Genomic DNA, 144,179 nt, shown 5'->3' with positions numbered 1-144,179 from the left:
GCTTTGTATGAAACCGACAGCCAGGATGATGATATCTGCGAACTCAGTGGTAATGACAATGTCTATTCTGATACCCTCACACCAGATACAGTTAAAGCTCTGTTTGGACATACTGATGATGAGGAGGAGGAATCCCATTTTGAAGGATTTTAACCTTTGTGATTTAGCTTGATTATCTGTTAATCTACAGTTTTCTGAACTTTATTCAAAGTTTTAAAGTTATTGTTGCTAGTTTACAGTTTTTCTTTAGCAATCAATATTGAAAATCATTTAACCTACTGATTCCTCAATTATTGTAATTATTTTGGGTTTATATTTTTATTTTTAGAATTTACCAGTGGCTGCTGCATTTTCCACTTCAGCTTATATTTGAGCCGCTAAGTATTTCCCAGTTTAAGGGGTAAAATTAGGGGTCAGTTTATACTTGGGTTGGCTTATACTCGAGTATAAATGGTAAGTTCTCAATATGCTGATTTTCCCTTAAAGTAAAATTTCCAGCCCAGATTCTGATTTATGTAAGAAACATTAATATTTTAAAAGCAATTAGGGATCCCCAGCTTTTTGCCTACAAGGAATACACTCCATTGCTTCTGTTATTCCCTGTTTCTCAAATCAAATTATTAAATTAACTGTGAGATTTTTAATCACAGAATAAATAATTTATGACTGTCACTTTTCTACAAAATAAATAAAAGGTCTTTTTGCTGTTGAAATATTATTAGGGTTAATATTAATTTAAAAAATTCTTTTCTTTTTGTAAAATTCCCTAATTGACATTTTTCCTCTTTTAGAATTTACTGAAATTAGATCTATCTCACAATGGCTTATTATCTATTAAGATAGGAACTCAGATCTAACTAGAAAATCTACAACAGCTCCTATTGTCAAATAACAAAATTCTCTCACTAAGTCAAGAAGAACTTTATTTTCTTGGTGAATTCTTTTTTTTTTTTTTGAAAAATTGGACTTGTCAACTAATCAAATTGAAGAGGTAAGAAGTAAAGTAAAGGGCCGGGCGGTGGCGCTAAAGGTAAGGTGCCTGCCTTGCCTGCGCTAACCTTGGACGGACCGCGGTTCGATCCCCCGGTGTCCCATATGGTCCCCCAAGCCAGGAGCAACTTCTGAGCACATAGCCAGGAGTAACCCCTGAGCGTTACCGGGTGTGGCCCAAAAACCAAAAAAAAAAAAAAAAAAAAAAAAAGAAGTAAAGTAAAATATTTTAGAGATGTGTGATTTTGATGTGTGATAATCTTTAATGTAAAAATACTTATCATCTTTAATTATCTATGCTAATCTTGTTGTTGTTGTTTTGGGTCATACCCAGTAGTACTCAGGGGTTACTCCTAGCTCTGTGCTCAGAAGTTGCTGCTGGTAAACACAGGGGATTATATGGGATGGCGGAATTAGAACCACCATCTGTTTGAATCAGCTGCATGCAAGGCAAACTCCCTACTGCTGTGCGACCTCTCAGGTCTTGATTATTTATGATAATCTCATCATAGATAAGAACTATATAGATTCAAAAAAAATAAGTTATGCTTTCTATTATGTCTTCCAGAAATCATTCATACTTTTTTCCTTGAAGACAATGATTGTCTTTGTTGTGTAAACTTAAAAGCAAATTGTCACAAACATTTTCATTGAAAAGCCAATTGGTTGACCATAGGTAATTTATCTTAAGACAATTTTGTTATAAAAGAGAGCATAAAAATTTGGTTGGCAATTTAGGTTTATTAATCTACTGAAGAAATAAGCCATTTGTAAACTTATATTAATTATTTTCTAAAACACTACTATACAATGTGGTATTATAAACCCTGGTTTCTTGCAGAAAGTCTGATGTTTCTATGATAGAATAAAAGATTTGAAAGACAAATACTAAAGTATAGTCTATCAAAAAAAGACAATGATTCATAAGTGTAGTATTGACACTAATCTATATGTATTTAAAATGTATGTAACTTTTTGTATTTTAAACTTAATTTTTCATTTTAATGTTACATAAATGTTGTGCTTATCATATCATTGTGAATATACCTCTTACGATTTTAAAAATCTTTTACAGTAAAATTTCTAGATGGGGTTGCTGGAGTTCTGTTATCAATATGAAGTGGGGTCAGAATTCCAGTTTCATTTACTTACACATCATGCTTTGGCCTTGGAGAACTTAACCCTCTCTATTTCACTATTATCACTTGTAAAGTAGAACTATTACCATATACATACATATGCATACATGCACATACAATATGAGTTGAAATAGTATACTGGTTAAAATCACAGGGAGTATGTAAGGTTAGGTTAGTTGACTTCCTATTTGGTATTCATTTCTAAATTATTATGAAACTGGCAAATTACTGAAGTTCTTTTTCTCTAGTTCTCTATGTTAAAAATTGGCATAATAAATAGTGTTTTATAGGACTGTGGTTAATAATGTTAGTGTCTGGATTATTTTTAAAGCAATACATAATAACTAGTATTAGGTTATTATAAAAAACTTTCTATAATAGAGTATACTTAACTAACTTTCTCTTTGGGTTTATTTTGAATTTAAAATTTTTTATATACAAGTATGTCACATCAATTTTCTTAAGACATAGGAATAAGAATATCGACAATACAAAATTAAGATAAACTTTTAGGGCTGGAGAGATAGCATGAAGGTAAGGTGTTTGCCTTACATGCAGAAGGTCAATGTTCAAATCCCGGCATTCCATATGGTCCCCCGAGCCTTCCAGGAGCGATTTCTGAGCATAGAGCCAGGAGTAATCCCTGATCACTGCCAGGTGTGACCAAAAAACCAAAAAAGAAAAAAAAAGATAATTTTTTTAACAAGTAAACACATTTTCAGATGGATAAAATAAAATGGTTTTAATGCAAAATTATTCCATGATAATAAGTCAATATTTAATGCAAGTTCTTCATTTTAATTTCTGAACAGCTATTTTTCTGTTGAGAATATTAAATAAAGAAATCTAAAATATATTTTATAATAAAAGATTTCAGGAGTTTTCAAGATGTTCCAAGGTAGTGCCTGCAATGACATGCATCATCCCCTAACATTCTGATGTAATTAAGGATTATCCAAAATGTTGACCAAAGAGAAAGTACAGAGAATAAGGCATTGCCTTGGCATGGTACAATTATAGCACAAATATTCTTCTGGGGATCACAAGGGGTCACTCCTGAGCACAATATCAGGAGCTCTATATCAGATATATAGTACTATATCAGTCTTTTCCAGACTCCCTCCCCCCAAAAGCAAAATACGACAGATTATTTATTTATTTATTTATTTATTTATTTATTTATTTATTTTTGGTTTTTCGGGCCACACCAGTTTGATGCTCAGAGGTTACTCCTGGCTAAGCACTCAGAAATTGCCCCTGGCTTGGGGGGGACCATATGGGACGCTGGGGGATTGAACCGCCGTCCTTCCTTGGCTAGCGCTTGCAAGGCAGACACCTTACCTCTAGCGCCATCTCGACACCCCGACAGATTATTTTTAATGCACAAGCATTAAGGCGTCTGCCTTGAGCGTGCTAGCCTAGGACGACTGCAGTTTGATCCCCCGGCGGCCCATATGGTCCCCCAAGACAGGAGTGATTTCTGAGCACATAGCCAGGAGTAACCCCTGAGCTTCACCAGGTGTGGCTCAAAAACCAAAAATAAATAAATAAATAAATATCATACCATGGTATTTATAGTAATTTACTCAATTTATTTCAATTTTCCACTTCAACACACTTGACTTAAAATGAAGTACACTATCTTCCACATCTATCCTTTTTTCTTAAGATTGTACAAGTCACATCATAGAAATTTGACTTTATTGCTTCCTTGATGGACTAAACTGCCATGTCTAACTCTAAACTTACAGGTCTAACTTCTATTTTCTGCAGAATCTTTTTTAAAAATATTTTATTAAAACACTTTGATTACAAACATGATTGTGGTTGGGTTTCAGTCATGTAAAGAACACCCCCCATCACCAATGCAACATTCCCAACACCAGTGTCCCGAATCTCCCTCCTCCCCACCCCACCCCTGCCTGCACTCTAGACTGGCTTTCTATTTCCTCATACATTCTCATGTATCTCAGTTAGGATAGTTCACAATGTAGTTATTTCTCTAACTGAACTAATCACTCCTTGTGGTGAGCTTCATGAGGTGAGCTGTAACTTCCAGCCCTCCTCTCTTTTGTCTCTGAAAACTATTATTGCAAGAATGTCTTTCATTTTTCTTAAAACCCATAGATGAGTGAGACCATTCTGCATCTTTTTCTCTCTGACTTATTTCACTCAGTATAATAGATTCCATGTACATCCATGTTTAGGAAAATTTCATGACTTCATCTCTTCTGATGGCTGCATAATATTCCATTATGTATATGTACCACAGTTTCTTTAGCCATTCATCTGTTGAAGGGCAACTTAGTTGTTTCCAGAGTCTTGCTATGGTAAAAAGTGCAGTAATGAATATAGGTGTAAGGAAGGGATTTTTGTATTGTATTTTTGTGTTCCAAGGGTATATTCCTAAGAGTGATATAGCTGGATCAAATGGGAGCTCAATTCCGGTTTTTTGAGGAATCTCCATAAAGTTTGGACTAATGGCATTCCCACCAGCAGTGAGTAAGAGTTTCTTTCTCTCCACATCCCCGCCAACACTGCTTGTTTTTATTCTTTGTGATGTGTGCCAATCTCTGTGGTGTGAGATGGTACCATAGTTCTTTTGATTTGCATCTCCCTGATGATTAGTGATGTGGAACATTTTTGTTTTTGTTTTTGTTTTGGGGGGCCCACATCTGTTAGATGCTCAGGGGTTACTCCTGGCTACGCGCTCAGAAATTGCCCCTGGCTTGGGGGGACCATATGGGACGCCGGGGGATCGAACCGTGGTCTTTTCCTTGGCTAGCGCTTGCAAGGCAGACACCTTACCTGTAGCGCCACCTCGCCGGCCCCGATGTGGAACATTTTTTCATTTGCCTTATAGCCATGTGTATTTCTTCTTTGTCAAAGTGTCTGTCCATGTCTTCTCTCCATTTTTTTGATGGGATTAGATGTTTTATTTCTTGTAAAGTTCTGTCAGTGCCTTGTATATTTTGGATATTAGCCCCTTATCTAATGGGTATTGGGTGAATATGTTCTCCCACTCAGTGGGTGGCTTTTGTATCCTGGGCACTATTTCCTTTGAGGTGCAGAAGCTTCTCAGCTTAATATATTCCCATCTGTTAATCTATGCTTTCACTTGTTTTAAAGAGTGCAGTTTCCTCCTGGAAGATTCCTTTACTCTCAATGTTTTGGAGTGTTTTGCCTACGTGTTGTTCTATATATCTTATGGTATCTGGTCTGATATCGAGGTTTTTTTAATCCATTTGGATTTTACCTTCATACATGATGTTAGCTGGGATCTAAGTTCAATTTTTTGCAGGTGGCTAGCCAATTGTGCCAACACCACTTGTTGAAGAGGCTTTCTTTGATCCATTTAGGATTTCTTGCTCCTCTATCAAAAATTAGGTGACTGCATGTCTGGGGAACATTCTCTGAGTATTCAACTGGAAGAATCTTTTGTCTTGCTTTCTGATCTCTTATTTCACTGCTGTGCCTTAGATTAGTTAAAGCTGCTGGTATGTAATTGGAAACAGGATATGAAGTGCTAGGCACACTATGATAAAATAAGAAATGGAGAGATTAAGTAAATAGCTATACCTCAAAATTATAGAAGGGAAATTTTTATTTCCATTTTTATCCCATGTTGTTCATAGAATGGTGGTCACCAAGCCAGAAACTAGATCTACACCAAGATTAAGTTTATAAATATATTGTTTATTACATTTAGACTTTACATGAAGTGCAAGTTTTTTGGAGATTTAATTCACATTGAGATTTCCTGAACGACCCCTGAATAAAGCATCTACTCTGAGACAAGACTGCTGACTAGAGAGGAGTCTGAAGTCAGTGGAGTGATGGGGGTAAAGAGGGAAGACAGTGTTACAGGCACTGAGTACGGAAATCGTATGTTCACAATGGATTAAAATCCCATAGAATGCAATAATAAGGTACGGGGGTTGGGTAAAATATTGTGTTTAAGTTTCCTGATGTTCATACAAGTCTACTAAGTTGTTTTTTTGTTTGTTTATTTTGGTTATTAACCCCTTTTCCCATGTGCCTTTAGTTCTCTCCAGGGTAATTTGACTTATAATTATAAATAACTTTGTTTGGAATTGCATAAATAGAGCTTTAAGAACCTATCACTGAGCAACGTCCAGATGAAGAGCATAAGCATAATCTGACATTTCTTGGACTAAAGCGACCAAAATTTACCACACTTGATCTTTCCTACAACTCCTTAAATACGATTGGTAATTATTTCTTTGCTTGGCTTCCACATCTAGAATACATCTTTCTGGAATATATAGTAATATAGAACATTTATGTTCTCACTATTTTTATGGAATTCTTAATTTGAGACATGCTTTTGCTAAACCAAGTATTTCCCTTGTTTCACTTCCCAAGATAGATGGTTCTTCCTTTTAATGGCTAAAATGTTTGGAATATCTTGACATGGCAGACAACAGCCTGCCAAATACAAAAAAGCAATATGTTCAAAGGATTGGTAGAGCTTAAATACTTAAATCTAGCCAAATCCTTCCCATGTTTGTGAATTTTAACCAATAAAACTTTTCTATCACTCAATCTCCTATGCTCCTACTCAACCTAACCCATTTGTTTGTACTTGTCAGAGTATTGCCTGGTTTGTTAGTTGGTTGAATGATACCCATACTAATATTGCTGAGCTATCAAATTATTATCTCTGCAATACTCCACGTCAATATCATGGTTTCTTAGTGAAATTTTTTGACATAGCACCTTGTAAATTTAGTGCTCCCTTTGAACTCCTTTCATGATCAATACCAGTATCCTGTTGGTTTTTATTTTCCACTCTGAAGGCTGGAGAATATCTTTGTATTGGAATGTTTTAGTGCATAGAGTTCTTAGATTTAAAAAAATAAAAAATATCCAGAGCAATATTAAGCATATATTTGAATATTCAGCATATATAATTCATGTTCAAAAAGACAAGGATTGGGTCTGGAAACACTTTTCCTCTATGGAAAAGCAAGATCAAGCTCTCAAATTTTGTCTGGAAGAAGGGAACTTTGAACTTGAGGCTATTGTGAATAGCATCAAACAAAGCAGAAAAATCGTTCTCATTGTAACACATCATCTACTAAAAATTCATTATGTAAAAGGTAAGTAAACATTATGATAGTGTGTGTTCTGAATTTTCAACTGAGTTTATAAACAGCACTAATAATATTACTCACAGCTTAATTTCTTAAAATAAAATAAGAAACAAGTTGACTTTTAGTCATGGATTGAATTCCCAAAGGAATTTTAGATGTTCAAAATTGTGTCTTTATACATAATTTAATATATACGCTTTTTCTTAGATTCAAGGTATATCATGCAGTCCAACAGGCTATTGAGCAAAATCTAGATTCCATTATATTGATCATTCTTGAGGAAATTTCAGACTATAAACTGAGCCATGCACTTTGTTTGAGAAGAGGAATGTTTAAATCTTATTGCATCTTGAACTGGCTAGTTCAAAAAGAGCAAATAAATACCTTTCATCAAAAACTGCAAGTAGCTCTTGGATTGAGAAATTCAGTGCATTAAATTATTTGAAGTCCAAGTAAGCGAAGATGTAGTCTCCCTGTCTTAATTAAAAGAGCTTTTGGAGTGCTCACTTCGGCAGCACATATACAAAAATTGGAATGATACAGAAAAGATTAGCATGGCCCCTGCGCAAGGATGACACGCAAATTTGTGAAGCATTCCATATATTTTTTTATCATTCTAAAAAAAAAAGCTTTTTGGTAAGTTTATTTTATTTGAAAATGGTTTAGATCTTATTCATATTTATTAGACTAGTATATCATACCTATATGTTATGGGAAAATACATCTCATCTCAGATTTCTTACTACTTATTCACTAAGTTAATCTAATTAAACATTTCCATACTGGTAAAATCACAATTAATTACTGAGGCCTCTGGAAATGTTTAAGAGTTTAAAAAATAGTTCTTATTTAAAGAAAAACTAAGATCACAAACTAAGTTTGTGACTTGTTATTTAAAAGAAACTCATAATAGATTAATAGATTATTATTTTTTTAAATAATTTATATTGTGGCCAAAAGTGAATAAAAAAATCTTTCACCATAATATTTAAGGAACATAGTGACAATGAAACAGTGCTATTTCAGCCACAAAGAGTAAAATACGGGTTCAGGATGATGATTCAGTGGAACAGAATACAAGGTTTGTATGCTGGACACCCAATTGACTGCCAAATTGCATGATCTTCCATGCAACATTAGGAGCAAACCTGAGCTCCAAGCTGAGATGAACTCAAACAATCTGTTGGTATGACAGCCCATGAATGAATGTATGGAGAGTTTTAAACTGTAAAGTTTAGTACTTTAGGGGTGCCTATTCTGGTGTTGATTTTATTAATGGTAATTACAATTTTATTTTAATTATATTTTTAATATTTCTACTTCGTGCAAAATCACTTGTAATTTATTTTGATTGTGTAGTAAAATTATTTTTTAACAAATGCCTATATTTGGATTTTTGCCATAGGGAGCATTAGAAGAAGTAATTTTCCTACATAAAAGCATTGTGGAAAAACTTGCTTCCTGAAGATTAATTAGTAGGTAGGCTGCATGGAAACAAAATATGTCTTCTCTGGTCACAGACTCAAGAGATGGCCAAATCACCTGGTCTCAATGGGGATTTTCAACTCCTGATATTGAAAATTGTAATGATAAACATTATCATGTAGTTAGTGACAAAGATCATAGTACAATATGGTCAGAGGAACATATTTCTTATAATATGATTATAAGTGAGTTCTTTCTCCTATATGTAATTCCATGTTTAAGCTAGTTCTAGAAATACTCTACATGTAATACTAGATGTATTTAGCATTTATTTACATGAAATACTACATGTATTTTTAGAAATATTTGTGTATTTTTTATTTTATAGTAAAAGAGAGTTCAATTATTGTGATATCTGTGATTCTATGTGTAAATAAGTTTTAGAAATATCTGCTTAAGATAATCCTAAAATATTTGTTTTCATTTTATGGTGGAGTTCAATAATTGCAATAGATGTAAATAACTTTTTTTTTTTTTTTTTTTTTTTTTGTTTGTTTTTGGGGGGCCACACCCGGCGTTGCTTAGGTTACTCCTAGCTGTCTGCTCAGAAATAGCTCCTGGCAGGCACGGGGGACCATATGGGACACCGGGATTCGAACCAACCACCTTTGATCCTGGATAGGCTGCTTGCAAGGCAAACGCCACTGTGCTATCTCTACGGGCCCAGATGTAAATAACTTTTAGAGCTTTATAGTTCCCGGGCCAGAGCGATGAACCAGGAGCGATTTCTGAGCATATAGCCAGGAATAACCCCTGAGCATTACTGGGTATGGCCCCAAAACAAACAAATAAACAATTTAAACAAACAGACAAAAAAGCTGTTGCCCAAAGTATAGCAAGAAGGAAATAAATTGAGTGGAGAAGCGAAAACAAATATGAAAGGATGATCATGGCTAGGAGCCAAGTGGTCTCGGGTGCATTGTTGGTGTTACAAAATGGCAGAACAAAATGTTCAACCCAAAGGCAACAACAATGGAATTACTAGGCGCAAACTTTAACCATCTAAATTTAAAATGGGCCTGTTGAAGCCGGAATGGTAGCATAGGATTAGAGTGATTGCCTTGCACTAGGCTGACCCAAGACGCTAGTTCGATCACTGCTCACTGGCATCCCATATGGTCCCCCATGCCAGGAGCGATTTCTGAGCACAGAGCCAGGAGTAACCCCTGGGCACCGCTGGGTGTAGCCCCCAAAACAAACAAATAAATAAATAAAACTGACCTGTTACACTGGCAGGCTGGAGGGCAGGGGGATAGTGGTATGGGATGCATTTTGGAAAAATTGATGGAGCAAGGTCAACAACAGTGGAGGGATTGACACTGATACATTGTTATGTCTAAAACCCAACTATGCAGGACATTATAAATCACAATGATTTCAATTAAAAAAAACTATAGTTCTTACTTTAAAGCAGAAGAAAGTTGAAATTGTCAGCTTGAATAACTTTATATACTTAACATTCTTGTTTGCTGTGTATAGGAAACATAACTTTTTGTTTGTTTACTTTTGGATTTTGGGCCACACCTGGAGGCCCTCAGGGGTTACTCCTGGCTCTGTGCTCAGAAATCGCTCCTGGCAGGCTCGGTAGACCATATGGGACCTGGGAGTCAAACCTAGGCCTGTCCTGTGTTGGCTGTGTGCAAGGCAAACAAACACCCTACTGCTGTGCTTCCACTCTAGCCCCCTACGGAAAGGTATCTTTTTAACTTAGATTTAAGTAGTTTATCATTCTGAAGATTAAGTTTATACTGTACCAGAAAGGACAATATCCACTGTCCTGCTGGTTCTGAAAAAATTTTTTGTCTTATAACAATATGCATTTTGTGCCACTCATTTTCACAGTTACTCTATACATGTGAGATACAAAGCTTCTATTTATATTTATTCTGTAACTGATATAATCCTGATTTATTTTTCCTTATAAAATAAAAATTACACATTATTTTATTCTTTATGTGTTTTGTCATTTATTTATATTTTCAACTTCATTAAATATTTCTAACTGCATTATTATTATGGATGAACCATTACTTGTGGAAAGCAGGTCAAGAAAAATTTACTTTCATATAGTGGTCTATTTACCTATGAGATCATTGTTCAAATAAACATAATTTGAGCTCAATGGCCACAATTTTGAAAACAATTCTTTTTATTATTTGTTATTGAAGAGGTTTGGATAAGTAGGGGAAGGCTTATTTAACAAAATATAAGTAAAACTCATAAAAGGTTATAAGACTTATCTTGTGTTTGACCTCCCAGAAAACAACAACTTGAACTATCCTTATAATTGTTCTCAAGAGGGATCCTTCTCCCTTGAGGTTGAGAAAATGGGAGTATGGAAAAGTGTTTGTTTGACCTATTTTACATCGAATAATACTTTCAAGATGCCACAATGGCATTACTTACTCCCACTCTGTTACTCAATTCCAAAAATCTAGCTGGGTCAATAGCACGAGGCTTAACAAAATCAAGGTGTTTAGATTTTGCCTAAAATAAAATTAAAATTTCAATTCATATTACGCTGTTATAAGAAGTAAATGCAGGAAGGACATTTATTTTGTTTTCTCTTTTATTGCTAGTTATTTCATGTTTATTTAAGTGTCTACCTTGGATTATTTTTAAGAGCTCAAGTGTCAGGGAAATAGCTCAACTGGTGCAGCAATTGTAATAACCTTGTTCAATCGTGGAACCCCATGGCATTGAGCACACCAGTGAGATAACCCTCATTACTCAGAACACATTATCTCCAGGTCAACCACTAAATAGAACTACAAAGCTTAAATTGCAAAGCTGTGCATGACCTTTAGGACCCTTAATAACCTTGAATGTGGCCCTGTTTAAAAAAAATTAAGACTCAGAGCTTGAAAAAATAGTACAATGGATAAGAAGTTTGCTTTTGCATGCACACAACTAGGGTTTGATCCTTAAAACTGTATATAATTCCCTGACCACTACCAGGAGTAACCCCGTGGTACAGAGCCAGGAGTAAAATCTAAACATCTCTCGGTATGGCCTCCCTCCAACCCCTAAAAAAAAATTTGTGACTAATTTGTTAGTGATGATAAAAATATATAAATATATTTTCTATACTGAGTTTTTAATTAATATTTTATTGTCCCTATAAAGATGGAAAAAAGTTATGATCTAGGCCTCTAGATGGAAATAAACTATTGCAAATGAGCACAAGTTCTTTTTGGGTGATGAAAATTTTCTAAGTTGAATTATGATAATTTATAACAACAATTTATAAGCAAGTTTACTAAAAATCTTGAAATCTAGCTATTTAAAAGAGGTGAATTTTCTAAAAATTTGTATCAATTGTGCCTAAATCCAAACTACATGATATGGCATGTAATGGAATATAGAAGATTTTGAGAACATGGAAGATAGGAATTAGGAAAGCCTTACCAAATATGGATGTGGGCATGAAAAATTCCAAGAAAGAGGATCAGACATTCCAAAAGTTGGTAGGATTTTTATGAATAAGGAGGAAGATTGCAGGTTGACTAGTACAATGTAAAATGGGGGAGAGACTTGAACCTGAGGCTAGAAGATAATAGTTATGTTACAGGGGCTGGAGAGATAGCATGGAGGTAGGGTGTTTACTTGCATGCAGAAGGAAGGTGGTTCAAATCCCAGCATCCCATATTGTCCCCTGAGCCTGCTAGGAGAGATTTCTGAGCATAGAGCCAGGAGTAACCCCTGAGCACTGCCGGGTATGACCCAAAAACACAGAAACAAAAACAAAAACAAAAACAAAAAAATAGTTATGTTACAGAGGATGGATCCCTGTTGCAAAGAATATTATAGAAGACTTAAGATTTTAAAAGTGGGGTAATTTGATGTTTAGGTATAGGCTTTCACAGGCAAAACCAGAAATTACAAAGCAATTCCCATCTGAAATTTATGATAGGAGTTGAATAGAGTACTGTACTGTATTGAAAAGTTCACAGTCGAAGGGCTCAAGTGATCCTACAGTGCCTTGCAAGCAGCTAGCCACGGTTTAATTCCTGGCATCCCATATGGTCTCCTGAGCCCGACAGGTATGATCCCTGAGCACAGAACTAGGAGTAATCCTGAGCATGTCTAGGCGTGGACAAAAAAAAATGTTCATAGTTAAAATTACAGAGCATATTCTCATGTAACAGAAATTTGAGGTACTTATTTTGTATTTTTATTAAACATATACATCTGTAGTAAAATACAAAAAAATTATTTGGGGTCATAGAAGTATACAGGGGTTAAGTTTATGCCTTTCATGAAGCTAAAACTAGTTATATCCCAGTACTATATTGAGCAACAGGAACAAATGTAAGCACAGAGCTAGGAGTAGTCCCAAGAACCACCAGATGTGTCCCAACCCTACCATGAAATATAAAGCATGGCACTCAACTAATCATTAGTTAGTGATTAAACCAAGTAATATGTTAGTCATCTTTAGTTTCTTGTAAGTCTTCCAGCTTTGTTCCAATTTCCTGTCAAGGGAGAAACTGGCTTGGTCATGTGGTTTTTTGCCATCGTTTTAATACTCTAACACTGGGCAAGAGTCCTGGGCTTTTTAATAATGGAAATTTTCTATGTCTATAAAAATTTCTGAGCTGCCATTTTTTAAAATTTTTTATAATGTTTCTTTTATGTCAGTTCTCATTAAACAGATTCCAGGATGAAGAATTATGAGCAGTAGATTTGGGAAAATATTTTGACTTACAAAGGAGTGAAATAAGTGGAATTAGGAAGAGAGTGAAAAATAAAAAAGGGTGCCATTAAAATTGCATCTGAAGTCTCAGCAGAATCTGCAAGGAGGTCTGAAGTCCAAATGGCCTCACAAAGAGACTTAGTCAATAGCAATGCCAAAGGAGAAGCTCATTTGTGAGGCAGCAGAAACTAGAAAGTGGAAGAACAGGGATCACAGTTCTGAAGAAGAGATCTCAACAATTCACTGCAATATCTTCTTCTCCTCTAAAAAATTCAAGAATAAAAATAAATTTGCTCACTGGTTTCCTTAGAAATGATCACATGCTTCTAACAATTTTATTTATAATTTTAATTTAGTTTCAAAAATTCTGGAAAGCAAAACAAATGACTTCATAGAAAACCAATGCTTTTTGTTTTCAAAGAAGGGGTTAACAGTGAGTGTCTTCTAGTCAAATTTGACCAGCTTGTCTCAAAAACCAACTACACTTGTCTCAAATGGTGACTGCTATTAGACTTTTGTAGCTGCTCTCTTTGGAAACAACATTCAATGCATGAGCTCCTAAGCACTACCAACGCGATCCCCTCTCCCAGGCCATAATAAGGACAATAAGATTTACAGCTACATTTGTGCATGTCTTGGATGCTTGCCTTTACCTAGCAATTTGCAACCTGCTTTGTTTGCTTTTAACATACTTATTAAAAAATAAGCATATATACTTATAGAAATCATTTATATAATGTGCACATGAATACACTGGGAAACAAATGGAACTACAATTTTCTTCTCGATGTTGTTTCTGACCTGAATAATCAAAATTAGATTTTACTGTGAGTTTTCACACAGTCATCAGCTCTGTTTCATTTACAAAGCAGGTATTGATTATTGTGATCCTAACCAGATAAATTCATTGAGATAGGTGCCATTCACACCCCTGAATTACAATTGAGATAATCAAGGGACAGAAAGGAATTAGTTGACACAAAGTCAGTGTGGACCTAGAGGGTCATGCTCTAGACTTTGCTACCTCACAATGCTCTATTTTCTGCTGCTGAATAAATATTTGTTGAGCCAACACATCTTTCATTGTTCAAGAATGTTCTACTTTTATAATCAAATTTGACACTATAATTCCTTTTTTTTAACACCGATACTATAATTCTTTTTCTTTCTTTTCCTTGTATTATTTTTTTGGGGGGGGCACACCCAGTGACACTGAGGGGTTACTCCTGGCTCCGTTCTCAGAAATCATTCCTGGCTAGGGGACCATATGGGACACTAGGTATTGAACCCAGGTCAGCCGCATGCAAGGCAAATGCCCTACCACTGTGCTATCGCTCTGCCCCTAATATTATTTTTTTTATAAGCTCTGGTTTAGTATCATGCTAAAGGGAGGTCACCTAAATTCTTGAGCAGATTAATCACTCAAGCTATTTGTTTAAAACTTCAGGTTTCCAAAACATAATATTCTTCATAACAACATGGTCGTAACTTCCCAATACAATCTCAGTTATATAACCAAAATTTATTGTTAGAAAAATGAATTAATCATATTGCTAATTAACCAATATAAATAATTTTACTTTTATTTATTTTTTAAAATAACTTTGAAATTGAATCACTGTGAGATACACAGTTACAAAGACATACATGATTTGAGTTTCAGTCATACAATGTTCTAACACCTACCCCTTCCCCAGTCCACCTTTCCTGCCACCAATGTCCCCAGTTTTCCTCCCACCATGTTCCCCCACTCCCAGCCTGCCTCTCTAGCAGGCATTTCTTTTTTCTCTCTCTCTTCCTTTTTTCCTGCTAGGCACTGTAGTTTGCAATACTGAAGGAGTAGTAGGCTTATCACTAACCAGTTAAGTAATCATGTTTTATAACATGAAGCACTGCTTCTAATATGGTTATCAAAAATTAACAGTCACAGTGAGAAACAATGATTTCCTACATTTCCTGTCACATATTTCACCCTGCTTGAGCCAGACAGTACCTCACTCAGGGCTCATGTTATGAGAACAGCATGCAAGTGGCAATTAACAGAGGAGCCTGGGAGCATCTAATGTCTGTCTGAAAGACTGCTGATAGGTGAACAATAGGAATAACAGACCTTGCATCTTGCTACACATTGTTTATCATGTTCTCAATTATAGATCATTTTCAAATGATCTTCCAACAAAAGGATCAATCATTCATTTATTGTGCCTCCTTCATGAATTTGGCTGCTGGAAACATTACAGACACTCCTCAGACACTGAGCCATCTCAATCTCTTTCTTGACTCCATTCTTTTCTCTAGAGATTTGAGACACTATAGCTATCATTTTAATTTGTGGCTAGTTTTTTTTTTTAAAGAAATGCTCTCACTGAAGCCTTTCCTAGAGAGCATGAAACTATGATATGAAGTACTTCCATACTTTAAGTAATATCCCAGAAGAGTATTAGTTTTATAGGACTTCCACAACGAAGTGCCTGAACTGGATGACTTGGAATAACAGATATACATGCTCTCACTGTTTTGTGTTCTGAATACTAGAAATCTAGTATCAGATGTTGTTCAGACATTCTTCATCTAAAAACCAATAATAAAAAATAAATCTTCCTTGCTTCTTTTCAGCTTCCAGTAGTGGTGATCAAATACCTTGGCTGTGAACTGTGCATCCCATAGCTACCAACACTTCTTTTTGCTCATTTGGTTCAACTGTCTTTCTTTTCTTTTCTTTTCTTTTCTTTTTTTTTTTTTTTGTTTTGTTTTGATCACACCCCAGCAATGCTCAGGGGTTACTCCTGGCTCCACACTCAGAAATCGCTCCTGGCAGGCTCAGGGGACCATATGGGATGCCGGGATTCAAACTGATGACCTTCTGCATGAAAGGCAAACGCCTTATCTCCATGCTATCTCTCTGGCCCCTCAACTGTCTTTCTAAGAGTGCAGCAGTGAGATTAGATTAGGGTTGATCTTGATTACCTTAATTATATATAAGGACCTTATTTCCAAATACCCATTAGCCGGGGATAATGATTTTTAATGTAGTTTTGAGAAACAACACATAGATAGGACACATGCAAACATATCTCATAGAGATTCAAGACAAGTATCCAGAAAATATGCAAATGTTTATAGTTTTATTTGTAGTATTCATATACTTTTAAAAAAGCAAGCATACAAAAGGAATCTTAAGCTAAACAAAGACAAGTAGGTCCATTCCATTCTAAGGTTTGCTCTTTCAAAAAGTAGATCTACTCTCATTCGGAGAGTACTCTCTAATCTCATATGGAAATCTTATATGGAGATCTACTCTCTTATATATGAGCTAGAAAACTCATTTAACCTGTCCTTATTTTATGATCTTCTAGAAACATATTAGCTTAATTTGGTCTTGGCAGAAATTCTTCTCACAAAGCAGAGGACAATTTTGCAGATATACAATTCTTAATGCATTTGAGCTGGGCTTATGCATTAGTAGTTTATAAGTCGTTTTAATGAAGTTCCATCCTTAAAGTATGATCAACTGTGATATTCCTGGAAAATAAAATTTCTAAGCCTGAAAAAATCAAAACCATTGATATGCAGCAGTTCTGAAAGAACTGTGGGATTTGAATCAGATTCACTTATTATAGGCTTCATTTGCTGCCTTTACCTGCAAGTTAGAATACAAATTTAATTTGAATCTACCAGATGATCAACACTTAACTACTGAAGGCACTTCTCCTAGAATGATCTCTATTTGCACTGAAATAATATATTTAATAAATTGAACATTTAGGGCCTGAAAGTTACTGCAGTGGTTAAAAGCTTGCTTTGTACCTGGTTGTTCCCAATTCCCTAAGTATAACCACGAATAATTCTTAATGCATAGAACTAGGAGAAAGCCCTGAGCACTAGCCAGTGTTGTCCAAACTCCAAACCTCCACTCAAGAAAAAAAAAAAAAAACCAACTTAAGAATTTAATAGTTATATGAATCAGAATTTAAATTCATAGATAGTAAACAACAAAACTTTAGGAAAAAGCTTTGTAATCCTGAACAAATGTTAAAGACCAGAGTAAGGTTCTCATGGATTTTATATGCTGTGGCTGAGGCTACCTGATTAGCTGTATAAAAGAATCTGGGAAAGGTTGATGGCTCATTTCCCTCTTGTTCTGGTGCCCATTCATCTGTTTCTAGAATCCATTCATCTGCTCCTGAGTCCATACAGGATGACAAAATTGGTCCACTTTTCTTATTCACCTGGATATCCTGCTGTTTTTTCCTTAACTGCTCTCACCTAGATCTGCCAATTAATCTTACTTCCCCTCAAGTTGCTTCAGCACATCTGCTATCAACTACAACTTGTCTGTTGTCCCTCTCCCAATATTCAAGGTTCTTTGTAATCAGAACCTCTTCAGCCTTCTCTCCTCTTTTGAGCAAAAACATGTTCTTTCTTTCTTTAAGCAAGTGCTGGAAAGTAGTAACCATATTTGCATTCTTGAAACAAGGCGTAGTTAAAAGCTAGGGGTCCCACTCACAGGGAAGACAGCATGTTTACTTTCAGACAGTCTGAAAGTAGAAAAGTGTCCACTCGTTGTTTTCTAGTGGTTGCTGGATCCTGAAAAGGGATCCTACTTAACGAATATATGAATCATAACAAGACTGAATATGAAAAGATGTAAAGCAGGACATACACAAAGAAAGAATGGTAGCTCAAAATCAGCTGAAAAACTTACAGGAGAATAATTATATAATGACAGGTGAACAGTGGCTAGAGTTCCATCTTACTTTCTATAAAATTTTTAGACCTTTTGCTAGATCTTTACTTTTATCTTTCTCCTCACTGTAAAAATGTTCCTATGAACTGTTTAGAGTTAAACTAGGAGCCAGTTATATGTTCTGTCACTGATGGTCTCACATAGACCACCAAAGATCAATCGTATATAGAGTTGGATCTTAAGTTTCAGACAGAGACGGCTGGTGAGCCATCATCTCAGGTTGCTAGAACCTGAATAAAGCTTTTATTTCCCTACACCAACCCTTTTCTCCAAGCATAATCATGAAAGTAAATTAAATTCTTCACTATCGGGTTTTCTCTCCTGCCCCAATCCCAAAACAGAAAGTATATATTCTTGAGATTTAAACAGAAACTGTCCCCTGAACATAAACAGCTAAACCTTATTCTTAAATTATTTTTCTCCAAACTGACCTTACATCATTGGATAGGTTTTCTCATAGTTTCTTCAGCTTAAGCACAGTGCAATTAATTTTCCTTTTAAAAATAGTCATCCTGCTATCTCCCCTTTAAGTGCATATCTAATTAGTCTGAGATAGCTTGAGAGCTGCCAACCAGGTTAAAGTATGGTTTGGGTCATCCAGTTGCAATGAATATGTGAGTTATTTCTTTCTCAGGGTCCTTTACAATTTACCAATTACCAACCACACATCTCACTGAGACCATCTTTAGTGATGCACTTGGACCAAGGACCCTGAGTAAGGTGGAAGGAGTGGGCATTGCAAACCCTCTAGCCTGGATACAACCTTTTGCAAGCTTCTCTCACCTTATGAGAAACAGACATCTCTTCCTGAATCTGGCACAGTTTGTTTGTGGTCAGACTCCTTAAACTGCACATCTTTGGAGGAACAGGATTATTTTTTCCAGGGCTCATTTAAATTCCTCCTTGCCTTCATCATCCCAAGAGTTTTGCAAATCTTAAGTCAGAAAGATGATGGAAAAATTGGAAGCTGTTTCTTTAAGACATGGATCTAGGAGGGGAGCCTCCCCTCTCTTGTGGACACAGCTTTCTGGGGCCCAATTAGCAGTGAGCTAAGCTGGGTTTTTGTTTAGCTTAGCAACCGCCAGACGCGTGTCCCGGGGGGCCCTTTGGGGTGGTATCTCGGGTGGCGGGCTGAGGAGGCCAGAATCCATTCCCAGCCCGAGGTAGGCGCAGGCAGGCAGGGGCACGTCCCCTCCGTGGGGTTCCCCAAAACATGGGGTTGGGCCAGAGAAGGGGGCGCCCCACCTAGAGATTGGCCCCGGTTCCCCTGGCGCAGCCTCCCTTCGCCAGATCAGGCATGGCCTAGAGAAGGTCCAGAGCCAGGTGAGCACTCCAGAAAACCCCCCACGCCCCCCAAGCTCCTTTAAGGTCCCGGGACCTTTGGATGGACCCCGCAGCTCCGCTCCGCGTGGTCTGGAAGCTTTATCAGCAGCGGGATCTGCATTTCCCAGACCTGGCCATGAAGGTAGCGGTGCTGGATCTGGGGTCTCTCTTGGCCAGAATCTTCAAGACGTCTAAAGCACCCCCGGCGGTGCCCTCTTCCAGTCATTCTGGAGGTGCTGCGCCCACCGGCGCTCCGCTCAGCACCGCCCCAACTCTGACACTCTTCCCGGCCTTGGCCCCTGGCTCTCCCTCCACTTCGCGGGGGGCGCCCGGGACCCCGCTGCAACCTCAGCTCACCGCCTCCCACCCCAGGGTCTCCGGGGCGAGCGGTGTGGCCGATGCAGCAGGAGGTCCCCTCCCGCTGCCCAATAGCTCCCGAGCTCCCAAATTCCCGGCCCAGCCCCTGCCGCGCCTCCCCGCAGGTGGCACCTGCAGCGCCGCGGGCTCCCCGGCCCACCTGGGCACTGGGGTCCGGCCGCCCGTCTGTCCCTCGCCGCTGCCTTCGATCGGAAGCTCAGGGGGCAACACTAGTTTAGCCTCGAGTCCACGGAACCCGCGCCAGGCTGGATCCGGGGAGAGAGAAGCCGGCGCCTGGATGCCTCCCGGACCTGGCCCCAAGACTCTCCTCTTAACCCTGCCTGGCATCGGCGAGGAGTGGGCCTCGGACAGCAGCGACTCCGGTGGTGGTGGTGACTCTGACGTCGGAGAAGTGTGAGTAGAGCACTTTCGATGAGAATCCCCCTACCCGAGCAATCAGCAGCACCCTCCTAACCAATGTGTGGTGCCGCCCATGAACTCTCCTAATCCCCCTTCTAGCTGTCTCCTAGGAATCTTAGTCTTAGGCTAGGCCATGTAAAATCACCCCCAAGCGCCTTATTTCCAAGTCCAGGGTGAAGGAGTCTGAAACAGGGTCGCACAAGAAACAATCCAGACCAGGCTGAGGGTGGAAAACATGTAGTCTGGCAATCTTCTCCCTAGAAAGGCCCTCACTGCCTGCCGAAACTATCATTTTTATTGAGTATAGCCCTGGGTGGGGCAGTAAACCTACCCAGGTTTACAAGTAAGACAATCTTTGTTTTGGTTGTAAACAAACAAATACAAAGAAACCAAGGATAAAATATTTTAGGTAAATTAAGGTATAACCCAACAGGCCCTTCATTCCTTTCTGGAAAGAGGTGACTTTTGATTTTGGGGTGTAACCTTTTAACTAGATACTAACTTGTTGGTCGACTATCTCCTTGTCTAAACTCTGTTCTTTGCCTGGGAACAAGGTTGGGAGATGAAGCAAGGAGGTTAAGAAGAAGGGAAGATTAAAACTTTTTTTTTTTTTTTTTTTTTTTTTTTTGGTTTTTGGGCCACACCCGGCAGTGCTCAGGGGTTACTCCTGGCTGTCTGCTCAGAAATAGCTCCTGGCAGGCACGGGGGACCATATGGGACCACCGGGATTCGAACCAACCACCTTTGGTCCTGGATCGGCTGCTTGCAAGGCAAACACTGCTGTGCTATCTCTCCGGGCCCAGAACTTATTTCTAACTCAAGTGTTGACACAACTGAGATCCCTGGTCTGTATACAGTGTGGTTTTAACGAATGCTGAGGTGGCAGGGCAGGTAGGGTGTGTGCCTTTTAAGAGGTCAACCAGGGTTCTTCTGTCCTAGAAACCTTGTATGCTCCCGAACTCTCTAGGAGTGATCCCTGAGAGCAAAGCCAGGAGTAAACTCAGAGCACAGCCTGGTGTGGCAAAAGAAAAGAAATGATGAGCAAATTCCACCTCCCTAAATGTCAATGATAACCTCAATTCCTTTCCCAAGAGGGATGGATTTTCTTAGAGCCAAAGGAGTGAATTTACATATGTATAAATATCATCTGACACAAATGGGACCTGTAGTGAGCAGGACACAGTTTTTTGTATAGCCTAGAGCTCCATGCTTTTTTGTCCTTGGTGCCAAGTAGCCTCAGCTCAGAGCTTGCTCCCAGGTATTTGATAGCAGGGGTCATTGAACCTAGGAAGCCTGCATACAAGAGTGCATATAGCCTGCACTCCAGCCTATAGAATGAGCTCTCTTGTTTCTCTAGCCCGTGTTATATCTTACTGAATAGAGCACATAGTTATTCTTTACAAAAAAAAAAAAAATCCAGGCTTCTCAATTCTACAAAAGGATAGTGAGTGGTCAAAGGCAGACTAGAGGGCTTATTCGCTAAAGGGAATTTCTGTCTTGAAATTTAGAAAAGGAAAATAGTTGGACCCTCTAGCACAAAAGACAACTACACCACCACCTTTAGTCAAGAAAAATTACTTTGGAGAACTTTTAAATTAAGAGTAGATTTCTAACCTATTCACAATTTAAATGACATTTTCACAAAGCTGTATGCATTTATTATTCAGAGCTGATATAATTTATTATAATAAATTAATATAATAATATTAAGGTACTTCTTTTTGTTTAAAATATCATTTTGAAATACATTAATCAATAAAATTTTTCTCTTAGGGAAAATGAATTGCATTTGGGTAAGTGGTTCAAATACTAAGTTTAAGGAAATTAGGCCTTTGTTATTGGCTACTGGTCCTTAACATTTATGCAATTAATGTTTTATGAACAAACAGATCAACATGCTGACTTTAAACTTTAGTCTCAGGGCTTTATAATAGTCACTGAAATATTAAGCATGGCTTAAGAACTGGTCTTGGTTTTCTTTCTTGAGCATCTGAGTCCATGTTTGTATTGAACAACAACATAAATTCTTTTGAATAGCACTGTGCATGGCATTATACACAGTAATGACTGTTTTGCATTAGCAAATATATCCATTTTACTGAAAGTGCAGACATATAATTTTGGTACCTATCATAATAAATACATATTTTTCAAGGGTTTCTGATCATTTTTGTGTTCTCTGTAGAACCCCTGACAGTCCTTCCTCAAGTATAACACTTGTTAAATACACAAATAATTACATTTGATTCCCTTTTTTAATTTTAAAATTTCCAAAGATACAGAAAAAGAAGATAGTTTTAAGGTTACTTTCCCCTCAGTGTTTTTTTTTTTTTCCTTTTGGTTTTTGGGTCATACCTGGCAGTGGTCAGGGCTTACTCCTGGCTCTGCACTCAGAAATAGTTCCTCACAGGCATGGGGTACCATATGGGATGCTAGGATTCGATCCGCCATCTGTCCTGGATCAACTGCATGCAAGGCAAAAGCCCTACCACTGTGCTATTTCTCTGGCTTCCAGTGCTTTAGCTCTCTACTACTTTAAAGTCTCTTTTTTTTATTTCTAGATTTCTATGGTGACAGTTTATGAAATTAAATAAAAAGGTGTCACTAAATAATGAATTGAAATTCTGAATAATTTTAAATAATGAATTGAAACTCCACCTCAGCTCTAAGTTGCAGATAGCTACTGCTAATTATTAACTTCTTGATAAAGGTGGTCTTCATATGTTACATATTGTAAGGACCAGGAACAAGGGGAAAAGGAAGTGACTAAAATAGGAATGGCGAAAATAATCAAAATGAATATGTCTGCATGTAAAACAATTGTAAACAATTTGAGAATACTAAATTTAAGACCATTACTAAATTACTTTCTCCCCAAAATCCTAATTCGTGTTTGTGTGCATGGGATGCCAGGATTCGATCCACCATCTGTGCATGTATGTCTGTGTGTGTTTAAACTTTATATTTCATTTATCCTGATTCTGTATACTATCATTGGTCTCTGTAAGGATAAAATATAGTGAAGGGGCCAGAGAGATGGCATGGAGGTAAGGCATTTGCCTTGCATGCAGAAGAACGATGGTTCGAATCCTGATATCCCGTATGTCCCCTGAGCCTGCCAGGAGCAATTTCTGAGCATAGAGCCAGGAATTACCCCTGAGCTCTGCTGGGTGTGACCCAAAAACCAAAACAAACAAATAAAAATAATGAAGTTAACTTGTGTGGAAAATATGCAGACTTTCAGATCAAAGTCTTTCTTTCATTAGATGCATTTGGAGGGTGAGATGTGACCACTGGCCTGAGGGTTAGATAAGGAATCTTAGGTGGAAGGGGCCCTTACCCTTTCTTTCTCATTCTAGAAGACATACTGTCATGTCTAAAGCATCAGAGAAAATTCCCTTAATCCTCTTCATCTTATCTAAGTGACCTCCAGATATGGGTGTCAGGACTTTTCAACTTCACCTTAACTTACATGTTATGCACTTCCCTTACACTTGTACTCCATTTATACTGGATCTGAATCTGATCCTTCACTCTTCACTAACTCCTTTTGTTCAGTTCTTTCTTGAAACAATCATTCCCTTGTTTTAAAAAAAAAAGTATTATTCTCTGGCCAGAATGATAGTTCAGGGGACTGGAAGACACACCTAGCATGTACACGATCCTGAGTTTAATTCTTAGTACCAAAGCACAAACTGGTGTAGTAGCCCTGGAATCCCTCATACATTGCTGGGAGTGGTCCTGGTGTTTCCCAGCCTCACTGGGTCCAAACAGCATTATTGGATAAATATAAGCATTATATAAACAAGAATTAAATACCTATGAAATATTTTAGATTACAGATATATTGTAACATTTCCAAGTACTCAAAAACACTTCTAATATTAAAAAGAATTTGTATTGGTTCTGTCATTCATTTTCCAAACCATTTATTTAAATTCAGTATTGCTAGTTTGGGGGTAGATTTAAACATCATGTGGTCAGTAAATATTAATATCTTTTGCAAGTCATAGTAGCTGGTATTTAATTCTTCCTTTTTTGCATTGTAAATTTTCCTAGTTAAACTTACGTTGGTGGGGAAATATTAAAGTAACTGTTTGAGGCAGTTAAATTGATGAACAGTTAAGTGAACAGAGGGCCTGATTTCTTAATTCATCATTACTGAAGAAGTCGAAAGTTGGAGTAAAGGATATAGGTCCAGGAATCAGAACTACTGAGTTCAATCTCAGTCCAGCTATAGACTTTTCAATTCCTAACTGTAGATTTTCCACATTAATAATTGGGTTGTAATAATTTCCTGATGTCCTAAAAATTACTTGAAATATTTGAAGTGTTTAGCAAATGGAGGAATGCTTTATACAAATATTTGGTTACTCTCTACACTATAGTACTAAAGTGGAAATTGAGAATACATCCAAGGTGAAGAAAATTGACAGAAAAAACAATTCACTTTTATTTATCATATGATTAGTACATATCATCTTTTATTCAATTATTTGGGAGAATATTTTAGTACATTCTTACTTTTCATCATGTATTGGAACAACTTACTGAAGACTAACAATGATTAGTATCACCACTGTTTGCTGTATAAGACTGAGAAGAATATGTATTTGCCACTCAGGTCAAACTTATCACTTATTTAGTGTCAATGCAGTATAATCAGAATCATCACAAAACATATATGGAAAACACTTTGTATATAGTTTTTACCCATCCCAGCCTTGTCATCTTATTATTTATACTCAAACCTGATGTACTTTTTTAAATTATAAAATCTGTTAGTCACACGAAGATAAACTGCCACAAAATATTTTAAAACAAACGAAGAAAAACTGTTTTCTTTCACATCCACTTATTTTCATGAATTACTAATCTTGTACAGTCTAGGAGTTATTTCAAACTCTTCTTGAAGAGTAGTTTTATCTTGGATCTTTTATGTTTTGTCATCTTAGAGTTTTTCCAAAGTTAATAATGCTTTCCGCTGGGACTTTGCATGTGCACAGGGAAGAATGACAATTGTCATGTGACTATTATCTATGCTAAATAATAATACACTTTACTTTGTTTTTAGTTTTAGCATTTAATTAAACTAAAGAAAATTATTTTTTAATATTTTAAAGAATATATTTTAAGCTTTCAATGGTATTCTATTTTTAATTTTTAATTTATTTTAGTTTTAAAAATTTATTTACTTTTATTTTTTATAAAATGGTATTTTATCTATACCAAAAACCTAAAATTTCCAAAAGTATATTTTAGCTCTTTATATATGCTTTTTCAAAATTTAAAAATTATGCAATTTTTGTAATGCAATAATGAAGCTGTTGAAGCACATGGTACATGTTTTGTTTATGACAACAATCTTATAATGTAAATTAATATCTTTACAGTTAACTATAAAGCTAATTTAAACTACTAAAATTTTTATATGAGTTTAAAATCGGATTTATTCTTATTCAAATCCCACTATAAAACTTTTTGAGAATTTGAAGAATAGAATACAACTAAGTATTTAATTTGATTATCTTACTTAACCTCTTTAAGTCCTACATTTTTATCCAAAATATGGGATTGAATAATAATATCTATTCAGGGAAATAGTGTTACTTTAAAAAAAATAGTATAAATTCTGTGATGGCAGAGCATAAGGACCCAAGAAATTGCTGTGCCCATTGGTTCATAATTTTCATTATTCTAAATATATTTTTAGTTATCAGAATCAGTATTCTTTGCATAAGTTACAGCTTGTTATTATGATCTATGGTAAAGGTTAAATGTGATATTCAAAAATTTAATTTATTGAATCTTTATTCTAATGCCTTTTTGAGACCTGTTTGAGCAGTGAGACAAAGATTGGAAATAAACTTTGTTGTTGAAGTAAAAGTAAGATATATGAGCAAAGAAACTTGCCATGAGCACAGCAGTGAGAGGAAAATATTGGTAGATGAAGAGGAAATAAATCCTAAGGACTTGAACTCTAGTCCTAAGGACTGTATTGCATAAGATACTTTGTATTTGGCAGGATTTTCCAGGAGATTAAAATTATGAGTGAAGCATGGAGATACAAAATTATTTCAGGATAGTGTTTATTAAAAGGAATTGAATTGAAACTAAGGTGAGCCTTGGATATCAGAAAAAATACTAGAAAAGAATAGAAAAAACATTAAATATTTTTGACAGAAATTTCCTTAACACTTGAGTTTAGAAAGGGAAGAGAGAATAAAAGCGAAGAGAAACTAAGGAGGCTTTGGCAATATATCTCATGAGAGTTACAAGGTTCTAGAAATAAGCAAGATGATTAAAAATAAATACACTGGAGAGATAAATATTCAAGAGTTAGTAACACATCAGTGAGGCTGAAGGAGGTTGGTGAGGTAGCTAAAGGTAATTTGATATGATTGCAAGAAGAATGTCATTAGTCAGGAGCTTGATGACAGAACAAGTGATTCGGTCATTGGATTAGAAATTAATTTTGAGCTACAATTTGAGTTTACCTTATAAATCTGTGTTTTTTAAGATAAAATCTTAAGCAAATATCTGAAAAGCATGGTCTGATAGAAAACTGTACCTACATGAATGGGACTTGAGAGAAAGATATGGATTAGAAATATAAATCTAGGAGCCGGAGAGGTGGCGCTAGAGGTAAGGTGTCTGCCTTGCAAGCGCTAGCCAAGGAAGGACCGCGGTTCCATCCCCCAACATCCCATATGGTCCCCCCAAGTCAGGGGCAATTTCTGAGCACTTAGCCAGGAGTAACCCTGAGCATCAAATGGATGTGGCCAAAAAAAAAAAAAAAAAGAAATATAAATCTAGCACCTTTCATTATCTAGTTGATGACAAATAGAAAGAAAATGAAAATTACATAATGTAAAATGTTGTACGTATTACACAACACAGAACAATCTTATTTTTTTTAATTTTTGCTGGATGTTTTAAGATCTCCTAATTAAATCAACTCCTATCTCTTCTATGTACTCAGCATACATTCTATTAGTTACTTACCTGTTGGCAGTTACTAGCTTTTACCAGTTCATGCGGATAGAAATGCAAAGAGTGAAAGTATTTTGAAACATTTTTAGTAATTGACATAATTTTACCAGATCCCTCTTTTCATAATATTTTTGATTTATAATTTGTGAATCTTTTCTCTATTTTATTTTCTAGTGATTTATTTCTTATTATATCTGCAACTATGTATCCACATGGACTGAGAAAAGTGTGCTGATAGTCTAGCATAGTTTGAAAAGCACTAAGTAGATTTTAGATAAATTTAGGTCATAGAAAACAAGAAACTTCAGGACACCAAGAGAAACAAAATGGAAACAATGGTCAAATTATTTCTATTTCCTTTTTGTTCCCCTTAAAACAGTGGACTAAGCAATATTAGAATAGTGGGATTCTACTGCTTGTTTATACCAATTAGAGAGAACATGCTCTTTCCAGCATGTCCTTTGAAGTACTTCAGTCAGATCCAACACTGGCCAAGAACTCACAGTTGAGTTTTCTCAGACAAATCAATGCTTGCTTTTGTTTTGAATGAACACCAATGGTTATTTCCCCTCACAGTTCATATTTAGCTTAAGAGCAGCTTTTCTCGCAAGTACGATGTACAAACAAAAATAAATTTCAAACAAAAAGGAATTTGGACAAGTAATTAAAAAAATCATATTCTCTTCTTTTGTTCTCTTCTTCTATATCCTCTTTGTTAAAAACTAATAGATGCTCATATTAATCCATTTTAAATTTCATAGAAAGGAAACACATTGCAATGTATTTAAACCATATGATCTTAAACTATATGAAAATATTTATCTATATCTTAAATTTAATTTCAATCGTGAAGCTTATGATCTCCCAAAGCAGTCAATACTAAAGTCAGATTTATTTGGGATTTTATTTATTTTATTTATTTATTTTATTATTTATTATTATTATTATTATTTTATTTATTTCGGATTTATTCCATTTTTGTGTTAGTTAATTCGCAAAACACCCACAATCCTAACTCAAACACTTTTGTAGTCACTCCTGCATTCCTGGCTAGCCCTGTTAATTCATGTGCCCCAAATTTAGCATCTGATAGGGACATTGACCTCTTGTAGATACCATGTTTGTTCTGACCTGCCCACTAAGTGGTCTATATTGATTTTTTCCTTGCATTAATTGCTCATTCATTCTTAATATATTTTTGTATTCAGTGAGAAAACTCTTATTAAAATATCTAGACCTTGATGAGGAAATTCGGCCACACCTCGTGGTGTCAGGGATTACTCCTAGCTTTGCACTCAGGAATCACTTCTGGCAGGCTCAAAGGACCATATGGGATGCTGGAGATGGAGATCGGAGCTCCGGTTGGCTGCATACAAGGCAAAAGCTCTATCTGCTGTGCTATCATTTTGGCTCATCTATAATTTTTTTTTAAAGATAAAGTCTTTTGAAGAAAACAACCAATACAATGAAATGATAAGACACATTTAGAATATAATCTGGTCTGTTCTCATTTAAAACTACAGTGGTACTGGGCGTCAGAGAAATGCTCTGGGGACCACATGGGATGGCCTACCTCCATGCTACCTCTCCGGCCCCAAATGTGGATCTTTTTAAGGGGCTAGTTTAAATATATTTCTGTAAGAGAACTTTTAGGTCTAGAGAAATAGATCAGAGAACTAGAGTGCATTATGATATCCTGACTTCTATTATCAGTGCCACATGGCCCCTGAATACTCAGGGGTAACATTAGTGAATCCCCCAGTTCTGCTGGACTTGAGCAGAATCACAAGGTCAGAAAATCAATGCCAGAAAAGACCCATGGCTACTTAACCACTGCTGAGAAGCTCCTATAGAAATTCAAAGATTTCTGAGATCATGGAAATGAATATTACAATGAGTAATAGATTTTAGAAGTTTTAGAAGTTATTGTTGGTTCCCTTAAATATAATAATAGTACTAAGGTTCTGTAGGAAAATGTGCAGAGAAAGAAAATAGGGTAGAATTTAGCAAGTTAGGTGATAATATTTTTCTTCTTTTTTCTTTCGCCTTTTCTTTCTTTTTTCTTTCTTTCTTCTTTCTTTCTTTCTTTCTTTCTCTCTCTCTTTCTTTCTTTCTTTCTTTCTTTCTTTTTCTTTCTTCTTTCTTTCTCTTTTCTTTCTTAATTTCTTTCTTCTTTCTTTCTTTCTTTCTTTCTTTTTCTTTCTTTCTTTCTTTCTTTCTCTTTTTCTTTCTTTCTTTCTTTTTTCTTTTTTTCTTTCTTTCTTTCTTTCTTTCTTTCTTTCTTTCTCTTTCTTTTCTCTCTTTTCTTTCTTTTCTTTCTTCTTTCTTTCTTCTTTCTTTCTTTCTTTCTTTCTTTCTCTTTCTTTCTTTCTTTCTTTCTTTCTTCTTTCTTTCTTTCTTTCTTTTCTTACTTCTTTCTTTGATTCTTTCATTCTATTTCTCTTTCTTTTTCTTTCTTTCTTTCTTTCTTTCTTCTTTTTCTTTCTTTCTTTCTTTTTCTTCTTTTTCTTCTTTCTTTTTCTTTCTTTTCTTTTCTTTCTTCTTTTCTTCCTTTCTTTCTCCTTTTTCTTTCTTTCTTTTCTTTTCTTTCTTTCTTTCTTTTCTTTCTTTTCTTTCTTCTTTCTTTCTTTCTTTTTTCTTTTCTTTCTTTTCTTTCTTTCTTTCCTTTCTTTCTTTATTTTTCTTTCTTTCTTTCTTTCTTTTCTTTCTTTCTTTCTTTTTCTTCTTCTTTCTTTTCTTTCTTCCTTTCTTTTTCTTCACCTTGCTTTCTTTGCTTCTTTCTTTCTTTCTCTCATTCTCTTTCTTCTTTCTTTCTTTCCTTCCTTCTTTTCTTTCTTTAACTTCTTTCTCTACTGCAAACTCTTCTGTATATTTAAAATATACATCAGATCAAAAATTTGAAATAATGCCATTATACATAAGACTTAATATATTTCTCTCATAATTACAACATTTCTCTTAGGATTTTTATTTATTTTTATTTACTTATTTAGTTTATAAGAAGCAGTGTTTTCAGGGTTTATGTCAGTGTTGTCAGGGTTTCTATAGTGGTGCTGGGGATTGATGCCAGGTTGGATACCTGTAAAACAAGCAACTTACTAATTTGAGTCTCTAGCCCCAGGATTCTTAATTCAATAAATCTCACATCATATATATCTAAGCCATATCATCTTGATAATTTAATAACAAATATAAAATTTTTAGCCAGAATTATAAGCCAGAACAAATATAAAATTATGAGCCAGAAATAATAAAGAAATGAGTGTCCCTCCTTTGGGAGAATATCACACCATATTTGTAAGCTATAATATTCCAATTGTCATGTCTCCCCTTTCTTGAAAGAATCTGGTGTGAATAACTTAAAAGGAAATTCAACATATAAGAAAGTAACACCTTTCTTATTAAAAATGAAAACGGAAATTGTGATAATGTCTAACGAACTCTGTGTTCCTTGTTTCAACATAAAGCATTATATTCTTGCATTAAAATACAGGAGGATGTAGAGGAAATAAATAATTTACTGGAGACACTTGATTTTTTATCTCTGCATTAAGTGGTACTATATCAGAAAAATTCCTTTAATTCTATTAGGGCAGGAACAGGCTCTTTGGGCAAATCTCAAACAAGAGTTGACAAATGCTCCAGTCTTTTTTTTTTTTTTTTTTTTTGGTTTTTGGGCCACACCCGGTGGTGCTCAGGATTTACTCCTGGCTGTCTGCTCAGAAATAGCTCCTGGCAGGCATGGGGGACCATGTGGGACACCGGGATTCGGACCAACCACCTTAGGTCCTGGATCGGCTGCTTGCAAGGCAAACGCCTCTATGCTATCTCTCCGGGCCCCAGTCTTTTTTATTTTAATAATTTTTTGAAACTTTTTTCTTTATTTAAACATCTTGATTACATATATGACTGTGATTAGGTTTCAGTCATGTAAAGAACACCCCCTTCACCAGTGCAACATTCCCACCACCAATGTCCCAAATCTCCCTTCATCCCACCCCACCCCCAACTGTACTCCAGACAGGCTTTCCAGTTCCCTCATTCATTCACAAGATTATGGTAGTTCTCTGTGTAGTTATTTCTGTAACTGCACTCACCACTCTTTGTGGTGAGCTTCATGAAGTGAGCTGGAAGTTCCAGCCCTCCTCTCATTGTCTCTGAGGATTGTTGCAAAATTGACTTTTATTTTTCTTAAAAATAGATGAGTGAGACTATTCTACATCTCTCTCTCTCTCCCTCTGACTTATTTCACTCAGCATGATAGATTCCATGTACATCCATATATAGGAAAATTTCATAACTTCATCTCTCCTGATGGCTGCATAATATTCCATTGTGTATATGTACCACAGTTTCTTTAGCCATTCGTCTGTTGAAGGGCATCTTGGTTGTTTCCAGAGCCTGGCTATTGTGAATAGTGCTGCAATAAATATAGGTGTGAGGAAGGGGTTTTTGTATTGTATTCTTGTGTTCTTAGGGTATATCCCTAGGAGTGGAATAGCTGGGTCGAATGGGAGCTCAATTTCCAGATTTTGGAGGAATCTCCATATCGCTCTCCATAGAGGTTGGACTAGACGGCATTCCCACCAGCAGTGGATAAGAGTTCTTTTTTCTCCATATCCCCGTCAGCACTGATTGTTCTCATTCTTTGTGATGTGTGCCAATCTTTGTGGTGTGTGATGGTATCTCATAGTTGTTTTGATTTGCATCTCCCTGATGATTAGTGAAGAGGAGCATTTTTTCATGTGCCTTTTGGCCATTTGTATTTCTTTTTTTTATCAAAGTGTCTGTTCATTTCTTCTCCCCATTTTTTTTTTTGATGGGATTAGATGTTTTTTCTTGTAAAGTTCTGTCAGTGCCCTGTATATTTTGGATATTAGCCCCTTATCTGATGGGTGTTGGGTGAATAGTTTCTCCCACTCATTAGGTGACTCTTGTATCCTGGGAACTATTTCCTTTGAGGCGCAGAAGCTTCTCAGTTTAATGTATCCCATCTGTTGATTTCTGCTTTCACCTGCTTGGAGCATGTAATTTCCTCCTTGAAGATGCCTTTAGTCTCAATGTCATGGAGTGTTTTACCGATGTATTGTTCTATATACCTTATGGTATCAGGTCTGATATCAAGCTCTTTAATCCATTTGGATTTTACCTTCGTACATGATGTTAACTGGGGGTCTATGTTCACTTTTTTTACAAGTGGCTAACCACTTGTTGAAGAGGTTTTTCCTGCTCCACTTAGGATTTCTTGCTCCTTTGTCAAAAATTAGGTAATTGTATGTCTGGGGGATAATGTCTGAGAACTCAAGCCTATTCCACTGATCTGAGGGTCTGTCTTTATTCCAATACCATGCTGTTGTGATAACTATTGCTTTGTAGTACAGTTTAAAGTTGGGGAAAGTAATGCCTCCCATTTTCCTTTTCCGTAGGAGTGCTTAAGCTATTCGAGGGTGTTTATTGTTTCAGATGAACTTCATAAGTGTTTGATCCACTTCTTTGAAGAATGTCATATTTTAATAATTTTTAATGTGTTCAAAGTGAATTACAAGTCTTTTACAGTAATATTTAAGGTACATAGTGACAAAAAATTAGGGCTTACAAAGAATTACTGCTTGGTGTCATGGTGCTGAAACTAAATCAGTTCCTCAGACCCTGAACCCCATATTTAAATCTCCTTAACTTTTGTCTGAATTAAGATAGTTTGAGATTGATAAACCCTTAGTCCTGTTGCTATGAAAAGCAAATTTAATCCTTCATATTTAATTTGTAAGTAACAACTATATATTCATTATCAAAGACATGTTTAAATGTAATGTGTAAATGTTAAATATAAAGGTATGGATGAAGTAGTAATTATAATGACATTCTAACAGAAAGAAAACTAAGATAGCCCTTATAATATCAAAATGGACTCTTATAAAAGAAACAGTGGGAGTAGCAGGGATCATTTTATAAAGATTAAAGACAAATATATTAAAACATAAGAAAATATTAAATGTATAGGTACTAATAACAGCTTCAGATGCATCTACTTTTAACAGACCTAGAGAAATTGCTAATTGCTGCTAAGATTTCCATTATAGATACAAGAAAAATGTGTTGTCTATCTAACTTCTGATAATGGCAGGAAAAATTAAGTGGGGAAAATAGGAATTATACTAAACAGGAGGAGATACAAATTTGCAACTGAGAACTCAGGTTGTTAATAGTGCAGAGTCTGCTTTATACCAGTCATGAGTATAAAGCTTAAATTTATAAAGCAAAATAAGATATATTTGTCAATCTACCCACTATTTGCCTGTTTGGATACACAGCAACAGCTTATAGTATGGAAAGATGAAATAATTAAACCCAAAATTAAAGTCGAAGAATTTGACATAGTTTTATAACAATTGATGAAATATAGCAGGAAAATAATATAATATAGTACATTATTATAGTACATACAATATAGCACATTGTATTTTTTCTTGACATTTCTTTCTTGCCATAATTGAAGATTTATGAAAATTTTGTCATTACCTTGTCTACTTGTGCCTTGTCCTCAAAAATAGCTGTTCAGCTCACTTTGTGTCTATGCCACACTGAGGCATTACTCTCCATATTTCATTATATCTGTGATTTGGATTTGATTATTATCATTGATTTTGTGGTTCCAGGATCTAAACTCACCGAGAGGAAACTTTGTGAATATTGTGTGTATGTCATGACTGTCATATAAATCAATCCTTGCCAGGCACTCTTTGAAATTGCCTCCCAGTTTTCTCTAGCAATATATCTTAAACAGACCAATTAACCTCACAGTAGCCTCTCTGTGTTTAAGTCTGTCACTTTAAATCATTCTTTAAGTATAAGCTATCATGATTAAGCAAAAGACAAAAAGCACTTTTGGAAACCAAGAAGGTTTACTGAAAACTAGTTATATTGTCATGACTAACCTAGTTAGAACTTTTTTTGATAGAGTTTTAAAAGTACTTCTCTAGAAAGATAAGAAAGCAAAACAATTATATTGGCAATATTGAGAAAAGTTCAAAAGAAAAGGATCCAATGCTCTACAATAATATAAAAATTGAGAGAGAGAGAGAAGAGAGAGAGAGAGTTAAGGAAACTACATAAGAAAAGTTTGAATAGAAATGAGGCTTAGCAAATGTATGAGGCCTGAGGAGTTCAATGGAGGATTAATGTTGTTCAAAGATTCAAGGAGATTAACATCATTGTCGTGCCTGCTAACACATCAGTTCTGGGACCAAGTCATGCATATTTTTTAGTATTATTATTTAAGAAATATATCTTATAACACAATTGCTTTATATTTATTATTCCTTAATGGATTTAGTAAAATAAAGGGGAAAAATCTTCTAAAAAGTTCCACCCTTTTAGATGTTTTAACATTTTGAACAAACCAAAATATCAGTATTAACAGGAATCAAAAAGAGTTGATCCATTCAATTATTTTGAGTGAATTTGAGGGATCCCAAGACTTTTGTGGAGGAAGTACCTGCAGACGTGATTGGAATATCAAGAAAACTGGAGTTTGAAGTAAAGTCTGACAATATGACTCAACTCTACTAGCTTTGAAATACTCTAATGATAGACTCTTACCTAGTTGATAAAACAGCCTCTAGGCCTGGGGAAGATGGACATCTAGTGGCTTTGTGGCAATATTTCTTCAGACATTTCCACCCCTCCTCTCCTATTAAATAGGGGTGTCAACTGGGTCATTCAATCTCTATTTTATCATTGTTCCTGGGACATTTGAGAGGATCCTGGTTTGGGTCTTTAGCTCACATATTTTGGATCTAAAGGAAATACCTCCAAGGAACAATCTCTGAGACTATGGCATTTTAGGAGATTTTTTTAAGTTCCCTGATCATGTTGGCCTCTGGGGAAAATGTCAATAATATGTACCCAGCAGTTCATGGCAGAATAAAGATATCTAGAAATTTATTTACAGTCTTCCTTTGAGAGGCGGGTTAGAATTTCCAGAGCTTGAGTGTGACTAGTAATAGTAAGAAACAGGATGTCAAAGCTAACTTCCAAGAAGATGGATAGCTTCAGCATTTAATGATGTGAGTGCTGTAATGCTCTGGAAAATTTTTGATAACCTCTTGCCCCAGAAAATTGTTTGAGAGGACTTGAGACTACATGGGAGAGGAGTCCAGCTACTACCAGTCATGTGCCATCATCCCCTCCAAGCACCTCCAACTGCTAAACATGAAAGTATATCTTCTATAACCTTCAAAATCATTTCATGACTGAGTAACCCAGGCAAAGACCTGACTGGAAGCAGAAATATCCTCCAGGAGCTGGAGAGCTGCCTTGCTCATAACTCATGTGGATTCATCTCCAGCATTCCATATGGTTTCTGGAACTCCACAAGAAGTGATTCCTGAGTACAGACCTAGGAATAACTTTGGAATATCACTGGGTGTGGCCCAAAACAAAAACAACAACACAAAGAATCCTCCAGCTACATCTTACCAGAATTCCTGAATTTGATAGATTGTGAACATAACAAAATGACAATTGTTTATCAAACTTGATATGATTGATGCCAGACCATTCATACAGTTAAATTAAAGTGAATATGTTACTTGAAGATCTTGTTAAGTGTCTTTGTTTGTTTTGGGAGGCAAAACACACCTGGCAATGATCAAGGGTTACTCCTAGATCTACATTCAGGAGTCACTCCTAATGATACTTGGGAGGCTATATGGAATATTAGGGATCAAAACCAGGTTGGCCACATGCAAGGCAAGTACTCTACTGGCTATACTTTCTCTTTGGTTCCTTGCTCATTATTTTCATCATTAAAAGAGAATAATAATTCAAAATAAAAATCCACAAGTGATGAGACTGCCCCACATGCCATGTTTTTAACCTTTTAGGTGGTCGAGTCTGAAGAAGCAGGGTAGCTGCAGAGAAATAATACCAAGACAGTTTGGAAAGGATGAAAATGGCACTCATGGCCTTGGCCTTTTGCTTTGTGCTCTCTCTGACCCTGCCAAAAGCCAGAACTGCTTTTTACAAGGAAGGGGAACTAAACCTAAACCTTTGTTTAGGTTTGATTGTTTAGAATCATCTTACATAGTAATATCTACTTAACATAGGTAGCTAAACTTTGAACAAAGTAATATATATTAACTAACTAGTATATTTTTGAAATCTAATATTTTTCATTTTCTCCTGCTTCTCAATTAAAAATGTACATATATCTTTATGTACATATTCTATATACTATCAAGAGTACTGGGAGGTATGTATTTACATTCTTTTGGTTCCAGGGTAAAAGACTGGGGAAAGGCTTGCAAGGCCTGAGAATCTGCCAAGCGAGGTCACAGTCTTTATCCTTAAACCTCTTTATAACTGAGGCCACCGGTGCTGAAATCTGGGGAAGTTCTCCCTGCCTCTGTCTACAGACCCCAGGAAGACTCAAAGAGATGATGAAGAGGATTGGCAGGGCAGGTCCAAGAAAGCGGCGGTGCTAGAGACCCTGGCAAGACGCAGGATGCAGCACTGGGAAGCTGCAAGGAAAGTGCTTGCTTTTTGTTCCTGGGAGAACTAGGCGCCCGGAGGAGACGGGGCGGAGAGAGCTGGCTTGGCTTGGATAGAGGGGTGCGCAAAGCCTCCGGGCTGCGAAAGTGGGGGTGCGGGGCTGGGCGATGTGGGGGCCGGGAGGCGTCTCCGCTGGCCGCCGGCATCTGGAACTGGAGGCGGGGGAAGCAGTGCCAGGAGCCCGCGAGCAGCCGCGCCCATGGGCAGCGCAGACTGGGCCTCGAGCGCCGCCAGCCGCGCAGCTCCCCACTCCCAGCGCCGGGGCGCCTCTGGGCTCCGGGATCTGGGTTAGCGGGGGCTACAGGGCGCCGGGCTGGGCGGGCGGGGAGCCCAGGCCCGGGGGGCGCGGGGCCGTGCCACCGCCCGCCGCCTTTTGGGGACCGGCGTGGGGCGTCTGCGCCCGGCAGTGCCCAGGCCGGAGAGCGCAGGGCCCGGCCGGGGAGACGCGGACAGCAGCCTGGGGTTGATCGTGATTGGGTAAGTGTCCCCGTCAGTGCGTGGTGCGGGATTCCTCCCTGCCTGCCAACCTCCCTTGGCTATTTCCCTCCTCCTTTCTTGCCAGCGCCAGACTGATAACCTCGGGCCTTCCCCAGAAGTTGTTCCAGTGCGCTGAAGAGTCTTCTTGGCCCGGGATAGCTTTGCTGCCTCCTGACTTATTAATTCTTAACAGGCCGCCGGTTTATGGAGGAAAAACAGCTTCGTGATGACCATTCAGATAATCACCACCCCTCCGTCATCCAATTCAAAACTCAGTGCTCATGTAGACAGTCCTTCTGAATAAAAACATAGCTTGGGTGACAAGGGAGATAATGCACAGAGGGGAAAGGCTTGCCTTGCATGCAGCTAACCCCACTTCAAATCCCTAGCGACAAACACTGGGGGCGATCTGCTGAGCGCAGGACCCTGAACACTATCCTTTAATTTCTGCTGGATGAAGGGACAGAAGTTATTGGACTATAAAGAAACTTTTTTTGGGGGGAAGAGGGGTTTTGAGCAACAGTTCGTGGCTCCACATTCAGGAATTACCCCTGGCCATGCACAGGGGAGGGAAGAAAGGAGGGGAGAGGGAGACCATATGTGATGCCAGGGATAGAACCTTATGCAAGGCATGCGCCCTACACGCTGTGCTATCTCTCCATTCCCTAAGAGATTTAATAGAAGCAGAAGATGCAATCATTTCTTTGACATCTGCGATGGGCCATGAAGATTGAAACTCAGCCTCCTCTTGGATGCACCCTCTAATTGCTGCAGTATACTTTCCGGAGTGCACTGCTTTCTACCCTATAACCAGGTGCTGTCTTCAAATGAGCAGCTATGGAGATCCTAAGAGGCAGATCAGAAGACTTTGTAGACTTTGGCAAAGATGAAACATTGAAAATTAAAGCAGAGGAGAACAATTGAAGAAATAGGCCAGAGAAATAGTACAATAGATATGGCACTTGATTTGAATGAGGCTGAACCAAGTTGAATTCCTGATTCCCAAAACCCTTCCAGGAGTAACCCTTGTGCACAGAGATGAGAGTTAACTTTGAACACATCCACGTGTGACCCCCAAACCAATTTCAATTATTTCCCCAGCATTTCTCTATCACTAAGACCTGCTCTCTTCAGCTATCCTTTGGAGTAAGAAGAAGTGCTGGCCTTAGAAAAGATTTATGTAAAGTGAAGAGCAATTAAACTTTCATTTTTAAAATAATTTTCTTCTAATTTTGGAGACTGTCTTTCACAATAAGGGGTGACTTTGGAAAAATGCAACACAAGCTGGCATGTAGCTAGCTAATGAATGATGCTTTCAAGTTGCAGAAAGGGCAAAAACTGGAAGCAAGAAATTTGGGGAAGAAGAGAGCCAAAACTTTATTTGGCTGTAAATATAATATTTGAAAATACAATTTACAATAAGTATAACTTGTTTTTTCTTTAAAAATATACAAAAGGAGCCGAAGATATAGCACAGCGGTAGGCGTTTGCCTTTTAAGCAGCCGATCCACGATGGACGGTGGTTCGAATCCAGGCATCCCATATGGTCCCTGGAGCCTGCCAGGAGCGACTTCTGAGTGCAGAGCCAGGAGTAACCCTGAGCGCTGTTGGGTGTGACCCCCAAACCAAAATAAATAAATAAAAATAAATAAAATATACAAACATTTCTTAAATTTGAGAATATGCACATGTTTGGTTGCAATATTATATTTTGTATCAAGCATGAAATATCAAAGTAATTACAAACTTTAAACCACTAATTCCATCTCTGCTCTTTGAGTAGAAGGTCTCCTAAGCAGTGCTCTGAGATTGTAGGAGTCACTGCTGGTGATAATTCAGTCTCCTGAGTTGACAGGTCAGCCTAGGACCTAGGTATGTGGTGTTGTTCTGATCCTGCTGGGCTGTGGAGAAAGTGATGTGCTGTGTGGTGTCTGAATATGAAGCCAGAGCAAGCTCATGCTGGATACATGTCCTAACCACTGCTATTTCCTCAAACTTCACTTTTTCCCCCCAAAATAATATAGAGCTCTCTATGTGATAGGTATTATTTTAGGTGCTTCTTATATAAACAATAAATAAAAGAGCAAGGTTGTCAAAGTACAAAATCCAACTATGAAAAAAGACCTTTTCATGCAAGAAGTGCTGAAGGTGGGGCTGGAGCGATACCACAGTGATAGGGTGTTTGCCTTGCACTCAGCCAATCTAGGATGGACCTTGGTTTGATCCTTTGGCATCCGATATGGTCCCCCTAGCCAGAAGTGATTTCTGAGGGCATAACCAGGAGTAACCCCTGAGCGTCATTAGGTGTGGTCCAAAAAAGAAAAAAGCAACAACAAAAAAGTGCTGAGGGAGGTTAAAAAATAAAGGATGATCTATTTTTCATAAAGCAGCAACTAATAGGCTAATGCTTTTTTTATTGGTCTAAATTTTGTTTTGTAATCTTATCTTAAGAATGCCCTCTTTATCTTAAAGAGTTTCTTGATTGTACTGAAGATAAGAGCAATCAAAAGAAAAAACGAAATAACATTCTTCCTTACATATATATAGAAACAGAAGCTCTTGCTAATTTCTCTTGGTAGTTATCAACTTACTCAGTTCACTTTATTGCCATAAAACTCAGGTCAATAATGAAGGATAGAACCTATACTCTTATAGTTTTTAAAGATCCCTTGGCACTGAGAAATACAATTGCTGAAAACCCGATGCCATTTTCACTGACTAAGTGATCTTTTAAATGAATGCTAGCATGGTGTTGCTAGCAGAAATTCTGAAAGAAAACAATCTTCCTTTATATACAAATATTTTGTATGAGAAAATATTATTTCTATACAAGAATAGGTGCCATTCATGATCAAACATTAGAAAATATTTTCACTAGAGACAAGTCAATGTTTAAGAAGTTCATTGGAAGGACACTTTAATAATTAACACAGTGCCTGTGCCACATTAATCTGGTTTAACCTTGTTTGAAATTTAGGGTTCTTCTATTTCAGTTTGCCATTCATTTTAATGGCTCAAAACACAGTACAAAGCAACATACATACCAGACAGGAATGCTAAAATAAAGTAGATAGGAGTTGTTTGTCTCAGTTATTTCTTTGTGTAATCTGTATTTAGTGATTCAAAGTATGTCTGATTAAAAGAAAAATTGGAACCAGAGAGATAGCATGGAGATAGGGCATTTGCCATGCATGCAGAAGGACGGTAGTTCAAATCCTGGCATCCTGCCATGAGCGATTTCTGAGTGTAGAGCCAGGAGAAACCCCTGAGCACTGCTGGGTATGACCCCAAAAAACAAACAAAAAAATTGGAACCTGAAATCCAACTGGTATTTCAATGTTTAAAGTCTAATGCCTCAAAATAATACTCTGTGTGTGTGTGTGTGTGTGTGTGTGTGTGTGGTTTGTGGGGTTAAGTTTACAAAAAGTTGTCTTTTGTTTTTCTTTCCTTCCTCCCTCCTTCCTCCCTCCTTCCTCCCTCCCTCCTTTCTTTCTTTCTTTCTTTCTTTCTTTCTTTCTTTCTTTCTTTCTTTCTTTCTTTCTTTCTTTCTTTCTTTCTTTCTTTCTTTCTTTCTTTCTTTCTTTCTTTCTTTCTTTCTTTCTTTCTTTCTTTCTTTCTTTCTTTCTTTCTTTCTACAGTTTATATAAAGTTGCACACTCAGGTTAATGGCATTTTGCTTCTAGAAAAATGAAAGTGATGTCTGAAAATTCAGTGTCTTGGAGATTAGGGACATGTGTGGTATTTGTGTGTCTATGGGGCATGGCAGGAAGAGAAGAGAAACCAATAACAAAGAAACATTTTTCAATCTTAATAAAATATTATTGCATTGGAAATCCTTCTCATCACTGTGTATGTATATAAATGTAAATATATATGTATATATATGTTTCTTTTATGTACCAGAAGAGGACTGTCAGAAGATCCTGAAAAACACAGTCTTACTGTGAAACGCAAAAATGCATTGCCTGCACATTTTACAAGGAACGTACAGAAAGCCATTGATACATACACCTGGTAAGAATTAATCATTTTAAAAGCTTTGACTGCAGAATAAAAGCACATTCATAACAAATATAAGAAAACATCAAGATTAGCCTATAAATCCCTTAAGAGGAAAGAAGGGAGGTGGTTTTAGTTTTCAGTTGAGTGAAGACTGGAAGGAAGAAATCAAAATGCTTCATGAAAACCACTGTCTGCTATTGGTAGTCCTTTTTGCCACCTCCCAACCCTCCCCTGCAGGACATTGGATATGACAATTACAAACTTAAATAAGGGGGGTATGCAAAAAGTGAATATTTACCATGACTAGACTGTAAAGATTAAGACCAGTGTGAACTTTCAGTTTGTGACTTTAACACGTCTTTAAGAAAAGTGGCTCTAAGATTCAAAGCCACTTCTCATACAGTTTCTTCCCTTTAAATATCATTTTTGTTTCTATGTTCATCCCTGCAGTGAATCCACATCTTCACTTTCTTCAAGTGGGTGCCCCACACCCACAGCAATGCATGACTCTTGGTCTGAAACACGAAGTTCTACCACAGGTTTTTCTGCTGAGAGAAGCTCCATCTGCTCTTGGAGAGATGATGTAAGGCTATTTTTTTGATAATCTTTCAACTATCTTTCAATTATAATCTTTTAAACTATTTATATGAAAAATGTATTTCTTAGTGAAGAAAGTTTATTTTACCCATTTAAAAAATATTATATATTGCAATAGAAATATATAAACATGACCTAAAATTTTTGGATATGTTTTTTATAATTTTTGGATAATCTTTCAATTATCTTTCAACTACAATCTTTTCAACCATTTATATGGAAAATTAATTTCTTAGTGAAGAAAGTTTAATTTACCCATTTCAAAAACATTACATATTGCAATAGAAATATATACACATGACCTGAAAATTTCTGGATACAGAAAATGTAGGAAGAAATCAAAATATTTCATGAAAACCAGTGTCTGCTGTTAGTAGTGTCTTTCTGCCACCTCCCTCCCCTTCCCTTCAGGACACTGGATATGACAATTAGAAACTTAAATAAGAGAGGGAGAATATGAAAAGTGAATATTTACTATGATTAAGGCATCTCATATTTTGTGAAAATCAACCTGAATTTTGGATCAAGACTATCAGACTGAATATGCACTTGGTTGTCCTGAGGTGTAGATTACTTACAGGTAACTCAGTATCTAGAAACAAACAACTACGTCTCCCAGAGCCTACAATAGAGATTTGGTTCTTCTAGTGTTATCTAGTGTTATTTGTATTCTCCTCATTGGCTAAAAGGGTCAGGAGACTGTGATATCCCAACATCCTAAAATAGGCAGGAATGTTTAGACATTTTTTTTTCACTCAAGTCCACTATGGATACAGCCCAAGAATCTCTTAAGGCTAAAAACAAAAATGAATATTCTGGACTGACCCTAATAACCACAATTTAAAGAAAAACTAGAGAGTTTCCTTTCCTTTTTTTTTTTTTATTAAAAGTAGAGTTTTTGTAAAAGATATCTCCCTTTGATACATCATCACAAGATAAAATTAGTTTGTGTTTTAGAGGTACTGAGGTAGCAGGCTCAATTCTATGAAGGTGTTTTCTCTCTGAGCATTTCTGTGTGTCTGTTATGTACTTGCATAGACATGGATGTCTGGCTATCTGACTGTGTCAAATGCATATAATTTCAAATATACATATGTAGATCAAATGTATATAGTCAAATATATATAGAGAGATTTACATCTCTATGCCAGATCTCAACTGTCTCAACTTGGTAAACATTATCACTCTAGCATATAAAATAACCAACACTGAGGGGCTAGAGTGATAGCACAGCAGAAGGGCGTTTGCCTTAAGGATTCAGGATGGACCTTGGTTCAATCCCAGGAGTCCTGTATAATTCCCTGAGCCAGGAGTGATTTCTGAGTGCATAGCCAGTAATAACCCCCGAGTGTCACTGGGTGTGGCTCAAAAACAAGCAAAAAAATAAAATAAAATAACCAACACTGAGACCAGAATATAATATAGGAGCAGAGAAAAATGTAGACTAATTTTTGTAAATTTCTCATTTGTTATATTGGAATGTACTTCTTCCTATATCATAAATTTTCTCTAATTCTATTTTGGTGAGGAGTGTTTGAGTCACATCTGGCTGTGTGCAAGGCTTACTCCTAGCTTTGTGCTCAGAAATCACTCCTGATGTTACTTTCTTTGGACACCAAGTGTGGGGTCAGGTATTAAACTAGTGTTGGCTACCTACAAGGCAATTACTTTAATCTATGTTCTATTTCTCTATCTCAGATTCTCTCAAAATTTTAAATATTACTGATGAAGAAGCATAAAGTTTTACAATATTTAGTCTTAAAATACAAAGGTGCTTTGCTATTTTTAGGAGTTTGATAAAGCCAGTGCACAGAAAGTACAGCAGTTGTTCTGGGAGGTGGAAGAAATGTTATTTGAAGAAAAAGTAAGTTCTCAGACCCAGAATCTACAAGCTGAATGCAGTGAGTGGGCAAGAAGGTCCCTTCACCTGAGGTAAGAAAGTTGCTCATAGATATTACCTGAGATATTTAATCCCCTCTCCTAATAATGTTTCATTATTACACTTCAAGTAAATGCAATTGCTCCATCCAAATATATTTTTGCAACATCTGTTTCTTCCTGAGAAATCAAACACATTCTTTCAGATGTCTAAGGAAATGTGAAGTCATTCTCAAAGTAAATCATTTTAGTCTGAGAACCAAAGTGAGCTCATACTTAGAAAAACTTTACACAGATGGTAAAACAAGAATGGTGGGAGATAGTTTTTTATAATTGAAAGTAGGGTTCATACTTCACACCAGTGGTGAGATGGTGGAGAGGTGGTATGAGGAGCACTGGGGTTACTCCAGGTGGTTTGACTTAGTGCTAAAAATTGGTCCTGGTGTAGGATGGGTCCATCACCAGGACCCATCCTGAGAAGAACACCCACAGGAGCTGAAAAAGGGGAGCCAGCTATGCCAGGCTGAACTATTTGTGTGTTGGGGGAAGTATGTAGGGTTGAGGATCATACTGCGAACCTTTCACATAAAAGTTAGTGTTGGCCTTGCCATAACTAATAGGTGAACTGCTAGAGTCTGTCAGCATTGAGAAGTGACCCAGGGGGATGGAGTGGCAAAGTGGGCAGAATAAGTAATTATCATTTATTACCATTTATTACTAAGACAATCTTACCATTTTCCTAGATTCCTATGTAGGTGGGAAATTTTTTTAGTCAAAGATGAATACAGGGGTTGGAGCAATAGTATAGTGGGTAGGACACTTGCTTTGCACATAGCCAACCTGCGTTTAATCCCTGGCAGCCTATATGGTCCCAAATACCACCAGGAATAATTCCTAAGTGCAGAACCAGAAGTGACCCCTGAGCATTGCCAGATGTGGCCCCAAAGCAAAAACAAAACAAAAAAATTATGAATAATATAGATTAGGTATAAGGAAGTTTTCTACTTGAAGTTACTTAGAAGAGGATAGAAAATCATCTCAGCCAAAGTTGTTATATATCATGTCTGGAAAGAATAAACCAAAGTACTCAACTCAATAACCTAATAAAATAGTGAGTGTGTAGGAATTTTATTGTTAGTTTTCAGCGGTCAAAAGCCTCCATTCAAAATGCTCTAGGAATGGTGGGTGTGCTTACTGAAATCATGGAGCTAAGATCAACTCTTGCTATTATCTTTCCAGTTAAGATAAAAATGAAAAAAGAAGAGAAGTATAAAGATATATAGTATTTTTATATCCATTATGTGAATCAACTATTAGAGCCTGAGAGATTTGCTTCAAGTCACTTAGTAGCTCAAAGACATTTTTCTTTTATTAAATCTACTATGTCTTTTGGTTTTCATGCACCACTACACTATACACTATACACTAAAATACACTATACACTATACATTATAATATTTTATCCCAATTTTATGGGGTGGGGGTACACCTGATGGTGCTCAGAAATTCCTGGTGAGATCAGGGGAACATATGGGATGCTAAAGATTGATCCTTGATTCAAGACAAGTGCCTACTTGCTGTATTATCACTCTGGCTCATTTATCCCACTTTTAATATTGCAAGCATTTTTCACTTTTCATAAAAATTAATAATGTCCTCATTATTTTATCTTGCAGAGTCTTAGGACAACAGCTTATTCTGCCAACAGATGAAGGGTTTCAACATTTTCAAATCAGCAAGCCAAGTTCTGTGGTGCCCAAACCCATATTTGAGGCCTGTGAATGCAGCAACAGCATCAGAGAGTACTTTTGTATTTGCATAATTTACTGTGGAAAGTGCTTAGAATTGCATTTTAGATATACTTGGCAGGTTTCTCTCAGTGTATGAACTTTGTCTCATCAGTTTGGAAGCTAACATTTTAGTGAAGATATTTTCCCATAGTTTTTTAAGCTGATTAATATAACATTATATGTGAATGTTTGTGTGTGTGTGTGTGTGTGTGTGTGTGTGTGTGTGTGTGTGTGTGTGTGTAGGAAAGAGGTCAACAGAGATATAGAGAGCAAAGAAGTTAACGTTTTAACTGTATTTTCAAGACTGAAAGTTTCATAAGAATCACTCTGATAGATACTAAACACAAAAACAGTAGTAGAAAAATATAATGGCAACACATTTTCTTTTGATCACTAGCAGATTTTGTTAAATCTTACTATACTATTCACACATACTTGAGATGGAATATTGGTATCTGTTTAGTAAGTCAAGAAGGTATGAACTCACAATTTATGGTTTAAGAAATCCTAAAAATATGACTACAATGTTTATGAGAATATTGCTTTAAAGACAGCAGCTTTTGTTATGTTTGGTAATTTGTGTGTTTGGGTCATAAATAATGGTAGAGACCCAAGGTCATTCCCTCTCCTAGGGGTCTGACAGTGTTCCTTCTCAGGAATGTAGCAACTTGGAAGATAATGTGGCATGCCTTGGGCATTTATGGGAGAGATGCTTTAATTCCTCTCTGCCCGCCTGCAGCTGCTTACATGCATATACATATACAAATGTGTCTCATAGCTAGGGTTATCATCTCAACATATTAAAATTCTCTCTCTCTTTTTTTTTTTTGTGGTTTTTGGGTCACACCCAGCAGCGCTCAGGGGTTACTCCTGGCGCTATGCTCAGAAATCTCTCCTGGCAGATTCTGGGAACCATATGGGATGTTGGGATTTGAACCACCACCCTTCTGCATGCAAGGCAAATGCCTTACCTCCATGCTATCTCCCCAGCCCCCAAATTCTCTTTTATATCATAAAATAAAAATAAATAAATAAATAAATAAATAAATAAATAAATAAATAAATAAATAAATAAATAGTGGTAGAGGTCTGCTTCCAATGCTGGAGATGGCAACTTCTCAGAACCCTGGAGCACCCAGGAATCTGGGAATGGAATCTGGGCCTCCCAGATGCAGACATACACTCAACCCCTTGATCTATTTCTAGCTTAAGACAGAAGTTTTGTATGACTGGAGGATGTAGTGTTGATAACTTTTGTTGTACGATTGCCCTTAGACCCACTGTGGTCATGCAGACAGGACTTTCTTGAGATGATACCCATGGCCATGGTGGTCTGCTTCTCCCCATAGGCTCTGCATCTCTGGCTCCCATATGGTGCCTACAGCACTCTCCTACTCAGCCTTGTCAAACCCAGATTCCACAGAGGCTGCTGACTTGACCACATGTTCATCTCTAGAAGAAGAGGTTTATGATGTGGATGGAAAGATGGAAGAGTATTTTGCATTTGACATAAAAGAAGAGTATGTAAACTTTTATTTTATTGACTTACTACTATTATGATATTTATTTGGCATGTCTTTGCTCATTTAATGCTTTGTATATTTCTCATTCAGAAAATGTTTAACAATCTCCTTCCAAAGTTTTAAGATTTCCAACTGGAAGTATATAAAAGATAGCAGTGTCTTCCAGACACTATGGCACAGATAACACATGAGAACTATTTTCAGTTACCAGTGAAAGTTGAAAAACATGGACAGCTTTAGATATCAGATGTCTGATGATTGAAGGTCAAGGGAAGATTCCAGTATCTTCACTATATGCATATTTGACACTTAAACAAATGTAACAAATATTATATAATAAAAATGAGTCTTGAGGGTTACAGACATTTTGGTGGTGATGGTGTGCTGTAATTGTGCATCATTTTGATAAACCTAAACTGTTATAATTGTATTACATATACTATAATTTAACATTTAAAATTAGTTTAACATTTAGTTTAGGCGAAATGGTTACACCAGTGTCAAATATATGATATTTATGTACAAAGTTATTGCACACTACCAAACCAAAGCATCCACAACCCTCCTCCACTGGCCCTATGTCATCTACAGTCTAAACATAATTCTCGGGGCTGGAGAGATAGCACAGAGGTGTTTGACTTCCAAGCAGCTGGTCCAGGACCTAAGGTGGTTGGTTTGAATCCCGGCGTCCCATATGGTCCCTGGTGCCTGCCAGGAGCTATTTCTGAGCAGATAGCCAGGAGTAACCCCTGAGCACAGCCGGGTGTGGCCCAAAACCCCAAAAAATAAAAAATAAAAATAAACAATTCTCTTCACTTATCCCCTTTCCACTCCAATGATTTGATGAATATTGTTATAAATATTGTCATTGTTTGTTTTTTTTGTTTTATTCCACTTTATTCTGCAGATGAATGAGAGTATAACAAGCTAATAAAAATAATAGTAAGTTTTGAAATTGTGCACATTAAAAATAACATTGCGGGGGCTGGAGCAATGGTGCAGAGGTAGGGCATTTGCCTTGCACACAGCTGACCCAGGACGGACCATGATTTGATTCCCCCGGCGTCCCATATGGTTCCCCAAGCCAGGAGCGATTTCTAAACTCATAGCCAGGAGTAACACTTGAGCGTCGCCAGGCGTGCCCTCAACCCCGAAATAAAAACATTGTGTTATTCAATAAGAAAGCTGTGTTGGGGTTGGAGTGATATTACAGAGGTAGCCTTTTCTTTGCACGCGGCCAACCCAGGACAGACCCGGGCTCAATCCCCCAGCATTCCATATGGTCCCCGGAGCTTGCCAGGAGTGATTTCTGAGCACAGTCAGGAGTAGTCCCTGAGCACCACTGGGTTGGGACCAACACCCCCTCCCCAAAGAAAAGAAAGTTGTATTCATTTTTATCTATAATATACATATATGTGTGAGTGATAGGAATCAGCATATTTTTGAGTTTAACCAATGATACTCTTAGTATGAGAATGGTTTTTTTTTTTTCCATAGAAATGATGATGGCAGTGGACAAAAATCAGCTCGGTGTCGTCGGACACAGTGTAAACGTGGCCTTCCTCCCATTTCCCCACATGACTGTATCAAAGATGCTGTGGTAGCAGAAGTATTTGACCACATCTGGACAAATGTCGTAGAAATGTTGGGAGAACTGATTAGGAAAAGCTGGGAAATTACACTCAAAGGTACTTATTTTAGCATTAAGCAAATGAAAAGAACCACCCTATTTCTCTACCTACCTCTCTCCCCTTCTTTAGTCTTTCTAAGATGCGATTGAAATAGAAGATGGAGGCTTTCTTACTGTTAACATTCAAAGAATGCTGTTGTAGTTCAAATTATAAAAGCAGCACATATTCATTATGAGAAAATAGAAACAAGTAAAAGGGTAGGCCTCACTTTGGACTTGTGATTTAAAAAAAGTTACCTAATATCTAGCAATGAACTACTGATTTTTCATGCTAATATTATTTGTAGACTAAAATGTTAATATAATGAGTTCAGTAATCATTTTAACTTATCTTTATATTTAATTTATAAAATATGCTCTCAGCTACTTAAAATTGAGTAAAAACGGGCCCGGAGAGATAGCACAGCGGTGTTTGCCTTGCAGGCAGCCGATCCAGGACCAAAGGTGGTTGGTTCAAGTCCCAGTGTCCCATATGGTCCCCCGTGCCTGCCAGGAGCAATTTCTGAGCAGATAGCCAGGAGTAACCCCTGGGCATTGCCGGGTGTGGCCCAAAAACCAAAAAAAAAAAAAAAAAAAAATTGAGTAAAAACAAATCATAAAAATGTCTTCTATGGACACTAATAATTGATGTCTAGTTAATTGTACTGTAAGTGGGGAAAAAGCACAGTAATTTCAATATTACTTTCTTTTCTATTTTTGTGAAGCAAAATAGTTTCTAATTGAAACTTGTTTATAAATATGTGAGGGGAGAGTAAGAGAGAAGTGAGTGTTTAAGAGAGAACATGATTTCTCCGAGGGGAAATAAGCCAAGAAAGATAGATAAGCAAGTAAAGTATGTGTTCAAGAGAGAATATGGGTGTGAGTAGCAAGTGAATGTTGTTCTGTTCTAACCCAGGAGATTGGTAGGGTTTGGGAAAAGACTAGACTCTTTCTTGGGGTCCAAGCGGTGACCAGTGAGCACTTTAAGCCTCCAAGCATTCCTGAGAATGTTCCCTGAACCCAAGTGGAACTCAGGGTGGCCCTTCCCCAATGAGAACTCTTATTCCATTGTTTGTCCTCAATTTTATGAGCTCCCACTAACATGACAAATATTTTCTCATTTGTGTAAGATGGCTTCATGGAAGCAACAGCTCCCTGATAGTATTTGCTCTTTACATACAGGTTGAGTACCCATAGGGGACTTCTGCTAACTGAGGACTAAATATTCCACTTAATAAATATTAGATACTGTGATTTTTTTACTAATGCTGATTTTTCCACTGACTCAGAAAAGAAAAAAGAGAATGAGAAATTAAAATCAGCCAAGAAAAAGGCTTCCCAGGGACTCATTTCTCAGTGTGTTAACACCGAGGCATCAAGTGTTCCCCCGTCCCGGAGTTCAGAAACGCGGAGAATGTCCCTAACTTCTCCTGCTCATGCTACTCAGGTACTGATTTTCCACTCATATCTTGTTTTCTTCAGTTTAAGTTTCTCTGGCCTTAGTTTGTCAAAAGCGCCATTTTTATTAGAATCCATTATTATCATATTAAGTTGGTTTGTCAATAAGATTAAAAGTAATCATTTTATAGAGTTAGAGAGACCACTTGGTGCCAGAGATCAAATCAGGGATATATATACATATAAATATACTTATACAAATATATACATATACCATGCATGTACCCAGCCCTCTGATCTTAGCCCTCATTAGTTCTCCACATTCTTGAAGAAGCCAAATAATTCTTCAAATCTTTAAAATTCTAGATTATTTAAAGCTTCTCATTGTTCTCCAATAAAATAAATGAAATATTATATGAAATATTATGTATTATTATATTATATATACTATTATATTACATATATTTTATATTATATATAATATTGAATTTCAGATATTGATATGAACTTTCTATGTATGCATATTAATATACAACATCCCTACATAGGGATATATAGCATCTACTTATATATACACTTATATCTATAATATACATATATAATTTCTTCAACATTGAAATACATTTTTTCATAAGTACTTATATTAATAAAATAAATGGGCAACAAAGTCACAGTAAAAATTATGGGAGGCCTGAGTGATAGCACAGCAAGTGGGGTGTTTGCCATGTATGTGTCCAACCTGGATTCCATCCCCAGTATCCCATATGATTCCCCCCACACTAGCAGGAGTAATTATTAAGCCCAGAGCCAGGAGTAACACCTGTTGCTGGTTGTGGCCTCCAAACAAAACAAAAATATGCTAATAGGATTTTTTTGAAATAGTAAAAGCATTTCTGTGGTCATAAAAATAAATGAACGTTTTGTTCTAACACTGTGCTTCCTACATCTAGTCTTGAATTGGCATCAAGCTCTAGTTTCAGAAATCTTGTTTTCCCAAATCTTAAATACCATTTTGAATCCTAGATGATTATATTGTGGATTAAGAGTAAATTCATAGTTATTCAGTCCTTTATGATTTTGCCCGGGGGTGGCGAAAAAGTTTGACACAAAGAGCCAAAATTTTAAACTGTGAGAGTCAGAGAGCCACACCACGCAGTGACCTGCCAAAATAGACAAACACTCACACAAAAGCATATAATTTTAACAATAATATATGAAGCACATATTGCATTTTGCCATTTTGAGTGAAGGTAAAAATCCTGCAGTGATGGTGAGGGTGTGCTGCGTCCTCCACACTCAGAACTAACGACAAGATATGACCCAACATGTGACACATGGGTCCCCCGTTCTGAGGGAGCAGAGATGGATGACGCAGTCTGGGGACAGGATTTCGCGCTTGGAGATCTCTCCTCAGAGGTCCCTCCTCAGAAGCAGCAGAACAAAATCCAAACTTGGCAAAGAGCCACAGTATACAAAGTAATGATAAGAGGCAAAGAGCAGCATTCATTTTGGCCGGGAGCCACATGCGGCTGGAGAGCCGCGTGTTCACCACCCCTGATTTTGTCAATGCTATTTAATTCTTATAATCATTCTCAAATAGGTTATAATTTCTTTACTTAAACATTTGGACTTAAAACTCTAATGGCAGGGATTGGATAAATAGTACAAGGGTAAAAGCACATGCCTTGTATGTGGCTACAGCCTTGAGTCATTGCATTTAACTAAGCCCCCTTGAACCTGCTTGTGAAACCCTCTCCTTCCCCCTCCCACCAAAAAAAAAAAAAGACCATGGAATAAACCTCCAAGAGCAAAGTAATCTTTCCAAAATTACCAGCCAAAAAGTGCAGTTCAAATTCGGTGCTCTAACTGGAGATCTTGGCTTTACAGGCCACCATGCTGCTATGTGAGATATGAAGAGGGTCAAGCTGTGAAGGGCAGGGTTGGAAAAGTGACCAAAGGTCAGCTGGGCAATCTTTGTTTCTTTAGAGCTTCTCTCTCTCTAGCTCACTCTGCTGTGCTGGTTGTTGATAACCATTAGCTGCATTAGAGAGCTTTTATCTTCCCTTATCCTGGAAGTCAGGACAGAGAGGAACAATGACACCTGCCTTTGTTTACCTTGGCAAATTCACATAAGAATGGTGAAATTTTCTCATGCAACTAACCATTTAGAGCAAGGTTCCAGAAATCTGGAACTTGTTCTCACTGCTTCCAACTTCTGACATCAAAGTGATAATATACCCCCATATATCTTAAGAATGAAGCCATTCCTGCATCTTTTTAAGATAGGGTAATATATTACTTTGTACTTAAAAGATCCAGTTGGAATATGCCATGTGTTTCCTGCTGATTTCTGACATATGTCAGTAAGTGACTTGGCACTAGACACCTTTTTGTTTCTAATTATTGTTGTTGTTTCAGCGCTTCTCCAACAATTTTTACAGAGATTTGAATGGTGTGATGATAATTCAAGCAAAACCACTGCAGCAGAGACCTTCTAGTTTTGTGGATAGAACACAGTATGTATCAGAAATAATTATCCTGTGTTTTTCTTCTGCTGCTGTAAAAAACCCTAAAGATCACAAGAGACATGAGACAATGAGAATCCTGTTGACTGCTGTGTTCTGAGTGTCTGAACACTTTCCAGGAAGATGCCTCTAATGTATGAATGAAAACACACTGTTCTATTGCTATTAGGTCAAAAGGGAGGGAAAAATGGGACTCCAGCTGTGGCGTCAATCTTGCGGGTTTTACTCTTTCGTCACAAACTTAACTTTTTTCTTGGGTCTGGAGCGATAGCACAGTGGTAGGGCATTTGCCTTGCACAAAGCTAATCTAGGACTGACCTTGGATCGATCTCCTGGTGTCCCATATGGTCTCCCAAGCCAGGAGCAATTTCTGAGCTCATAGCCAGGAGTAACCCCTGAGCGTAACAGGGTGTGCCCCCCCCCAAAAAAAAAAACAGAAAAAGAACTGTTTTTCTTTCATTGAATTGAACTCAAAATGGCAGTCTGTTCATTCACGTCACAGATCCTTGGGAATATCTTTCAGTGTCAGGCAGTATTTTGAGACATTGCCTAGTAACTGTTCCATATTCGCATTGTGTTCCTATCTGAATAACTGACTTGATTTCCTTCATCCAGGAATGAGCAGGAGGACAAATCTCTGGTTACTGGAGTCAGTGTTCTTTCTTGGGCTCGGCACAACCCAGTACGTATCTCAGAAATGCGCAGTCTACAGAATTCTTCCAAGAAAGCACCAGTACATAGGAGGCTGCCTTCTCTGACTTCAGACACACTGAGAATAAAAACTCCCAACTTTAACATTGATGAAGTCCTTAGGGGAACAAAACTGTAAGTATAGTTTCTCTCCTGGTCAACTAGAGGTCTCAAACAACATATACTTGTCAACTGAATTCAGGTTATTCCGATGCACTCTCTATAAAATAGTTTGTGAAAACTTTTGTAAGTTGTTCATTTTAACTGCTTGAATGAATTTTAGTCATTCACTTACCTAGACACCAGAAATATAAAGTCAGAATATAAATTAGTGCACTAAAACATAGGCATTCGAGAAAATGAAGCTGATATATAAGGGATCGTAGTTGGGTTCCAGTGGCCTTATTTGTAAATTAACCTCTTGCCTTTAACTGTGCACATTCCTCATGTTACTGCACATTCCTAGCATATCCCTTGTCCACCCTCCCCGTTTTTTCCTATTATTGGTGTGCTAGGGAGTCATTTGGAAGTCATTTAACTCCTGCCCTCTTTGTTGAAGCTTCAAAACTATTAATTTTGCTTATATTTTTCTTTCATTTAGATTATTTTTCACTAAGTAACTTTGGTTCACAACACTGCATTAGCTTCAGGATTACAGTTTCACAACTTGACAGTTGTTTATACCACACAGTATTTGCTGTCAAAGGCCTAGTTACCATCCATTGAACCAAATAAGTCCTGCCTATTTGGTTCACTGACCTGCCATCCCCCTTCCCTCTAATAACGACAACTTTGTTGTCACAATCCAAGGTTTGTGTTTTTTGTTCTTTTGCTATCTTACTAACTTTGACTTAGTATTGATTTTACTTTTACCACCTTTCATAATACTCTCAAGTCCAATCTTTGTTGTTCAAAATGGCAAAGTTTCCATTACATTTTTTATAAAATGAAATAGTTTTTTATGGAAAAAAAATAAGTATCATCTTTTAATATTCAATTGTCCATCAGTGAACACTTAATTGTATCGCCAGCTTAGCTTTTGTGACTTGTATATCTAGTATACCTAATATAGATCTAGTATATATCTTTTGGAATGAGTTTCTCAGGCTTTTGTGGACAAACATCTAGAAGTGAATTTTTCTTTATGAAGAAATACTTATATTTTCATTTTTTTGAGCAACCTTATACAATTTTTCGAAGTGGCTCATCAATTTACCTGTGATTCTAAGAATTTATCCACTTAATCTAGGTTTTTAAATTTGACATTCAGCTTTATATGTTCTTCTGGTTCTTTTTTATGCTAGCTTAGATTTTTAATTTGGATATTACTAGTTTCTTAAAATTGACTTACATTGCTATAAACACTCTTATTTACATTAAAATTCATTTGCATAGATTTTTCCCCTCATCTATTCACTTTCATTTCTTACCTCTGAAGTAAGTCTTTTGCATTCAGCATTCAGGTAGGTCTTTTTAGATACAGTTTTACTACTATAAATTTATTTTTGCAGAGAAGCTTGTAATGCTTCTTGTGATCCTTTTTATTACTGATAAATATCTTAGCGTATAGTTATCTGGGAGATGTCTGATGTTATCTTCATCTGAATAATAAGCTTGTCATATATAGAATTTTTGTTTGGAAGTTTTTTCTTTCATCATTTTGGATCATGCTACCCTCATCTGACTTGCAAATGTTCTGTTGAGAAATCAGCATATATATGTTTTGTTCTTGTAATATGTAATATGCTATCTCTTACTGTTATTAAGATCCTCTCTTTGTCTAACTTTTACCACTAGATCATTGTTTTTTTTTTTTGTTTTGTTTTGTTTGGTTGGTTTTTTGTTTTGTTTTGTTTTTGTTTTTGGGTCACACCTAGCAGTGCTCAGGGGTTACTCCTGACTCTATGCTCAGAAATCGCTCTTGGCAGGCTCAGGAAACCATATGGGATTCGAACCACCATCCTACATGCAAGACAAACATCTTACCTCCATGCTATCTCTCCAGCCCTAAATTATTGTTTTGATAAGAATCTCTTTGAGTTTCTCCTACTTGTAATTCTGTGGAATTTCAATTCATGAATGTGTACCTTCTTATTTTGATTAATGATATTTTAAGTTATTATTTTCTCAATATTTTTTTCTGCTCTTTCTTGTCTTTCTTGCCTCCTCTAGAATCCCTGAATGCAAATACTATTTCTCTTGGTATTGTCCTAATGATCTCAAGATATCTTCACTTGTAAAAAGAATTTTTTCCAATTTGTGCTATTATTATTAGCCTTCCAACTTAATCATCTACTCTTTGTTCCCTGCAATCTGTTCTTAGATGTCCCCATAATGCTTTCCCCCCCATAATGCTTTTTAGTTCCATCATTTCAGTATTCAATTCTGTAACTAGTTTTGTTATTTTTGAAAATTTTCTAGTTGATGCATTTTTTTTTCTGTCAGCATTAACATTATTGAGATGGAAATTCTCTATTACCATTTTTAAATGTTTTTTTTTTTGGGGGGGGTTACACCCAGAAGCCCTCAGGGGTTACTCCTGGCTCTGAACTCAGAAATTGCACCACCTGGCAGGCATGGGGAACCATATGGGATGCCGGGATTAGAACCACTGTCTGTCCTGTATCAGCTGTGTGCAAGACAAACGCCCTACTGCTGTGCTATCTCTCTGGCCTCTTTTGCCATTTCTTTTGATAAAGTAGATTTATCTTTGTTTCTTTAGGGCTTATCTTGCTCTTTCATTTAGGGCATCTTATCCCTTTCTTCACTTTTTTTTTTTTTTTGATTTTCTGAGTTTGCTTCTGTGTGAGAAGGAACTCTATTATCTCACTTAGCTCAGAGGATTTGGCTTTATGCAGGTAATGTTATGTGTATTTCAAGAGCAAATGCCTATGTGAGCTAATAATGCCAAGTTTGTTCCCTTTGTTCACTGCACTACATCAGTCTGTCTTCATATGACACGACAGTTGCCTGGCTTTGGTGTGGATGTGTTGGATAGACTCAATTAAGATATATGATACTAGTGTATTGAAGGTGGTGCTGTGGATCTAGTTTTTATATATGGCTTCCAGGAAATGGGTATGCGGACCAGCTGGTCTAGTAATGGTATTATGCTGCTATGTAGTAGATAAAGGGGACACTGATGCTTATTATGGTCATTCTTACTTGCTTTCCTGAGGGTAGGGGTTGCTTGATTGACTGAAACAAAGACTTGTAGGCTTTTTGTCTTGCTCACCAAATTTAGATGACCAGGGAAGGTTTGTTTGCTAATGACAGTGGGTGGTTAAACTGTTTTCCAAAAGAATCAGAGGCCAGCTACTTGTCAAAGGCATTTTGGTCAACCCTTTGGAAAGACATCTGAAGTCACCTTGCTTGCCAGTGTGCCAAAGACTAACTTTGTTTATTTCAAAACCACTAGCTAATTGCACCAAATTTATTATTTTGGGAAATTACTGGCAGGGATCAAACTTGGGTTGGCAATTTACCTGCTGCACTATCTCTACAGCCCTTCAACTGGCTCCCAGTGTTGAATTCTGGGGCTCAACTCCCCTGCAACAAATGGAAAGATTGAATTATTGTGTATTAGACACAAGCCCTCTATACTTATTTCAGTCCACAAGAAAAGTTATTCTTCTTTAAGATTCCTCCCAATTAGGACTCGTTGTCCCTGAGGTGGGGTTGGTTTGGTGAGAGTATATCTTTTTCCCCTCTCTGACTCAGTGTTGCTGTATTTGTGGTGTTAGTTTTGGGGACACACAGATGGTGCTCTGGGCTAATTCCCAATACTGTACTCAGGAATCAGTCCTGGCAGCTTTCAAGGGACTATATGTGGTTCGGGGATTGAACTGGCATCAGTGTATGTAAGACAAGTATCTCCATCCCTATACTATTGTTGCAGTTCATTGTTGTCTTCTAATTCTTGGTTGTGGAAGCTCCATTTTCTGCTTTAGGTCTTCTGGGTTTATTAATTCATATTTAGTTGTGTATTTTCATTTCTTTTGGAAAGATTATATGCTATATCTTGAATTCTTATGCTTTATCTTAAATTTTTATGCTCTATAATATAATTTTTCCAATATCTATCTTTATTTTTCTAATAAAACTGTCAAGTAATGCAGCATATTTTCATTTATATTTTTTACTAGAAATAATTTCTGTTGTTGAATATTGAGAATGTATGATGTTAATGGCTACAAGTAAATATATAGGTTATAATATTTTATTACTTACCTATTGCCAAAACTTTTGTGTGAAATCAGTTTGTACAAATCTTTAAGAGAATGTCTCTTAAAAGAATGGTTCTATATTTTTGGGAATGACGTGTGTTTAAAAAATATGTAATTAGCCGGGGCCTGAGACATAGCATGGAGGTAGTGCATTTGTCTTATATGCAGAAGGTCAGTGGTTCAAGTCCTGGCATCCCATATGGTCCCCCGAGCCTGCCAGGAGCAATTTCTGAGCATAGAGCCAGGAGTAACCCCTGAGCACTGCCGGGTGTGAGCCAAAAACCAACAACCAAACAAAAACAAAAAATATAACTAGTCATATTGTAAATTCCAATACCACAATTAAAAAGTTTTTAAAGGAATGGTGAATAGTACTATTGTTTAGAATGAATCTACCAAGCCAAAGATGATGTAATTTTTATTAGGCTAAAAATTATTTCCTAAATTCTTTTTCCTAAAATGATTTTGCCAGTTTATAACTTGGCTGGCAATACATGAGGCTCTCCTTTTTATTTTATTTTATTTTATCAAAATAGTATGTAAATTTTAAAACTCAATAGGTTAGATGTTGTTTTACTTTAGAGTAGTGTTGAGATTAAGACCTTTGCCTTGCATACAACTGGTATCACAAGATGCCCTCAGGCATAAATCTGGAAGTAGGCTTCTAATAGCATTGGGTATGGCTCAACCACCCAAATTGTCATATTTTAATTGTCATCACATTGTTACTAAAGAATTAGTGAATTATAATTTGTATATTCACTTATATTTTTGTGCAGGAGCCATGGAATTTAATTTTTTACTATTACCTTCAGCTAGGTAAAGAGGTCTGTCCCTTACATTATTAAAATTTACTCACCCATTCTGACATTTATAATAAGGTTGTCAGACTGAAAAAATATATGTGCACATATATGTAATATATAAATATATCAAATTGTTAATCAGAGAACCAAAGCCTTTTCTCAATGAATAGAAACAATGGATATTTTCATCATTTTATTGCTTATTAAAATGTTTTATCATTTTATGCCATCTCTTAATGACATTATATGAAATTTTCTAGTTTTACTTATATAGGACCTGTCATTTAAAAATCAATCAACTCTTCATTTATTACTCCTTCAACATTCACAGTGTCATATTCAGAACCATGTTCTACAACTTCAAAACTGAAGGGAGGAAGTAGGACTTGAATTAGTTTTGTGTTCTGCACAGTTTCAACCATGACTGACTGAGCATCAGTAAACACAGCTTAACAGCCATTGCTCAATATGATGAATGTGCTTGGAGCTTGTGGTCAGTCTTTACTGCATATTTGTCTTCCTTGAAAAACATCTCAGGGTCAGAGCAATAGTCCAGCAGGTAGGGTACTGGCCTTGCATGCAGCTCACCTGATCCTTAGCATCTCATATGCTAAGACTTACTAGGAAAAATATTTGCGCACAGACCCAGGAATATTTCCTGAGCAACACCTAGTGGGGCCAAAAAACATCTCTTCAGCTAAGGGAAATTCTTTCTAATTTACCCAATACTTACTGTGCCTATATAAAACAAAAACAAACAAAACAATAAGAAAAAAAAAAACCAACTTGCCACATCAGCAACCCCCTTTTATTTCTATTTCTTTTTTTTTCTTCTTTTAAATTTATATTTATAGCTTCTAGTTAGGGGCTCCTGCCTGCTTTCCTTTTTTTTTTCTTTTTATTTGAAAAGAATATAGAACATGAATCATTTTGTTCTGCATCATATTTCTATGTCTAACTACAAATTGAGAAAAAAAAAGTGGAGGTACCAGGGGCAAAGAGTGGAAATAAAAAATAATAATAAAAAAAACCTCTAAATACCCAACCCAAATTCAACAACAGTAGAATCAAGAGACCCAAACTACAACAAGAAATACACAAAAGGGACTTGTTACACTAGCAATCCAGGGGGCTAAGGGTGGAGACAGAAGAATGGGAACAGGGGTGCAGGGAGGTTAACACTGGTGGTGGGAATTGCCTTAATTCACTATCACCATGTATTGTAAGAATAACTGTGAAAGACTTGTAATTCATATTGGTCTCAATAAAAATTATTTTAAAAATACAACAAAAATAACATAGCTCATTTTTCTTGAACATTACTTTCTGAAGAAATTTGAAAATGGGGTCTGAGCGAAAGCACAGTGGGTACAGTGTTTATCTTTCATGAGGCCAACCTGGGACCAGCATGGGTTTGACACCTGGCATCCTATATGGTCCCTGCAGCCTGCCAGAAACAATTTCTGAGCCAAGAGCCAGGAGTAACTCCAAAGCACTGCCGGGTGTGGCCCAAACAATAAATAAATAAGTTTGAGACTAATAATTCATACTGGAATTTCATGATAAATGTCTAACCCACTCTTGGCATCTAGATGCTAAGGTTCATGTTGTTTTTCTAGGCAGACTGGCACAGACCTCACATCTTCCCCACCAGTTCCAACCTCACGGAACAGGTTACCCCCTATAGGCGCAGAGACCGGTGAGCAAAATGCAGCAATTTCTGGATCTCGCCCTGTTTCTGTAAGACACATTTTATTATATTTAAGTTTAACTATTTATCTAGTCTGTTGGAAAATAAGCAAATCAAATACTCTTGGCATAGCTTAAGTGTAATTAGTAATATATACATTATCTGTCTCCCTACAAGTAAATAATTTGTAGAAACTTAGGGGGATTGTAGTGTTAATTCACTATTTTGTGAAGTCATATGTGAGTGGGACAAAAGCAGAAAGTCCAGGTGTCAAGGGACTAGCTGATGGTCAGGATAGTGAAGTTGTAATGAAGTAATAGCACAAAGGTTAGTCATGAAATGGGTAGTTATAATCCTGCCATGCAAATTCTGCATTACTTAGTGTACATTAATCAGCTTGAGCCTTTTAATATTCTGAGCTAAAGGAAAATTTCTGGCCTTAAAGAATTATTATTTATGGGCAAAGTAAACAGAACCCCAAAATTGATCTAGAGAACTGGGCTTTACCACAGTGTTGTTAAGGGTGGGGGGAGTGGTCATTGAGGGCAGCAGGAGTGCAGGTGGCAGAAAGACATTGTGATGATTGTTAATGTAGGTCAACACTTTGGTGGAGAGAATGTGGTGTTATACACAAAACCCTATCACAAATGGTATTGTAAGTTATGGTGCTTAAAATTAAAAATATTTGGGGCCGGCGAAGTGGCACTAGAGGTAAGGTGTCGGCCTTGCAAGTGCTAGCCAAGGAAGGACCACGGTTCGATCCCCCGGAGTCCCATATGGTCCCCCCAAGCCTAGGACAGTTTCTAAGTGCTTAGCCAGGAGTAACCCCTGAGCATCAAATGGGTGTGGCCTGAAACAAAACAGAACAGAACAAAACAAAAATTAAAAATATTTGTTTAAGAATTAAATGTATTTGTAGATAATAAATAGTGCTTGGAAAAATTGAGTACTCAATGACATACCCAGCTCTTAGTTTTACAGCTAATATTGACCATGTTTCTTGCATTGTGGAGTTTGTGTCATATTTTATCCAAACTCAACTCAGCCATATAATGGTGAAAGTTTAGGGAAAGATAACCTGCAAATTGTATACACAAACAAATTTCCCTCAAATTCACAGGAACCTCTTACTCCATTGGCTGCAGGTAGCTTAGGTTTGTTTTATATAACACACAAGAACTTCTGTTTTGAGAATATAAAGAACTGAAGAGAAAAAGACAATGGAAGTCGTGTTTTAATCTCTACCTCCTTGAGTACAGCAGCAGTGCCCATTTCAGAAGTCCAAAGTGGCGATGCTTTCCTGTTTTACTGAACAATATGGACATTGAACATAATAAAAAGAAAAAGAAAGCATGCATTGCTTTTAAGAGTTTGGTGCTTCAACAGTGCAAAGTTTATTTCCTGGCATTTTTCTATTAAGAATTTGATGCAGTTGCAGTTGGTACCATTTTCTAATATGGCATTAGCATATTATCAACCTAATAGCTAGTTATATTTTATTTTTTTCTATAATTTTATTTTGCTCATTTTTGGAAGGTCACACCTGGCAATTTTCCTGTGTATTTGTAGTTCTATGTTCAGGGATGCTGCCTCACTCATTGTATTATATCTCCCTCTCAAAAAGTTATTATATGTTTTAAATGATTTTAATTTTGTTCAGAGGAAAGAGGTTCCAAAGCTGGGCCTTATAGTATGTGCAGAAGCCTTGATTTTGATCCCTAGCATTGTATACCACATCAAACCATGCCTATGCCTTCAGCATACTGAGCTCCAGAAGCATGGCATTTCCAGAATCGAACACTGAACCCTTTGTCAAGTGTTACTAAAAGTGACCTTCAGAACTTTCCTTAAGTATTAAATGTATGTTTATCTTTAGGACTAAATAAATTTATTTAGAAATATAAATCATTTTTAATTAAGCAGGTAGATTGAAGACAGGTTGGGGCATCTATAAATTTTCGTCCTTCCTTCCTTCTTTCCCTCCCTCCCTCCCTCCCTCCTTCCTTCCTTCCTTCCTTCCTTCCTTCCTTCCTTCCTTCCTTCCTTCCTTCCTTCCTGCCTGCCTGCCTTCCTTCCTTCCTTCCTGCCTTCCTTCTTTCCTTCCTTCCTGCCTGCCTTCCTTCCTTCCTTCCTTCCTTCCTTCCTTCCTTCCTTCCTTCCTTCCTTCCTTCCTTCCTTCCTTCCTGACTGCCTTCCTTCCTTCTTTTCTTTTCTTTCTTTCTTTCTTTCTTTCTTTCTTTCTTTCTTTCTTTCTTTCTTTCTTTCTTTCTTTCTTTCTTTCTTTCTTTCTTTCTTTCTTTCTTTCTTTCTTTCTTTCTTTCTTTCTTTCTTTCTTTCTTTCTTTCTTTCTTTCTTTCTTTCTTTCTTTCTTTCTTTCTTTCTTTCTTTCTTTCTTTCTATTTCTTCTTTCATGCTTGCTTGCTTGCTTTTAACTAGAGAATCTTGTCCTTTCTTTAGTACAGAGGGAGACATCTGCAAACTCGTGGGCTAAGTGCATTGCCTGATCATGCAGAACAAACACCTCTTCGAGAAAAAACCCTTCCTGTAGAACAGACCTCAAGGCCCAACACAATTCACACATTTCGGGTATGTTCCCTATTAACTGTCATTTGGATTTTTTTTTAATCTTTTGAAGCAGTGAAGTTCAACCTGTGTTCTATTTTCCTTCTATAGTCAGACACATCTCGAAAGGGCTCATTGATACTGACCGAGTGTGCTGGTCACACATGGACAGGTCAAGGATTTCTGACAGGTTAGTGTCCATATATAAATAAAATTTGTAATTGTTGACTTTCAGATTTGGAAAAGAGAAATGGAAAATAAGCAAACTTGATATATTTTGTTTGAGATGTTTAAGAGGAAATGCCAAATATTTGTTTATGTACATAAATCTCTATAAAAAGCAAAACTGCACATAGCTGCTGTGGATGCAGAAAAGAAAATATCTAAATACCCTCACTTAACTCAGAGTCCTTTATTCTAGAAAGAGGAAAAAATTTTTTATGAATCCTTTAAGAAAGCTCTTATGGCTGAGATCATTCTTTATCTGTTCCTCTTTCTCTGACTAATATCATTCAATATTTTTTTTATTTTTGGGGGCCACACTCGTTTGATGCTCAGGGGTTACTCAGAAATCACCCCTGGCTTGGGGGGGACCATATGGGATGCCAGGGGATCAAACTGCTGTCTGTCCTAGGCTAGGGCTTGCAAGGCAGACACCTTACCTCTAGTGCCACCTCTTTGGCCCCCATTCAATATTTTTAAACAAGAAATTATTCTCTCTCTGCCATGGCATTTTAATTAGTTCTAAATAAATTCAGGGTTTATATTTTTTTCATGGTCTAAATTTATAAGTGCTTCATAAAATATAGGCGCATATTCTAATTATTTTATAGTAAAATTTTTTTAGATAAATGCTAATTTTACCCTACTATACTATTTTGAAGAGTAAGGTTTCTAGTTTAGAATTAAAGTTTTAACAGGAATTTAAAAAGATGTTTTTATTTTATAACTTTTTCTCAAGAGTTTCAATCTTAAACATTTGCCTAACTTTTGGCAACACAGTATTGTTGGTTTTCATCCTGACTACCACTTTTTAGCTGAGCAGTCTTAACAATACCTTACTCTCTTGACCTTCAACTTTCCTTTTAGGACAGCTTTTGTGAATAAAATAATTATTAGGATAGAAAAAGGATATAACTAGGGCCCACAGCAATAGTACAGTAGATAGCATGCATGCTTTATATGTGGCTGATCCAGGTTTGATCACCAGCATCCAATATGGTCCTTGAGCCCTGCCATGAGTGCTCCCTAAGTGCAAAGTCAGAAATAAGTCATACGTACTGCCAGATATAACCCCCAAAACAAGAACAACAAATAAAAAGATCTAACTAGAGATATACACTGCTTTAAAAAAGTACTATTTGTATGACAGGTCATCTTAGTATCAGAGATAACTTGCTGTTTTAATGAAAATAATGTATTATAATTTATTAATAATTCTAATAAAACTTAAGACATAGGATAACACAAGTTTACCACTGCTCAAATCCTCTCTTTTAGGGTTGAGCAACAGTACAACTGGTAGGGTACTTGCCTTGCACACTACTTATTGAAGTTTGATCCCCTGATTCTGATATGGTATATCCAGCATCTTCATGACTAATTCCTGAGTGCAGAGCCAGGAATAACCAACCCCTGAGATCACCAGGTGTAGTCCAAAATCAAACAAAACCAGAAAAGAAAAAGTAAATCAATTTTTCCTTGATTCTTTATTATATTTATGTCAAAGATTCTTTCATCCTTTAAGATCTTGGGTGCTGATCTGTGAGTATAAATGAAGTAATGAAATTTGCTTGAATTTGATGGATATGGAAAGCATTATGCTGAGTGAAATGAGACAGAGGGAGACAGGTAGACATAGAATGATCACACTCATTTATGGGATATAAAAATAGTATTGTAATAATATCTAAAGACAATACAAACAAGAGCCAGGAAAGTCAGTCTATGGTAGAAAGATTGCCACAAATAGCGGAGGAGTTTCATTAGGGCAGAGACAGGAACACTAATGACAGTGAGTTAGAAATGATCATTCTGGGGCCAGAGAGAGAGCACAGCATAGGGCATTTGCCTTGCAAGCAGCTGATCCAGGATCCAGGATGGTGGTTCGAATTCCAGCATCCCATCTGGTCCACCATGCCTGCCAGGAGTGATTTCTGCAGAGACATAAGAGACCACCTGGTGTGACCCAAAAACCAAAAGAAAAAGAAAGAAGTAATGAATTTCTGAACAAGAACTGGGTGCTGAAAGAAGAAAAAGTGATATAAATGATAGCCCTTCAATAGCAATAGTACAAGCCACAGTTTCTAAAAACAATAGAGAGAGACAGAGAGAGAGACAGAGAGAGAGAGAGAGAGAGAGAGAGAGAGAGAGAGAGAGAGAGAGAGAGTCTGCCACAAAGTATCGCAGTGTGGAGGGTGGGAGGAGGGTACAGGAAGAAAACTAAGAATATTTGTGGTAGAAAACGTGCATTGGTGAAAGGGTTGGATATTATATGACTGAAACTCAATGACTAACAACTTTGTAACTGTATCTCATAGTGATTCAATTAAAGAATTAATATTTTTAAATATATGAAAAGAAAAAACTATACTAAGTAGACAGAGAGGTGCAGGAGGGAACCTGGGGACATGGGTGAAGAGATTAGGTGTTGGAACATTGTATGCATGAAACTTAATCATAAATAATTTTGTGAGTGTAATTCATAGTAATTAAAAATAAAAAAATTAAATGTTAAAGAAAAGAACTGAGTGCTGAAAGGAAATAAAGTGGTATTCATGATATCTTCTCAGTAATAGTATTGTAAACCACAGTACTTAACAAGAAAAACATTCCTGCCATAAAGGTAGGCTGGGGTCAGGAGAGAAACTGGGGACATTAGACGGAATTTGACCTTGGTGAAGGGATTGTTGCTCAAGCACTCTATGCCTGAAACACAATCATGAGTAACTTTGTAGTTCAATAAATTAAAAATAATTATTCCATGATAAAAGCATTAAACTACTATTGTTTCTCCCCCTTTTGTCACTTTCTTACATTGTCACTAAAAATGATAATGTAAATTATCATTTTAATATTGCCACTAAAACTAGCTCATTCTCTTAAAAGCAGTTATGTGATAGACTAGACATTGCTCTTAACCTATTATAAATTGGCTCAAGTGGAAATGGGCATTCAAGTTTGCATAGTAATAAAAACTGAGTCAAGGACTCATATTATGCAAAATTTACACAAAAGAAAGCTGGAGTCTAGTACTAAGGGTAACTGACCTGTGTTTCAAGGACAATTCTAAAGGGCTATGAGTAAAATACCTATTGCATATGTAAAGGCCAGCGAAGTTTCCCAGAAGAGTTCTTTGCAGAGGAATCAAGATAAGCATTCCTTGGTTTGGGATTCAGAAAGGACTGAAAGTTTATGATATTTCAATAGAGAGCTCTGAAAAGAGGACGTGTTAACAGACTCAGCTTGGGAGAAGCTTCTGTACTAAGACTGCCTAAAAGGTAGTTGATCAACTGGAGTAAAGATCAGCAGGAGGAACCATGCTCTCAATTTTTTTCAAATCTGCACGTGGTATACACACACACACACACACACACACACACACACACACACACACACACACACGCCACAAATATTACAGTATGAATAAATAACATGGGAAACAATTGTTACTGCCCAAAGTCTTTCATTTTTACACAAGTGAACTGGGTTTTTGTTTGTTTTTTGTTTTAGTTTTAGTTTAGTTTTTTTTTTGGGGGGGGGGCATACCTGGAGGTGCTCTGGGGTTACTACTGGCCCTGTGCTCAAAGATCACTCCAGGCAGTCTCAGGGGACCATATGGCATGCAATGGATCAAACCCAGGTCCATCCCAGGTCAACTGAGTGCAAGGCCAACACCCTATCGCTGTGCTAATACTCGGGCCACTGTCCCATATTTTTATTAATTTATTTTCTTTTTCTCAGATAAGCAGCCATATAGTTTTCTAAGCCTTATCTTTAGGTATAGAGGGCCTATCTCAAGAGTGGGATTGATTTCTCTAGGTAGCTGAAATTACTTCTACTCAAGGGCAGAAGAAAAAAAAGAAAGATCTCCCTGGTCAACCCACACAACAATTTTTAACACTTGTAGGTAGGCCTCTAGGAGCTGGGGTGCAGATTTTTGCAGAGAAATCTTTTATCAGCACTTTAATTTGGTGGGTAGGAATTACCTCTCCTTCTCAGACCCCAATTTGCACTTTTGCAAATAACTAACTGTTCTTTGGTTTTTGCAAAAGTGATATTCAGATTAATTTTTAAAAAAAAATCTGTGCAAAACAAAATAAAAATTATTATAAAAATTTAAAATTTAAATAAATAAATAAATAATAAATTTTTCTTATATATAAACATATACCTTGAAAGGTATAATTGAAATAAGACTATATGTTGTGCTAGTGAGAGAAAATAACTTAATAAATCATTGAGATATTAGCTCTACTATATTTCAAATTCAAGATCAAATATAATAAGCTTCTTTACTCAAGATAAAATTTATATATAAAAATAATATCTGCGCAAATGTACAAAATAAATCCTATGGAGACTCGCAGTCTTTCAAAACTTTAATAAGAATCACTTTTTTGGTTGGTATTTCAGGTTCACATTATCTACCTAAATCTTTTCAGAGGACAACACTGACATCAAAAAAGAGATTCCAAATGACATCTTGATCAAAACTTCATCTTGATTATAACTACAGCACTTGGAACACTGAATGTCTCACCGTACTATTTCTAGCTTTAAAAGAACAAGTATTAAACTGTGTACCTGTTTATCAGCAGTCTGAAGTGTGAGAGTATTTAAGATAAATTCAGAAGAATAAATAATTTTTTACCACATTGGGAAGAAAATATAAGTCAAGTTCACTCACCTTTATTGGAAATATTCCAAAGTTCTTTAAACTTGGTTCAGAAGATGCTTGTACGTGTTGATAATCCATCCTTTATGAATGACATACAGTTGTGTTATGTATTCACCCATACTTAAAATATATTCAAATACACTATTGAAGAATGTTATTTGGTAACATTGTGTCTTGGCTGATATTTTGTGTTTTATTCTATTCTTAACTTTATGAAAATCCTCATCACTTAAATATTACTCCCTTTTATTTTACCTTCTTTAGAAAACAAAGTCATTTTTGGTGCAATATGCTCATCTTATTTAAAGTCCAAACATTTGACTATGTTGATTTTCTTACATTGGTTTTTCCACTATTTTTATCTTTCTTTAGAGTAATTTTGATATATTTAGATCTCAACTCACCATAAATTTTAATTTTTATCAAAAATTATATTTTATCACTTCAATTAACCTTGAATTGGATTTTATCCATTGACACATGAGTGCATAATACATTATTTCAGACATATCTCTGATAGTAAGAAATAAAATTTTTATTGCCTAAATACAGATTTCTGGAAATTTTAAAGTGTATTGGCACTGTAATTGGTGTTTTCTTATATCATAAGCAAAAAACTAATGAAATAAACTTAGAAATAGAAATAAGAATGATCGTTCTGTATCTCATTTGACAGGTCACAGTTCCATTATTCTAAATTATATTCCTAAACTAAAACAGCCCCGAAAATTGGGCAAAATGGTAACAAGCAAGATGTAATAAAACTACAGATGCTTAAAGTACTAGTATTATTGTATATAAATTATCATAAAAAAGTCTGAATAGCAGATAATTTTAATGAAGAAATAGAATACTGACAGAATAATCACACAGAATTATAGAGAAATATAATTAATGGCTAAAAGAAGAAATCATCTGTACTGAACATGGTAGACACAGTAGATAAGAGCATTATTAGTAAGCTATAAGATGGATCAACAGAAAATACTAGGTGGAAGCACAGAAAAATGGGTGTTACAAAAAAAGTTTGAGATCATATAGAAAAGTTCTATAATACATGTATATTACAAACGGTAGCATTACAGATACATATAAGATATTGAAGTGTAAATTATAATACATATATATTTGTAAAAAAGATAAGAGAACAAAAACAGACTTTGAACAAATGAAACAATTTTCCAAAATTGATGAAATAGTTGTATATCTATTCAAGAATTGACAGGAAACTAAAACAAGATACATACACTGACAATCACATGTAAAATTGTTAAAGACAACAAAATATTAAAGACAACTATCAGTAAGAAGGTCAAATAACAAGAACTTAGTCGTAATATTTTCAGAGGAATAATAGTAAGAATAAAATTGAAAGTTAAAAGACAATTGAAGCTTGTCTTCGGAAGTTTCTTAATGGAAGTTGAAAGGCAAGTGTGTCAACACCACTTGTTGAAGAGACTTTCCTTGCTCCATTTTGCATTTATTGACCCATTATCAAAATTAATTGATTGTATATCTGGGGCACATTCTCTGAATACTCAAGTCTATCCCACTTATCTGAAGGTCTGTCTTTATTCCAATACCATGCTGTTTTAATAACTATAGCTTTGTAATACAATTTAAAATTGAGGAAAGTGATACCTCTCACAGTCCTTTCCCAAGAATTTCTCTAGCTATTCTTGGATGTTGATTGTTCCCAATGAATTTCAGGAGTGTTTGATCCACTTTTTTCAAGAATGTCATGAGTATCTTTAGAGGGATTGCATTAAATATGTACAATGCTCTGGCTCTTGATGTGAAGATCACCACATAGAGTGCTGAGTCTAGTTAGAGAGGTGACTACACAATATATCATGACAATGTTAATAAGTAAGAGAAGTAGAATGCATGTCTCAAATACAGTTAGGGGTTGGGGAAGAAGGGAAATGAGGGGGCATTGGTGGTGGGAAGGTTGCATTGGTGAAGGGGGGGTGTTGTTTTTATGATTGAAACACAACTATACTCATGTATGTAACCATGGTTCTTAAATAAAGGAAAAATGTAAAAATAAAAGAAAGACAAGTGTTTGGAAGCTGATGATGCTTTGACCAATTCAAGGCATCTTTAAATTTTTAAGAAAGTTACTGCCAACTCAGACTCTTTTTTTTTTTTTTTTGAATGGGGTGGGTTTGGTTGCACCTGGAAGTACTCAGAGAACCAATGTGGTGCCAAGGATTTGAACCAGGATTGTAACCATCACCATGCATGCAATGCTAGTGTCTTACTTCCAACTATCTATCTGGCCCCCAACTTAGATATTTTTCTATGAAAAATATTTTTAAAATGAAGACAGTACCTTCTATATTGGATTTATATTGTGCGTATATATACGTATATATACACACACACAAAAAAAAACACGACAGAACTTTACAAGAAAAAAATCTAATTCCATCAAAAAATGGGGAGAAGAAATGGACAGACACTTTGAAAAAAAGAAATACAAATGACCAAAAGACACATGAAAAAATGCTCCACATGAATAATCATCAGGGAAATGCAAATCAAAACAACTATGAGGTACTATCTCAACCACAGAGATTGGCACACTTTACAAAGAATGAAAACAAGCAGTGGTGGTGGGGATGTGGAGAGAAAGGAACTCTTATTCACTGCTGTTGGGAATGCCATCTAGTCCAATCTTTATGGAAAGCGATATGGAGATTCCCCCAAAAACTGGAAATTGAGGGGCCAGAGAGATAACATGGAGGTAAGACAATTGCCTTGCATGCAGATGGTCAGTGGTTCAAATCTCGGCATCCCATATGGTCCCCTGAGCCTGCAAGGAGCGATTTCTGAGCATAGAGCCAGGAGTAATCTCTGAGCACTGCCGGGTGTGACCCAAAAAACCAAAAACAAAGAAACAAACAAAACCTGGAAATTGAGCTCCCATATGATCCAGCTATACCATTCCTAGGGATATACCCTAGGAACACAAAAATACAATTCAAAAATCCCTTCCTCACACCTATATTTATTGCAGCACTATTTACAATAGCCAGACTCTGGAAACAACCAAGATGCCCTTCAACAGATGAATGGCTAAAGAAATTGTAGTACACATACACAATGGAATATTATTCAGTTGTCAGGAGAGATGAAGTCATAAAATTTTCTTATACATGGATATACATGGAATCTATTATGCTAAGTGAAATAAGTCAGAGAGAGAGATAGACACAGAATAGTCTTATTCATTGATGGGTTTTAAGAAAAATAATTCTCAGAGACAAAAGAGAGGAGGGCTGGCAGGTCCAGCTCACGACATGAAGCTCACCACAAAGAGTGATGAGTGCAGTTAGAGAAATAACTACATTGAGAACTATCATAACAATGTGAGTGAATGAGGAAAGTAGAAAAATTTGTCTAAATTACAGGCTGGGGTGGGGTGGGAAGGAGGGAAGATTCAGGATATTGGTGATGGGAATGTTGTACTGGTGAAGGGGGGTGTTCTTTACATGACTGAAACCTAACTACAATCATATTTGAAAAATTCAGTAACACTTAGCTAGTAGACAAGTGACTATTCATTTCCTTGATTAAGAAAGGTTCTTTTGTAAAAAGGATGACATATTTTGGCTTCCCTCTTCTCTCTACTTACCTTTGGGCTTATTGACATGACTGGTTTTATTTTAACCATGAAAAGATTGGGTTTGCCTCATATTTATAAAGCTCAAAAGTTGTGTGAATGATTTTTGCAATGAGCCTTTGCTAATTTAATATTACATGCTCTGTAGCATCTTGGATTTAGCAACAGGGGTTGTTAATGTATGTGAAAATGATTGAATTGCATAGCAAGTGAATAGCAGAATCGTGGGACATTTCCCCTGAAAGCATAAGGAAGACTTGGTTTACTTTTCACCACAGAACTATATATTTCAGTGTTATTATTGGGGTCAAGGAAGTGATAGTGTTGCTCAATTGTTTAGAGCAAAGGGAAGTTGAAAATTTATAAACTATTGCCAAGAGATTGTTACATGTTTGGTCCCTGGCTAATGATTTTGCAATGTTGAAATTATAGCTACTTTACATACCATTTCACATTTATTTTAGTTCATGCCCTAAGTCTTAATATGGACATAGTATTTTTTTGAGTGTGGTTCCTTTCCTTGCACTTACCTTTATCTAGAGATTGACCAATACCTCATTCTGTTTGTGAACACAGCCAGTAATTTCTGTGCAACCTTATTATGTGCAATATTTTTAAATCCTAAAAATTGTGTGCTTTTATTTTCAAATATTCTTAATTTACATAGTCCTGCACTTTTTCATTTTATACACCATATTGAATATTAATCCTATGGATACATATTAAGACTAGTAAATGTCTCATACAAAATTGAGAGAAATACAATATTTACAATAAAAAAGCTGGAGTATGGGGCTGAAGTGATGGCACAGGACATAAGGTTTTTGCCTTGCACATGCTAGGCTAGGACGGACTGTGATTTGATCCCCCGGCATCCCATGTGGTCCCCCAAGTCAGGGGTGATTTCTAAGCGTATAGCCAGGATTAGCCCCTGAGTATCACTGGGTGTGGCCCCAAAAACAAAAACAAAGACAAAAGCTGGAATGGGCATATTAATATCAGATAACACAAACTTTAGACTCAGAAAAGTTATGAGACAAAGATGGTCATTTTATACTAATCAAAGATTATGTACAGCAGAAAGAAATTACTCTCCTAAAATATATGCACCCAATGAGGGAACAGAAAAATATTTAATACATTGTTGACAAATCTGAAAGATGACATCAATAACAACACAATAATAATGGGAGACCTCAACACTGCCCTGTCAACACTTGATAGGTCAACCAGGCCAACAAGAATATACTAGCTCTGAAAAGAGAAATGGAAGAAAGTGGACTAGTAGATATACATAGGCACACCATCCCCAGAAAACTGGATAAACATTCATCTCCAATGCACATGGGTCATTTTTCAGGATAAACCACATGCTGTCCCATTAAACATATCTCCATAAAATCAAGAGGATAGAAATTGTACAGACTACCTTCTAAGATCACAAGGCACTAAGAAGTGAACTACAAAGGGTCACAGAATAAAAACTTTAACACCTGAAAATTAAACAGCACACTGCTTAACAACCAGTGGGTTAGAGATGAAATCAAAGAGGAAATCAAAACATTTCTGAAAACAAATGACAAAGAAGACACAAACTATCAGAATTTATGGGACACAACAAAAGTGGTACTAAGAGGAAATTTTATAACTTTGCAAGCATACATAAGAAAGGAAGAAGGGGCCTACATAAATAGTTTAATGGCACAGCTTTTAAAATTAGAAAATGATCAACAAAAGGAGCCAAAAATATGTAGGCAGAAGGAAATAATAAAGCTTAGAGCAGAAATCAATGGGATAGAAATCTGAAAAACAATTAGAAAGATCAACAAAAGCAAAAGTTGGTTCTTTAAAAAAATAAACAAGATTGATAAACCACTAGCAAAACTCACAAAGAAACAGAAAGAGAGAAACTTAATAAACCAGATTAGGGAGCCGGAGAGATAGCATGGAGGTAAGGTGTTTGCCTTTCATGCAGGAGGTCATCGGTTCGAATCCCGGCGTCCCATATGGTCCCCTGTGCCTGCCAGGAGCAATTTCTGAGCCTGAAGCCAGGAATAACCCCTGAGCACTGCCAGGTGTGACCCAAAAACCACAAAAAAAAAAAAAAAAAAAAAAAAAACAGATTAGAAATGAAAAGGGTGAGATCACTAAAGATACTGCAGAGATCCAAAAGGTAATCAGATACTACTTTGAGAAACTCTATGCCAGGGAACATGAGAACCTGGAAGAAATGAATAAATTCTTGGACTCCTATAATCTTCCTCGGTTAAATCAAGATGATCTAGCACAGTGGTGGGCAACCTTTTTTTTTTTTTCAGCTGAGCCAAATCTCACCAAAACCACGATTGAAATTTATTTTGAGAGACACATTTTTAAGATCAAAAATATAGAGGATGGTACACTGTTTTCAGTTTCAATAAGTTTTTATTGAGAATATTCTTGCATGCAAGAATCCACATAGGCTGGAGGATACAAATAACACAAATAATAAAACAAAAACTTTAGAACGATATTATTTATCGATAACGTTAAATTCCATAAAATTTGCCTTACAATGTAGAGAAAATTACATCCTGACAATGACAAAGTCACAAACACTAATGTGAACATTGGCCTTGCATTTCCTTGGCTAGTTAGAGTATAAGTCAGTTTTGTATGTTGTTTTTAGTTTTAGGCACGATTCCAGGTCTCATTGATGAGAGGATTTCTCAATTTACTCTTGATAAGATTCATGCTTGAAAATGATTGTTCGCATAAATATGTAGACCCAAACAAGGGAAGAACAGCAAACGTTAGCTTTTTTAGTTGATTATATGAGTCAGGAATTTTATGTCAGATGTTAAAAATCAACATATCTTCCTTCTCCAGGTCTTTCAAAGCAGACCATTTGTGCTGTGAACTAAGTTCACATTTGTGTTTCTCCAATCTTTCTAAATTAACACAAAGACGTTCAAATTTCAAGTTCCACAGTTCTTTGTTTTTTAAATTCAGCAATTGCATTTCAAAGTCGCCAATATCGATATTAAAGGAAGAAAAATTTAATTCCATTACAGTGGTATCCAGAGTTTTTTGGGTTTTTTTTTTTGTTTTTTTTTTTTATTTTTTTTTTTTAACAAAGGCCAACGTCGCTTTGCTGTTTCTGAAATCCCGCATAAAACACATGGCCCAACTGGAGCTATGTGGAGCCAGCCACCAGGGTTGCACACAGGGTGCGCACTGACAGAGGCAAGGAGCAGAGTCCTGACTCCTGGAGCAGCTGCCCACACATAGAAGAGCCGCATTAAAAAGTGTAAAGAGGGGGCCGGGCGGTGGCGCTAAAGGTAAGGTGCCTGCCTTGTCTTCACTAGCCTTGGACGGACCACGGTTCGATCCCCCGGTGTCCCATATGGTCCCCCAAGCCAGGAGCAACTTCTGAGCACATAGCCAGGAGTAACCCCTGAGCATTACCGGGTGTGGCCCAAAAATCAAAAAAAAAAAAAAAAAAGTGTAAAGAGTTGCATGTGGCTCCCGAGCTGCGGCTTGCTGACCACTGATTTAGCATATCTAAATAGACCCATCACTACTGAGGAAATTAAAAGAATAATCAAAAGTATTCCCAAAAACAAAAGCCCAGGCCCAGATGGATTCCCTAACAAATTCTTTCAAACCTTTCTAGAGGAATTACTCTCAAAACTTTTCAGGATTTTTTGTAAAATTGAAAAATCAAGAACAATCCCAAATAGTTTTTATGAAGCTAACATCACCCTGGATACCAAAACCAGACAGAGATGCTGCAAGAAAAGAAAACGACAGACCAATATCCCTAATGAACACAGATGCAATGATCCTCAACAAAATTTTGGCAAATAGGATCCAATGCCTTATCAAAAAGCTCAGACACCACGACCAAGCAGGATTCATTGCAAGAATGCAAGGATGGTTTAACATATGTAAATCAATTAACATAATTACCATATCAACAACAACAAAAAAACATATGGTCGTATCAATAGATGCAGAGAAAGCATTTTATATGGTCCAACACCTGTTCTTGATAAAAACTCTCATCAAGATGGGAATGGAAGGAACTTTTCTCAGTAGAGTCAAGGCCATTTGCCACAAGCCAATGGCAAATATTATTCTCAATGGTGATAAATTTAAAGCCTTTCCTCTAAAATCTTGTACAAGACAAGGCTGATCTCTTTCACCACTCTTATTGAACATAGTGTTGGAAGTTCTTACCATAGTCATTTGGCAAGAAAAAGATATCAAGAGCATCCAGATAGGAAAGGAAAAAGTTAAGCTTTCACTGTTTGCAGATGACATAATAATACATTTAAAAAACCCTAAAGACAGGGCCGGCGTGGTGGCGCTAGAGGTAAGGTGTCTGCCTTGCCAGCGCTAGCCAAGGACTGACCATGGTTTGATCCCCCGGCGTCCCATATGGTCACCCAAGCCAGGAGCAACTTCTGAGTGCATAGCCAGGAGTAAACCCTGAGCATTACCGAGTGTGGCCCAAAAACAAAAAAAGAAAAAGAAAAAAAAAGAAAAAAGAAAACCCTGAAGACTCTTCAAAAGGCTTCTAGAAACATATCATTCATATAGCAAAGTGACAGGATACAAAATTAACATGCAAAAAGTCAACGGCCTTCTTATACACCAACAATAATAGACAAGAAATGAACATTAAAAAAAACCATTCACATTAGTGTCACACAAACTCAAATATCTAGGAGTCAAATTAACTAAAGATGTGAAGGGCCTATACAAATAAACTACAAAACTCTGCTTCTAGAAATAAAAGAGGATACAAGGAAATGAAGACACATACCCTGCTCATGGATTGGCAGGATTAATATCATTAAAATGGCAATACTCCCCAAAGCATTGTACAGATTTAATGCAATACCTCTAAAGATACCCATGACATTCTTCAAAGAAGGTGGATCAAACACTCCTGAAATTTATTGGAACAATAGACACCCAAGTATAGCTAGAGCAACCCTTGGGGGAAAGAAGTATAGGAAGCATCACTTTCCCAAACTTAAATTGTATTACAAATGCTGTAGTCATTAAACAGCATGGTACTGGGAATAAAGACAGACCCTCAAATCAGTGGAATAGACTTGAGTATTCATATAATGTGCCCCAGATATACAAAAATGCAAAATGGAGCAAAGAAACTCTCTTCAACAAGTGGTGTTGGAGCAACTGGTCAGGTGCTTGAAAAAAAAGTGAACTCAGACCTCCATCTAACATCATGTATAAATGGTGTTAAAGACCAAATGGATTAAAGACCTGGCTCTCAGACCTGAAACCATAAGATATAGTGAACAACACGTAGGTAAAACACTCCATGACATTGAGTCTAAAGGCATCTTCAAGGCAAAACAGCACTCTCCATACAAGTGGAAATAGAGATAAACAGATGGGACTATATTAAGCTAAGATGCTTCTGCACCTAAAATTAAATAGTGCCTAGTATACAAAAGCCACCCACAGAATGGGAGAAACTATTCACCCAAAACTTGTCAGACAAGGGGCTAATATATGATATACAAACTATTGACAAAAAAATAACAAGAATAAACCATTTATTGATGGGATTAGAGTTTTCTCTTGTAAAGTTCTGTCAAAAAATGGGGAGAAGAAATGAACAAACAATTTTTCAAAGAAGAAATACAAATGGCCAAAAGGCACATGAAAAAATATTCCATGTCACTAATTATCAGGGAGTTGTAAATCAAAACAACAATGAGGTACCAACTCATGCCACAGAGACTGGTACATATCACAAAGAAAAAGAACAATAAGTGCTGGTGGGGATGTGGGGGAAAAAACTTTTATGCACTGTTGATGGGAATGCAGTCTAGTTCAGTCTTTATAGAAAACAATATGGAGATTCCTCAAAAAACTGGAAATTAAGATCTCATATGATCCAGCTTTACCACTCCTAGGGATATACCCTAGGAATATAAAAATGCAATACAAAAAACTCCTTCCTCATCCCTATATGCATGGCAGCACTATTTACAATAGCCAGACTCTGGAAACAACCAAGATGCCCTTCAACAGATGAATGGTTAAAGAAAACACACATTTATACATTGGAATAGTATGCAGCCATCAGGAGAGGTGAAGTCACAAAATTTTTCTATACATGGATGTACATGAAATATAATATGCTGAATGAAATAAGTTAGAGGGAGAGAGATACAGAATAGACTCACTTACCTATGGGTTTTAAGAAAAATAAAAGACATTATTGTAATAATGCCCAGAGATGAGCGCTTGAAGGACTGGCTCACTATATAAAGCTCACTTCAAGGAGGAGTGAGTGCAGTTAAAACACTAACAACAACCAAAGGTGGTTGGTTCAAATCCCGGTGTCCCATATGGTCCCCCGTGCCTGCCAGGAGCTATTTCTGAGCAGACAGCCAGGAGTAACCCCTGAGCACCGCCGGGTGTGGCCCAAAAACCAAAAAATAAAATAAATAAATAAATAAAAAGTTCACCACAAAGAGGTGATGATGCAGCTAGAGAAATAACTACGCTGAGAACTATCATAAACAGTGTCATTGAGTGAGGGATGTTGAAAGCCTGTCTTGAATATAGTAGGGGTTGGGGGGAGGGAGGAGATGGGGCATTGTGGTGAGAATATTGCACTGGTGGAAAGGAGTGTTCTTTTTATGACTGAAACCCAACTACAATTATTGTTTGATCATGGTGTTTAAAGACATTATTATAACAAAAATTAGAGTTCCTACTGTTGGCAGGAAACAGGGAAAAGAATTCATAACCTTTTCCTCATTTTTTTTGTTTTTAAGACAAAGGGTGGAAATATTACCCCTTCCCAATGTCATATGCTAATCTCACCTGGATGGTCAGACCCACCCATACCTGGTGGGAAGGCTGAGGTTTGGAATAGAAGACTATAGAAGCTGTCTGGAGGAGAGGAGGGAGAGAGAAGACACAGCCAAGATGGATGAAGGGCACCTGATGGAGGTTGCTTAATAAAAGCTTTATTTGAAGCCATGTGGAGAATTGCACATGGCAGTTAGGACGGTGAAATAAAGCTGGATATCTCCTGAATCTTCAACTGATTGACTGTGGATCATTTCTCTGCCATTACCCTGCAACCTTCAGACCCACCAGCCAAATCAGTTATAGGCATTGAGCCAAACTGAGAAAGGCCTCACCCCCCCCAATACTAGGACTTGTATTGTATATATTATATGTATATGTAAACAACATGTGACTAGTCCCAGTACCATTTCTTTAAAAGGATTTTCCTGCCTTGTTTCATTCATCCAGCTCTTTTTTCAAAGATTAATTTTACATAATTTTGAAAGTTGTCTCTGGGTTCTCCTTCTATTCCACTTGTCTGAGTGTCTATATATATTCTAATATATTACTAAATTGATTACTAAAGCTTTATTGCATAATTTGAAGCCAGAAAATGCAATAACCACATGCTAAGTAGATGTTTCTTTTTCTGCTTAAAAATGCAATACTGCTAATTCTTTTCTCAAAATTGTTTTGAATACTTGGGTAGTTTTATCATTCCATACAAATTTTAGTGGGGTTTGCTCTAAGTACTTGAGGAATATTGTTAGAATTTTAATGGGTATTATGCTGAATCTGTATAATGTCATAGGTAGGGTTATCATTTTGACACTTAATTATTTCAAACCATAAACATGAACTGTTTAAAGAACTAAATTCAATATATGTAAGAAAGATCCAACCCCATGAAAAAGAGAGAAAGATTCAACCTCATGAAAAAGAGAGAATCATTCATGGATGCAAGGTTGTTTGAACGTATGTGAAAAAAGTTCCACATAAACTCGAGTATAAGTCGTGTATTTTTGGCACAAAATTGGAACTCGCCTTATACTTGGGTCATACAGGTTATTTATACACACCAAATCAAATGCATGTGGTCTCCACTCAACTTCTGCCATCTGCTGGAGAGGGCGGTGCTTCAGCTCAGTCCACAAGTCAGGGCTGAGCTGAAGGGGTAGGTGGCAGAACTGACTTGTATGCCACTGAACTATTTAACCCACAATATTCTGTGCTTTGTATGAGACTGACAGCAGTGATGATGATATCTGTGAACTCAGTGATTATGACAATGTCTATGCTGATACTCTCACATCTGATACAACTGAAGCTCTGTTTGGACATACAGATGATGAAGAGGAGGAATCCAGTTTTGAAGGATTTTAACCTTTGTGATTTAGCTTGATTACCTATTAAGCTACAGTTTTCCGTACTTTATTTTAAAGTTTAAAGTTATTGTTACTAGTTTACAATTTTTCTTTAGCAATATTGAAAAACAATTAACCTACTGATTCTTCAATTATTGTAATTATTTTGGGTAAATATTGCAAATTTTTTAAATTTACTAAAATTTCTGGTGCTCCGAACTCTGACCTGAAACCTGGATCCAAGAAAACAGCAAATATGGTGAGATTTCTGCTCTTCTGTTTGACTTTGGCTCTTTTCAGATGGAGTCAGCCCAAAGTGTTTGGCCACGTGAAGCCATGTTCAAAGATGGCCGTGACCCCTTCTAGGGGCAAAAATATCAGTAAAACAGGGGAGTTAAAAACTTGTATCACTCCCATCCAAGACTCAGGACTGAAACTTTGTTGCCAAAAATCCTTTTTCCTAAAACCTCGGCCTCCTCAAAGACTGATTAAAAGCCTAGATTGGAAACGGAGGAGGAAAAAAGACTGTATTGAAAGTGGACTGATTTTCTGAGTTCGGCTTGAATTTGGATTTCGACTTTGAAAATTTCGGACTGGACTTTTAGAACTCTGCACATCCAAAAGCCCCCTGCAAAAAAGCTGTGGCCTTGGAACCTGCTTGCAAAGTGCCACGCGGAGGGGAGAAAAGGCAGCTGCAATCACCCAAGAACTCTGGCCCAGTGGCAGAAAGCAGCGGCTGAAGTAAGACAGAGGGAGAGAGAAAGACGCAGAATGGTTTCACTCATCTATGGGCTTTAAGAAAAATGAAAGACATTTTTAACAATATCTCAGAGACAAGAGAGATGAAGGATGGTAGGTGCAGCTCATGACATGAAGCTCATCACATAGAGTGATGAGTGCAGTTGGAGAGATGACTACACTGAAAACTATCAGAACAATGTGAATGAATGAGGGAAGCAGAAAGCCTGTCTGGAGTACAGGTGTGGGGGGGGGTGGGGAGGAGGGAGATCTGGGAAATTGGTGGTGGGAATGTTGCACTGGTGAAGGGGGATGTTCTTTACATGACTGTAATCATACAACTATAATTATGTTTGTAATCACGGTGTTTAAATAAAGATAATTATAAAAAGAAAAAAAAAGAAAAGCGCCTAATCCAGCCCAAAGGGGGGAGCCTGGGATCCGCCCTCCAAATCAGCATGAGAGGACCGGCTGCGGGACCTGGGACCACATGGTCAACAACAGCGCAAGCAAACCGTCTGCGGGGCCTGGGACTATGAAAGCAAACCACGTAGTGAGAACAGCGTGGGACAAATTAAACATCTGGACTTATGGTTTTTGGTGTAGGGACTAAGTGGGTAGTCATATATTTTACTCATAGTTGGTGATGGGATAAGTTTTAGTTAGTTAGTGGTTTAAAAAATAAAAAAAGGAGTAATAACAGTTTGGCCCATTTTTTTTCCTTTCTTTTTTTTTATTTTTTCTTAACACCACCCATCACCAGTGCAACATTCCCATCACCAATGTCCCAAGTCTCCCTCCACCCCACCCGACCCCCGCCTGTACTCTAAACAGGTTCTCAATTTCCCTCATACATTCTCATTATTAGGACAGTTCAAAATGTAGCTATTTATCCAACTAAACTCATCACTCTTTGTGATGAGCTTCCTGAGGTGAGCTGGAACTTCCAGCTCTTTTCTCTTTTGTGTCTGAAAGTTATTATTGCAAAAATGTCTTTCATTTTTCTTAAAACCCATAAATGTGTGAGACCATTCTGCGTTTTTCTCTCTCTCTCTGACTTATTTCACTCAGCATAATAGATTCCGTGTACATCCATGTATAGGAAAATTTCATGACTTCATCTCTCCTGACAGCTGCATAATATTCCATTGTGTATATGTACCACAGTTTCTTTAGCCATTCGTCTGTTGAAGGGCATCTTGGTTGTTTCCAGAGTCTTGCTATGGTAAATAGAGCTGCAATGAATATAGGTGTAAGGAAGGGGTTTTTGTATTGTATTTTTGTGTTCCTAGGGTATATTCCTAGGAGTGGTATAGCTGGATCGTATGGGAGCTCGATTTCCAGTTTTTGGAGGAATCTCCATATCGCTTTCCATAAAGGTTGAACTAGACGGCATTCCCACCAACAGTGGATAAGAGTTTCTTTCTCCCCACATCCCCGCCAACACTGTTTATTCTCATTCTTTGTGATGTGTGCCATTCTCTGTGGTGTGAGGTGGTATCTCATCGTTGTTTTGATTTGCATCTCCCTGATGATTAGTGATGTGGAGCACTTTTTCATTTGTCTTTTGGCCATCTGTATTTCTTCTTTGTCAAAGTGTCTGTTCATTTCTTCTCCCCATTTTTTGATGGGATTAGATGTTTTTTTCTTGTAAAGTTCTGTCAGTGCCTTGTATATTTTAGAGATTAGCCCCTTATCTGATGGGTATTGGGTGAATAGTTTCTCCCACTCAGTGGGTGGCTCTTGTATCTTGGGCACTATTTCCTTTGAGGTGCAGAAGCTTCTCAGCTTAATATATTCCCATCTGTTAATTTCTGCTTTCACTTGCTTGGAGAGTACAGTTTCTTCCTTGAAGATGCCTTTAGCATCAATGTCCTGGAGGGTTTTACCTACGTATTGTTCTATATATCTTATGGTTTTGGGGCTGATATCGAGGTCTTTAATCCATTTGGATTTTACCTTCGTACATGATGTTAGCTGGGGGTCTAAGTTCAATTTTTTGCAAGTGGCTACCCAGTTGTGCCAACACCACTTGTTGAAGAGGCTTTCTTTGTTCCATTTAGGATTTTTTGCTCCTTTATCAAAAAATAGGTGATTGTATGTCTGGGGAACATTCTCTGAGTATTCAAGCTTATTCCACTGATCTGAGGGCCTGTCCTTATTCCAATACCATGCTGTTTTGATAACTATTGCTTTGTAGTAAAGTTTAAAGTTGGGGAAAGTAATGCCTCCCATATTCTTTTTCCCAATGATTGCTTTAGCTATTCGAGGGTTTATTGTTCCAAATAAATTTCAAAAGTGCTTGGTCCACTTCTTTGAAGAATGTCATGGGTATCTTTAGGGGGATCGCATTAAATCTGTACAGTGCTTTGGGGAGTATTGCCATTTTAATGATGTTAATCCTGCCAATCCATGAGCAGGGTATGTGCTTCCATTTCCGCGTGTCCTCTCTTATTTCTTGGAGCAGAGTTTTATAGTTTTCCTTGTATAGGTCCTTCACATTTTTAGTCAAGTTGATTCCAAGATATTTGAGTTTGTGTGACACTATAGTGAATGGAGTTGTTTTCTTAATGTCCATTTCTTCCTTATTAGTATTAGGAATGAAAAAGGAGAGATCACTACTGATATGGTAGAGATTCAAAGGGTAATCAGAAACTACTTTGAGAAACTCTATGCCACTAAAAATCAAAACCTGGAAGAAATGGATAAATTTTTGGAATCTTATAATCTTCCACGATTGAATGAAGAGGATGTAGCATATCTAAACACACCCATTACTATTGAGGAAATTAAGAAAGTAATCAAATGTCTGCCCAAAAACAAAAGCCCAGGCCCAGATGGATTTACTAATGAATTCTTTCAAACCTTTCAAGAGGAACTACTACCAATACTGGCAAGACTCTTTCATGAAATTGAAAAAACAGGAAAACTTCCAAATAGCTTTTATGAAGCCAACATTACCTTGATACCTAAACCAGACAGAGATGCTACGAAAAAAGAAAATTACAGACCAATATCGCTGATGAATGCAGATGCAAAGATCTTCAACAAAATCCTGGCAAATAGGATTCAATGCCTCATTAAGAAGATCATCCACTACGATCAAGTAGGTTTCATTCCAGGAATGCAAGGCTGGTTTAACATCCGTAAATCTATCAATATAATACACAACATCAACAGCAAGAAAAATAAAAATCACATGATCATATCAATTGACGCAGAGAAAGCATTTGACAAGGTCCAACACCCATTCTTGATCAAAACTCTCAGCAAGATGGGAATGGAAGGAACCTTTCTCAATATAGTTAAGGCCATCTACCACAAGCCAGAGGCAAATATTGTCCTCAATGGAGAAAAACTGAAAGCCTTTCCTCTAAATTCTGGCACAAGACAAGGCTGTCCTCTCTCACCACTCCTATTCAACATAGCACTGGAAGTACTCGCTATAGCGATTAGGCAAGAAAAGGATATCAAGGGAATCCAGATAGGAAAGGAAGAAGTCAAGTTCTCACTGTTTGCAGATGACATGATACTCTACTTAGAAAACCCCAAAGACTCTACCAAAAAGCTTCTAGAAACAATAGACTCATATAGCAAGGTGGCAGGCTACAAAAGTTTGGCCCATTTAAATATTTGATTTCTAACCGCCTGCATCTAACTGTCCTGATTAAGTCATTTTCTTTATAATTTAAATGTTTTGTTTTCCATAGTTAATATTTTCAATTGCAAAATGTTTTACTGTGTGTATTTTAATGTACTTAGCCTGTTTTTAAAATGTATGTTATGTATTTATGCTATAGTACTTGTGTGTAGGGAAGGTTAATAGGAACAGAAAGTTCCCCCAATATAGTTTAAAAGTATAGGACCATGAAAGTTCCGGAATAGTGCTTGGTAGAAAAGCATTAAGAAAATATTAAGTTGCAGGTGTATAGTATGTTTTGCAGAAATGCTATGTTTTTGAAAAGGGCTGGTATGTTTATTTTCACTTTATTACGTTGTTGCATGATTAACCTTTGGCTAAAGGTGGAGTCAGGATTACAAAAGGTTCTTTTATATTTCAGAGAAGGGGGAGATGAAGCCTCATCCCTCCATTCTTTCTAGGTAAATTGACCTTACCTGCAAAACCCCGCCCATTCCTGGGAGGGGTCTTGGAAAAGGTAGATAAGGCCTTTGACCCAGGGGCTTTTTGGGTCTTTTGGTCTTTTCCCAGGATGGAGGTCAAAGGGAAGATGGCTGACAGGAGTTAAGATGCAGGGCTAGCTAAGAATGGCTGAATGCTTAAAAGGTTATGATATAGGTCACACATGTGGTGGACAGGGCATGAATAAAGCTGATACTTCCTGATGCCTGTCTCTGGATGAGTCTGATTCCGCCGTTCACCTAAACCTGGGACCCACCAGCTGAATGGGGATTGCGGAGCCACGTGGCCTGGGATGGCAGAGAAAAATCCCTCCATCCATTCTTCTCCATCCAGCTCCATCATTAATTATTTAATGCAACAGCTGCACATTTTCTACTTCAGCTTATATTTGAGTCACTAAGTTTTTTCAGTTTTTAGGGATAAAATAGGAGGGTCAGCTTATACTTAGGAAGGTTCATACTCAAGTATATGCAGTAATGTAATAGTACCATATCAACAAAAGGAAGATTAAAAATTATATGATCATACCAATAGACACAAAGAAAAATTTGATAAGAATCAACACACAAACACATATAGAAAAAAACTATTCCATTTTTATAAAAAATAATCTAGAAGATATTGAGAAGAGAAAAATGAAAATAAAAAACCATTTGAAATAATGTCCTCCAAAATAAAATACCTAGAAATAAATTTAACAAATGATGTGAGAGACTTATATATTGAAAACTATAAATCAGGAAGCCTGAGCATCCCTGCGTGTGGCCCAAAAACAAAAACAAAAGAGGAAAAAACCTATATATCATTATTGAAAGTTATGTTAATTAAGCATAATTACAGCAAGTTCATAGCAAAATTATAGCCTAATGCCAGAAACAATACAAACATATTAAATTGACATGTAATAATATTTTAGCCATAAAATGAATAAAATCCTCACATTCTATACATCGAAGAAAATGCTGTGCTAAAGGCTCTAAGTCTGATACACATGGAAACAAATGTGTAACATTCACTTTCTTAAATATCTGAATTAGATCATAAGAAGTAGAATGGAGGTTACCAGTGAGAGAAAAGATTGGAAGTGAAAAAAATTACAAAGTATACTCAAATCATGAATGGAAATTTTAAAGATAAATACATTAAAAAGTACATTAAGTACATTAAAAAATGAATTCGGAGCAGGAGCAATAGCACAATAATAGGGCATTTGCCTTGCACACGGCCAACCCAGAACAGACCTGGGTTCAGTTCCTGGCATCCCATCTGGTCCCAGAGCCTGCCAGGAGCGATTTCTGAGCACAGAGCCAGGAGTAACACCTGAGCATTGCCGGGCGTGACTCAAAACCCCCCCCCCCCAAAAATGAATTCATGAGGAAAGCTTAACAAAGATGGTTCTATAATCTAGGCTCAGAGTAATCTAAATATCCCCTTTTTAGTAACCTGCATTCCCTCATTTAGATACCTTATATACCACAGTTAAGTGAGATGATCTCATATTTGTCTTTATTCTGATTTAGTTTGCTTAACACGATATCCTCCACATTCATTCACGTTGCAGCAAATGCATCGTTTCACCCTTCTTTAAAGCTGTATAACCTCCCATGATGCATCTTTAATACACCTTTTTTGTCCAGTTGACCATCGTTAGACACCTATGTTGAATCCATATCCCAACTAATGTGCTAAAAGCTGCAGTGAATAATGGCGTGCATGTATCCTTCAGAATGATGTTTTATGTGTCCAGGTAGTAGGTAGAAACCAAGAAATGGAATTTCTAAGTTGATATCAGCTCTATTTTTATTTATTTATTTTTTGTTTTTTTGCTTTTGGATCACACACTGTGGCACTCAGCTCAGGGGTTACTCCTGGCTCTGTGCTCAGATATCACCCCTGGCAAGCTCAAGGGACCATATGGGATGCCGAGATTTGAACCACCATCTGTCCTGTATTGGTTGCATGCAAGGCAATGCCTTACCACTGTGCTATCGTTCTGGCCCCTCTATTTTTACTTTTTTTTTTTTTAGTAATTAGTGATGGTAGTATCTTTTTATGTGCCTATTTTCTATTTGTCTGCCTTTTCACAGAAGTGTTTGTTCTTTTCTATCTTTTTTTTAAAGGTTTGCTTTCTTTTTTGTTGTTCATTGTGATCTCTCTATAATCTTGGATATTAAGCTTTGACTCATGTGTTGTGTGCAAATATTTTCTCCCACTCATTTCTGTTTCTTTTTCCATCAGAAACTTAAATTTGATATAGTTCAATTTTTTTAAAATTTTTGTTTCTGTTGCCTTTGTCAGTGGAATCATATCATTATTACCCTGATCCTTGGTAACAGAACTGAGAAAGATAGGGAAGAAAGGACTAGAGGGAAAAAGTAATAAGAGGCAGATGGTTTGTTTTTGTTTATTCTGCCTTGTGACTGTGATTGGAATATGTACACAATGAAATACTATGCAGAGCTAAAAAAGAATAAGATCATGCAATCTGCAGAAACACAGCTGGAACTAGAATATGCCATACAGAATGGAGCTAGTCTCAGAATACCTGGATATTTGCAACAGATACTGTGTGCGCTTGTGTGATTATGTCGTTTGGTGTGGTCTAGTGGATTTGCATCAAGTATTTAGAAACTCCAAATAGTAAATACCAGATAACATAGCTTTCCTGTATATAACAAAGATTGTTATTGTATAACAAAGATCTCTATTGCAGTGTAATAATCTATAGTGTTTTGATGAATTAATTAAGTTAATAAGAGTCCTAGATGATGGTGGATGATGATGAATAGGTGGTGAGGCCTTTCTCAGCCTGCTCCGGCGCCTGCAGCTTCTTTGGCCTGGCAGGTCTGAGGGTTCAGGATAACAGTGAGAAAATGATCCACAAGCAAGCAGTCAGTAGAAGTCAGGAGACATGAAGCTTTATTATAAGACCATAGCCACCATGTGTAAGATTAGCATTTAGCCTTGGGAAGGGGTAACAGTGTTTCTTTAAGCAGAAATTCTGCTTTAAAGAATCTTCACTGTGGGCCAGAGAGATAGCATGAAGGTAAGGCATTTGCCTTGCATGCAGAAGGTCAGTGGTTTGAATCCGGGCACTCCATATCATGGCACCCCGTATGGTCCCCCCACCCTGCCAGGAGTGATTCCTGAGCGTAGAGCCAGGAGTAACTCCTGAACACTGCCGGTTGTGATCCAAAAACCAATAAAAAAAAATTCTTCACTACATTTAGATTCTCCAATGAGGCAGTTAAGATTTTAAAAATCTTATATATAAACATATCCTGTTGTTGTCCGGCCAAAAGTACAGATTTGCTTATTAATTTACAACTGGTAATTTTTCATTTTTTTCTAATGTGTAACTTTTATGCACTGTATATTAAAAATTGATTTTCACAAACTCTAGAAAGTGACTATTATCATTAATATAGAAAAATTTAATATATTCATAGTAAGTTTGTTTTATCTTGAATTTACTCTTCCATATAATATTCAACTAGTTATTCCTAGTCTTTGTTGGTTCCATTTCTGTAATTCCTTTATTCCCACTAATTTTTAAGTTAATTATAATATCTTATGAATCATGACTTATTTTCTAAGTTTTTGAATAACGTAAAACAACATAGTACCTAATTTTAAATATTAAGTATATAACTTGGAACAGAACTTAAAGTGAAGTTGCATCAAAACATAGGAAATTGATTTACTGCCCATATTTAAAGTATGAAACTTATACTAGAAATATTTAAATTGAAATGACAATATTACTAATTTCAGTTTATGGGTTTATCTTAATTTATCTAGTAGATATTTTTTAAAATAGCATATAACTTATTTGTATCTTCTACCCTGTGGTAGAAATGTTAAACCATGATAGCTTTTGCTACCAACTCTCAACCACTTTTAGAGCAGAATATTTTGTTTCAGGGAGATTTTATCTGAGTTTGGAAGTAATGTTGGAAAATGTAAAGCATGTCCTTTTTAAGAAAATATGTTTTCTAATTGTTTTATTATCATGATAATTCAAGTGAACTAGAAATATTTAATGGCAATCTTGAATTAGAAAGTTGGGGTGCATATCTATATCTCTATATATCTGGATCGCAACTTGATGTAGATTTTAAAGTAAATGAGCAGTTACCTGGCTGATTTTTTTTCAAAATAACTTAATCCTTAATTCCATAACAATCTTAGATTCACTTCAATATTTACTTTTTCCTTCATCCATTCGAAAATACTCTAATGAGGAAATAATAGGAAATAATTGAGAATTATTTTAATTTTTTTATGTTTTTGGGTTCTTTGAATGCTGGATTTATTTTTTATTTATTTATTTATTTATTTATTTTTGCCTTACCCATCCATGGCAGTTAAAAAAAAATCACTCAGGTTTACATGTTAGTTCTTTTTCATTGGGAGTTGTCATACCTCACAATTCAAAGTATATTCTACAGATCAGTAACATTATACATACATATAATTGCAATTTACTGTGCAGCAAAAATGATCTAAGAATAAAAATATCCTACAGTGTCTATTTAACTTTGTATAGGCAGTTGCTTAAGTTACTCTCCTTTTTTTTTTTTTTTTTTGGTTTTTGGGCCACAACCGTTGATGCTCAGGGGTTACTCCTGGCTATGCGCTCAGAAGTTGCTCCTGGCTTGGGGGACCATATGGGACGCCGGGGGATCAAACTGTGGTCCGTCCAAGGCTAGCGCAGGCAAGGCAGGCACCTTGCGCCACCGCCCGGCCCCAAGTTACTCTACTTTTAATACTTGTATTTGGATACAATGCTGATGCACTTATAGGAATGTCACAGTGCAAGACACTGCTAACCCAGGTACAAAATATTAAATTATTTTATGAGGATTTGTCTTCTGATTTAGATTGCTTAACATGATATCCTCCACTTCCATTCACGTTGCAGCAAATGCATCATTTTACCCTTCTTTGAAACTGCAAAACCTGCATAAGTTGTATTAAAACTGTGTACCATTATACCTCAAAAAAGCAAAACAAAACAAACAAACAAACAAAAAAAAAAACCGTTGTACTGAATGTCCATCTCCATTGCAGGTCAACTAGGCCAGAGACAGTGACAGGAGGAAGAGAAGCTGGAAGCCTTCTCTTCCCTGCCCCGAAGTGCTCTCAACCCCCAGAAGCTGAGCTCCTCCCAAACCCGAATCCGGCACCACCTCAATAGGGGAGGATACACAGGCGCCCTGAACCCTCCCCAGCCGCGCTTGCTGTCTTAAGCCCAGACCTGCGCAACCAGGACGCGCTCTGGCTGGTGCAACTCGGGCAGAAGCTGCTGCGCTGTACCGCTCTGAGCGCCGCGTGCCTGGCGGCTGCCTTGCTACTCTGGAGACTTTTGGTGATGCTGGTGAACTATGCCCGGCACTGGTGGCAACTGAGGACAGTGCCGACCGTCGCTGGTGCTTACCCATTCGTGGGGCATGTGCTCATTGCGGAAAAGGACTCAAGGGGTACGAAATGCCCGGGAGAGAAGGGACAGCCACACCCCCGCCACTGCGCCAGGTTCTCCCCGCTCCGGAAGGGCTGCTACCTTAATTGAATCTTGTCTTCCAAATTTCCAGTTCGCTCCAGTTTTTTGCCTGCACTTCTTTGTCTTCTCTTCTTTTCTCTTCTCCTTTCCTCTTATCTCCTCCTTTTTCTTTTCTTTCTCACCTTTTTATCTCTTTTTTTCCTTGCTTGCTTTAATTTTTCTTTCTTCTTTTCTCTTTCCTTCTTTCTCTTTCTCTTCCTTTCTTGCTTTCTTTTTCTTTCTTCCTTTCTCTTTCTTTCCTTCTTTCTTTCCTTTTTTTCTTTCCTTCCTTCTTCCTATCTTTTTTTATTGCTTTCTCTCTTCTGCCATTGTCTTCTCTCCCACCCTTGTGTCTCTGCTTTTATTTTTTTCCTCCCTTTGTCTCTTCTCAGTTTCTCCTCTTTCTCTGATCTCTCATCTCTTTTGTCCCTTCCTCTTTTCCTCCTCTCTCTTCTGACCACCCCTTAGTTCCTCTCTTTTCTTATCTCAAACTCTCCATCCACATGTTCACCTTTCTTCCTCTTTCCATCTCTTCCATCTCTTATTTTCTCCCTCTTCCATTTAACCCTTCTCTCTCTGTCTCTCTGTCTCTGTCTCTGTCTGTCTGTCTGTCTGTCTGTCTGTCTGTCTGTCTGTCTCTCTCTCTCTCTCTCTCTCTCTCTCTCTCTCTCTCTCTCTCTCTCTCTCATCCTCATATCTATCCAATCTCCGCCTCTCCTCTCTTCTCTTTTTCTCCGACTCCTCTTTCCTCTCGGTCCTCTAATCCACCCCCCCCCCCCCCAGATCTTTCATATTCTTGGTCTTTCCTGTATTTGGTCTTCTCCCGGTATTTTTCTCTTTTTCCTCTTGAGATGCTGCTAACCCCCCCCCAATACATTTGCATAAATTGATTAAAACAATTGACTTGAAATCTCATTATTTTTTAACATTGAAAATGTTAAAAGTAGGGAAATAAACTAATGGTCTGGACTTATAGCCAACTTGGATTGCAAGTTACAGAAATCTGATATATTAAATTAGATTATGTATTAGATTATATTGTAATATAGACATGTAATAGATTATATTATATCATGTAATGTTATGTATATTGTGTAATATATTATGTATGCTACATTAATATATTATTTATGTGATATATGTTGCAATACATATTGTATTATGTAACAATATAGATATGTAATAGATTAAATTATCCAATGCATATTATATATTAAATTATACTTAAAAACTAGGAAATCCTATTAAAGAGACAGATTTATATTAGGTTTTACTATTGAAAAATCAATTCATTGGGGGCTAGAGAGATAGTACAGCAGGGAAAGCATTAGACTTGCATATGACCACATTGGATTCATTCCTGGCATCCCATAGGATCCTCCAATCACTGTCAGGAGTAATTCTTGAATGCAGAGCCAAGAGTAACTCCTAGGCATCACTGGGTATATCTTCTCCACACAAAGAAAAGTCACTTAATGTTAGAAACTTCTCAGAAGAATCTGTTTTTTTTTAAATTCCCCATAAAGTTAGGTGAGTTAGATTTTAGCACTTTTTTTCCAAGAGTATTTAGATTGAGATTACTGTTTAATAGCTGTTTCTGTTTAATCCATTGTTTCAAATTGTGCCAGCTATTTACAAATCTTTCAAAGTGACTTCTTACTTTCTCAACATGGCTCCATATTTTTTTAGCACTTCTATTATTCTGGCACCATAATCTATTTTACAGAAAGTGAAAGAGTTTATAATAGACCTTGAGACCTTTAGAAGTTAAAGACTCGGTATATTCTCTTACTGCAAAAGTAGCTTGTTGAGCAAAAGAAATTTTATAGGGAAACTTCAAGAGAGCAGAGGGTTTAAGCACTTTCAGAGGCCCTAAGTTCGATTCTTGTACAACATGACCTATTGAATACTACTGTCATTGCCCTAGTGGCCCATACTGCAGCCAGCTGAGCAGAACCTTACTAAAGTTAACAGTTAAGCTGAGTATTGGCAGGATAGGCCCCTAAACTCCATGGCCTCCACAGAAAAAAAAAAAAAAAAAAAAAAAAAGAAAAAGAAATCTTACACCCTCAGGGATCATTAAGTAGGCTATAAGACTCACCACCTAAATAATATCAAGAGGAACACTTTAAAGTTTGGCATTTTATAATTAATCAGGTTACTATCTCATGCACAATTAAGCCCTAATAATTAATTAGATTTTAGGAATAGTATGCTTTAATTTGGAGAGAGACCTGGTAACTGAGGATATTGATAATGCCTAAAATTTTAAAAACTAGACACCATAATGCTATAAGTAACTTACTATAATTTTTTAAATATTTGTTGAATTAAAGAGTAACTAATTCAATTTATTTTTACTTAATATTTATTCAGAACATTTTAAGCAGGTAGTTCGTTTTACTGAAGAATTTCAACATATGCCAATGTTTAAACTCTGGCTTGGGCCAGTGCCACTGATGGCTCTTTACAAAGCAGAAAGTGTGGAGGTGAGTTTCTGATAACTAGGGTCAATGTCTCACTGTCTACTGGATGGTATACAATCTGCATCAAAATCCATGTAGTGAAAGTACCCCCAAGTGATCAATTGAAGCCAATATCTATCCTAATCATTCCTATAAAAATGAGGGCACCACTAGAGCTAAATCATACTTTTCAAGTGTTCTACTAATATTTGTTCCAGGTACATATATGTTGTTATTCAATTTAAAGTCTGCAGAAGAATATAATTTATAAAATTATAGATTGATTATTTTATAATGTAAGCAACATGAATTTACAGGTATTATTTGAATATTATGAACATAATATACCAATAAATTGAGTGTCTTTTTCAAAAAGTTGCAGTCTTCTAGAGTATTCTTGCAAATTAATTTTTAGATTAATATTTAAAAGTTTATCAGGAAACAGCAGATATTTTTGATTCATGCTACTTAAGTCCAACCTCAAAAAATTGATTATTTTTCATATGTTAGAAGTTTGGGTTAGGGAGGTAAAATAAAATCAGCAGAGTTTCTCCTCATATAAGAAAGTCAAAAGTAAGATTTCCTAGGGACTAGCTCTGGGATTTATCTTTATTTTTTAATTATTGTTGTAAAAACATTGGAGTCCCTCTAGTATTATCAGATAGAATCCTGCTTTACAGTAGATCATGAGGGCAGCAGACACTGAAGTCTAACCTACTGACTGTAGAAAGAAAATAGGTCAGAGAGGAGAGCAAGAGCAAGAAGCATGGGCAGAATGAGATGGTTAGACCTAAATGCGCATTCCTCCTACTTCACTTCAATGCAGAGTGTTTCAATATCAAGCATATCAGCTTCCAATGTTTTAATTTTTGTCTTTGTTTTTGTTTTATTCTGGAGATACCCGATGAGTTTCTCCTGTTTTTGAGTTCATTCTGGACTCCAATTTGACCATGGCAAATTGAAGGCTACTGAAGTAACATGTCTAAATATGAATTTATTTTTCTGTCTCCCTAGATGTGCTCCTCTTCTGCATTCATTGCCTCCTCTTTCTGAGCTGCCTCCTTCCTTAAGAAAAGACTCCACTGGTTTCCTAATTCATGTCAGGAACCAAAGAGCTTCTCTCCATTTTTTGTATATTTGGTTGGTGAGAAAATATTCATGCAGTGTCTGAGACTGAATGACAGTTGTATGTTCAAAATCTCTGCATGAATTTCCTTGAGATATAAGAATGAAAGAAAATAAAAAAGATATAGTAGTTATAATTGGGGGGGGTCATACCTGACTATGGTTAGAGTTTACTCCTGGTTCTGTGCTCAAGGACCATTATTGGCAGCTCAAGGGACCATATGGAGAGATAGAATCCAGGCTTGCCACATTTTGGCTACAAGGCAAAAGCCCTATCTGCTGTGCTATTGCTCTAGGCCTAATCAATATAAAAGGTTGATTTTTTTTTTTAGAAAATTTATTTTTTACTTTTTTCATTGGTGTTGCTTTTTGTTGTTTTGTTTTTAAATCACATCCAGCTGTGTTCAGGGCACTAGGAATAAGTGGTTCTATGCTCAGGGATCAGTCATGAAGGTGCTCAGAAAGACCATATGGGGTGCTGGGGTTGACCATGTGCAAGGCAAGTGCCCTGCCCACTGTACTATCTCTTGATCCCTATCTAGGTTTTCCTATCATAGAGTTAAAATTTGTACCATTTTTCTTTCTGATGTACTTCTGCAATAATATTCTGTTTTTCTCTCTAAGACAATTTTATGTAGTTCAAAACATACTGACAAGTCCTATTTATACAAGTTTATGGAACCGTGGCTTGGCCTAGGACTTCTTACAAGGTGAGTGTCAATATGTAAACCTGCCTTATAAAAGCAGTGTTGCTATGTAATTTGTTACAAGAAAGTTCTCCTGTAGGAAGAAATCTCTAAGGAAATAGGGGAAAATCTGGAAAATATGATTCTATAACAGAGTCCTTTAAAAGAGGAGTCCAAGTAATCAGCAGTCACCATCATGGCAATAAGTCACTCTCCAAAAACAAAAACAAACAAAAAAAAAGTTCTTAGGGGCCGGAGAGATAGCATGGAGGTAGGGCATTTGCCTTGCATGAAGGACAGTGGTTCAAATTCCGGCATCCCATATGGTCTCCAGAGCCTGCCAGGAGTGATTTCTGAGCATAGAACCAGGTAAGTAATCCCTGAGTGCTGCTGGGTGTGACCCAAAAACCAAAATAAAATAAAATAAAATAAAAGTCACACTCACTATTAACATTGTCAAAATGAAAAATTTCCCCATAACATTATATGGATGCAATGCAGTATTTCTAAAATATATCTACGATTTATTGGGGTTTGGGTTTTTTTTGTTGTTGTTGTTGTTGTTTGTTTGTTTTTTTGGTCACACTAGGTGGTGCTCAGGGTTACTCCTGTCTCCACACTCAGAACTCCATCCACCCTGGCAGACTCGGGGACCATATGGGATGCCAGGAATAGAACTACCTACCGTCAGTCCTGGGTTGGCTGTGTGCAAGGCAAAAGCCTTACTGCTGTGCTATTTCTCCAGTCTCTATCCATGATATTTTTAATGGCCCTATATAAAGTGTTGTTGATATTTATATATAGTGATAACCCTCCCCCCTCCCCCAACTCTCAAATAGAAAAAGAATTCCTAAGGCAAAAGAAGATGGGAGCTTTTGCTGTCTTGATTTCAAATTATACTCTAAACTGCTTTAGTATTTCAGTGGTACTGAAATAAAGACAAACGCTCAAACCAATAGAATAGAATTGAGAATCCTAAACCAGATCCTCAGCTAATCTTCAATAAAGAATTAAAAAAAAGTAGAGTAAGAAAAACAGATAGTGTTAAGAAGACTGGTTGGTCACATGCAAAAATAAATGAACATAGATTCTTCTATAACATTATGTGCAAAAGTTAAATCAAATAGATTTATACTCAAAATATTGCCTGAATACAGGGAATATATTAAGGAAAACATGCATAACACTTCAAGATTTTGAATTAAGAGGTATCTGTAATTCAACGATTTTATGTCACTGGCCAAAGAAGCAGAAGTAAAGATAAACACATGGGACTTCATGTGTTCTACTACATATTTTCTTCTGCTAAAAAGCTTCTGCATTACAAAGGAAATGATTATCAGAATAAAAACATCCCACAAATTGTGAGAGAATATTTGTTGCCCACTCATCTAATAAAGGGTTGATATCAAAGACAGAGAAAGTATTGGCCAAACTTGACATAAAAAAAAAATACGTCCAAAAAAATTGGGAAAGAGACGGGGCTAAACAGATAGCACAGCAGTAGGGCAAACTTGCCTTGCAAGTAGCCGATCCAGGACAGATAGTGGTCCAAATCCTGACAACGCATATGCTCCCTCATGCTTGCCAGGAGTGATTTCTAAGCACAGAGCCAGGAGTAACTCCTGAAGCGATCGATGCTGGATGTGACCCCAAAAAAACCAAAACAAAACAAAATTGGGAAAGAGAAGAAAAAATTATTTATCAACAAAGACATATTGATGCCAGAAAAGTATATTAAAAAGTGTTTTGCATCATTTATCAACAGCTAACTGCACATCAAAACAACAATGAAATATCATCTCATATAAATGACACTGTCATACATCTATATGGATTTTCTTTTAGCAAAGCAATTAGAGAATATACAAATCAAGCAGTTTTAGAAGAGTTTTTGTTTCAACTGTTGCTTTTCTTTTATGTAATCATGTCTTGTATCTAGCACTGGAAGCAAATGGCACTCCAGGAGGAAAATGTTAACTTCCGCTTTTCACTTTACAATTCTGGAAGATTTCTTAGACATCATGAATGAAGAAGCCAATATTCTGGTCAATAAGCTTGAAAGATATGCTAACAAAGAAAAATTTAACTGTATTTTTGATGTCACTCTTTGTGCCTTAGATATCATCTGTGGTAAGTCTCCGTTCTTTGGTGTAAAAAGTAAATAACCCAAATGGATAGTAGCAGGCCCCAGGAAAGATCACTGGGGGTGTGGAAAGTATCCTGGGTGCTAAACATACTTCCTTAGATGAAGCAGTCATTAACAATTTGAAACAGAGCAGCCACAAATCCAATGTTCCAGAAAGGAGAAAGGGGAGAAGAAGTGACTTGAAGAAGCAGAAGACATGGGAGAAGAGGGAAAAGAGGGAGCAATGCATGTAAAATAATGAAAACAAAACAGCATATATGAATGTCAACCTTGGAAGATAAATACAGGAAATGTGCATAAGTTAAATGGTTATTTCTCATCCTGTTTTGTAGAAACAGCGATGGGAAAGAATATTGGTGCACAAGTAAATGATGATTCTGAATATGTCCTTGCAGTTTGTAGGTAAATTGGGTGCTTTTGATTGTTTTGAAAATTACTGTTGACTAATCCTTACAATTATTTTCATTCATTTAATGTGTTATATATGATATATAATATAAAAATAAAAACATATATTTATGGTTTTAGTCTAATCACAGTGGTGCTAAGGGTTTACTCCAGGTTCTTTGCTTAGGGATAACTCCTGGTAGGTTCTGGGGTTCAAACGCAGGTCAGTATGAAAAACAAGTGCTTTACCCTCTGTACTATCTCTTTGGCCCTATGTTGCTTAGTATTATTTCTTTCAAAACTAAACAGTATAATATATATTAATCTTATATATAACACACATTTCAACAACAAAAGAAAATTAGGTAACTGATGCATCCAATCAATATTTAATATTAAATCATAATTTTGACATGTACAGAGATTATAATTTGTTTGTTTTAAGAAACTATAAGGGTCAGAGTGGTGGTGCAGTGATAGGGTGTTTGCCTTGCTGTCCAAGGACGGACCACGGTTCAATCCTCCGGCATCCCATATGGTCCCCCAAGCCAGGAGTGATTTCTGAGGGCATAGCCAGGAGAAACCCCTGAGCGTAATCGGGTGTGGCCCAAAAACAAAAAACAAAACAAAACAAAAACCAAAAAACGTTACATAATTTTTTACATAATTTTTGCAACATAAATAACCCATAGATAGAAAAATTATTCGTGATAAAACACTAATAAATAGGGGGAAAACACTAATAAATATCATACAAAATGTTAGAGGCTTATAATTGCTTTGTTCATGTATTCTATTTTTCTACTTAGATTTTTGTTGTTTTTCATTTCCCTGTACCATACTTTTATATATAAAATTTTTTTTTGTTTTTTTGGGGCACACCGGGTAACACTCAGGGGTTACTCCTGGCTATGCACTCAGAAATCGCTCCTGGTTTGAGGGACCCTAAGGGATGCTGGGGATCGAATCGAGGTCCTTCCTGGGACAGCCACATGCAAGGCAAATGCCCTACCACTGCACTATCACTTTGGCCCCTATATAAATATTATTTAAAATATGAAACTATCTCTTATTTTTGAATTACTTGCATTTATTCAGGTAATCAGAATCAGAGTCAGAAGTTAATTGGATGTGTCCTGTTGTTAAATCTACTGTTCATTTTACTTCTTTTTTGATTAAATTTTTTTACTAAAGCATCATGATTTACAAACTTATTAATAGCTGAGTATTAGACATACAATATCCTAGCACTAATTCCACCCATCTCTATCTCCCACCAGTGTTCCCAGTTCTCCCCCACACCCAATCCTTCTTTCTGCTCCCCAGTTCACCACCTTGACAGGCACATATGTTTGAAGTTGTTGAAATTTGGGTTTTATGTTTTCAGTGTTGTTGACTCTGTTGCTTCATTCCACTTCTTTTAAGTAAATATTTACTAATCATTTCAAAAACTGTTATTGATCGAACAAAGCACTTGTTAGTTTTCTGGCATGTACAACAAAAAGAATGGCATGAGAGAGATGTTGAAAAAAAAACTTACAAATAAGAGTAAGTGCTTAGAAAGAGATAATGATATTAAGAGAGGAAAATTGAGATATGTGCTACAGATTGAGTGAATTGGAAAGGCTGATAGTAATGACTAATTAGGTCATAAAGAAGAAGACCATGTCTACAGAAGCCTTTTTGCTTCTTCATAGGAAATAATAGATTGGATGCTGGGGTCACTTATGTGACCGATGGTCTTTAATAGGCACTTTCCGTAGAGTAGAGTAAGATTTTTTTTTTGTTACTCCAGATGAGAGATCAAGCCAATTATTTGTCAACAATATGAGACAGATTTCATCAAAATAGGTGTCTCTAGAGACACAGAGAGTAGGCCACTTTCAGGAGAAATCAGAAGACAAAAGTTGCCCATATAGTAGGAAAGTTTATTAAAGGACCTTTCTTTCTTTAAATAAATTAGTAACTTTATATTCTTAGTAAAGCTGTAACAACCCACACCTAGATTACAGAGAAAAATGACTAAGCTCTCAATATTCTATGAATGATTAGTCTCCCTTTTTAAAACTCATTGACAACAGACACAGAGCAGAGCAGGTGTTCAGGAAATACATGTTAGACATGTCAGCTGATGTCTTTTTTTTTTTTTACTTTATGTATAGGATGAGTAACCTAATACTTCAGAGAATGAAGGCACCCTGGCTCTGGACTGATATTATATTCTTTTTTTTTTCCCATTTTTTAATATAATTTTTATTTTGATCATAGTGGCTTACATATTGTTGACAATAATATTTTAGGTACATATTTACATAAAATCAGGGGGGATTCCCATCCCCAAATTGTCCTCCCTACATCTCCGTTTTTGTCTTACCTCCCTTTTCCTCTTCCCTCACCCCCAGGGCGGCTAGAATATGTGGTCCCCTCTGTCTCTAACCAACTACTTAGTAGTCTTGCATCAGTTTGGTCTTGATGCCTCCCTTATTTCCCCCTCTAAGTAGGGGCAGGGGTAGCTAGTTCAAGTTGCGTGGTTTTGCCTGAAAAAGAGAAAATAAATAAACTGGGGTAAGAGTTTAATACCCCAAAAATGGGCAGAATCCTTCTAGAGGTTCTCATCATCGATTTGGGAAATGAAGGAGAAAAAGAAGTTGAAACACTCCACCAGTACCAAAAGAAGTGTCAAATATCCAGTGAGGACTCCAGCTATAACGATAAGCACCACAAAAAAAAACAGATAAAAAACAAAACAAAACAAAACAAACAAAAAACAAACACAAACAAACAAAAAACACGCCGTGGTCTTGAAATAAGAAACATGGCGTAGCACATAACGAAAGAAAAGAAAGGAAGAGAAAAAAAAATAAGAATAATTGGGGACAACAATTTCAATAATCACATCCAAACTGAGAAATCGACCAAAATAGCTAGGTAAATAAAAATAATAATAACAATAATAAATGAAGGTAAGATATATATAAATAACCAAGGTTTTGTGTTTTTTGTATTTTTTTTCCCTCCTGCCCTGGCACAGTAAATATTGGGGTCATTCGAAAAGGAATTCACTTGCCCTATGAGATATGGGGTTTCTCCGTCCTTGGAGTATACTGTCATGGGATCAGCTCTAGTCTTTGCTCAGGATCATTACTCTCCCGGTTGTGTTTTTTTTTTTTTTTTTTTTTTTTTTGGTGTGTGGAAGGCTTCTGCTCTGTCCAGTGTGATACAGTCAGAGCTCTGTGTTTAGAGGTCTCAGTATCTGTACATATCCTGAGGTGGGACTTATGGTGAAGTCAGTCTTTGTGAATCTAGAGGTTCTGTTGCCTCAGTGCCATTTTAATCCATCTTCTGTGGTTGGTGATCTTGGTCTTTGCGCTGAACCTAGGAAGGCATCTAGGATAGCATCTTTCTTTGTTCTTCCAGAAGCCCCTTTCCGTTACAATTGTCTCTGCCGGACCTTTGGAACTGGGGATCATGTTTATTGTGCAGGTCTTAGTTCAAACCCTAAACTAGGGCTTTTATGTTGGTCCCAAGATGTATACGGTCTGGTCGTGGTTCTAGCAGCCAGTCATCTGTAAATCACGATCTTGGCTTTTGTATCTACCAAAGGGTGCCACGTCTTCTGGTTTTGTCTTGTCGTTAGCTGGTAAGGTAGGCTAAACTGTTCTAAGGTCAAGTTGTTCACATTTTCCTCATTGTCGGGATATCATTAGAGCTGGCCCTTGTTGTTGACCCTGCAGTATTAAGACTGTCCCAGATGGAGTTTGTTTCTTGCAGCTGTTGTGAAGAGCTGTGCCATTTCTATGTCTGGGATCCAGGGTTCAAGGCTGGATGGATGATATCTAATCACCTGAGGTCTAAGTTGATTCCACATGACATATTTTCAAGGTTGGAGATATCCCTGTATTGTAAACAACTATGAGTTCCTATCTCTAGTAGATAAGAGCTCTTTTTTTTTTTTTAATATGTAAGATTTCCCCTTTATTTAGTGTGCCTTTGCAGGGGGAAGTGGTGCTCCATTATATGTCGGAGTATTTGGGGTGGACAAAGTGGATAACAGAAATAGGTCACATACCCAAAAACGATTAAAAAAAAAAAAGGAAATAAAAGTGTAAGTGCCCACAAATGTATATGTAGGGCAAACATTTAAATAAATAAATAAATTAAAAAAAAAAGAAATAAAATGAGTTAGCGAAGTTTTTAAAGGACCAAAGTGGTGCAAAAGACTACTTTGCATTTGGGGGAGAACAGGTAAAGAGGTGGTGTATTACAGGTCTTATGCCTATGTTGGAAGTACAGTTTTCCCATTGTCTTTTGGATTTTACTTGTGGTGTGTGGGCTCCCAGGCATCTTCCAATCACACCCCCTGACCCTCTTCAGATTGGTAAAAATTTGCAGCAGGGAGGTCTTGGAAGAGTTCTTGCATAGGGGATACTATTGGACCTAAGTCCGGTTTCAAGAAACAGTCCACGTTAGGGGGAGTTGGTAGGGAGGGTCTCCCAGCATGAGTCCACAGGGGAGTTGGCTGTCTTTTCTTGCAGGAGACGAGGTGTGGGTTCGGCTGGGTGTCCCCTCGCCTGGGTGCTGGGTACTGGTTCATTGGGTAGGAGGTCGATCTTGATGCCTAAAAGATTAAGGACTGAGGGTGGAGAGTTATAATATGGTGGGAGATCTGGATGGGATTGAGGGGTGAAGGGATAGTTGAATTTCTGGGGGGGAGAAAGGGGATGGTATATGGGAGGGGTATGAAGGCAGAGAAAAGAGAAAATACCGTAGAAAGAAAGGGAGAAGAGAAAGGGAAAAAAGTAAAGAGAAGAATAGAAGAGAAAAAGAAAAGAGAAAAAAAAAGTAGAGAGAAGAAAGGAGAGAATAGCAAGGGAATGCTGGTTTGGTTGAATGTGTTCGATGACTAGAGCCTGTAGTTTAGGTCTGTACATCGCAGGTACTGCTTTGGTGGTCTGACTGGTCACGTGCTTCGATTCCTAAAAGAAGGTTTAACCTAGAGATAAAGTGTATGTTAAAGAGTTTTCTCGTGGCCATCTCATAGTGCAAGCAAGGTATGGTATCTCGTGTGGTATCCCGAGTTGCCATCTTAGTTTGTCCGACCTTTGTATCTAAGGGCGCCTGTGGACAGAAAAGCTGAGAGGTTATTTTTAAAATATAGTAAGGTAAAGGGATTAAAACGTAGTGTTATGGTATGTTGCCATTGCATTACGTGATTTCCCGCGGTGTTCTATACTTGTGTTCCTGTTTACGATCTCTAAGGGATTATTGTGGGCCTTGGTTGTAGGAGTCTGGTTACATACCTGTAACTCTCTTGTGCAGTCAAGAGTTTGCATTGTTCCTTTTTCATGTATTTTGGGCACTGCTCCCACGTATATGTTGACTATTACAGTGTTCGGAGTTTCTACCCTGTTAAACCCTGTTATATGATTGTTAGGTATTAGTTGTGTATAAAATATATGTTCTAGATGTTTCAGAATAGTGCTACCATTCTGTGTTTATCTTTTGTCTTCTGGCTTACTTCGTTTAACATAACATGATCTAGGTCCATCCACGTTGCTGCAAAGTCTGTGATTGTATCATTTCTAACTGCCATGTAATATTCCATTGTGTATATGTACCACATCTTAATGATCCATTCATCTGTTGTTGGACACCTAGGTTGGTTCCAAGATTTGGCTATTATACTGAGTGCTGCAATAAATAGTGGGGTGCATACATATTTTGGAATGAATGTCCTTCCATCTTGGGGGTATATGCCTAGGAGAGCAATTGCTGGGTCAAATGGCAGCTCAATTCTGAGTTCTTTGAGCACTCTCCAGACTTTCCTCCATAGGTGTTGGACTAGGGGGCATTCCCACCAGCAGTGGATGAGAGTTCCTTTCATACCACATCCCCGCCAACAAAGGTTGTTTCCATTATTTTTTATGTGGGCCATCCTCACTGGTGTAAGGTGGTATCTCATTGTTGTCTTGATTTGGATCTCCCTGATGATGAGTGAAGGTGATCATGTTTTCATGTGTTTGTTGGCCATCCTTCTGTCTTCCTCAGAGAAGTGTCTATTCATTTCATCTCCCCATTTTTTTATAGCTTTGTTTGGTTTTGGGGGGCTCAGATTTCTGAGTGCTTTGTATGTTCTAGATATCAGCCCTTTATCTGATATGTCGAGTGAAAAGATTTTTTCCCATTCTGTTAGCTGTCTTCTTGCGTTAAGCAGGGTTTCTTTTGCCATGCAGAAGCTTTTTAGTTTGATGTAGTCCCATTTGTTTATATTTGATGCTAACGTTCTTGCCATTGGTGCTCCATTCTCAAAGACCTTTTTGATATATAGGTCTTCAAGTGTTCTGCCTATTTTATTCTCGATAAATTTTATGGATTCGGGTCTGATTTCAAGGTCTTTGATCCATTTTGAGTTGATTTTTGTATAAGGAGTAAGGTATGGGTTGATTTTCACTTTCGTACATGTGGTTTTCCAGTTGTACCAACACCATTTGTTGAATAGGCTTTCTTTGTTCCATTTCAGATTCTTGCCTCTTTTATCAAATATTAGTTGGCTATATACCTGGGGGTTTATGTCTGGGAATTCTGTTCTGACCCACTGGTCTGAGGTCCTGTCTCTGTTCCAGTACCATGCTGTTTTGATTACTATGGCTTTATAGTATAGTTTCAAGTTACATAAGGAGATGCCTCCCAGCTTCTTGTTTTTCAGTATTTGTTTGGCTATCCTGGGTCTTTTGTGGTTCCAGATGAATTTTGTGAATGATTGTTCTAATTCTTTAAAGAATTGTGTCTGGATTTGGATAGGGATTGCATTAAATCTATATAGGAGTTTGGGTAGGATAGTCATTTTGATTATGTTAATTCTACCTATCCATGAGCATGGGATGTTCTTCCATTTCTTTAGATCGTCTTCAATTTCTTTCTGAAGTGTTTTGAAGTTTCCCTGGTATAGGTCTTTCACTTCTCTTGTAAGGTTGATTCCTAGATACTTGATGTTTTTTGATACTATCTTAAATGGAATTGTATTTTTAATCTCTCTCTCCTCAACTTCATTGTTTGTATATAGAAACGCTACTGTCTTTTGTGTATTGACTTTGTAACCAGCCACTTTGCTGTATTGGTTAATTGTTTCTAGGAGTTTTACTGTGGACTCTTTAGGGTTTTCGATGTATATCATCATATCATCGGCAAAAAGAGATAGCTTGTGTTCCTCTTTCCCAATTTGAATTCCTTTGATTTCCTTCTCTTGTCGGATTGCTATTGCTAGGACTTCTAAGGTTATACTGAATAAGAGTGGAGAGAGTGGACAGCCTTGCCTAGTTCCTGATCTTAGTGGGAATGCTTCTAGTTTCTTACCATTGAGTATAATGTTGGCTGTAGGCTTTTCATAGATAGCTGTAACTATCTTGAGGAAGGTTCCTTCTAACCCTATTTTGCTGAGTGTCTTTAACATGAAAGGATGTTGGATTTTGTCAAATGCCTTCTCTGCATCGATTGATATGATCATGTGGTTTTTGTCTTTCATGTTGTTGATGTGGTGTATAATGTTGACTGATTTGCGTATGTTGAACCAACCTTGCATTCCTGGGATGAATCCCACTTGATCGTGATGTATGATCTTTTTGATGAAGTGCTGGATTCGGTTTGCTAATATTTTATTGAGTATCTTTGCATCTATGTTCATTAGTGAGATTGGTCTGTAGTTTTCTTTTTTGGTAGTGTCTTTGCCTTCTTTGGGAATGAGTGTGATATTAGCCTCATAAAAGGAGTTGGGGAGGATTCCTGTTTTTTCTATGGTTTGGAAGAGCCTATGGAAAAGTGGTAGTAACTCTTCTTGAAATGTTTGATAGAATTCACCTGTAAATCCATCTGGGCCTGGGCTTTTGTTCTTAGGGAGTTTTTTAATTACATCTTCAATTTCCTCTGAGGTGATTGGTCTGTTTAGGATTTCTAGATCTTCCTTTTCCAGTCTTGGAAGAGGGTGTTTTTCCAAGAATCTATCGATTTCTACTGGGTTCTCTAGCCTAGTTGAGTATAGTTGTTCATAATATGATCTCATGATATGTTGTATTTCTTGGGGTTCTGTTGTAATCTCTCCCCTTTCATTTGTGATCCTACTGATTTGGGTGTTTTCTCTCTTTTTTTTGGTGAGTTTTGCCAGTGGTTTGTCTATCTTGTTTATTTTTTCGAAAAACCAACTCCTGGTCTCATTGATTTTTTGTATTGTTTTCTTGGTTTCTATGTTGTTTATTTCTGCTCTGGTTTTTATTATTTCTAGCCTTCTGGATGTGGTTGGATTTCTCTGTTGCTGATGTTCCAATTCTTTGAGGTGATCTTTTAAACTGTTGGTTTTGTTATTTTCCTGATTCTTGACATAGGCCTGTATTGCTATGAGTTTCCCCCTAATTACTGCTTTTGCTGTGTCCCATAGATTTTGACATGTTGTCTCTTCATTGTCATTTGTCTCAAGAAATCTTTTTATTTCTTCCTTGAGTTGTTCTTTGATCCAGCTGTTGTTGAGCAGCATGTTATTTAATCTCCAGGTATTAGTTTTTCTCCATTGCTTCTTCTTGACCTCAATTTTGAGCTCTGTGGCATAGTGATCTGAGAGGGTACTTCTAATGATCCTTACCTTTGTGGTCTTATATAGGTTGGCTTTGTATCCTAATACGTGGTCTATTCTGGAGAAGGTTCCATGTGGGCTTGAGAAGAATGTGTATTCTGCTTTCTGGGGGTGGAGGGCTCTATATAAGTCTATTAGACCTAAATCTTCTAATTTTTCATTCAAAGCTCTTATTTCTTTGCTATTTTTCTGTTTGGTGGATCTGTCCAGTGGTGATAGTGGAGTATTGAGGTCCCCTGCTATTATCACATTTCCCTTCATGTGTTTCTCCAGTTTTGCCAGTAGTTGCCTCACATATTTTGCTGACTCTACATTAGGTGCATAGATATTGACCAGGGTTAGTGTTTCTTGATCTAATGTTCCCCTGATCAGTAAGTAGTGACCCTCTTTGTCTCTGATCACTTTCTTGAGGTTGAATGCAATTTGGTCTGATATAAGAATGGCTGTCCCTGCTCTTTTTTGTTTTCCATTGGCCTGAATAATGACTTTCCATCCTTTTATTCTAAGCCTGTGCTTGTCCTGCATCTGTAGGTGTGTTTCTTGCAGACAGCAGAAGTCCGGTTTATTTTTCCTAATCCAGTTCTCTACTATGTGTCTTTTAATTGGAGAGTTTAGTCCATTAACATTTAGGGAGATTATTGAGAGAGAGGATTGTTGTGTAGTTGTGTTGTGTAGGGTGGTTTTTGTTACAATCGGGGGTTTGGATTGTGTAAATCGTCTTTGAGTAAGTCGTTTAGGATCGGTTTTGTTTGCACAAATAGTTCAAATTCGTTCTTGTTTGAGAATGTTTTTAGTCTATCCTCCCATATGAATGTAAGTTTTGCTGGGTATTGGACCCTAGGTTGGAAATTTCTTTCATTCAGTCGTTTAAATATGTCATTCCACTGTCTTCTTGCTTGAATTATTTCAAATGGGAGATCTGGTTTGATTCTTATGTCCCTACCTTGGTACTTGAGGTTTCTTTTCTTCCTTATTGCTTTAAGAAGTTCTTCTTTCTCTTTGTTTTTTGCCAATTGGATTACCATGTGTCTTGGTGTTTGTTTATTAGGGTCTATCTTATTGGGAACTCTTTTTATTTCCTGTATTGGCATTGCAGTTTCCTTCCAGAGGGTGGGGAAGTTCTCCGCTATTATCTCTCTAACTACTTGTTCTTCCCCTTTCCCTACTTCCTCCCCTTCCGGTATACCCACAATTCTTAGGTTGTTTCTTTTATCCTTGTTCATTAGATACTGGACCTTTCCTTCCAGTGCTTTGCCTTTTATTTCTTTGTTGGTTTCTTGATCATTTTTTGTTTGCAGTTTTCCTTCGAGTTCTTCAATGTGTTTCTCCAATTCTGTGTTTCTGCTTGTAAGGCTTGTTACTTTGTCTTTTAATTCCTTCACTTCTTTTTGTATGGAATCTCTCATGTTCTTTAACATTTCTTCTTTAATTTGGCTGATTCGTTCATCCATAGATTTCTTATACTCGATAGCTAGGGTTTCTCATTCCTTTTATTAATTCTTGCATTTCCTTCCTCATGGCTGCTTTTAGGTCTTCATCGCGTGGATCTGTGCGTTTTGGTGGGCTTGGAAGCTTGCAAGGGTTTGTCACCATATCTCCAGATATTAGTGATCTCCTTGATTTACGCATATTTCTTTGTATTTAATGGTGTGTTTTAGAGTGCTGTGCTTCTAATTTTCACCTGTTTTGATCCCCTGTGGTGTGGGAGTGGGTTCCCTCCCTGAGGGTGGTTCTAGAGGGACTTTTGGGTGAACTCGCTGAGGTTTGGATCCTCCTGTACTCTTTATGTGGCCTGGTTAGTTGTTTTCCCCTTTTGTTGGCAGCTAGTACTGGCCCTTTCCTGACCACAGTGGTGGGGGGCACTGTTTCTCCTCTCCTTTTTCTCCTCTCCTCTACTACTTGGAAGTCAGTCTTCCTCTTTATTCCTGTCAGCAGGTGTAGTTCCGCTCCTGGCCACACTGGTTGCGGGCGCTGTTGAGCCTGACTCTCTTTTCCCTCCCTTATCTGGGGGTCAATTAAGCTCTGCTCCTCCGAGTTACCGCGGAGGAAATTCCCCCAGTCAAACCCTCCCGGTAGCTGCTCTCAGCCCTAGGGAGGGGTCTCAGGTCCACTCTGGGGCTCGGGGCTAGGTTGCTCTAGGTTACCTAAAGGTCCAGGGGGCAGGCCCAAGCTCACCCAGTTTTTTCGTCCCACCTGTCCCAGCTGGGCAGGTGACTCCGGCCCACTAGGTACTAGGGAATGTCCTCCCCTGTCTACGCTCGGGTCAGGTGGGGTGAACTCTGGGGCCTGGAAGTTGAGGCAACGGGTGGTGTGGTCTGTGTGCCAACAAGCTGGCCTCTGCAGTCTATGGGGGTGGTCGCGCGCAAGGTGGCTGGCGGCTGCGGGGTCGTCCACGTGTGAGCGCCCTAGGAGAGTGCACTCACCCTGGACGCCGGGGGTCCCTACTCCCCGGTTGGAGCGGCTCCGGCCTCTGTAGTCTATGGGGGGGGTCGCGCGCAAGGTGGCTGGCGCCGCGGGGTCGTCCACGTGTGAGCGCCCTAGGAGAGTGCACTCACCCTGGACGCCGGGGGTCCCCACTCCCCGGTTGGAGCGGCTCCGGCCTCTGCAGTCTATGGGGGGGGGTCGCGCGCAAGGTGGCTGGCGGCCGCAGGGTCGTCCACGTGTGAGTGCCCTAGGAGAGTGCCGGACGCCGGGGGTCCCCCTGATATTATATTCTTTATGTTGAAGCAAGGGAGGGAATACAAAAGGACCCTAAAAATCCTACATGACTTTACTAACAATGTAAGTTTCTATTTTTTATTTGTGGTAAAATAGTCATAGCATTAAATTTTACATTATAGTGTTTTAATTAGGTGGCATTAAATATACTTACAATGTTGATCGTCACTACTCTCCACTATAGAACCTTTGTAAATCATGATTTCGTGCTTTACTAAAATATCCTAGCATAGAACCACAGAGCCTGAATCTGATAAGACAAAACATTTACATGAATATAATGGGAAAAAGTGAGGGTTATGACTACATTTAAATGATCAAATTTCAAATGCTTTCTGGTATCCAAGTGTGTAATATCAAAAATGATCCTTACTTTAAACAGTGTTAGTCTAGAAGGTAAACTTGCATGTAAAAAATATTACAATGCATATGAACCAAGGAATTGTGGCTCAGTGTTTAGATGAATGCATGAAACTGGCTTCAATTCCTTGCTCCACAAACAAGAAAAATTAAAATAAAATTTAAATTTTATGGTTTTTATTTTTTAGCTTTTGGCCACACTTTCCAGTGCTCAGGGTTTACTCCTGTTCTACATTCAGAAATCACTCCTTGCAGGCTTAGGGGCCATGTGGGATGCCGGGATTGAACCTGGGTCAGCAGTGTACAAAGCAAATGCTGTACTCACTGTACTATATAACTACAACCCTTGAATTATAAACTATTAATAAATAGGATGCTATGCTAGTTGAATAGAGATGCTTAAGTAATAAGACTTCTGAGAAATGTTTGATTTGTCAGTTACTTTCAAAAGTAAAGGACATTTACTTTAATATACTAATGGACAATATAAAATGTAGTAGGAATGACTATTTTGTTTCCACTTCAGAAGTAAACTGGAAATAATAATATTGAAGTAAATATAGTATTCTAGAAATTGTGTTAAAGCTGTTTTATGGATATAAAAAATTAATAAGAATATATCATAAATTATAACTTAAGTGTGCTAATAGAAACTTCCACTTTATATATTATCTCTTAAAGTATATTAAATCTATAATGACATAAAAATAATATAAATAATTTCTTAAACTGAGGTATATCCAAATATTAGCATATTAAATGGTTACCAAGTATAGATATTAAATGGATGAGTTGCTGTATTAAGTTAGACTGGATACTAACCCAAGAAGAGAAAAATAGCCAAGTGCACAAATTCTATGTGTGTAATTACATTTTCCTCACATTTCAAGCATAGAATCAGTAATTAATGAACTGCAAGTTGGACTGACCATACTATTCATGAAAAAAATAATAATAAAATTTATTTCCTGAAGATTGGAATATGGGGATTGCACCAGGAATAAAGAAAAATACAGCTTTGCCATAAAAAATAAACACATATAATTTGTTCATAGTATCAAGTTTGATCATTTCCCTGGTAAAAATAGCAGAATTAAGCTTATGGATTATAATTATTTAGTTATCCAACAAATGTCTAATGAAGTTCTAAAAAATGTCTAGTGATATTCTAGAGGTTGGAAACTGTATCACAAAACCAAGATAAATTTTCTGTCATATAGATGTGTCATGCAGCTTGGAAGAGAAAGACATGCACTAGCAAGAACAATATAATGTTAGGTGAAAAGAACAATAAAGCAGTGGGAGGATGACAGTGAGTGGTAGGGGCTTGCCCTGCAATGTTTCTAGAGGCTCCTTCTGATAGTGTGAACAGAAGCACACACTTGCAGGGGGTAGGGTAAGTCCCCTTCTAAGGAAATGTCTGAAGAAGGGCATTCTTGGTAGAAGGTCCAGAAGGCACACAGGTGAACTAATTGACTTACTGTTTTGTTTTGTTTTTCTCAGCACAGCATGTAATTAGAGTGAACTGTGATTGATCTATTATAGAATGATTACATTGTTCTCCACTGTCCGAGTCTAGGCCCCAGGTAAAGGGGCCTGAGGAAGGTGCACTGAAAAGATCAAAAAAACAAGACAGACAAAAGAAATTGGGGGTGGGAGTGGGGCTCACAGCCTTGTGGACTGAGTGCCCTGACTTAGGATATGTATTGTTCATTTATAATCAATCATAGGAAGAGGGGGCAGATAAAACACAATTTCCTTTCTAATGCTAACTAAGCCTAAGAGGGTTTTACATTTCATTAGTGGATGTGAGGAAAGAGGAAGCTAAGGTAAAATCTCTGGAGACTGTCTTCCTCCTAGAGAGGTGACAAATAAAAGACAAATACAGAACTCCCACCCAACAGGGCAATCCTTGTGAACCCTAGCTTTCCAGTAACTTACATTAATAACCCTCAGATTTTTATCTGCAACCTCCCTTTGGACTATCAGCTTTATAGCTAAACTTGTTTATTTCTTAGTTCTCTTCATACCCTATAATCCACCACCATAGTTTTCTTTTTAGTGCCTTCAAATCTCTAGGCCATAGCTTTGTATCCTTGCTGGAAAGGCGGCAGAAATCACACTTGAAAATTATGGATTTAATACTTACCTGGCAGGGGATGATCACGAAGGTGGTTTTCCCAGGGAGAGGCTCAACTATTGCACTCCAGGTGTGCTGACCCCAGAGATTTCCCCAAACGTGGGAAACTCGACTGCATAATTTGTGGTAGTGGGGGACTGCGTTCGCAGTTTCCCCCGAGAAGGGGAAAAAGGAAAATTATGGATTTGTCTGACATTCAACTTAGTTTTAAACTCTTACTGGTTAGATATTGCTGAGGGAGAAAGAATCATAAAGCTTCACAAATCAATTAAAGATCCAAGCATCTTTTCCTGGGGGGAAATGGATTATCCCCAAACAAAAGCAGGTAACGTTTTAAATCATTCAGGTCATCGCAGAACGGGCTATTGCAATGCAGAGAGAGGAAGAATGCAGAATGGAAAACAACACCCCAAAAAACAAACAAGTCAAGGCATTCCTTGACTTACTTTTAAAAATAACTGACGATAAAGGAAACAAGCTAAATCATCAAGACATTCGAGAAGAAGTTGACACGTTTATGTTTGAGGTATTTCATAATGTGTTATTTTAAGGTATCATTAAAGTCAAAGTTTTTGTTTGTTTGTTCGTTTGTTTTAGGCCACATCAGAGACTCTCGGGGGTTACTCCTGGTTCTGCACTCAGAAATTGCTCCTGGCAGTTTCAGGGGACCATATGGGATTGAACCCAGGCCTGTACTGGGTTGTCTGCATGCTAAACAAACACCCTACTGCTGTGCTATCACTTCGGCCCATTAATCAAAGTTTGAGAACCATTAACATTATTTACATGTTAATGGATTTTTAGTAGCTTAATATAACTAAGAAAGCATCAGTATATCGTAACTGTAAGTTAAGCATTTTGAGAACTTAATTAACTACTAGATTAGCTTTATTCTTCAGAAAAAAGATTTTAACCTACTTGTGAGTATTGAAGAGAATATACATATGTATATATGCATGTATATGTAAATATATGTTTTTATATAGATGCATATGTAAATATATATGTATATATGTATATAACTTATACATATATATGTTTTAAACTCAGGAAAACATCAGTCTCTTATATGCTTTTTGCTTTTTTAGGCAGAGGTGGAGTAAGAATTTTCCTTTAGTTCTCTAGTACTTAATACTTAATACTTTTGAGTAATTTTTTAACCCACAAGACTATTTTCTCACAACCTACTTTTTCAAGTTTAGATAAAACTACTTGTTACTTCTCTGAGCTGTTCTAGTTAAAAAGGAACCTGAAGTCATAGAATTCTCCCAGTATGGAATTTTAAAGAAATTCCTGGTCTTCAAATCAAACAATAATTTAAAAAATAATCGTACCACTGTAGATATTATATAGAGTAAAACTCTCCATATGTGGACTGCAAATAAAAAAAAGCAAACAAAGACCCCAAGCACATACGTGGGCTCTCATGCAGTGACTGACCTCACATGTGCACACCTAACACCATTTCCTTCCATTTCACACTTTCATGAAAACAGACTGATTTCTTCCAGTCCAGCTTTATAATTCTTTGAAATTTTAATCTTCTTCCTTTGGGCCATGAATGTCAGTTTAATATCTATAACAATGGTTTCCTCCATTCACTATATGTAAGCTATTTCTGCTACACCTTTCATGCCATGCATTAGAGTGTGAATGTTTATGACCTGCCAGAGTCCATGAAACTACTTCTGTACACTCTGGACTTTCTTTTTTGTTTCATCCTGCTTTGTGGGGACAGAGCAGTAGGCAAAATAAAATAGAAAGTTTTACAGACTTCTCTAATATATTTGAATCAGCCTTCTAGTTAAAAATAAAAGAAATATTATTAAAATCAGTTAGCAAAAAACTTTCTTATGTGACTTTTGTGGACAAAGAAGTTAAAGGAAACATATTATTTTGGAGGTCAGAAGCACCTTCTAAAAATAACTGTGAATTCAAGAAAAGACAATAAACTATATACTAAATGACACTAAGAATATTTGTGCATATATACATATATAATGTGCAGCACAAATCTCATAGAATTCAACTGGTCATGAAACAAATACGGAGGCTAAATTATTACAATAATCCTTGGTAAAGGAAGGTCATCTAAAGATAGAATCATTTCATTCTCTTTTTCCTCAAAGTATTTGTCATAGTTAGTTTGCTATTATTAATGTTCTAAATTTATAAGTTAATCTAAGAACCCACTGTATGCATGAAGAAATGTCTGGTAAGGTGAGGATAGGAACTAAGGGTTCAAGTCTGGAACATAGACCAGTCCAAGATAAAATGGTGTCCAAATGTCCTCACTCCATCACTGCAGCCTCGCAAAGGGGAGGAGGAAGAGCTCTGCTTTATTATCCAACTCATAGGGGCTCTGTTTCCTGTCTTTCTCCTATGAAGACTCTGGGAAAATTATTTTTCTGTTTCCTCTTTTCTTTTCTGTTTTAAAATAGGGACCATTCTAACCAGGGCTCAGAGGGATACTGAGGCCACCCCAAGGTTGTTCAGTCTTGTGATACAGAACTGACAGATCAGTGCTTGGTCTAACAGTATCAAGGCACTAAGCCACCAGAGCTCTACATAGCAGTTTGCATGGGGCCAGCAGTCACGGTATCAAGCTTGGGTCTCCTGTGCTAATCATATGCCCCACCTATTGAATTATCTTCCAGACCCAGTTTTTTAATCTCTATGAATGTGAGATCAAGGACTAAGTTAAATTTGCTAAAAAGCTGAGTTAGTTTTAGCAAAGTCCTTACTCCTTTGCCTGGAACTAAGAGAATAATAAGTCAATATTATTGATTTATTGATATTGATTTCTTTTTTTTTTATTTTGGGCCACACCTGGTAAGTCTCAAAGGTTACACCTGGCTAAGTGCTCAAAAATCGCTCCTGACTTGGGGGACCATATGGGACGCTGGGGGAATCTAATTGCGGTCTGTCCTGGGTCAGACACGTGCAAGCCAAACACCATACCACTGCACCATCATTCTGGTCTTTGATATTGTTTTTTGATATGAAGAGTATTACTCAAAATCAAACATTGTTTAGTGACGAGCATTAGCATATAACAGCTATCTGACAAATGAGCTAAGGCAGAGAAGAACAAATTTAGCAAGTTAGGCAAGAAAGTAAAAATGTTTTTGTTTAAAAACAGTTGGTATTGCAAGTGATGAAGAAATACAGTGGGCAGGACCATTGGCCTTGCAGATGGCAAACCTAGGTTCCATATCTACCATCCCATATGACTCTCAAACTACCAGAAATGACTTAAAGGTAGAGTCAGAGGTAAACCCTAAGCACCACATGGTGTGGCCTAATTTCCCTGCCCTCCTCCCCCCAACCCCTGAAAACAAGCAAGCAAACAAACAAACAAAAACAAATCAAACCCAAACCTTTGAGGAGCAAAGTCAACAGAATAGAAGAAATGATCTCCCATTCCCAACAGAGTTGGTCCAGTAAGAGATTAAATAGGAGAGGAATTGAGATCTGTGGGAGTGATAGGTGTGATGCTGGAACTATGTGCTTGAGTTATTAACCAGCATTAACAATATTGTAAACCACAGACTCATAATCAATAAAAAATTTCTAATAAACCCCAAACCAAAAAAATGAAAACCCAACAAAAGCCTAGTTAAAAGGTCTGTGTACATGCTTTGCATGCATAAGGCCCAGATTTAAGTTCCAGCAACTCTTGATCTCCTGTGCACTGCTGGGAGTAATCCCCTGAGTACAGAGCAGAGACTGCTCCTCCCGTCATCACAGATGTGGACCTCTAATATTTTTTTCTTTTTTTCTTTTTTTTGGTTTTTGGATCACACCCGGTGGTGCTCAGGGGTTACTCCTGGCTGTCTGCTCAGAAATAGCTCCTGGCAGGCACGGGGGACCATATGGGACACCAGGATTTGAACCAACCACCTTAGGTTCTGGATCGGCTGCTTGCAAGGCAAACACCACTGTGCTATCTCTCCGGGCCCGTATTTTTTCTTTTTTTAATTTAAATAATTTTTATTTTGACCAAAGTGGATTACAAATCTTTCACAGTAATTTTTTTAGGTACATAGTGACATTGAATCAGGGGCATTCCCACCACCAGTGTTGTCCTCCCTTAACCCCTGCTCCCAGCATGCATCCCATATCCCCCTTCTTTGACCCCCTGGGCTGCTAGGATAAGTGGTCTGCTCTGTGTCTAGCTTTTTGTATTAGGTTTCAATTCTGTTGTCATTGGCTTTGGATTTGGTGTTTAAGTATGATCATTTTATATTTCTACTCAATGTTCATACACCTGTTTGGTCTTGGTACCCTCCATTATTTCCCCCTCCATTTGTGAGGCAGAACAAGATGGTTCAAGTTATATGGTTCTGTTTGGAGGGAAGAAAAAAGAAAGAGAAAAAAAAGGGGGGGTGTAAAAATCAAACAAGAAAGAAATGGGAGGAATCCTTCTAGAGGCTATAAATATATATTTAAGAGAAGAAAGGGATAAAGGAAGAAAAACATAAAAACCATACCAAAAAAAAATCAAACAAAAGAACCCAATAAGCACCCCAGCAATAAAGACAACAACCAAACAATAACCACTGTCCTGAAATTAAAACAAAACAAAGCACACAAATAAAAAAAAAAGAAACAATAACAATAATAATAACAAAAATAATTAATTTGTGCTTCTTTTTTTTTGCATAGGCACAGTAAATATTGGGGACATTAGAAAGGGAATTCCCTTGGCCTAAGAGATAAAGGATTTCTCTACCCTTAAAGCATACTGTCATGGGAATAGCCATAGGCTCCGTACATGATCTTTTTCTCTTCCCTAGGTCTTTTTGTGCTGTCTGAAAACTTTCTGCTCAGTCATGGACGATAAAATCAGGCCTCAGTAACTAGAGATATCAGTATTTGCACAGGTCATAGGATGAAGACTAGAGTGAAGTCTTTCTTTACGTTTCTAGACATTCTATTCCAACACTATAATTTTATTCTGTCTTGGTTTTTGCACTGATCCTAGTATGAAGCCTAGGATAGATGCAGGGTCCAGAAACCCCCCAGGGGGGACCCGGCCAGCAGGAATTAGCTGGGAAGGCTTCTCAGACGACTGCACTCCTATTTTGCTGAGTAGAAGAACAACCACACTGTAAAAAATCTGAGAGAGGTTAATAATAAAGACCCAAGGCAGCGTCTCACTGTTCAAGGGTCTTTATTGGCTACAGTTCCTTCTTAAATAGTGAAGGAGAAAAGGGGCAGTACAAAGGTGATGTCAATCATACTTTTGGCGCGAAGGCTCATAAGGAAGTGGGCAGTGGGCTAGGGGCTGGATGACCTTCAAGCTATGCTGAACGTGCTGTTTCCATGGAAATTTCTAGTGACCTTCCAGCTGCATTCCTAATTGCTTACTATCAGGAGGTGGTGCAAGATGTGCTTGCCTAAGTGATCTTGAACAGACAATATAGCATATACTTATTGATAACAGCCTAAATTACTCCGGAATGTGGTCTTAAGGAATGGGGCCTAGTTTCTGATAACTGTACCAGGCAGTTTTTACTCTCCTCCGGGCTAAGAGCTAAATTATGTCCTGCAGCTACATTCTTTTCTCTTAGCTCAAAATTTTACAGCAAGACTGCATATAGCTTTTAGGTGAAAAGCTGGGCTATGGCAGAGAGAACAGCAAAATGTCCTCAAACAAGTCAGTCCCCAACATCTCCCCCTTTCTCTTCTAATAAAAGAAGGAAAGTCGTGAGCGGGTGGAAGAACCGTGTCTTAGGCATACAAGGTTTGACCAGGTCGGACACGGCCAAAGCCGCATTTAACAGGTGGCTACAAGCGCCGTGGGTGCGCGCAGAGATCCGAATTATGCGTTGTAGCCTTTTAGGGCCGTGCCCTAACTGGGACCTTGCTAATCCCATCGTAGGTGTCTCCACAGCCGAGAGCACAAGTGCCGGAGCGAGCTCCGTCTGTTAGCTATGCGCTCTATCTCCTGGAAACTAGTGGCTGGAAAGGCGGCTTGGTGACTAAGGCCAAGTTTTCACAGGAGCCACGCGGGGTTAGACGCTGGTAGTTAACCTGAATAGAGGTTTTTGCCTTTTCATCTACCTGGTTATTAATAAAGGCAGTAATTTTGCGGAAAATCCATGGGCCAAGAGAAAAGAGCAGCATGAGGCTAATAAGAGGGCCCACAACGGTGGACAAGATTGTGTGGAGCCAAGGGGAAGAGAAAAACCAATCCTGGTACCAACCTTGTTCTTCATCGAAATGTTTTTCAAAATCTTTTATACCATCACCAATATGTTGAACGCTATCTCTAACTAAACCTGTTTTGTCTTTAAAAATACAACATTGTTCCTTAAGGGCTACACAGACTCCCCCTTTCTTCAAAAAAAAAGGAAACCAAATTAAGGCATGGTGGTTTTGCTGCACTATCTTTGCTAGGGATTTAACAATGTGCTTTAAGTGTTGTAAACTTAGTTTAAGTTTGTAAACATTATTAACAACAGTTATACTTAAGGCATTGACAGATTTTAGAGTATGAACCAATGAATAAATTATTGTGCTTACAGCGGTAGCACCCAGGCCTATGATTAAGGCTAGGGTGAGAGCAGGTTTGACAGGTAAGTTAGGCATTAAAACAATGAAAACACAGTAGTTTTAGGACTGAAAAAACAAATGTGAAACAATGTGGGGAGATAAACCAGTAAAACAGGCAAGAAACGTTAAATTGGGGGCAATTATGAACTGAAAGGAGGAATTAATGACAAGAATTTGATTACAATTTTCAATAGGGGGAATTATATTGGGTACCAAAAGGCAAAGTTCAAGTTTCACCACCTGTTACAAGGTGATGCTGAAGTGAGGCTTGGGGCTGGATCGCAAAGCGAAGGGGTCAGAGACAGGCAGGAGGTTGCCAAAGCAGGCAGGGTCGGTGATGGTGGAGGCGTTGACCAGCTGTAGGATGAGGTTTGAGGTGGGTGAATAGCAGGTACCGAAGGCGTTTGCATCTGGGCGGAGGGCGGAAGCGTTGATCATGACAAGGATGAGCTGAGAAGAGGAGGGGGGGTCCCGAGGACAGCATGGGCTGGAAGGGTGGGGAAGCCGGCAGAGTCCTGAAGAGCTCAGGGCATGGGAGAGGTTGAGCTGACATAGCCAGTGTGTCCTGGGGAATGGGTGAATGGGCCAGGTTGTGGCAAAATTGATTGGGGGTGGCTCACTCTTCCTTAGCACCCATGGTGAGGGCACAAAGGGCTACTTCCAGGATGGGTTAGGGGATGCGTGGGAGGGGTTTGGCTATGTATGCGGCACCATAAAAGGGGAAGGGAAGGAACCAGAGGTGTTGCCATTGTCTTGCAAGGGAGTGAAGTGGAGCAAACAAATTAATGAAGCCTTGGTTCGAAGGGGGTGGTTGGTGGCAGCCAGGCAGAGTACCATTCAGCATTTCCTTTAGGCAGAGTCAGTTAGAAACAGGTCCGGTAGGAATGGTGGGCTAGCAGTGGGTGAAGATAGGACTGCAGGAAGCTGTAGGAGGTCTATAAGAAAACAACTTGGCAGGAGGTAAAATGATTATTTTTGAATGCCACAGAAATGCCTTCTGACTTTTGCCAGACTTTAGCACTTTTAAAAAATCTTATAATTAATGATAGCCAATTGTTCAAAAGCCTTTAAACTGAACTTAAATGATTTTTTTTTTAAACTTCTTAGTTATTATTTTAAAGCTAGATGCTTCTTTTTCTAGCCACATTTGGCCTTATAGTATTGGCCTTAACTACACACAGCAGAAAAACTGGGGATTGCAAAGTCCAGAAATTCTCCAGGAAAAAGTTATTCCTGATGGCCATTTGAGAAATTTTTGGGGTTTACCATCCCCTACCTTTTTTGCCATGCTGATAGAACAAAGCTAGCTGAGCACAGGATTTTTGGCAGGATTTCACAGTTTATAGATGACGAGACTAAGCCAGGTAAAAAATTAATTGAAATTTTAAAAATGGATAAGGCTTTAAAAATTGTATTTATATGAAATGCAAAAATAACAAATAGACAGACAGAACAAACACGAAACACAACATTGTGGCCACTTTCACGCATAACACACACACATGAACAGACAAGAGGACTTATTCAAAATTTGCATTGGAAAAATTGACAAGCGCTTTTAAATATTTAGCCGGCATGTTTGTAAAAAAATTGTTAACGTAGCTGGAGTGGAACTGCTGAAAATAAATTTTAAGGTTTAGCTTTAACACAAAACATTTTTAAAACAATTGTAATTTAAAGTTGAAAACATAAAGTAAAATGTTAGCAGTTAAAATTTTGTTAAGTAAATTGCTTAGTGAGCACTGTAGAAGGAGTCTGCACTCTGAAGTATGATATCATTTGCTGTAAAGGAACAGGTTTGTTATAAATTGGTTTTACAGTAGAATAGTAAGACAGCTGTAATAAAGTGTTAAAATTTTTATGATTAAACACAAGAGTATGAACTATGATTATTAAAGGTATAAAAAACTGACTTTAAAAAACAACTGTTTTTACTTTGAAGACTTAAAGTGAATAATTTGTAAAAAATATTAGATACCAAATTGACAAAATGTTTAGACATTATAAAATATAGTTAAAGACATTTGATGCATTTACACACCTAGAGCTTAAGACCAAAATTATTTTTAATACTTGTTAATTTGCTTATAAAATTTAGTTACTTTTATGATACTAATTAACAATATTATTTTAAAAAGGGCTAACCACAACATGAACAGAGACAACTTAAGATTAAACTTGGAAAATGCAAAATTATTTGTACTTACCTTTGAGTTTAAAATTAAGCTTGAAATTAAGAAAAGAAATAAAGCTACTTAAGGTTTAAGTTTATGAACAATAATTTATGAACAAATTTATTTAACTAGTTATCATATTGTTTTTGTTATTGAAATGGCTTTTATGCCACTATTTGAACTGCCTAACCACTTTTAAGGTTTAGATTATTTGGTTTAAGTTTTTCAAATGGCAATGCTATTTTGCTATATTTATATGCATTCAAAAGAGCTTAGGCTTAGCTTAGAGTTTTGGAATGTTTATACATTATTGTTAAGGAAAGCTGACCAACTTATTTTGCTCACTTGTATTATTTTAGTTCTTAAAAAATTAACTTTCTAAACATGTGCAGTAATTTTAACAAAGGAGTTTTGCTTTTTTTCCCAATGCAGAGGTTCTTAAAAACAAAGTTAAAAATGTTACAAAATGTTATTTAACTATTAGATTTGAATGGCAAACATGGGAAGGAAAGAGCAATTAAAAAGACAAAATATAAGAAATATTTAAATGCAGATTAAGGAGCCTAAGCTACTAAAAAATGCCCATGACATGAACTATTTTACAAACTTCATATACTTTTAAGATTAAAAATAATTTTAAAAAAGACTTAAATTTTAATATTTGTGTGTTTGTTTAAGTTTTAAAGCACGAAAAGGTTTTTTGTTTACTGATAATTTGTTATTACAAGTAACAGAATTATGACCTTACTTTAAAATTTTTGAGAGGCATGAACAAGGGTGTTTATTGCTGTTATTTTCCTGTTGCTGTGACACAGACTTTGGAGAGTGACTCAGGCACAGAGCTGCTGACAAGCTAGGGTTTGGAAAATGTACACTGCGCCTTTAAAAGCTTAGAGGCCGAGCTTACAGCGCAGGGAAGAGAGAAAAAAAAAAAAAAAAAACGGCGGGCCTTTTTTTTTTTTTTTTTTTTTTTTTTTTTTTTGCATATTAGCTACATAGAAACTTAGTTTTAAAAACAGGTACGTCACCTTTGCGTAGGTTAAACTTATTATGACATTTTGTAACACATTTAAGACTTTTTAATTTTACCAACTGTGGCCTTTATATTTAGAAAAACATTTCAACTTAGGCATCCCAACTCAGGAAAAGGGAACAGTTGTAGCACCAGAGAGACAATTATAAAAGCCTGAGGGAAGATAGGCATTTGTATAGTAAGGGATGGGAGGTTTTCGCCCTGCTCGCTGAATTTTGCTGAAGCTGCCGCATGGCCAAGAGGGGGGGGGGGAGTAGCAAAAGTTTGTTGCTACGTGTGGAACCGGGTTTAAGCTGGGATTTGGAAAATGGGCGCTGTCCCTTTAAGGTGAAGCCAGCGATGAGCTCAGAGATTAGAATGTGTGCTTGCTTGCTGGAAGGAAAGATTTTACTGCGGAGAAAAAGTTAACTTTGCAAGAGTTCAGCTTTTCAGCGGGGGAGACAGCGCCGCCCCCAATAGATTTCAATCAGGAGAGCGTGTAAGGGGCTGGGGTCACACGGCTTGAAACAGCTGTGAGGCTTTTCCAATTAAAGGCTTTGTATTGTTGCAATTGCTGGTTAAGGAGGGGAGTTGGTGGAACAGGGACAGAGCTGAAGCTAGGGAAGTGAAGGGCTGTTTAGGATTTTGCACAGAGGGTGCAGCGGCAGAAGTAAAGATGAAGGGTCAGAAGAGGAAGGAAACTGAGAGACAGAGTTAGAGCGAGAGGGAGCCCAGGAACACTAGATTTTTGGCAAACATCATGAACAAATATTAAGAAATTACAAATATCTTTTTTGGTAACCTCTATATGTCTGGCTTTCAACTCAGACTGTATATATTTAATGAATTTAAGTTCAGTACTCAAAGAATTACCCATGGTAGCGTATCCTATGGGTTAAGCCCCAAAAGCCAATCAGGGGCGGCGATCGGAACGACTGGAAAAACTGCAGTTTAAATATTTGATTAAGGCTAACTCGTTTCAACGCTTACCCTGATGAGGTAATTTCCGCGATTTACGAAGGAGCTCTAGACTCGCCGACCTGTAGTCGTTCGGAGTGTGGCGGTGATCTTCGAGCCCAGCGTTGGGCGCCAAAATGCAGGGTCCAGAAACCCCCCAGGGGGGACCCGGCCAGCAGGAATTAGCTGGGAAGGCTTCTCAGACGACTGCACTCCTATTTTGCTGAGTAGAAGAACAACCACACTGTAAAAAATCTGAGAGAGGTTAATAATAAAGACCCAAGGCAGCGTCTCACTGTTCAAGGGTCTTTATTGGCTACAGTTCCTTCTTAAATAGTGAAGGAGAAAAGGGGCAGTACAAAGGTGATGTCAATCATACTTTTGGCGCGAAGGCTCATAAGGAAGTGGGCAGTGGGCTAGGGGCTGGATGACCTTCAAGCTATGCTGAACGTGCTGTTTCCATGGAAATTTCTAGTGACCTTCCAGCTGCATTCCTAATTGCTTACTATCAGGAGGTGGTGCAAGATGTGCTTGCCTAAGTGATCTTGAACAGACAATATAGCATATACTTATTGATAACAGCCTAAATTACTCCGGAATGTGGTCTTAAGGAATGGGGCCTAGTTTCTGATAACTGTACCAGGCAGTTTTTACTCTCCTCCGGGCTAAGAGCTAAATTATGTCCTGCAGCTACATTCTTTTCTCTTAGCTCAAAATTTTACAGCAAGACTGCATATAGCTTTTAGGTGAAAAGCTGGGCTATGGCAGAGAGAACAGCAAAATGTCCTCAAACAAGTCAGTCCCCAACAGATAGAGTCTTTCATTATATTTCCAGAAGTTCTGCTCAGTTGCATTTGTCTCAGCTAGACCTCTAGAATTAGTGATCTTGGTTGTTGTATAGGTTGTAGGCTAAAGCCTAGACTAGGATCTTTATTATTGGTCCCAGAATAAATTCTGCTCAGTCATTGTTGTCACAGTCAGTCTTCTGTAGTTAGCGATCTTGGCTTTTGCACAGATCAAAGGATGACGTGTCTTCTGATTTCATCTTATTGTTCAGTAGTGAGCTAAGACAACCTGCTCTTAGGCCTAGTTGTTGACATTTCCTCATTGTCAGGATGTCATATCAAAACTGGTGCATATTGGTGTCCGAGCAGTATTAAGAATGTCTCAGAGGGAGTTTGGTTCCTGGGTTTTTGCAGAGAATCGTGTCAGATTTATGTCTGAGATCTAGTGTTCAAGATTGGACAATCACTGTCTAATCACATGGAGTCTAAGTTAGGATCATATGACATATGTTCAAGTTGGGAGGTGCCCCTGTATTGTAAAATGTATGAGTTCTTATCCCTAGTATATAAGAGCTTGTTTCTATATGTAAAATTTCCCCTTTTTTAGAATGCCTTTGCAAAAAAAAAATGGTGCTATATTATATTGCTGGTGCATTTGGGGGTGAGAGTGTCAGGATCCATCATTTCTGTGCCCTGGTTTTAAACTGAGCTTTTATCCCAGGCAAGACTTTTTCTTGTAGGTTTTTGTACCTAGCAGAACCAAAACAAGTGGTTAATGAAAAAAAGAAAACAAAACCAATATTTTGTGTGTGTGTGTGTGTGTGTGTGTGTGTATATATATATATATTAACATATATAAAGGAAAATATAAATAAAAATGAGTTTTAAAAAGTAATTAAGGGAACAAAGTGATGTTTATCCCCTTACATTTGGGAATAAACAGGGTAAGAGGTAATATTATAGTGGTCTTCGAATTATAAAGGAAATATAGGCTTCCTCATTGTCTTTTAAGATATTCTTGTGGGGGGTGGGATCCAGGGCACATTTTTATCACACACCCTGTGGACCTCTAATTTTTAAAAATATATAAATAGACAAATAAAATGAAAAAGTTGAGGAGCTGAGGAATTGGCTCAAATAGCAGAGCAAATGTCATGATGTAAAATCCCTACCCTCAGTCCAAGCATTGCATGTTCCACACTCTGGCACCTATAGAAATGGCCCATGCAGTTCTCAAGTACCACTAGTACTAGCATTTAAATAAAAACAACAACAACAATAACAAAACTAGAATTCTACCTTTGCTGGCTATATCCTTTTTAGTGCTGTATAGTAAAATAAGCAAAATGTTGTTAAAACTAAAATGTCCCTAATATATGGCCCCTTTCAGGAATTGTTTAGTTTCTCTCTGAGAGGACATGCAGGACAGAATTAATTGATTAGGTTCATAAATCACATTGCACCAGTCAAAGCCAGAGACAATGGATAGTAGATTGCTTTTAATCTCTGCTCTTAAGCTATTCTCCTTCCATCTGCAGGGCCATGATACCACCGCAGCTGCACTTAACTGGTCCTTGTACCTCTTGGGTTCTTATCCGGAAGTCCAGAAAAAAGTGGACAAAGAGCTGGAGGAAGTGTTTGGTATGTTCAGCCCCTTCAGCAGTTAGACTTTGGGACCATATTTCCTCAAGCCAGTGTCAGTCATTCCTGCTTCTTAGGGAATTCAAGAAGACCTATGGGATCCCTTCCAGTCCCTTCCCCTCTGTAGATCTCTGATCACCTGCAGACATATGCCTATATGCCCATGGCCTCCCTTGTGATTGTAGGGGATTAGATGCTGGGAATGTAGAGGTCAGTGTGACTGTCTTCACAAGTCTCTCTGCTTGAGAGGCAAAGCAGACACTTGTACTTAAGGTTTCAAGACACAGGTTGTATGCTATGAGAGAAAAGCAGAGTGGTTACTTGAAGCAGAGTAAAGCAGGTAAAACTAGTAAGAGGGACAAGGAAAACTGTTTCCATACCCCTGAGGGACTATACTTGGTCACAAATGAAAGAAAGGATGGGGTGAGTTGTTGAACAGAACTTTCTATTTATTACACAACATGCAGACTACATGTAAGAAGTCTGGGATGGTACCTAGAGATGTAAGTGCTCTGTTTTTCTGACATTTTTACCATCTTGCCTATTTTCTTCTTGGTTATTGTTCCAGATCTCATATTTATCTTCAAGGTACGAGGAAAGGGAGAAGGGAGCTGAAAGTGTTAATTTCCTGTTGCTGCTTTAACAAAGTGTGAACTCTGTCAGGATTTCTTAGTATCTGACCACATCACTCAAATATTTTATTTATATTAAGATAGTATTAAGATAGTATGTTTTATATGAAAAAATTTTTGTTCCATATATTGTGTGTTATGCTCCTGGTTTTCCTGTTTTCTATTTATTTTTTATTTTCATTCTCTTTTTCCTCATTCTCTCCCACCCCCTTCTCAATAAAGGTAATCTCCAAATATCTTGGTCCCTTGGCCGTCTCCTCAAATCTGAGTGGGTCACTAAAATATGTATCATTGTTGGGTTTTAGGATTTTCATGGTACATCTGAAGTTCCTTATGATCTCCATGAGAGAATCCCAAAAGTCAGTATCTTTAAGTCTCTTTGGGAGACGATAGTACAGAAAATTTTGTTTTGCTATTGAAAAAAGTACTTTGAGCTCTGACTTTGGGGAAACAGAGATGCTCTCTCTGTGCTCTTGACCTGAGATGTGGAAATCAGAAATCATTAGCTCTTCATGTTAGTTTAATTTAGTTTTCTATTTTGTTGGGTATGGATTCACAATTCAACAATTCTTAAAGATCATTTCTGAGTTCTTCCTTGGGACTTGTTTCCAGGGGTATTTAGGGTGCTGCTGGGAATGGAACTAAGGGCCTCCAAAACATATGCACAATCCTTTGAGTTATCTCCCTGATGCTCATATTTTATTTTTATTAAAGTAAACGTTTCAGTTTTGTATGTATGTGTTTTGTAAATAACTTGTATACAAATTTTGTTTTGATGCAGTACAAAGTGTCTATGTTCTCTGCTTACTTATAATTGAGAGTTTAAGGTATCGACATTGACTCCTATCCTATTGAGATTGAATCTCTGTGTGGTGCTAATTTTCTGCAATCAGATGTTGTCCTATCTGTTTTTTTAACCTTTTTTTGGTTATTTTACCCTTTCAATTTAATTAAATATGCTAATTTTCAAATTTTCAATATTTATCTTTACACTTAAAATTTTTCATTTAGAAATTACACATTTCTAAGTCCCTAAATTTATAAACATGTCAAAGAATTTGTTTTGGAAATACCCACATCACTTACACAAAAACTTAAATGCACCTTTGCTTATATGTGATACTTCTGTTTTTAAGCTAAAAAGACATTTCAACACATAAAAAGATACATATTGGTAGATGGTAATTTTTTTATATTCAAATAAAGACATCTATATGCATTTAGAGACAGATAAGTAGAATATTTTCTCTTCACATTTTATTCTCTACTCAAGAGAATTTCTACACCCTCATACAAAGTAATTTGAGAACCATGGTTATTTTCCCTTAAAAAAGACTTCAAAAACAGGGTGCCTGACTGACTGAAGAGGAGAGTAGAAAGATGATAAGTTTCTCTTAGAAACCAGAGAAATTGGGGCCTGAGCGGTGGTGCAAGTGGTAGGGCGTTTGCCTTGCATGCGCTGACCTAGGACAGACTGCAGTGTCCCGTATGGTCCCCCAAGCCAGGAGTGATTTCTGAATGCATAGCCAGGAGTAACCCCTGAGCGTCACCGGGTGTGGCCCAAAAATCTAAAAGAAAAAAAAAGGAAACCAGAGAAATTTGTCAAATATTAGAATTCGTCAATGTTCCTTTAATCTTCTCCTTCATTTTTCCTCCCTCCATCCTCATCTACATCTCTGTCTTCATTCTCTTATCATCCTTTGTAACATCCTTTGTAACACCCTTTATTACCCGTATCTTCCAAGATTTGTTTCCTTCATTTTCTTCATATTCTTCCTCTTCTTTTCCTCCTCCTCCTTTTCGCTTTCTTTTCTTGTTTCCCTTCATCATCCATGTAAGAAACTTACTTGGATTGTGACTTTGATGAACTATTGCCTTGGATGTCTATCCCGATTCATCTGCATGAGAATGTCCAGTAACCCCAATTCAGAAACACTGGTAACTAAAGCACCAGTAACTACCTCTTTCTGCTGGCTTTATGTTCATCAGACATGGATGTCTTGTCAAATGTTTTCCAGAATTACATTTTATTTCAGTGGACCTTAAAGATAGATCAAAACGCTCATTAAGAAGAATTATTTTTTAATTTCTATGCCACATCTGGAGGTGCTCAGGACTGATTCCTGACTCTGCACTTGATTCATTATTTTCAAGGGATCATAAGTGGTGCCAGTGGACAGACCCGTGTTGAACAAATGCATGACAATTGCTCTTCCCCTGTACTATTGCACTTAGAACTTTTTTGTTTGTTTGTTTTGGGTCACACCCGGTGACTCTCAAGGGTTACTCCTGGCTATACACTCAGAAATCACTCTTGCCTTGGGGCACCATATGGGCTGCTGGGGGATACAACTGCTCTCGATCCTAGGCTAGGGCAGGCAAGATAGATGCCTTACCACTATGCACCACTGCTTCAGCACCAGAACTTTTTCTTTCTTTATGAAAAATTTAAAATCTCTTTTTATCTTTGTTTTGGGGCCACACCCAGTGATGATCAGGGCTTATTCCTGGCTCTGCACTCAAGAGCCATTCCTGGCAATGCTTGGCGGACCATGTGAGATATTGGAAATCAAACCCAGATTGGTAACATGCAAGGCAAGAACCCTACTTGCTATACTATCACTCTGGTCCCTGTAGGAGGTTTATTTTAGTTTATTTTTTTTTATAAAAAATATTTTCTATAACTTGATTCATTATTTTCAAATTAATCACTTTCATCAAGGAAAGCAGTATCTCTTCGTCCTCCCAAACAATTCAGACTTCCAGGGTGGCTGACAAATTTTAACACCAAAAATTGGGGGCTTGGTGGTCATTTCAACTTCTAACAAATGGTGAAATTCTTTCTCTTTTCTTTAGCTTTTAAGATCTCCACATTAGCTTGTTCACTTAGCTTTTCTATTTCATTTTGTATTTCATCAGTATGAACTGTGGCTTTTTTCTTTTGTTTTTATTCCTCTATAAAGTCAAAAGTCCAGAGAAGTTGGTAATCTCTTGATCTGGAAACAAGAGGCAGTGTAGATTTTGTTGTAAAGGAACTTGGAGGTCATTTGGAAAAAAAGAAAAAATAAGCCAAAAAAATACAAGAGGGTCTCTAAATACCATATTTGCCGGCGTATAAGATGACTGGTCGTATAAGAGGACGCCCTAATTTTACAGTTAAAACATAGGTTTAGGCCTATATTCGCTGTATAAGAATGTTCCAGTGCTGCAACTGTATGTACCACAGTGAGCCAATCACAACAAGCAAAGGTTCAAAGGGTATACTGTAATAGACTTCCTCGCTGACTCTGGCCAATCTGAGCAGGCTTTTACAGTGTAGATTCGAGTACAGAACATTCTCTAATTTGCATGCATCAAAAGCCTGATTAGATTGGCTGAGTTAGAGAGGCGGTCCGAGCAGCCTTGCAGTGATTGGTGCAGGGTCGAGTTGAAAAATTCATTTCGTGGCAATATCCAGATGATTTTCGTTTAGTGGCTTATTGAAACATTTTTCGGGATATACTCTGTTGTATGAGGCGACTCCCGATTTTCAGTTGACTTTTTTTCGTTTCAAAAGTCGTCTTATATGCCAGCAAATACAGTACTCGAATTTAAACATTTAAAAACATTACTGTACTATAGTCTCAATGTGTGTTACTGTTACCTCTATTTGAACACTAAACACTTTAGCACCCAAAAGAAAACTTTTATCCACAAATCAGCTACTTTTCATCATTCTCTCTTCTGTTAGACACTGGCAAGTACTAAATTACTTTCAGTCTCTATGGATTTCCCTATCTGAGCACTTTCTGCAGTTGGAACCATTTAGTGTGTGATGTTTCATGTCTGGTTTCTCTTATTTAATATATTATTTCATTTTCTTTTGGTCATGTAAAATCATCAAAATTCCAATTGATCTTTACTTACCTGACATTCTTTCTTTAGATTATTGCATTCTACTTTGATATCCTGCAACTATTTTGATATTCATCGTCCTAAACCCAAGTATTTTTTATTGTTACCTCCTAAATTCTCTTTCACCAGGGAAGTCTGATCGTCCTGTTACAATGGAGGACCTAAGAAAATTCAAGTATCTAGAATGTGTTATTAAGGAGACTCTTCGGCTGTTTCCTTCTGTGCCTTTATTTGGCCGCAAGCTGAGTGAAGATTGTGAAATTGGTAAGTACTTAGAAAGAAGGACTTAGTAAGTTCCAGGGATTCTAAAATACTTAAAATAGAATAATAGGGAATGTACAGGTTATTATTATTTTGAAGGGCTTCCAAACATAGCTTAAAGGACTTTGGGACCACTTGGAGTGAGTTGTCCAATCGATAGAAACTCGGGCCTAACAGTGCTATACTATTTAAGTTCAGGGATACCAAGGTTCCAACTTGGTCTTTGAGCATTCATGACAGGTGCTCTCACTGTTTGAAGTCTTTCCCCAGTCCAAGAGTAGAGTTTTTTGCTGACTTTTGTAGGTCAGGGCTCTTTAGTGTTGCTCAAAGAGACCCAGGGACTACTTGTGGTGGCACCTGGCTAACTGGATCAGCATTCCAGGGCTAGAGCTCAAGCATACAATAAACTGGGGTCCCATGATACCAGGTCAAGAGTAGACTTTTGTTTGTGGACACAACTTTTCTTTATGGCCACACACTCAATGAAGCTAATGGCTCCTTACTCCTGGAGGTGCTCAGAGAACCATATGGGATGTCTGGGATCAAACCCAGGTTGGCCACTTGCAAGGCAAGAGCCCTGCCCACTTTTCTATTACTCCACCCCAAGAGTGGATGTTTTAAATGTCTTTCTTTCATGTTTCATTCTCAAATCTTTTGACTATTTCTTGACAGCTGGTTACAAGTTGTCGAAAGGCACTGAGGTAGTCATTGCTCCATATGCACTGCATAGAGATCCAAGGTACTTCCCAGATCCAGAGGAATTCAAGCCAGAAAGGTTCTTTCCTGAGAATTCACAAGGACGCCATCCATATGCATATGTACCCTTCTCTGCTGGACCCAGAAACTGTATAGGTAGGTATCCATCAAATAGATCTTTTAGGCTGTGGGTTTCTCTCAAGTCCTTGCAATGAAAAGGTCTCATTTAAAATTCTTTTAAATATTGGAGTTGGTTCCTTCCAATTCACACTACTATATTGTTTCAAAATATTTCTGTCATGTATTGTATTGGTTTCCTAGGGCTGCCATAACAAAGAATTGTCGACTTGTTAGCAGGAATACCAACATTTACTTTTTCTCAGCTAGAAAGGAAAAGGCCTTGATCAAAACTTGTTTCCCTGAGGACTCTGGCATCTGGATAGACTTTTTTTTTTCTTTCTTACTTTTCTTTTCTTTTTCTCTGGGGAGGGGTGTTGGGCCACATCCGATGATGCTCAGGGGTTACTCCTGGCTATGTGCTCAGAAATTGCCCCTGGCTTGAGGGACCATATGGGACACCAGAGGATCGAACCAGGGTCTGTGCTACCATGGGCAAGGTCTTACCACCTGTGCCACCACTCAGGCCTCTGGATAAATTTTTTCTTATGTCTCTGTTAGTCTCCTTTCCTCTGTGTGTGTGTGTCCCAGTAACTTTCTTTAAAAGTTATTAGCCTGTGTCATATTGAACTGAAGTCCAAAAGTATGTACTCATTTAACTTAAGCTCTCTAAAGACCCTCCAGATCTGATCACATCCTCAAGTACTAGGGCTTAGCAATAAGAATTTGAAGAGAAAAAATTCAGTGATAAGAAATGAATATTCAGTTATATTGTAAGCATTAAATGTAGATTTGGGATTAATAAAATATATTTTATATTGTGAAATTTTATTTCATAACAAATTTTTGTTTAATCTAAATTTAATGTGCATTAAATTTTACCTTTAATGATTATTTTTAACAATTGCATTTTGCAACCCAAAATAATGACTTCTTATACCAGTTGAAGTATGTAGATAAAATTGAAGCAACTCATGATGTATATAAAACACTTTACTTTTAGTATCTCTAGGATATTATTTACATAAATATAGACACTATTAAAATGAAGTCTGATGTAACTGAAGAATCAAAAATATATTTGGTGATTCTATAGAAAATAACTAAAAGTACAACAAGAAATCAACAAAAAGTAGGACTCTAATACTTCAATATCCAATACTCATCTCAGGCATTGCTAATACATAAATGCCCCTGGTATACTTCAGATGTTTAGTTGTACTGTAGGAATTGGAATGAGTACTCAAGACTTTGCATTATTAACAAGTATCTCAATTGATTCTGATGTCCTTAGGTATATAGTGAAAACATAAAACTCACAATAAGTAGAACCAGTAATTTTTCGCTTTTGAGTATACCTATATTTAAAGAGGCTATATTCACATTAATTTAAAGGTCAAAAATTTGCCATGATGGAAGAAAAGATTGTTCTTTCCTGCATCCTGAGGAAGTTCTGGATAGAATCTACCCAGAAAAGAGAAGAACTTGGTCTGATAGCAAAGTTGGTTATTCGTCCAGCTAATGGCATCTGGATCAAGCTAAAAAGGAAAAACAAATGATGGAATCAATTATGCTGAGTGAAATAAGTCAAAGGGAGAGAAATAGACACAGAATAGTATCACTCATCTATAGGTTTTAAGAAAAATAAAAGACATTATTGTATTAATGCCCAGAGACAATAAAGATGAGGGCTGGAAGGATTGGCTCACAATATGAAACTAACCACAAAGAGTGGTGAATGCAGTTAGAGAAATAACTACACTGACAACTATCATAACAATGTCAATAAGTGAGAAAACTAGAAAGCCTGCCTTGAATACAGGTGAAGAGGGATGGTGGTGAGGGGTATTGTGATGGGAATGTTGCACTGGTGAAGGGAGGGGTTCTTTTTATTACTGATACCTAAATACAATCATGTCTGTAATCAAGGTGCTTAAACAAGATGCTTAAAAAAGGCTTTAACCACAAAACAAATAATAATAATAATCTTAGTGTTGTGACCGAACTGCTTTTATCAGAAGTATTTCCTTAGGAGAAACACAATGACAATTCCCTAATTTCTATTAGGGATTCCTTTAATTCCTAGACCTAGTTTTTTTCTTGTCCTCAACTTTAAGAACACATCTACCAAAAGCATTTTTAGTTTTTCTTCATCTTCAGAGCTATTACCTAATTATTGATACAAAAACAGAATTCATTTATGTTGGTCCCCAAATAAGCACATAACAAATTTGAAACAAAAAAACCAAAGCAAATTAATGGATAAAAGCCAGATATTAACATTTATTTAAGTTCTAAGTTTTTAATGAGTTATTACTACTGCTTCAAAACACATATATATATACACCTATATATTCCATCTGTTTTTGTCATTTTGTTTTGGGGTCACACCCAAAGAGCTCAGAGATTAGTTCTAACTCTGCAGTCAGCAGTCAGTGATCACTCCTGGAGGGGCAAAGGAGTCTGTATGCAGTGCCAAGGACCATGTGTAATGCTGGGAATAAAGCCTGTCTTGGTTCATGCCAGGCAAGTTCCTTTTTCACTGTACTATATCTTGAATCTCGATATTTAATCTGAAAGAAATTATTAAGTATTTTAAACTAAGACAAGATTATGATTTAAAAAACAAGCACTGGCATCAACTAGAATAATTATTTCTCCTGCACTTTTCAGGTTTTATCACTTATAGTGATTTGGGGGCCATAGCCAGTAATACTCAGGGGTTACTTCTGGCTCTGCATTCAGAAATTACTCTTGGTGATACTTAGGAGATATATGAGATGCCAGGGATTGAATCTATGTCAGGTGTGTTCAAGACAAGCACCATTCTCACTGTACTGTCTTTTCAGTCTTGATAATTAAAGTTTTATTCACATAAATAAGTGTGGTTTCTCCATTTCACATACCTATTTTTAATGCTTGCTTTGAAGGAGATTTTAGTGACCCTGTATTAAATGTGCAATTCAATGTCTGTAAAACATTGTTTACTCTTACCTTTTATTCTGAGATTTTTATTTTGTATACCTGGATAATTTGTTATTCATATTTATTTAAATTTACTGAAACCATACAAAACCCATCAGTTTTGAATGAAGATATAATGGTATGTCGTATGGAGGTGCCGATGCTGACCTCTTTTTAAGTTAAACATGAACAAATAGCTTTATCCCAATTGTCTATTTTCTTATTTAAAAGAAAGGTCTCAAGAAAAATGAACTATATATATATTGTTAATACATTTTGTAATAAATATAACTTGTAAAGATATATTAACGTTAATATATCGTGCAGTTGATTCTTTTTTTGTTTGTTTGGGGGCCATAACCAGCTGTACTCTGGATTTAATACTGCCTCTGCATTCAAGAATCTGTTAAATTCAGGGGCCATATGGATGTCAGAGATCAAATTCAGGTCTATGAATGCAAGGCAAAAGCCCTACCCATATACGCTTGCTTCCACCTCTGATTCTTAATTTAAAAAAAAAAGAAAAAAAGAACTTTTGAAATATCATCAGGGTAATCTAGATTTTCCTCATAAAATGTCCTTAGTACCACTAACAGATTGATTCAAGTATCTCTGACTTAGAAGGAAAAATTACAGAGAAGTGGAAAAATTAGAACATTTGTTTCTTCTGTAAAAACTGAAAATTTGTAAGGCTACCTGAAGGAACTAGCTGAATTGGTAAGAATCATTGTGCCCCAGGAATTTGTAGGATAGAGACTTCTCTAGGTGATGATCTTTTATTTATTGATTTTTATTTTTTGCCAGTGTTTTGAATTGATATTCTAGTCATGCCCAATTGGGGAAGGTCAGTTGCAAGACCACTGAAGAGTCATAGGTCTCAAAATAAATCAGTTATTTTTTTTAATAAATCAGTTTTTATCCTAAAAAGTATCGAGTAGATATAAACTCCTACTAGAACACGGCTACTTAGATAATATAAATATTGATATGTTATTTATATTACAAAATGTTTACCCCTTGTGGGAACCTCTTTTTTTTATCAATATAGCATTTTCTCTAGTTTGGGAGTAATTTTTTGACAAAATATGGTAGAATGAGAGCGATAGAAAACACCTTTAAAAGTGTCATTCAGACATACTCCTTTTTTTTCTCCTCTAGAAAATAAAAAAATTTATTTTTGATAACAGTGGCTCATAAAATATATTGAATAGTATAACAAAACTTGCAGCATCTCAGAAAATTGGGGATCATATTGTTTAGTTTGAAGCTAAAAACAAAACTCAATCAGTCTAGTCTTCAAATAAAGCCTATACCCCGGGCCCGGAGAGATAGCACAGCGGCGTTTGCCTTGCAAGCAGCAGATCCAAGACCAAAGGTGGTTGGTTCAAATCCCGGTGTCCCATATGGTCCCCTGTGCCTGCCAGGAGCTATTTCTGAGCAGACAGCCAGGAGAAACCCCTGAGCACCGCCAGGTGTGGCCCAAAAACAAACAAAAAAACAAAACAAAACAAAACAAAAAAAGCCTATACCCCAACACATTTCTTACAAATGCCAATGCAGGCAACTTTGACTCTACCTTTGCTCTTCCACCTACCCAAAGCTCACGTGCTTATTAAGAATTTTTCTTGGTTCCTTCACCCTAGAAATATTTATTTATTTATTTATTTGTAAAATCATGTTCTCAGGTCATTTCAGATAAATATTACCTTACATACTTGTATTATAGTACTATGTAAAAAGCAGCACAATCTCAGCCATTGATGCTCAGGAGTTACTCCTGGCCCTCTATTTAAAAACAACTAAACAAGAATAAGTTGAACAATGTCTACACAATCTCCAAGCATGCTTTTTTTGTCATGGCTTGCCTCTCCTCCCATTTAAGAAAAAAGGATAATTTTGAACCATATAGTGCCATTAAGTACAGTTCTCTGATTCTTTAAAAGTTATACATCTACCCCTATGAATTGCAGTTTTGTATTGCTGAGGTAATTGACAAGACAATAGCTAAGTGGAATTGGGAAATAAAAGGACATATTGAACAGTCCAAATGGTAGCTGGAGACACGAGCGGTTAACATAGTCCGAACTTTAGTCTCTGAAACAGATATCAGGAACATTTTCCTCTCCAATAGAGAAGAGTGATATTGGCATTAGCAAGAAGATATAAAAATAAGGATGGTGTCACTATAAGAGTAAAAAACACTCTGTAATTGCATCAACATCGTCTACCAAGACCACCTATGTGATATGTCATTTAGACATTTCAAGAAAACTCTGTGTTCTCAGATGCAAAGAGCCTTAACAAAATTCTGGCAAATAGAATTCAATGCCTCATCACGAAGGTCATTCAACACGACCAAGTAGGTTTCATCCCAGGAATGCAAAGATGGTTTAACATTCATAAATCAATCAACATAATACACCATATGAACAAAAAATTATATGATCATATCAATAGACACAGAGAAAGCATTTGATAAGGTCCAAAACCCATTCTTGGTAAAAGAAAAGAACTCATCAAGATGGGAGTGAAAGAAACTTTTCTCAATATAGTCAGAGCCATCTACCACAAGCCAATGGCAAATATTATTATCAATGGAGATAAACTAAAAGCCTTTCCCCTAAAATTTGGTACAAAACAAGGCTGCCCTCTCTCACCAATCCTGGTCAACACAGTACTGGAAGTACTTGCTATAGAAATTAGGCAAGAAAATTATCTCAAGGGCATACAGATAGGTAAGGATGAAGACAAGCTCTCACTCTTTGCAGATGACATAATGTTATATTTAGAAAACCCTAAAGACTCTTCCAAAAAGCTTCTAGAAACAATAAATTAATATGTCAAAGTGGCAGGCTATAAAATTAACATGCAAAAGTCAATGTCCTTCTTATACACCAATAATTATAGAGAAGAAATGGACATTAAGAAAACAATACCATTCACATTAATGTCCCCACAAACTCAAATATCTTGGGGTCAACTTAACTAAAGAGGTAAAGGGCCTGTAAAAAGACAACTACAAAAGCCTGCTCAAGAAATAAAAGAGGACACAAGAAAATAGAGACACATACCCTGTTCATGGATTGGCAGGATTAATATCATTAAAATGGCAATACTTCCCAAAGCATTATACAAATTTAATGCAATCCCTCTAAAGATACCCATGACATTCTTCAAAAAAGTGGATCAAACACTCCTGAAATTTATTTGGAACAATAAATAACCACAAATAGCTAAAAAAAATTCTTGGGAAAAGGAATATGGGAGGCACTACTTTCCCCAACTTTGAATTGTATTACAAAGCAATAGTTATCTAAACAGCATGCTATTGGAATAAAGACAGATCCTCAGATCAGTGGAATAGACTTGAGTATTCAGAAAATATTTCCCAGACATGCATTAATTAATTAATCTTTGATAAAGAGTCAATAAATCCAAAATGGAGCAGGGAAAGCCTCTTCAACAAGTGGTGTTGGCACGACTGGTTAACCACTTGCATAAAAGTGAACTAACACCATGCACAAAGATCAAATTCAAATGGATTAATGACCTTGATATCAGGCCTGAAACTATAAGGTATATAGAAAAATACATAGACAAAACACTCTATGTCATTGAGGCATCTTCAAGGAGAAAACAACATGCTTCAAACAAGTGGAAGCAGAGATAAACAGATGGTACTATATTAAGCTGAGAAGCTTCTGCACCTCAAAGAAAATAATGCCTAGGATAAAAAAGCCACCCAGAAAAAGGGACAAGCTATTCACACAATACCCTTCAAACAAGGGGCTAATATCGAAAATATACAAGGTACTGACATAACTTAATAAAAAAAAATATAGCTCCATCAAAAATGGGGGGAAGAAATGAACAGACACTTCCTCAAAGAATAAATACAAATGGCCAAAAGACACATGAAATAATGCTCCACATAACTAATCATCAGGGAGATGCAACTCAAAACAACTATGTGTTACCATCTCACACCATAAAGACCATAAAGACTGGCACATATCACAAAAACAAGAACAATTAGTGCTGGCAGGGATGTGAGGAGTAAGGAACACTCATTCACTGCTGGTGGAAATGCTGTCTAGTCCAGCCTTTATGAAAAACAATATGGAGATTCCTCAAAAAACTGGAAATTAAATTCCTATATGATCCAGCTTCTAGAGATACACCTTAGGAACACAAAAATTTATTCAAAAATCCCTTCCTCACATCTATATTTATTGCAGCACTATTTTCAATAGCTAGACTCTGGAAACAACCAAGATTCCCTTCAACAGACGAATGGCTAAAAAAAACTGTGGTATATATACACAATGGAATATTATGCATCTGTCAGGAGAGATGAAGTCATGAAATTTTCCTATACGTGGATGGAATCTATTATGCTGAGTGAATTAAGTCAGAGGGAAAGAGATAGACACAGAATAGTCTCACTCATCTATGAATTTTAAGAAAAATTAAAGACATTATTGCAATTAGGCCCAGAGTTTATAAAGTTAAAGTTAAGGGCTGGCAGGGCTGGAAGGACCAGCTCACAATTTGAAGCTCACCACAAAGAGTGTTGAATGCTGTTAGGGAAATAACTACACTAACAACTAGCATGACAATGTTAAAGACTGAGAGAAATAGAATGCCTGCCTCAAATACAGGCAGAAGTAGGAGAGGAGGGGTGCATTGGTGGTGGGAATGTTGAACTGGTGAAGGGAGATGTTCTGTTTATGACTGAAACCCAACTACAATCATGCTTTTAATCATGGTGCTTAAATAAAGATTTTATTTTAAAAGAAATGAAATTCTGTGTTTTCAGTCACTCTAACTTTGCAAGAGAGGAACTATTTAAACTTTGAGGCAAATGTCCCAGACTTCTGAAATCTGAACTCCTACAAACCAAAAGGGGACACAGATTTCATAACTAATCAATAGTACACAAAGGCATTGAACATATCCCAGAAACAATTGATCTCTAGACTTGACTTGATTACCTGAACAAAATTTACTTTCAGATACTTGCTAGATCTTGTTTGAACAGATGGCCAGATGTATTTCCACTAGGACTAAGTAGGTACATAATGTGATTTAGATGTTTCTCAGAGATAATTCCCAGATTTGATCTTCCCTGTAGCTTACTGAGTGAGAACCGGTCCCTCAGTCATTGCAGAGATAACTCAGCAAAGATATGTCAAAGTTTAGTGACATAAGTATTATTTGCATTCTGCTAGAAACCACAATATTCAGAAATAATGGAAAGAGCAAATCAGGCCTCAAAGGCAAAAACCAGAAAGTCTCTCAAAATTGGCACCAAATCTCTCTGGCTTTGTTTCAAATGTTCACTACTAGTAGTTCCTCTTGAAAGGTTTGAAAGGATTCATTAGTAAATCAATCTGGGCCTGGGCTTTTGTTCCTGGGAAGATTTTTTATTACAGTTTCAATTTACTCAAAGTGATGGGTCTGGTTAGATAAGCTAGATCATCCTTGGTCAACCTTGGAAGATGATTGGACTCTAAGAATTTATCCATTTCTTTCAAGTTCTCTTGTTTTTTTTTGTTTGTTTGTTTTGTTTTTGGCATAGAGTTTCTCAAAGTAGTCTCAGATTACCCTTTAAATTTCTTTTTATTTCTCTCTTTTTTGTTTTGTTTTCTTTTGTTTTCTTTTGCTGTTTAGGCCACACCCCGTGGTGTTCAGGGGTTAATCTTGAAAACGCACTCAGAAATCAGTCCTGACAGGCTCGAGGGACTGCTAGGAATTGAAAGAATATCAGTCCTGGGTCTGCCACTTGCAAGGCAAATGCCCTACCACTCTGCAATCTTTTTGCCCCCCCATTTTCATTTATTTTTAATATTATTTTTATTAATATCTTTATTTAAACACCTTGATTACAAATATTATTGTAGATGGGTTTCAGTCATATAAAGAACACCCTCTTCACCAGCACCATTCTCATCACCAATGTCCCAAATCTCCCTCCTCCCCACCCCACCCCCACCTACTCTAGACAGGCTTTCCACTTCCCTCATTCATTCACATTGTTAGGATAGTTATTAGTGTAGTTATTTCTCTTAACTGCACTCAACACTCTTTGTGGTGAGCTTTATGTCTGTGAGCTGGACCTTCCAGCCCTCCTCACTTTTTCTCTGAGGATTATTGCAAAAATGTCTCTTATTTTTTTTAAAACCCATAGATGAGTGAGACTATGCTGAGTCTCTCTCTCTCTCTCTCTCTCTCTCTCTCTCTCTCTCTCTCTCTCTTATTTCACTCAGCATGATAGACTCCATGTACATCCATGTATAAGAAAATTTCATGACTTCATGTCTCCTAATGGCTGCATAATATTCCATTGTGTATATATGTACCACAGTTTCTTTTGGCATTCATATGTTGAAGGGCAACTTGGTTGATTCCAGAGTCTGGCTATTGTAAATAGTGAGACAATGAATATAGGTGTGAGTAAAAGATTTTTGTATTGTAATTTTGTGTTCCTAGGGCATATCTCTAGAAGTGGTATAGCTGGATCATATGGGAGCTCAATTTCCAGGTTTTGGAGGAATCTTCATATTGTTTTCCAGAAAAGTTGGACTAGACGGCATCCCGCCAGCAGTGAATAAGAGTTCCTTTTTCTCCACATCCCAGCCAGCACTGCTTGTTCTCATTCTTTGTGATATGTGCCAATCTCTGGCTTGAGATAGTACCTCATAGTTGTTTTGATTTGCATCTCCCTGATGATTAGTGATGTGGAGCATTTTTTCATGTGCCTTTTGGCCATTTGTATTTCTTCTTTGTCAAAGTGTCTGTTCCTTTTTTCTCCCCATTTTTTGAAGAGATTAGATTTTCTTTCTTGTAAAGTTCTATCAGTGACTTGTATATTTTGGATATTAGCCCCTTTTCTGATGGGTATTGGGTGAACAGTTTTTCCCACTCAATGGGTGGCTCTTGTTTCCTGGGTACTGTTTCCTCTGAGGTGCAGAAACTTCTCAGCTTAATGTATTCCCATCTGTTTATCTCTGTTTCCACTTGTATGGAGAGTGCAGTTTTGTCCATAAAGATGCCTATATCTCAATTCATGGAGTGTTTTTACCTACCTGTTGTTCTATATACCTTATGGTTTCAGGACTGATATCAAGATCATTAATCCATTTGGATTTTACCTTCATACATGATGTTAGCTGGGGATCTAAGTTCTCTTTTTTGCAAGTGGCTAACCGGTTGTGCCAACACCACTTGTTGAAGAGGCTTTCCCTGCTCCATCTAGGATTTCTTGCTCCTTTATCATAAATTAGGTGATTTTATATCTGGGGAACATTCTCTGAGTATTCAAGCCTATTCCATTGATCTAAGGGTCTGTCTTTATTCCAATACCATGCTGTTTTGATAACTATTGCTTTGTAATACAGTTTAAAGTTGGGGTAAGTGATGCCTCTCATATTTCTTTTCCATAGGAGTGCTTTAGCTATTCGAGGGTGTTTATGGTTCCAAATAAATTTCAGAAATGTTTGATCCACTTCTTTGAAGAATGGCATAGGTATTTTTAGAGGAATCGCATTAAATCTGTACAATGCTTTGGGGAGTATTGCAATTTTAATAATTTAATCCTGCCAATCCATGAGCAGGGTATGTGTCTCTATTTTATTGTGTCCTCTTTTATTTCTTGAAGCAGGCTTTTGTAGTTTTCTTTGTATAAGCCCTTCATGTCTTTAGTCAAGTTGACTCCAAGATATTTGAGTTTGTGTGGCACTAATGTGAATGGGATTGCCTCTTGACATCCATCTCTTCCCTATCATTATTGGTGTATAAAAAGGCCATTGATTTCTGTGTGTTAATTTTGTAGCCTGCCACCTTGCTACATGAGTTTCTTGTTTATAGAAGCTTTTTGGTAGAGTCTTTATGGTTTTCTAAGTAGAGTATCATGTCATCTGCAAACAGTGAGAGTTTGACTACTTCCATTCCTATCTGGATTCCCTTAATATCTTTTTCTTGCCTAATTGGTACAGCAAGTACTTCCAGTACTATGTTGAATAACAATGGTGAGAGAGGACAGCCCTGTCTTGTACCAGAATGTAGAGGAAAGGCTTTTAGTTTTTCTCCATTGAGGATGATATATGTCACTATGGCCTTGACTATATTGAGGAATGTTCCTTTCATTTCCATCTTGCTGATAGTTTTATTAAGAATGGATATTGGACCTTATCAAATGCTTTCTCTGTGTCTATTGATATGATCATGTGATTTTTATTTTTCTTATTGTTGATATTGTGTATTATGTTGATAGATTTACAGATGTTAGGCCATCCTTGCATTTCTGGGATGAAACCTACTTGATCATAGTAAATGTTCTTCTTATGAAGCATTGGATTCTTTTTGCGAAGATTTTGTTGAAGATCTTTGCATCTGTGTTCATCAGGATATTGGTCTGTAATTTTCTTTTCTGGCAGCATCTCTGTCTGCTTTTGGTATCAAGGTGACATTGGCTTCATAAAAGCTATTTTGAAGTGTGCCAATATTTTTCAATTTCATGCAAGAGCCTGGCCAGGATTGGTAGTAGTTCCTCTGAAAGGTTTGAAAAAATTCATTACTGAATCCATCTGTGCCTGGTCTTTTCTTTTTGGGCAGACATTTGATTACCATTTTAATTTCGTCAATGGTGAAGGGGTGTTTAGGTATGCTACATCTTCCTTATTCAACCGTGGAAGGTGGTAGGAGTCCAAGAATTTATTCATTTCTTCCAAATTCTCATATTTGGCAGCATAGAGTTTCTTCAAGTAGTCTCTAATTACTCTTTGAATCTCTGCAATATCTGTAGTGATCTTCTCCTTTTCATTTCTAATACAGGATATCAAGTTTGTCTCTTTCTTTGTGAGTTTTGCCAATGGTCTATCAATTTGTTTTATTTTTCCAAAGAACCAACCTCTGCTTTCATTGATCTTTCGGATTGTTTTTTAGGTTTCCACTTTATTGATTTTGGCTCTCAGCTTTGCTATGTCCTTCTGGCTCCCCACTTTTGGTTTCTTTTGTTGATCATTTTCTAATTGTATGAGCTGTGTCATTAGGCTATTGATGTATGCCACTTCTTCCTTCATGATATGTGCTCGCAAAGCTATAAATTTTCCTCTCAGTACTACTTTATCTGTGTCCCATAGATTCTGATAATTTGTTTCTTTATTGTCATGTTTCCAGAAAAGTTTTGATTTCCTCTTTGATTTTATCTTGGACCCACTGGTTGTTTTCCAGAAAAGTTTTGATTTCCTCTTTGATTTTATCTTGGACCCACTGGTTGTTCATTAGCAGACTGTTTAATTTACAGTTGTTAACATTCTTCTGTGTCGCTTTGTAGTTCACATCTAATTTCAGAGCCTTGTGTTCAGCTAAGGTAGCCTGAAAAATTTCTATCCTCTTGATTTTATGGAGGTATGTTTTATGTGCCAGCATGTGTTCTATCCTGGAGAATGACCCATCTACATTGGAGACGAATGTGTATCCAGGTTTCTGTGGTTGGAATGTCATATATATATTATTAATTATTATTAATGTCCTCTTTCAGATTTGTCACCAATTGTATTAAATACTTTGCTGGTCCCTCATTTGGTGCATATATGTTTAGGAAAGTGATTTCTTCCTGCTAACATATCCCTTGATTAGTACAAAATATCCATCTTTGTCCTTTACAACTTTTCTGAGCCTAAAGTTTGTGTCATTGATATTAATATGGCCACCCCAGCTTTTTTAAGGGTGCTGTTTGCTTGAATGATTTTCCTCCAGCCTTTGATTTTGAGTGTATGTTTGTTCTGAGTATTCAGGTGTGTTTCTTGTAGGCAGCAGAAGGTTGGATTCATCTTTTTGATCCCTTTCGCCACTCTGTGTCTCATAACTGGTGCATTTAGTCCATTGACATTGGGAGAGATGATTGTCATAAGATTTAATGTCATCTTTGTGGATAAGTTTGGTGTGTCTGTTTGTCTGTCTTGTCTTAAAGTAGACCTTTCAGTTTTTTTCTTTAAGGCTGGTTTTGCATCTGTGAAGTTTCTGAGCTGTTGCTTATCTTTGAAGCTATGAATCCTTCCTTCAAACCTGAATGTGAATTGAGCTTGGTGCAGTATTTTAGGTGAAGCCTCCATTTCATTCAGTCTTGTCACAATATCCCACCACAGTCTTCTGACCTTGAGAGTTTCTTGTGACATATCTGTTGTAAGTCTTAAGGATGCTCCTTTGAATGTAATTTTTCTTTTTGATCTGACTCTCACTGTCACAGCTTTTTGAGTCAGACCCCAAGCAGTTTCCTTAACAAGTTTATATAGGGCTCAGGGTCTAGGGCAGGGGTCTTCAAACTACAGCCCACGGGCCACATATTGTATTTATTCCCATTTTGTTTCTTCACTTCTAAATAAGATATATGCAGTGTGCATAGAAATTTGTTCATAATTTTTGTTTTTACTATAATCTGGCCCTCCAACAATCTGAGGGACAGTGAACTGGCCCCCTGTTTAAAAAGTTTGAGGACCCCTGGTCTAGGGGAAGCATTTTCACATAAAGGCAGGATCCAATTTTTTTCAGACATATTAAGGCTGATCCAATCATTTCAAAATGATAAGAGGCAAAGAGCCACATTCATTTTGGCCGGGAGCCGCATGCGGCTCCAGAGCCGCGTGTTCGCCACCCCTGTTGTATTGTATCATGATTTAGTCTTTAACTTTTCACAAAACATATTTACGTGGCTCACTTCCAAGGCCTGATTAATATTTGATTAATAAATTTGTATTAACTATTTTGGAATTGTTTTTATTTTACCTTTAATTGGAAAAATGTATTCTACAGTAAATTATTAAAAATATTTTAAAAATAGGGCCTGAGAGATAGCACACTGGTCGGGCATTTGCCTTGCAAGCAGCTAATCCAGAATGGACCGTGTCTTGAATCCCAGCATTCCATTTGGTCCCCATGCCTGCCAGGAGTGATTTCGGAGTGCAGAGCCATGAGTAATTCCTGAGCGCCTCTGGGTGTGACCCAACCCCCTCTCCAAAATTTAAAAAAACATACAAAATGGTACTAAGGGATGTCAGTGAACCCATTTATCAAATTTTATGTTGTAACATAAAGTTTCCACTTTTTGTTCCAATGTTATACCAATGACACTCTAATAAGAACTTTACATCTGTATTAAAGCAAAAATATCTGTGAATCCTAACTCTTACCAAGGTATACAAGTCAAAAAATTCCATCTGGAGTTTAAACATGTACAAGAAGAGAAAGTTTGACACCTAGTGGTTTTCTGGCAATCTTGCATGCAAACATTTTATGAGCAACCAGGGAAGGAAAATATATATATAATTCTATTATTTTTCTTGAGTGAATGATATATATTTACAAAAAAAACATATTTACACATATGATACTGCCTCTGTGCTCAGGGATCACTCCTGGATGGGTTTTGGTGATCATATGTGCTGGGATTGAACCTGAGTCAAGTTTGAGCAAAACAAGTGCCCTAAGCACAGTTCTATCTCTCTGGCCCTAAGAAGTAAATTTTTAAAAGGTTGATGACCATTAAAATATTTTCATCTAAATATATATATATATACACACACATATATATATATATATATATATTCATCTAATTATTTATTTAGTGGAGATGTGCTCTCATGTGGTGCCTAGGAGACACAAAATTTCCACCAGAGGGCACGTTTCTATTAATTGGGTAATGAATGGTTCAATGTTAAGACCCAAGGATGGGAAGCTGCTTGGGTCATGCAGTGCTGGGATACTCAGCCACATTTGTTGTGCTAGGAACCTTGAAGTCACACCAAACAGAAATCAGGGTACTCAAGGGCTGTATGCTAAGATGCTTAGAGGACCATGTAATCCAAGATTCCAACATGTTGCTATAAGAGAGTACAGTATCCTAGCTGCTGTACTCTCTCCTGGCCTCTCAAATTTATTTGCAGTTAGATATTCTACTAAAAAATTCAGAACATACATATATACACTTAAGAAATCATTTAAGAATATATACAGTTTTAGGGGCCAAAGAGATAGCATGGAGGT

At 37.1% G+C, this 144,179-nt stretch overlaps 2 protein-coding genes, 3 non-coding genes and 1 pseudogene across 5 annotated transcripts; all 6 read left to right on the top strand.

Moving 5' to 3' along the window:
* Positions 1 to 7,682, top strand: part of LOC126007212 (toll-like receptor 3) — an 8,922-nt pseudogene extending 1,240 nt beyond the window's left edge.
* Positions 7,683 to 7,745: 63 nt separating this feature from the next.
* Positions 7,746 to 7,852, top strand: LOC126008399 (U6 spliceosomal RNA). Its single transcript, XR_007495733.1, has one exon. It is a non-coding gene; the product is annotated as a U6 spliceosomal RNA (small nuclear RNA).
* A 29,281-nt stretch (positions 7,853 to 37,133) lies between these two features.
* On the top strand, positions 37,134 to 67,709 carry FAM149A (family with sequence similarity 149 member A). The gene is made up of 14 exons (XM_049772352.1): positions 37,134 to 37,296; positions 41,200 to 41,310; positions 41,749 to 41,881; positions 43,685 to 43,827; positions 45,450 to 45,575; positions 46,913 to 47,083; positions 48,584 to 48,774; positions 50,045 to 50,202; positions 52,572 to 52,669; positions 53,294 to 53,503; positions 60,020 to 60,140; positions 62,548 to 62,676; positions 62,764 to 62,842; positions 67,288 to 67,709. Exons 3-14 carry the CDS (start codon positions 41,798 to 41,800, stop codon positions 67,359 to 67,361), a joined length of 1,584 nt encoding a protein of 527 aa, XP_049628309.1. The 5' UTR covers positions 37,134 to 37,296; positions 41,200 to 41,310; positions 41,749 to 41,797; the 3' UTR covers positions 67,362 to 67,709.
* On the top strand, positions 46,172 to 46,314 carry LOC126007704 (small nucleolar RNA SNORA67). The gene has a single exon (XR_007495198.1). It is a non-coding gene; the product is annotated as a small nucleolar RNA SNORA67 (small nucleolar RNA).
* A 6,631-nt stretch (positions 67,710 to 74,340) lies between the features above and the next one.
* On the top strand, positions 74,341 to 130,814 carry LOC126007211 (cytochrome P450 4V2-like). Its single transcript, XM_049772687.1, has 14 exons — positions 74,341 to 74,389; positions 79,975 to 80,110; positions 89,502 to 89,731; positions 92,167 to 92,279; positions 94,005 to 94,090; positions 96,009 to 96,199; positions 96,548 to 96,617; positions 98,765 to 98,810; positions 107,923 to 108,003; positions 110,787 to 110,966; positions 123,468 to 123,570; positions 128,226 to 128,360; positions 129,030 to 129,209; positions 130,566 to 130,814. The coding sequence occupies exons 1-14, from the start codon at positions 74,341 to 74,343 to the stop codon at positions 130,727 to 130,729; spliced, it is 1,764 nt and encodes a 587-aa protein (XP_049628644.1). The 3' UTR covers positions 130,730 to 130,814.
* Positions 110,442 to 110,598, top strand: LOC126007905 (U1 spliceosomal RNA). Its single transcript, XR_007495377.1, has one exon. It is a non-coding gene; the product is annotated as a U1 spliceosomal RNA (small nuclear RNA).
* Positions 130,815 to 144,179: the final 13,365 nt, after the last annotated feature.

The sequence above is a fragment of the Suncus etruscus genome, chromosome 4 (genome assembly GCF_024139225.1).
Source record: "Suncus etruscus isolate mSunEtr1 chromosome 4, mSunEtr1.pri.cur, whole genome shotgun sequence".
In the NCBI taxonomy this organism is placed as follows: domain Eukaryota; kingdom Metazoa; phylum Chordata; class Mammalia; order Eulipotyphla; family Soricidae; genus Suncus; species Suncus etruscus.
The sequence above is the reverse complement of the archived record's forward strand: the minus strand, read 5'-3'. Positions and strand labels throughout refer to the sequence as shown.

Excerpts from the sequence above, each read along its gene's own strand:
- FAM149A (XM_049772352.1), top strand. The coding sequence starts at position 41,798 with ATGCATGACTCTTGGTCTGAAACACGAAGTTCTACCACAGGTTTTTCT. Across the intron at positions 43,828-45,449 it reads AGAAGGTCCCTTCACCTGAG|AGTCTTAGGACAACAGCTTA; the intron begins GTAAGAAAGTTG and ends TTTATCTTGCAG. Across the intron at positions 52,670-53,293 it reads AGTTTTGTGGATAGAACACA|GAATGAGCAGGAGGACAAAT; the intron begins GTATGTATCAGA and ends TCCTTCATCCAG.
- LOC126007211 (XM_049772687.1), top strand. The coding sequence starts at position 74,341 with ATGGCCCAACTGGAGCTATGTGGAGCCAGCCACCAGGGTTGCACACAG. Across the intron at positions 96,200-96,547 it reads TGCCTTAGATATCATCTGTG|AAACAGCGATGGGAAAGAAT; the intron begins GTAAGTCTCCGT and ends CCTGTTTTGTAG. Across the intron at positions 128,361-129,029 it reads GAGTGAAGATTGTGAAATTG|CTGGTTACAAGTTGTCGAAA; the intron begins GTAAGTACTTAG and ends ATTTCTTGACAG.